Source organism: Ochotona curzoniae, unplaced genomic scaffold (assembly GCF_017591425.1).
Source record: "Ochotona curzoniae isolate NIBS_2020 unplaced genomic scaffold, NIBS_Ocur_1.0 contig_2469, whole genome shotgun sequence".
Classification (NCBI taxonomy): domain Eukaryota; kingdom Metazoa; phylum Chordata; class Mammalia; order Lagomorpha; family Ochotonidae; genus Ochotona; species Ochotona curzoniae.
The window spans coordinates 565,654-682,320 of NW_024465471.1; the positions used below are offsets into that span (position 1 = coordinate 565,654).

Here is a 116,667-nt window from a genome sequence, read left to right on the forward strand (position 1 = left end):
ACAAAGCTCTCAGAAAACTGCAGGCTTCCCAAGACCTTCACGAACATAAAAGGAGGCACTTAGGTCTGCGTACCCGAGGCAGACAGATATCAGCAAACTGCAGACCAATCCGCTCATCAGCACGGATGCCCACCTTCTCGAGTTTATTAGCAAACGGGAGTTGGCAATACACAAAGGCACTGCAGAGAAGCTCACAGAAATGCAACAAATGAACCTATTTTAGTGCAAAACTCTTTTATATCTATGCCATTTTTTCACAACATGTTTTTTCTGGGAAGCATTTTTTAAAAAAAGATTTATTTATTAGGACCCAGTGTGATAGCCTAGCAGCTAAAGTTCTCACCTTGCACACGCCAGGATTCCATATAGGAGCCAGTTCTGGTCCTGGCTGCTCCACTTCCCACCCAGCTCCCTGCCTGTGGCCTGGGAAAGCAGTGGAGGACAGCCCAGAGCCTTGGGACCCTGCACCCACGTGGGAGACCTGGAAGAAGCTCCTGGCTCCTGGCTTCGGATTGGCGCAGCTCTGGCCATTGTGGCTGCATGGGGAGTCAATCAGCGGATGGAAGATCTTTGTTTCTCCTCCTCTCAGTAAATATGACTTTCCAATTAAAAAAAATCTTATAAAACAAAATGCTCTGCTTCCAAATTTGCCCAGTTTTTAATGGAAATTCTCAGAAAACTAGGATACCCTAAAGAAACACAGTGCCATGGAGCTAAGGTGCGTAATTAACAGGTGCAAAATGGCACTGCGTACCTTTACTCAAGCCACAACCAGCCTGGCAGTAAGGGCACACCCAGAGTGACTGCACATGCTGAGCTGGCCCAGGTGCTCCCGCGACACAAGTGCCACCCCACGACTGAAGAGCGATCAGCTGTGACGGGAAGCACAGACGCCCCCATGCCGGAGTCCCTGAATTCTCTCGGACGCAGACTGTGGGTCTGTGGCCAGCTCAAGTCCGGCCGGCTGGCAGAGAGAGCCTGCATGGCAAGGAACTGCACAGATGCAGCCAGAGAGCAGCAGGCATGTTTTTATTACTCTCGGAGGACCTGGGCACCGTGCCCAAGTCCTAGCTCCGCAGGGCATGTAGTGCGACTCCGTTCCTGTCCATGGAGCCGACAGCCTGAGCTACAGCTTCGGGCTCCTTCCTCACGTTGCGCTCCCCGCGCTCTGCCTTGTTCCCAACACCCTGCTTCGTGCCTGCGGAACGCTGGCTTTGGTCCAAGCTCGCTGAACCCCGCTCCGTGACTGGCTTGGAGCCCCAGTATGGTGCCCAGAGCTGGCCTGGAGCAGCGGCAGGACCTGTCACTTGTTGCTGCAGACGGTTCGCGGGCCGGCTCCAGCTATGCGGCGCCTTCTGGTCCACATCCATACCTGCTCTCCTCGCTGCCCGGCACCGCTCCCCGGCCTCCAGCAGCAGCCCCAAGCCCTGCCTGGACCACACCCATGGAGCAGCTGGGGGCCCGCCTCCTCTCCCTGGTCAGGCTGGGGCCCCCACCCCACTGCCTGTGCACCCCCAGGGCGCACGCCCTGAGAACTTGCAGTCGGGAGAGCTCTGCCTTCCGGGGTCAGGGGATCTGCTGGGCCAGCAGTCAGCTCTCAGACTCCTCACCCTCTTCGGGCCCTCGCCTGTCCTCCGGGGCCAGGCCCAGGCCTAGGGGAAGGAAGGAAGCAAGGGGAAATGTCACTTGGCAAAGGGACACACTTCCTGTCGCCATAAGCCCCGCCTGCTGCTTCCTCCTCAGCTCCCGGGCGGCTGCTGCCTGTTTCTAAGAGGCTTTTTCCAACAGTGCTTGCAATAGAAAGTTCCAGAAGCACCAGGTGTGTGTGAGTGCATGCGCACCCATACCTGAGGAGCACCCCAGGATCCCCCTACAGAAAGACATGCGGCCCACGCCAAGTGCTCGAGGGCACATGCTCCTGCCCGTGGGGGTGGGCATGGATGTGGTGCTCCGCTGGCAGCGCCCCTGGGAAGCAGAGGCGGAGCTGCCTCCGGGTACCTGGGACAGAGCTGGACGACAGGAGCTGCAGGCTGTCCAGCACCCCATCCTCGTACAGTGCCAGCTTCTGCAGCAGCTTCTGCCGGGCGGGGTTGATGATGATTTGCGGAGCCTCTGATGACGATGGTGACCGCGACGAGGCGCAGCTGCCCAGGGCCAGTCCTGGTGTGGAGACGGATCCTCACACTTACAGCCTCACACGCCTGCCCAGCCCCCAGCTTAGCGCCGTTTCCCGGGCCTCAGGACGGAATTCGCCAGCAACCTATGAGTCCATGGAGCAAGGCAGGAGGCTAGCCCTGGACAGAGCCTGCCTTCAGCCCGGCCTCCAGGAGCTGGCTGGGGAGCAGGGTTAGGGAGCTGGCTCTTGGCTTTTGCCTCCCACACCGGCCAGCACAAGCTGGGGACCGACAACAAGTCATCCTCCGTGCCCTCGTCCTTATCTATGGCCTTGAGCTTGCTAAGGTCAAGGAGAGCAGAACAGCTGGCCCCACAGCAGGCCCCTGGCCCCGAGTTACCTTCTGCAGCTGTGGGCTGCAGGCCGAGGCCACTCCCCCAGTTTGGCTGCACAACAGCGCCCCCTTGAGTACAGCTGGCCTCCTGCAGGGACGGTGGGCCCAGACAGCGGCTGGGGGCCAAGCGGCAGGAGTGCAGGGCTGACGACAGGCCACCTATGCTTTCGTCACTCTCCACGGGCTGGTTGGGGCTGTGCTGGAGCCGCTCCGCACTGCTCTGGACCAGAGCTTCCGAGGGCGCTGCCAGGCGTGGCCATGGGCGGCTAGCAACGTGGACACCGCTGCCGGCGGACATGTAGGAGTTCTCCTGCGGGGAGGAGGGGCTGTGGCCCGTGGCCAGCTCCGCCGGGGCGGCCCGCAGCCTCTCCAGCGTCTGGTACACCTGCGGAGACAGAGTGGCTGGCAGCATGAGGACTCGGGGTGCTTGCCGACACGGGCACTAGAGCCAACGGCGACAGCATCGCCCGTTTGTCCCTCAACTGCTACCCTTTCCTTCTCCCCACAGGAGATGGCAGCAGACCCTGTCAAGAACGCCCCCCCCCCCCCCCCCCCCGGCAGCTATCTTGTGCACTGCTTTGTGTTCCCAACAGGCTACCTGGGTCATGCGGGGTCTCCTCTTGGCGCGGCGCTGCAGGCAGCAGCAAGCCACTCGGCCCAGGGCCAGGCCAAGCTGGGGCTGGCAGGGCCCAGGCCTGGGGTCCAGGTGTTTCTGGAAGATTCGGGCGGCGATCGGGGCAGCCCAGGCGTCTGCAGCCACGCCCACTGAGACGGTATTCTGGGCGCTCTTCAGGGACACCCCCAGCGCCTCGGCTTCCTCCTCCACCAGCTCTTTCTGCAGGACATCCTGTGAGCACTGCATGCCTGCTGCTGCCCCCAGGTTGTCAGCAGACGGCAGCACACCAACACATGGGCCCCCCACGGACACAACGGGTGGCGACTACCCCAGGCTGCTGCGGGCTGGCCTGGTCCTCCGCTAGGCACACTGGTCTCTCCCCAGCAAGGGAGAGGAAGCTGCGCGGGGCCCTACCCACTTGGGAAGATGACCCAGCAACAGCCAAGGCAGCTTTTCACAAGTGGCTGTATTTCTGGAACATTCTACCTTCTAGGGCTGTACCTGTTGGTGATCAGACTGGCAGCCCCCTCCCACCCTGCCTCCTGCCCCACCTACAGAGGCTCACCAGATACTTGGTCCTGGCACCGTGAGTTCTCACAGCCCTCTGGCCGGCCAGGGTCTCCAGCACGACCTGGAGAGAGGGGACACGACGGGCAAGGTTGCAGTGGCCCCTGGGATGCTGCTGGCCCAGGCCTGGGCAGGGAGGGGCTTGGGTGCTGATTTGAGTCGCAGCTGCTCCACTTCTGATCCAACACCCTCCTGATGGCCTGGGAAAGCAGTGGAAGATGGCTCAAGTCCTTGGGACCCTGCACCCGCGTGGGAGACCTGGAAGAAGCTCCTGGCTCCTGACTGGCTCAGCTTCAGCTGTTGCAGCTGTTTCGACAGTGAGCCAGTGCATGGAAGGTCTCTCTGTCTCTCCTTATCTCAACAAAGCTCTGCCTTTCAAGTACACTAAATATCTGTTAAAACAAAACAAAACAAACAAAAAAACCAGGGGCCAGCATGGTGGCTCAACAGGTTGGTCCCCTGTCAGCAAGCACCAGAATCCCATATGGGTGCTGGTTTGTGTCCTGGCCTCTCCATTCCCATCCAGCTCCCTGCCTGTGGCCTGGGAAAGCAGTGGAGGACGGCCCAAAGCATTGGGACCTTGCATCCGTGTGGGAGACCCAGAAGAAGCTCCTGGCTCCTGGCTTCAGTTCAAATTGGCTCTGCTCTGGTTGTTGCAGACATGTAGGGATTGAACCAGCGGAAGGAGATCTCTTTCCTGCTGTCTCTCCTCTCTGTACATTTGCCTTTCCAATAAAAGCAAATCTTAGAACATGACGTGATAGGTGCAAAGGAGCTGCAGGTCAGGGAAGGAAGGGGCTGAAGCTGACCCCCCGCACAGCCCTGCCCGCGAGGCAGCTCACCACCCCGAAGCTGAAGGTGTCCGTGTCCACGGACAGCCTCCCCGTTTGGATGTAGTCCTCGGGCAGGTAGGCCAGGGTGCCCTGCACGGTGCGCGTCCGAGCCACGGCACTGCTCTGGCTGGGACTGGCTCCGGCGAAGCAGCTGAAGCGGGCCAGGCCAAAGTCCCCCAGTTTTGGTGTCAGTCTCTCATCCAGAAGCACGTTGGAGCTCGAGGAGGGAAGAGAGTGACGTCAGTGCAGCTGGGACCCGCCCCCTGCGACGACCCGGATGCCCTGCACAGGCCGCTGGGACCCCCTGATAACCCGGATGCACCGCACAGGCCCCTAGCTCCCTTGCACACCTGCTCACTGCTGGGCATGTCCTGGTTGGAGGTCCCAGGCGGTGCCCACTTCTGACACCAGCAGACTGGCACAGGCTGGCTTCCCTGAATCCAGGGCCCTCCTTACCTCTTGATGTCTCCATGGATCAGGCTGGGGCTGTGCTGATGTAAAAACTGAATGGCCCGGGCCGTGCCCAGAAGCACGTCCAGTCGCTGAGACCAGGAGAGGAGGGTGCCAGCCTGCGTCTGGGGGCAGCAGAGGGAGGCTGAGGGATGGGCGTTCTGTAGCCGCCACCTGTGCTGCTCCTGTTGCTATATGGCCTGCAGTGGACCCGCTACTTTCCTCTTGAGGGGCAAACTGGTCAGGAAGTGCTTGTCCTAGCTCATTCTTGGGGGGCAGATCCTGGGCGAATACGGGGCTGCCTGGCAGCCCAGCCCAGTTCTCAGACTTTACCAAGAGTTCCAGGCCTGGGGCCAGCAGAGTGGCCTAACAGGCTAAGCCCCTGCCTCTGGCACTCGCACTGCATATGAGCACAGATTCGTGTCCCAGCAGAACCCCCTTCCCACCCAGCCCCCTGCCTGTGGCCTGGGAAAGCAGCAGAGGACAGCCAAGAGCCTTGGGACCCTGCACCCGCATGGGAGACCCAGAAGAAGCTCCTGGCTCCTGGTTTCAGATCAGCTCAGCTCTGGCCGATGAGGCCACTTGGGGAGTGAACCAGAGGATTGAAGATTTCTCTCTGTCTCTCCTTCTCCATGTAAGTGCATTTCAAATAAAAGTAAATCCTTATCAAACAAACAAAAAGTCCCAGGCTTGGTGCCGAAGTGCCAGCAGATGCCTGGTGCTCTGGGGGCTTGGTGAGCCTACCTGGTGATGGAGGCAGTCCTGCAGAGAGCCATTGGCCAGGAAGCCATAGACGAGGCAGTAGCAGCCGCTCTCAGCACAGTAGCCAGCAAAGTCCACGATGTTAGGGTGCCGGAACCTGTGTTTCCAAATAAAGGCGACCCCTTGCCTCTGGCTCTTGACCCTCACCGTCTGCCACGGGGCCGGGCCGAGTATGTTCCTTGTTGGGCCCTCAGCTAGGTTAGTGCTGACAGGTGTCAGGTCCTGAAGGGGTCAGGGTGTTTCTTGTCCAGCTGGCAGGGCCCCAGCTCACCTGGACAGCTGCTGTACCTCTGTGAGGAAGCTTTGCTTCACTGCGGCCCACTCGAGCTCAGCCTCCTGCGGGCACAAGGGGCATGGGCGAGGTGGCAGGGAAAGCGGCCAGTCAGTGGGAGGCTTCCCGCGGCCAGCGGCCATGTGCCCTTGCGCGGGGCTCAGAGAGCCTGGGTGGGCTGCAGCAGGCATGAGGTGAGGCCCGGCGGCGGGCTGGGACCTACCTCCTTCAGCCTCTTGACTGCATATATCGTGTTCCTCATCACGGCCCGGTACACGCACCCAAAGCCGCCCTCCCCAACTTGGAGCTCCTTGGAAAAATTTCGAGTGCCCTGCGCAAGCTCGCAGAGGGGCCAGCAGAAAAGAGACGGGTGGCTTGCATGCAGCAGGGAGGCTGGGTCCTCTGGCCTGGGCTAAGACAAGGGAGTCGGCATGAGACTGACGCTTTGGCCCACAGCCCCGTTCCGGCTGCCTCCCAGTTGACCCAGTTTGGCTGATTGCTGGCTTTCTTCCTCTTTGTCTGGAACCTTCTTTGGGGCTCAGGGGCGCCTACCTTGGTGGAGGAAGGGGCTGGAGATGGCCGTGGAGGCTGCAGGGAAACGACGGCATTTGGGATGGAGTGACGTTCGGGTCCCAAATGTGTTCCAGGAGGACCTGGAGCAGCTTCATAGAGATGCCAATGAGCGGCAGGCTGAGAGCAGTGGCAGAGGCTGGCGCTAGGAGCCCCTCTTACCTGGGGAGGGGAAAGTGGCGGCGGTGGATTGCACCTTCTCGGGGTTCCAGTCCTTGGTCTCAGAGGATGTGGTGATTCGGCTGGGCCTAGTAGCCGTGCTGCTGGGGAGTGGAAGAGGGGAAGGAGGGCGCCCTGGGATGCCAAGGAAGGAAAGGCAGGTTGAGGCCTCAGGCTGTGGGGTGGGGGTTGGGGCAGCGGGAGTGGGGGCCAGCCGTCCAGATTCCGGGTTTCTGGGGCCGCACGCTCACAGGCCGTAATGATGTCCCGCGCGCGGAGCAGCTGCAGGTGCGTGAGGATGTGCACGAGGTCAGCTACGCGGGCGTTGCGGTTGATCCACGGCCATAGCACGCTGGCTGTGCGCTGCGCCGAGCGCTCGCAGAGCCGCAGCTCGGTCTGGTCGCGCACGATCAGCGCCGCTGCGGGGCCGCGGGGGACGAGGGGCGTCAGCCTGGGGCACCCGTGCGCCCGAGGCCCGCATCCCCGGCCCTCCCTCCGCCCTCCACCCTCTCCCGCCACCCACCGAACTGGCACCAGTCGGAGGGCTCCAGGGCGTCCATCACTTTGTAGAAGCGGCACATGACCCAGGAAGGCACCTCATACAAGAAGTGCTGGGCGCCGGGGACCGTGGGCTCCCCGGGGTCCGGTCCCCCGGCCATGGCCGCCGCCGCCGGCCCCGGGCCTCTCAGCGCCACGGCGGGCGCGGGCCTGGGCCGGCCAGATCCGCGGACACTGACTCACTTCCCCTTCAAACCGGCCTCGTGCGACGCCCAGCGGGGCGGAAGAGGCGGTGCCCCGGGCCGCCGCCATCTTGCACGCCGCCCCCCTTGGCCACACGAGGGCGCCCTGTGCCGCCCGCGATGGCTCACGGGGAATGGCCCCCTCACCGGGCGAGCCGCTCACGTGAACAAGTCAGCGGCAACCCGGGGATCACAATCCTTTGTCCGGGTGCCATGTGAGTGTGACTGTGAATGTTGCGGAAGGGCTGCCAGCACTTGGGGATAAGAGCAAAAGCAGAAGGTGTTCCTGAGAGGCAATCAGATCCTAGCTGATGCAAAGCACTCTCTCGTGAGGCCACTCTAAGTAGTCCGGGCTTCACTTGGAAGCTGTTGGAGAATGACCAGGATTTCAGGCTGCATGGCAGAGCACTACAAAGACCTTCTCGCCCCGCCTCTCCTTCCCAATCCCTGCTGCTTGGGTGATGAGGTTGGATACAGGGAGAGTGGGCTGGAAGTGTGTTCACCAGGCCAACTTGCTTGCCTGCAGCTGCTTTGCGGTTGCTTCATGCGACCTGCCCAGCTGTGCTTACTCTTTGCAGGACCTGCCATTTTCCATCATTGCTGGCTGCCTTCCATGCGAGTGTGTCTCAACAACATGCCTTGAATCTGTTCCTAGGGGTGAACCTTCAGCCCCTGCTGTCCATCCTCCATTTTCTAAGATCTGTTTCAAAAGCAGAGTTAGAGACAGAGTGTATAAGAGAGCCCTCCCACCCGCTGGTTCGCTCCCAGAACGGCCAAAACGACTGGAGCTGAGCTGGTCCAAAGCCAGGAGCCTGGAGTTTTTTGCATCTTCCACATGGGTGCAGGGGCCTAAGCAGGGAGCCGCAACACAGCTGGAGCAGCCTGGACTGAGGTGAGTCGGGCGCGTTCCGGGTGCCATGACCATAGACGAGAGAGCTGGGACTCAGACCTGCACAGGCCTTTGTTGCACCTCCCCTGGGAGTGTCAGAGTCTCGTCACTTCTCCCAACGCCTTTTTGGAAGCGGTCACCAAGCTCCGAGGCCTAGCCCGTCCCCTCTGCTTTCGTCCTCATGATTTGCCTTCTGTGCCCACTCCTCGGCCCCATCGCCTGACATGCTGCAGACCCCTCTTACCTGGACACACAGTCGCTCGCTGTTCCTCTCTCCCCAGATGATGGGAGCTCCTCAGGCCCCAACCCCATCACAGCAGTTTGCTGTTCCTGAAGTCCCAGCACCGTTACCAGCTTGTCCTTGCCTGCCCAGCTCGAGTGCACCTTCTCCCACAGGGCTGAACTCAAGCAGCACTGCCGTCTCCGCCTCTGACGGTGCCCTTCGCCCTCAATCCCTCTGCAGCAATTTACGGCCAACCTGTCCCCTGCATATGAGGCTAGCCCCACGTTCAGCCCCAGTGGCCTCACTAGGTTCTACCAACTCAAGTGTTACCACAGGCACCCACACTCAGTCTTGTGGCAGTGGAGATGTGGTCCTTCTAGCACAGAGCTGGTATTCACTGACCGCTCCAGGCCAGGAGTGTGCAGGGTGAAGTCAGCAGGCCACTTGGAGTCCACTGCGCCGCGGCACTGTGCACACAGCCTGCTAAGGACGCCGTCAGGGCAAACCTGGCTGGGGAGCAAGCGCAAGAGTCAGCAGAGGACCCAGAGCCCCGAGGCGCACCCCCAGAATCAGCTGTGCTGTAGGCACCTTCAGGCCGGGCAGCTGGAGCATGAGGAGGCTGGGCCAGGGAGGAGGGGCGGAGCAGCTGGACATCACACTGTCAGGGGGCTGCAGGGGACTTGGGTCTTACAATGAAAGCCCAGACCTTGAGTCACTTTCACAGAGAGATTTATCGAGAATGCTAACAGCACAGGATACAGAACTTCCCAACAAAAGGTGCAAACGCGTCACTTAGAAAGGCATGCTGAGTATTCTTTGCTTTCACATGTATTAAAAAACTTACAAAAATAAAATAAAACTGCGTGCTGCCCATCTTTTCAAATAGTAAAAGAACCTTATGAAAAAACCACTTGATTTTACAACAAAAGACACAAACGGACATTTTTATGTAAATTTATAAGGCAAACTCTTTATATAATAAATAGGTTACAGGGATTCAGTGTGGGGGTGTTTTTGAAACGTGTACAGGTACATTCAGACAGGTTTACTGAAATGGTACAAATTTCCTTAATAAATTGCCTTTTGTTTTTAAATATATCAGTGCTTTCAGTCATTTGGCTATACACAAAGAACCTTTTTTTTTTGAACACTACAAAAAAGCAATCAATGTTTTTAATTTTTAAAACGACCTACTTAATTTCTAAAGTAATTGTCCCAAAACACAAAAACCGAGAGGGGAATGTGACCGGAGTGTTGAGGTGTCTCCAGCTGAGCCGCCCCAGGCACACCTCCCCGCTTCACAACCTGGTCCCGCAGGGCTGCCTCAGGCCACGCCCATTTGGATGCTCAGTGTGATGCTGGCAGCTCTTGCACGCCCTGTGCCGGTGGGCAGCATCATGGACACCCAGTTCACAAGCCCCGAAGCACGTCTCCGGAGGGCAGAGGCTTCTCCGAGAAGACCCTCTATTGGTGTGGAAAGGGAAGGCGATGCCTCATGATCAAACTTGGCATTGTCCTGGGACAGGATGGTGGGACAGACTCGACTTTGTAGGAGGGGTAGAACAGGGTGTGACAAGAGGGTCTAGAACAAAGACTGGTGCTTCCCCCGGGGCAGGTCTTGCCTCTCCATGGAAAAGTTGTGCCAGTGGGGGAGTGGCCAATCCACCTGCCAGTCAGCCTATCTCTGGCCTGTCCCACAGGTGGGCACCCCAGGCCCACTTCTGAGTCGGCTCTGCCCGCACGCGGCCCCTCCCGGCTGCCCTCAAATGAACACATGACAATGACGGCCACGCTCTTGATGAGAGGGCAACAGAGAATGTACCGGGCGCAACCGAAACCGTTTTTGCCAACTTTGAAATGGTAAGGTATCGGTTCTCTTGGGCTGCAGGCTGGGCCTGGCTGAGCTGGGAAGGGATGCACTTCCTCAGGGCTCCCCTCACGTTTCACTGAGACGTCCCCCGCCCTCTGAATGCTTTTGTTTAAAAAAACAGAGAGAAAAACAAAACAAACCAAAACAAAACCAGAAAGACAGGTGTCTAGAAGCATTTGTCTCTGGAACAATTACTTTAAACATGGTTACAATACAGATTTCAGTTCAAACACAGATTTACTTAGCAAAGTTCCTTTCACCCACCAAAAATTACACAAATAGAAACCTCAACAGCACAGTTAAGAGGACCAGTAGAGAGAACCTCATGTTTGGAACACAAAAGGAGAAATGCAAACCAAACCCAAACCGAGAAACCCCAGGAAGACGAGGGGGGCGGAGGAGGCGCCACAGCGCAGGCCAGCGTCCAGGGGCACGGCAAGCTACTCAACTCCTGACTCCAGAGTGGCTGCCATCGATTGAAGCAGTGACAAATCAAATGGAAAAGGAGGCCGTGGTAGCAAGGGAAGGAGCGGGCTTCGAGGTCGGCAAGCCTTCCGCACTCCACCGTCCAGCTCCCCAGAAGCACTGAGCCTGCCGGCCGCTCCAGCTGCACGGGGCTGGAGGTCAACGCACGCGACACCGATTCGGCGAGGACTTGCCGGCAGTCAGAACGCACGTATGTGCACACCCACCTGGTAGTGGCCCAGCATCAGTGACAACGGCCTCTTGGCCTCCTTTGCCACCAGCCTTGGCAGGGTGGTAACGGACGTTGCAACCCATGGCTAATACTGAACATGCGCGCCCAGGACGAGGCTCCGAGGCCGGCCTGGCCCCGCTTCCTCCCAGGCCGAGGGGTCACCTGGCCCTCAGTGGGCCAGAGGCTGTTTCTCTTTCGGATTCAGGCCTCAGAAAGAAGCAATGACACAGGGAGGGGAGACTTTGGCCCTGGTGATTATAATGCTCTCTGCTTTGGAAGAACAAGTTTCTGGATTTTATTTTTTTGGTGTTTTAAACTACTTAAAAATGATCCAAAAGAACCGTTACAGCAAAACTCTCTGGCAGATATTGCTTAAGAATGACAAAAAGCAAATGCAATTACTGGTAAGGAAGGAAGAGAGAAGGAGAAGGGGGCATTTCTGGAGTCTTCCCTACTTCTTAGAGGGGACCCCCTGGACTATAGCATGTGCTTCTGGGGTCCCCTGCCTTCTGTCTGGTGCAGCTCACCGGGCACTTGGCCCACCTTTCTGCAGGTTCCGAGACTTGGCAAGTGCGGAGGGCTGGTCTGCTCTGAGCCCTGCTGGTCATGAGCTTCCCTCACCGGTCCCTGGGGCGTCGGGCGGGCAAGGCCGGGCAGGGCTGAGCCACCCTCAGCCTGGGGATGCAGTGCACAAGCTGGCACTGACCAGAGCCTCCTTCCCTTGGCACAGGGAAGCCCTTGGAAGAAGCAAAGAAAGACCACAGATCTGCTTGCACAGAAAAAGTGACCAGCAGACAGATTTGTCAGTTTTTTTTTTTCTTCTTTTTTATTTTCCCTTGTCCTATGCTATGGTTATCAGAAATATTGTAATTAAGCAACAGGTATAATTTTAATAGGTCTCTTTTTCTTTATGTGTGGAGCCACAAGCAAAATGAGTTTATAATTGTGCAATATACAGATATATATATATATATATATATAAATTCAACTGCTTTGTGTGTCTAGTCGGTGCGTCAAATAAAAGGGACAACAGAAAACTAAGAGCAGAACTAAAAAGCCAAGCCCAGGCCTGCGGAGACAAAGCTGGCCTACGTGGAGTCTCTAAGTCACTGGGTTTATGCGAGTCACCAGCGTCAGGAGCTTCGCCCCTGAACTCACACACACAATGCACACAGGGAGGGGGCCGCCAGGGGACAGGAGCCAGGCCGCTAGCCGTTCCGCCTTGCCCTGCTGGGCAGGACCTGAGAGACAAGCCAAAAGAGGGGGAAGCAAAGGGAGCCCAGGCCTCCTGTAAGTTGCCCCACATTGACTGGAACTGCAAGGTGCCATCTTCTGGCAGAGCCTGGGCCTCCCTCTGCTCCTGGGGAGAGGGGGCAAGGTGGCCTGGGGAGGTGGCAGGTGACTCTGGGGCCAGCTGCACGGCCTCGTCCATCAGCCTGAGGGAAGTCAGGGAACTGAGTTCTGGCCCACTGCAGGCCATGCCATGGGCAGAGGTACCTCCCCATTCCCGCTCATTCCCGCTTGGGAGCAGGCTCGGTGAAGATGCAGAGACCGTGGCAAAGAGGGTCCTTGGGGACAGTTCCAGGAAGGGGATGGGTAAAAGCGACTCCCCAGTAACAAAAAGGCCTAGTGTCTTCAGAAGCCCGACTCCCTCCTCCAACCCGACAGGCCTTAGGCCACATGTCCCCATGTCTGTGTCACTCAACAGACCTCTTACTCATTCAGGAATAACTTCCTGTTAAACAGCTTCTACCTTTTCCCATCTAAACTGTTTCCATGTTCAATTTCCCCCTTTCCTAGATAAATTCTCCACCCTAGACATCTCTAATGATTAAATTATGTCTTCTAAACACCAGTACAATACCTAAAAGAGAACAACACTAAAATGAAGAGAATCAACAAATGCCTTCCGAGTTCACTTGATGGTGAGAGCAGGAGAAAGAGGATGCGGAGGGCCCTGCTGCGCCCGACCCAATCCCCATCCCGTGGCATGTCATCTGGGCAAATCCTGAGTGGGATTTGCACCACCAGAATCTGGCCAGGACTCCTAGAAACTGTCGATGCGATCTGACTCAGGCAACAGAACCTGGAGCAATGAGCTAAGAAGGTCTTGTCGGTGGCTTTCTGCAGCCCGGTAGGCCCTGAGCGCTGGAGTCAGGGCCAGGGCTGCAGCAGGCGCGGAGGCACAGGGCTCTGCTGCAGGAAGCCCAGCCAGCCCCTCCCGGTGCCTGCACTTCACACTTTTGCTCTCTCCTGGGCTTGAGCAGCTTTACTAAGTTACTTTAAAAATCCAGAGGTCCTGTCAGCTCAGGAAAATTCCTCTCCCCAGCGAGCCAGCTGCCCGCTTTCCCCAGGTCTGCTAACAGCAACACGCTGGGTAGGTGATATCTGGGCTCGCTAGAGATCCCATTCGCACCTGTGCTGTCTCCCCAGGCCATGAGGTGAGAGGCCGGAGTCCTTGCTGGCACGGCGCCAATGGGCCGGCATCTCTCACGCCTTCCGCCTTCCGGCATGCTACACCTGCACAAGGGGGCCAGAAGCATGCCAGAGCCTGGCTGCAGCCGAAGGGCCTTAGCTCAGTGCATCGCCAAGGCCAGCACTTGCCCTGGGAGCAGCTGGAGGACATACAGTGTTGTGGCAGGAGAGGAGGTAGTGGCTAACAACTAGAACAGGGTAGGGGAGACTGCAATGTGACCTAATGACCTAGCCTCAGGGGGATCTGAAAGCTACGGGTCAACTCCTGTATTCTTCACATATTCATGGAAGGGTACCCCCCCCCAATCTTCATAGTGTTCAAGTACGGACAAAATCGAGGTCACACCCCAAAACTGGGCCGGACACAGCTGGTGAGAATCCCGTGGCTTAAGGCTTTCCCTCCAATCTCCTGTCAACCGGACCCTAAGGCAGGAGTGCAGGGGAGCTGCAGGGGCCCTTCCCCCACCTCCCAGGATGATACCCGGACAAAGCTGCCTGCTCAAAGGCGACTGCTGCCTCAGGATGCCTTTATCGTGGGAAGAGGGAATGGGGAGAAAGGGGCAAACAGTGAGAACTCTCTGAGAAACCTCAGGCCCCAGCTGCGCGCTCAAGGACAGCGGCTGGGAAGGGAGGGAGCTGCAGGGCCCGACCAGAAATGCCGTGTTCCCAACCGCGAATGCCCATCGGACTCATGAGGAAAGTGTGGCGGGTGCTGGGGGTGGCAGATGGCCCCACACTACTCTTCCCAGGATCAAGGGATCCAGCCAATGGGGAGGCCACCTCGACACTGGGCCCAGGAGCCACCATTCACTGGACTAAGCACAGTGTTTTGGAAACCCGACTGATTGAAACAGGTATCTGCTCAGCGACAAGCTGGCTGATGCCACTCCTGCAGACAGGTGTCCTTTGGAGGTGCAGGGGGTGTGAGGCCACTGTAACATCAGGAGCCTTTTGTTCTTGGACTTGCCCCTCTCTTCTCTGAGCCCGCCCCCTTCTTCTTGGGGAGGAGTCAGGAGTGAAGGTGGGAGGAGCGACAGCAGAGCGGCATTAGGGGCCGGCGCAGGCTGATGGGAGCCTGGGAGCGACTCGCTTTCACAGCACAGGGAAACGGAAAGTCCAACAGAATGGGGCAAACTCCCTCACTCCTAACCATTCCAGAAGAGACAAACACGTTTTTTTTTTGTTTTGTTTTGTTTTTTTTTTTGTTTTTTGTTTTTTTTTTGTTTGTGTTTTTTCTTAAGCTACTGATTGGAACTGTCCACTATGGTTCCTGATCACTAAAGACTGGCAAGGAAATGCTAGACGGTTTCTAGGTGTTTCACTCCTTCATGGTTACACCGCAGCAAGGAAGCCAGGGGACAATAACTGAAATACACAAGACAACACGCACGTGACAGTTCATGGCAGCAGCTCACATGGGATGTGCCTGTGGGTGTTTCTGGAAGCATAAGACTGCTGTCTCATTTGCTACTTTGATAAGGTACTTCTCAGCTGAACAGATTTAGATATAAGAGACATCTCTGTAAACACAGAAAAGGATATACCAATATGATGAAGATATGCAGCTAGATAAGGACTTCCTGAACGGAGCTTAGAAAGATGGGGTCCCAAACAAAAACTGATTCAAACCCCACAGCAAGCCCGAGCCTGCAATGCCCACAGCACAGCCCACGGACCAGACCATGAGAGTGGGGCTGTGCTGGCCCCATGCAGTCTGCACTGAGCAAAAGCACATTTCCAGAGGAAAAGGGGGAGTAGGAGAGGGGCTGGGGGTCCAGGTCTCGGGAGTGTCTGCACTGGTTCTTCCAGCCACCCTGCTTCACGCTGCTCATGGTCAGACTTCTGAGTGAGGTCAAGGCTGGCAGCGTTTGAGCCATGCAGACCACAGGGCGCTGTCTAGGCTGCCCCAGCTGCTCTGGTGCACTTCTCTAGAGAAGTGGGTAGAGCCTTTGGCCACTGGTTTCCCAGGGAAGAGAGGGCTGTCTATGGGAGCAAGCCCTTGCCAGCGAGCCCAGGAACTCTTCAGGGCGGAGCAGGGTGGTGCTGCTCCTGGCAGTGGGAAGGCAAAGGGCAGGGAGAATTCTAGGACTCAGAACCGTCCAGTGGGTGCCCGGGCTACAGGTGGGTACTGCAGCTGTTGGGAACAGAAGGGATGTAGTGGGAGGAAGGAGGAAGGGGTAAAAAACTGAAAGGATGAGCTGGAAGGAGGGCAGAGATGGAAGGAGAGAAGAGGAAGCAGTCAGGAAGTCCTTATAAAATTGCAGCAAACACTTAGAGTTTCGGAGCTTCGTGGGAACCCTCTGCTGCGCCCACTTGAGAACAAGCGCAGGTATATACAGACCCAGGTAGTTCGGAACACCATCATGTCTGGCAGCTTGAGGGACCAAGGGTCACCAATTCAAGCAGGTTTGCTCTCAGAGATTGTTTTGAAGCGGGAACATGAAGACCCAATAGTGCAAATAATCCTAAGCTGTCCCTACAGGAGAACCGGAACCTAACTGCAAGAACACTGCCCTCTCCTCTCAGCCCATCCTGCTGCTCAGTGGGAAGCGCCTCTGCCCAGCCTGCCCGGGCCCCACATGCCGTAGCCTCAGGGCATGTGCATGCACTTGCCCTTGCTCGCTCGCTCGCTCTCTCTCACAGTGCCATCCACTGGAGGCCAGCCCTCCGGAAAGGGGGGCACCTCCCCGGGGCCAACCTGTCCTGCAGCAGATAGGTGCTACTTTGCTTTCCTGTGACACGTCTTGGTTAGTTTTGGACTGGGGCTAGTGTGGGGCCATGCTAGTGCCGCCACGCATGGGATCACATGGGCCACACCACTGGCCATCACCATCTTCGTCTTTAAAGAATCCCACTGTCTCTGCTGCCTCACACCTCCCTGTCCCAGCCTGGTCAGCTCTGGTGGGGGGAGTCAAGGGAGTTGGGGGGGGCATCGATGGCACCAAAAATGGGTGTGTCCTCTCAATGCTCTCTGTCCCTCAGGAGCACACGGGAAAAGGTTCGGGTGGGAGGGCAGGTGCCTGGTCAACAGCTTGGCTGGTCAGTAGTATCTGCAGCAAGCCTTGTTGAAGGAGCCTAGTTAGAAAAGTGCAAAGCTGCTTCTGGCCCTGGTTAGGTCTTCAACCTGACTGTGCTTGTCGGTAAGAAAAACATCCCCAAAGCTCCAACTACTCCCTCCCTGAAGCCACGAAACTCTAAGTTTACTGAAAGAAAAAAAAATATTTTTTTATTTCAGTTAATCGGGAAGCTTTGTCAGAGCCCTACCCATAAGGAGAAGAGACAACAGCTGCCTTTATTCTTGTTGGTTTGCTTTGCAATGCACTCTGTGTAAAGTCAGCTAACTCTCTCGGTCACGGGCGTCCGGCTGTCCACAGGCTCCTCTCTGTTTGGCCTTGGCATGGAGGATGAGACAATGTCTTTGCGCTCTCCCTCCCCTCGGTGTTTGTACTTGTCTGCAGCCGTGGCAGCAGCAGCAGCGAGCGTGGGCTGAGTCTTAGCTGGCTCCTTGGGGCAGCCGTCGCTCTCCAGGGAGCCTCCTCGGGGCATCTGCTCCTCTTTGCAGACACCGCTGCTAACGTCCTGGGGCTCAGGCGGGCTGCTGGGGTCCTCGGAGCTCTCGGGCTCTGGGGGCTCCGGGGGCAGGGGTGGGAGCAGCGGCGCGGGGGCCGTCGGGGACTCCGGGCGGTGGTGGTGATGGTGATGCTCCTTCTTGGGGGGCGAGGAGGCGCCGCCGCGCCCCTTGGGGCTGCTCTCCTTGCCTTTCCGCCCAGGGCTCTTGCAGGTCTTCAGTCCCTTGCCGCTCTTCTCGCCGAGGCTGGACACCAGCAGGGGCTTCACCACCTCCTTGACCTCGATGCTCACCGTCTCCCGGGTCTTGCGCTTCTTGATGGGCAGCACGGTCTCCTGCACTGAGCGGATGGAAGGCTCCTTCACGGCTTTCTTCTTGGCCTCAGCAGCAGCAGCTGCCACCACACTCCCAGGCTTCCGGCCCCGTTTTTTTGGAATGGCCTGGGGGTCAGCCTCAGCTTTTCGCTTCCTGCCAGGGCGTTTGATCACCATGACCTGAGCAGATGTGGTGGCCCCACCCCCCTCAGCCTTGCCCCCTGGTGACGCTTGGAAAGGCATCTTGACGAGCAGCTTCCCAGGGCCTTTCTCGAGGACCCTTTTCACCTGCACACCTTCTGATGCTGCTGCCTTGGGTCTCGTGCTGCCACTGCCTTTGGGGCGTCCCCGACCTCTGCCAGTCCCTGGAGCTTTGGGAGATTTGGGCTTCTTAGGTGGTTTCTGCTCCCGTCGGGAGGGGCTCCCTCTCCCAGTTACCGTGAAGTCAAAGTCATTAGGGTCCAGGGAGGTGTCGCCTACCTTTTCGAAGTACGCAATCAACTCCACTTTAGAGCGGAAGGCTTTTCCCTGGGGACTGTGGGGACAAACAAAGAACAATTAGAAGCTGTGGGTGGCAATGTTGGAGATGGACAGAGCGGATGCTGGTGACACACACACACACACACACACACACACACACACACACACAGCTCTGACACAGTTTATTCCTGAAACATTAGTGACATTTAAGAAAAGCCAAGATGAGCTGAAACTAGGGCCAGACACAAGGTCACACAGCCCAGGCAAGGACAAGGGCACTGAGGGGCAGAGGCACGCCTGCTATAGACTGCTCTAGTGCTATGGGAGAGAGGCTCGAAGGAGCTACCCTCCACTCCAGCGACTCCTCTGTCCTCTTGCCCTGGCTCTGATGGGGCTGGCAGGCAGGGGCTCCTTCCACTGGCAGGTGCCTGGGCCTCGGCTTCCTGCTTCGGCACTTGGGCTCTCTGGGAACTGCTCTCAGGAGAAGGAAGCTTGGGAATAACTGATGAATGAAATGAGGTCGTCCACAAACGTCCCTGGAAAACTGCTTCTCTGAACTTCTGACTCGGGAGAGCGCTCGGCTACCAGTCCAGGGAAAGCTGCAAAGGGACATGTACCTCTGCTCCCAGAGGAAACCACAGTGAGAGCAGTCCCTGCTGCTCTTCCCCCGCCAGGTGAGGGCAGAGCCCCAGCCAGGCACTGAGGGCATCCCTCGCCCAGGGGGCGGGTGCATGTGCACGTTTTCCTGAGCAGTGCGCAGCAAAGGGTCCCTCCCTCTGCATTCCTGACTGACAGACACGAGACTTACTCTTACTTACTTGATCAAATACACATCATACTTCCCAGCGGAGCGGCCAGATTTCCTTTGCTTAAGCTTTCGTGTCCACCCTTCGGGCAGGGTAGGGTCATCATACATGGGTCCCCGGTCACGAATGATGGAGCGGCGCTGTTTGGGGGAAGCAGAAGCTTCTGGCACAGCTGGGGCGGAGCCTGAGCCTTCCGAGGTCTCTGCTTTGCCTGCCTCTGCCGGCTCGGCAGAGTGGTGGGCTGCGGGCTGCAGAGGCTCATGTTTGCCCTCCTTGTCTTCCTTCTTGTCCTTCTTCACCTTTTTGAATTTGAGGGGCTTGTCCTTGAGGCCCTGGAGGTCCTGGTCTTCCGACTTTTCTTCCCTGAAGTGTTAAACAAGTATGTAAGCATCTCAGAGAAGCACTGAGCGGTCTGCAGAGAACCAGAGCAAGGGTGGGCACAGCCTAGGCTGTGCGTGGCGGGACTGCACAGGACAACGGAATGCCAGGCCAGAATGCAGCCCAAGTGCACCTGAGCTGCACTACGGCCACCGCCAAGCCCAGTGGTGGCACTGCCAGCAGGTGATGAGGCCTTTCGGGACAAGACTCTGGCACCGCCCCTTGCCCAATCTTGCCTCAGTGCCTCTGGGCTTGGGTCACTATTGGAGAGAGAGCTGCCAACCTAAAAAGGGAGTGGGGTTCCCTTCACCAAGGCCCAGTGCTCTCCCGTGCACTAACATACCTATCAAATGTGCACTCCATAAAAACAGCTCATGAGGCATAGTACAAACCGCTGAGGGGATCCAGGCCCACAGTGGCATGCCATGGAACATGGGAACTCTGCAAGCCCCATTCCAGATGCAGACTTGCTGGCAGTCACAGAGAAAAGGCACCGAGGTGCTTTAGGAATGCTGCTGCCCAGGGTGCTGTTGCTGGGGGAAGAGCAGAGACCCCAGGCCATGAGCCACTCCACCCCTTATAAGGAAGGGCGGTGGCCTCAGCGAGTGCAGGCGGCAAAGGGAAAAGCTGAGGCCTGGGCAGAGCCCCGCGCTTCCTCCCTGCTGCCAGGACAGCGTCTCATTCTGGAGAACTGCAGGGCTATTCCCGCCATCTGTGCCCTCATGCCTAGACTGTCCATGCTGATCGCACTGCCTGGGGGCTGAGGTGCACACGCAACCACCCCTCTCCTCTGTACTACGGAAGCTGTGCAATGAAGGCACCAGGGCATGCCTTAGCAAGCACTGCCAGGAAGCTAGGACTCAAATGACATGGCTAAGGCACCAACGGCTGCTCAGTACCAGCACTCAGAAGGCCCAAGGACACAGTTTTCTAGACAGTCAGGTATGAGGAGGCAGGAGTGGCTTCTGTCCAGCAACAAGAGCTTTGTGAAAGAATGTCCCAGCCCCACTCCGACATAACACCCAGTTCCTTTCTCTTCTGTATAGTATGGCTGCTGGGGTCACTTGGAGCCCGTCTGCGCAGAGGCACTCTGCACATCCCGGGGTACCTGTGTTTTGCTTTAAAGTGGGTTTCCCTACGCCTTCCCGCTTCTTCAGTTCTCCAGTCCTGATGCTTCTCAGTGGGGAGTGAGGAACAATTCTGGGAAGCTAGCCACCTGTTGCACCTTTGGGACCAATCCACTGGCAGCTCTCTTAGAGGAGGAGAGAAGGGAGCTTGTCAGCAGGAAGCCCAAGGCCAAGGCCAGAGTGTGGGACAGATGGGGCTCATCTTTTCCAACCAACCCATCAACCATGGCACTGCTCAATGCCAAGGCTGTCCCTAAGCTCTCTGGTCCTGGGGTGAGAGCCATCACCGCACACATCACAATGCATGCAGGCATTTCCAAATGCCCGAAGTGCATGAAGTCAAGTACAACCCATACGATTGAATGAAGACCTCCACAAATGCCCTGAAGAAGCATCCGTGTGCTGCAGCCTGCAACCGGAACACTTGTGGGGTACTCTATGGTCCGCCCTGACACACTGATTTTAGGGTAGAGTAAAAAAGCAAAGTGCAAAAACATGTAGCACAAGCTACTTCCTATGAGAGAAAGGAGGGGTGTTAAGGAAGGACGCGCCAGGGACTAACAAACCCAGGTCCCCCACATGGGAAGGTGGGAACAAGAGGTATCTATTGGCACTGCATTGAGCTCTGGCCCTCACACCTATCTCTAAGTAGGATCTGACTTCTGAATCATTTCAATGTTTACATTACCAAACATAAAATTGAAAGAAGAATCCGTAAGAGCCGATTACATTAAACAGCACCGGGAATTCCTTGGAACTCTCCAACTGATGGCATACCAGAGGACATAAGTTTGGACCACAGCATCCTGGACACTCCGGAGGGACATTTTCTGAGGCCAACAATGACACCCAGGAGTAGTGAACAAGCCAATACCAGACTGGGCTGAGGGCCAATGGGTAATCCTGGACCTGTCAGAACCTCTGGCAGTGATCTTGGTATAGCCAAGGCTGGGGGCATTCGGGATCTGTCTACAGAGCTGACTGGTAGAATGGTACAGGAGCAAGAGCCAGCAAGAATTAAAGAACACTTTCTTTCCTTCTCTTTTTTTTTTTGAAGATTTATTTATTTTTATTGGAAAGTCAGATTTACAGAGAAGGAGACACAAAGATCTTGCATCCAGCTGCAGGAGTTATTACCAACACAGGGCGTGCTCTCCACACTGTCTTGGATGGCACCAGTAGACTCGGGGACACCCGAGTAGCAGGGGAGGTCACTGAGGGCAGCAGTGTCCCTTTGGCTGACACAGAGCCACAGACTGGACTCAGCATCTTAAGAGAAAATCCCAGCTGGGGAGAAGGGGAGGCTTATGGGAGGAGGAGCCGAACCACCATCGATAATGCCTGCAGTCCATGTTGGAGCACTGCTCAGAACGCTGCCTGCTCCAGGCTGCTGCTCCAGCTCCCTGCTAAACCCCGGCAAGATGCTCTAAGCATGTGGGGCCCTGCCGCCCGCTGGCCGCCAGAATGGACTTCCTGCTCCTGGATTCTGCCCATCTGGGAAGTGAGCGAACAGATGGAAGATGATCTCTCTGTCTCTCTCTTTCAAATAAATAGAGAGCACATTATAAGAATGTCCTAAAAAACATAACATCCTAATTATACCCACAAGCTGGCCAAAACTTAAGGAATACAGGCCCAGCAAAGTGGCCTAGTGGCTAACACACTGGGATCCCATATGGGTTCTGGTTCTAATCCTGGAGGCCCTGCTTCCCATCCAGCTCCCTGCCTGTGGCCTGGGAAAGCAGTGGAGGACAGCCCAAAGCTTTGGGACCCTGCACCCACGTGGGAGACCTGGAGGAGGTTCCTGGCTCCTGGCTTCGGATTGGCTCAGCTCCAGCCGTTGCGCTCACTGGGGGAGTGAGTCATCGGATGAAAGATCTTCCTCTCTGTCTCTCCTTCTTTCTATACATGTATCTGACTTTCCAATAAAAATAAATAAATCTTAAAAAAAAAACCCTTAAGGAATACACAGGATAAGGAATAAAGAAACTGAAGCCTGCATTGTGGTGTTAACTGATTAACCCACCACCTGCAATACTGGCATCCCATTTGTGCACCAGTTACCATCTCAGCTACTTTGCTGCTGTTGCTTCTTTTTAAAAAGAGTTACTTCATTTTTATTTGAAACACAGAATTACATGGAAAAGGAGAGAAACAGATGTTCCATTTACTGATTCACTCCCAAGTGACCGCAATGGCCAGAGCTGGGCAGGAACAAAGGCAGGAGCTTCTTCCAGATCCTCTCATGCAGGTGCAGGATCCCAAGGCCTTGAATCGCCTTCTGTTGCTGTCCCAGAAGTACTATCAGAGAGTAGGATCAGAAGTGGACTAGTCAGGACTTGAACCAGAACAACAATGGATTCCAGTGCCATAGGCAGAGGTTTAATACACTATGCCATAACACTGGCCCTAAAATAAATCTTAAAAACAAAAACACAGGGGTCTGGTGCGATGGTTCAGTGGCTAAAATCCTCACCTTGCATGTGATGAGATCGCATATGGGCACAGATTCATGTCTTGGCTGCCCTATTTCCCATCCAGCTCCCTGCTTGTGGCCTGGGAAAGCAGTGGAGGACGGCCCAAAGCCCTGGGACGCTGCACCTGTGTGGGAGACCTGGAAGAAGTTCCTGGCTCCTGGTTTCGGCTTGGATTAGCTCCACCCATTGTGATCACTTGGGTAGTGAGTGAACCAATGCATGGAAGATCTTTCTGTCTCTCCTTCTCTCTATAAATCTGCCTTTCCAATAAATAAATAAATACCAGTTTAAAAAGTCTGCTACTCCCCCCCCCCGAACCCCCAAGAACAAGGAAATAGAAAAAAACAGAACAACTGAATGTAACACGTCATCCTGGCATTGGCTTCTGAGTTGAAAGGCAGCACTGAAACGCACTAACACAGGAACCTGGAGAAAGGCGAACACAGTCCCGTAGGAGACAGTGGCATCACTGCACTGCCTGCTCTAGGGTGACTGCAATTACATTTCAAATGGGAAATGGTTTTATTTATTTGCAAGGGAGAGGGAAGGGATGGAAAAACAGAGTAAATGAAACTGATCTTGTATTTTTCGTCCACTGCTTCATTCCGCAAATGTCTGTAGCAGCCAGTGCTGGGCCAAGCTGCAGCCAGGAGTCTGTGACTGTTCTGGCCTTGTGCAGGGATGGCAGGGCCCAAGTACTCGGTCATCATCTGCTGTCTGGCAGGACTCTGAGTGGTACTCCACTGTGTGCAGAGGTCGTGCCACAGTGTTCACTGCAACAGAGCAAGGTCGTGCTACACTGCCACGAGCAAGCTTATTAACAAAGAATTATCCTCATGTTACACAAAGACACAGAGAGAAAAAGGTGTCAACTTCAAGGAAGTTTCTTGTTTTACTTGTTCAAGGAAATCACTAGGGTTTGCACAGTGTAAATGAAAATAGTGCAGAGTAGTCCTGCATTTAAGAACGCATTGCGTAGGGCAATGCTGTGACACCTGCAGCACCGGGATCCCTTATGGGCATGAGTTTGTGTCCTGGCTGCTCCACTTCTAATCCAGCTCCTTGTGTGTGGCCTGGGAAAGTACAGAGGATGGCTGAAGTCGTTGAGCCTCTGCACCCACATGGGAGACCCAGAAGAGATTGCTTCCTTCAGACATGCCCAGCTCTGGCCATGGTGGCCATTTGGGGAGTGAACCAGCAGATGGAAGATCTGTTTCTCCTTCTTTTGGTAACTGTCTTTCAGATAACAATAAAATAAAACACAGTTTTAGGTTCTGGTGACCAAGAATGGCAACTTCACCATGTCTTACATTCTTTCAACCAGAATGGTTAACGGCTTCCTTGGTGTGGTGGCCGCCATGTCGCACAGGCTGAGTGGCCACACAACCCACACTGTGCTCTAAGGACACATATTTTCATTGTGTGATTTACACAGCCTTCTTCAGGAATATACATATTACATGAAGTAGAAAAGCTCTCACAAACTTTAAACATCAACAAAGCACGAGGGAGAACTACTGAGAACTAAAGCATCATTCCAGGATTCAAGCAATTAGATCAAGCGCTTCATTTGGTCTACTGAAGGAGAAGTCAAGTTGCAGGGATCTTGTTTGCAGTCTCATTCTTCATACGGTGAAGGACCCGCAGTCACCCAGGGACGCAGTGCTCAGTCACGGTGCTCACCAAGCCCCTCCTGGAGCACAGTGCAGCTGTGGCCAGCCGGACTGCTGCAGCAGAGAAAGGACAACTCACTCCCTGAGGAGTTCAGATCCAAACCCAACCCAGCTAAAGCAGCACCCTTGCCCCTTGCCCCCTGCCTTCTGGCCTACTTCCAGAGCGCCGTGCTAGCCTGCTTCCATTCTGCTCCACGCCGGGCCCATTTCTGGAGACGCCACTTCTCAGCATCTTCCAGGTTCTCTTGCTGAAATGGCTCACGAGGTCACAAACTAAGGGCTGGCGCAGGCTACTTCCCCAAGTCTTACAGTGCCTGCTTTCTCCCTGCACCACTTCTTTTGCTACGCTGAGCTGCAAGCTCTCAGATTCCAGATGGGTGCTTCCAGCATCTTAGAGACACTCACTATCCTGAGCCCCACCAAAATACGAGAAAAGACAGTGGCACGGCAGAAGGCCTTGGGGGCCTCAAACACAACACTGGCAGAGCCCGCACTTCCAGTGAACTGTTCTGAACGCACACGTTATCTTTAATTCTCCACTTCTGAGAGTAATTTTTTAAAAAGAATTATTTATTTTTATTGGAAAGTCAGATATACAGAGAGGAAAAGAGACAAGAGGAAGATCATCACTCCTCAAGTGGCTGCAACAGCCAGAGCTAAGCCAGAGCTAAGCAAGTATGATGCCAGGAGCCAGGAACCTCCTCCAGGTCTCCTACACGGGTGCAGGGTCCCAAGGCTTTGGGCTGTCCTTGACTGCTTTCCCAGGGCACAGGCAGGGAGCTGGATGGGAAGCAGGGCCGCTGGGATTAGAACTGGGGCCCAGATGCGGTCCCGGTGTGTGCAAGGCGAGGATTTTAGCCACTAGGCTACTGGGCTGAGCCCAAGAAACTATAATTGAAGAGCTAAATAAAATGCAGCTCTTTCCAAGGAAAAGCAGATCTACCTCCCTACACAAAAGCAACTAGTATCATAAAGCAAAACTCATCCATATTTGCTTTTGAAAAATGCTAAACGTTTTTTTGAAAGGCAAAATCTGTCTCTCCCTCTCATACATACACACACACATATGCATTCCACTCTTACACATGCTGGCTCACTTCCCAAGCGCTCACCAACAAGGGTTATTGCTATGGCATAGTGGGTTAAGACAGCACCTGTAGGGCATGGCACGGTGGCCTAATGGGTCAAGTCCTTGCCTTGAATGTGCTGGGATCCCATATGGGCACCGGTTCTAATCCTGTCAGCTCTACTTCCATTCCAGCATTCTGCTTGTGGCCTGGGAAAGCAGTGGAGGACAACCCAAAGCCTTGGGGCCCTGCACCCACATGGGAGACCCGGAAGAAGCTCCTGGCTCCTGATTGGTGCAGCTACGGCTGTTGCAGTCACTTGGGGAGTGAATCTGCAAACAGAAGATCTTCTCTGTCTCTCCTCCTCTCGGTATATCTGACTGTCCAACAGAAATAAAATAAATCTTAAAAAAGATAGCATCTGTAATGCCAGCATCCCATATGAGTGCTAGTTCGAATCTGACTGCTCCACTTCTGATCCACTTTCCTGCCAATGCACCAGAGAATGGCCGCAGCACCTGGCCACTGTCATACAGCTGTGGTCACTTGGGGAGTAAACTAGTGGATGGAAAGTCAGTCTCTCTCTCTCCACTTCAAATAAGTAACATGAATCTTCAAACACCTGCCAACAGCCATGCCTGAAATAGGCAAGGAACTCCATCTGTTTCTCTGCAAAGCATGACAGGAACCCACAAATTATCATTTGCTGCCACCCCCTACCACCAGTATGCATTAACACAGAGTTAGTTTAGAAGTGGAGGTGGGGGACCAGTGCAGTAGTCTAGTGGCCGAAGTACTCACCTTGCATACACTGGGATCCCATATGGGCACCAGCTCATGTCTCAGCTGCTCCATTTCCCATCCAGCTCCCTGCTTGTGGCCTGGGAAAGCAGTGGAGGATGGCTCAAAGCCTTGGGATCCTGCACCCGCGTGGGAGACCTGGAAGAAGCTCCTGGCTTCAGATCAGCTCTGCTCTGGCCAATGTGGCCCCTTGCGGGGGTGAATCAGTGGATGGAAAGCCTTTCCCTGTCTCTCCTCTCTGTAAATCTGACTTTTCAATAAAAAAAAAAAGTCTTTAAAAAGTGTGCCTGGGAAAGCAGAAGATGATCCAAGTGTTGGGGCTCCTGCACCTATGTGGAGACCAGGTACCTAACTTTGGCTTCATCCAGCCCTGGGCATGATGGCCAGTTGGTGAGTGAATCAGTGGCTAGGAGATTCTTTCTCTAGCTCTCCCTCTAAATCCACCTTTCAAGTAAGTACACAAATAAATAAACTCAATAGAAAGTTTCTGCTCCAGATACAGATTTACCACCCGAGCATCATTTCACACCTAGGTATAGACAAACAACCTTAGGAAAAGCAACTGAGACCCATGTTTGGGCACCAACAGTCAAATGATGGAAACAACTCAATTGCCCATCGATGAAAGACTTTATAAACAAAACAATCCACCCTTACATGGGAGAACTATTTTATAAAGGAAGGAAATTAAAACACACACGACAACACGAATGACTTGCAAGGACACTATGGTCATAAAATGCCACAAAGTGTGTGACCGCACGTATATGAAGCATCTAGAATAAGTGGACAGAGACAGGTTAGGGGCAGTGGGAAACCAGGAATGCCTGCTAATGGGTCTAGGACTTCTTTGCAGGTGATGAAAATGATAACAATTTCACAGAGGTGATGGCGGCACAACACTGTGAGTATACTAAATGCCACCAAATTGCACATTTTCAGAGCAGACTTGGGGGGCCTGGCACAATAGCACAGTGGCTAAATCCTCGCTTTCCCATCCACTGGGATTCCATATGGGTACCGATTTGTCTGTTGGTAGCTCCACTTCCCATCCAGCTCCCTGCTTGTGGCCTGGGAAAGCAGTCGAGGACGGCCCAAAGCCTTGGGGCCCTGTACCCACATGGGAGACCCGGAAGAAGCTCCTGGCTCCTGATTGGTGCAGCTACGGCTGTTGCAGTCACTTGGGGAGTGAATCTGCAAACAGAAGATTTTCTTCTCTGTCTCTCCTCCTCTCTGTATATCTGACCTTCCAATAAAAATAAATACATCTTTTTTTAAAAAGAAATGCCACAAATGGTAGTCAGCAAGCATCACCACCATGTAATTCCAGAATATCTGTATAACTCTCCATGAAAATGCTCCCCAGTCTGCCTCTCTCAGTCCCAGGTACCCACCAATCTGTCTGTTGTGTACCTTTCATATAAACAGTCATACAGTATGTGTCCTTTTCTGACTTGGCATCCTGTTTTCCAGGTTCCTTCATGCTGTAGCCTGTGTTATCACATCATTCCATCATATACAAAGATCACCCTGGAAGCTTTGTCCACTGACAGGTATCTTGAGTTCGTTTTGCCTTTTCATTGTTGTAAACAGTGCTGCCACAAACATTCATGGTCCAGTTTCTGTGTAAATATATGTTTTCAATTTTCTTGGGCCTATAAACTTAGAACTGCTACGTCACAAACTAGATTCCTATTTAATATTTTTAATTTGTATTTATAGATTTTTAAAAGATTGTTTGATCGGACTGGCACAGTGGCTCAACTAGCTAATCCTCTACCTACAAGCACCTACATAACATATGGGCACCAGTCCATGTCCTGGATGCTCCACTTTCCATCCAGCTCCCTGCAATTGTCTGGGAAAACAACAAAGGATGTCCCAAAGCCTCGGGACTCTATCTGTGGGAGACCAGAAAAAGCACCAGGTTCCTGGCTTTGGATAGGCTCAACTGTGCCCACTGCAGTTGTTTGGGGAGTGAACCAGCAGTTGTAAGATCTTCCCGTGTAAATCTGCCTTTCAAATAAAGTGAATAAATTTTTAGAAAAAGATCACGTAGGGCATGGCGTGATGGCTCACTGATTAAAGTCTCACCTTGAATGCGCCAGGTTCCCACATGAGCGCTAGTTTATATCCTAGCTGCTCCACTTCCATTCCAACTCCTTGCCCGTGGCCTGGGAAAGCAGTAGAGGACGGCCCAAAGCTTTGGGACCCTGCAGCCATGTGGGAGACCCTGAAGAGGCTCCTGGTTTTGGATCTGCTCAGCTCTGGTCATTGCGGCCACTTGGGGAGTGAACCAGTGGATAGATGATCCTTCTCTGTCTCTCCTGCCTTTCCAAGAAAAAAAATGAGATTATTTTTTTGAAAGGCAGAGTGAGAGTGAGAGAAAGAAACATCTTCCACTCACTGGTTTAGTCCCAAAAAGTCACCATGGCTGAGGCAGGGCCAGGCTGAAGCTGGGAATTTCATCTGGGTCTCCCATGTGGGTGGCGGGATACAAGTACGTGGGCCAGGTGCATCAGCAGGGAACTGGACTGAAGGCAGAGCATCTCGGACTTTTTAAAAACAGAATTGTTTCTTTTTATTTCAAAGGCAGATTTACACACAGAGAAGGAAAGACAAAAAGAGAAAGAGAGCTCTCTCATGTGCTGGTTCACTCCCCAAGTGGCTGCAGTGGTCAAAGCCGAGCCGATCTGAAGCCAGGAGTCAGGAACTTCCTCCAGGTCTCCCATGCAGGTGCAGGGTTCCAAGCATTGGTTCATCCTCCACTGCTTTCCCAGGCCATAAGCAGGGAGGTGGAGCGGAAGTGGAACAGCTGGGACACGAACTGGTGTTCATGTGGGATCCTGGTACATCCAAGGTGAGGATTTAACCAGTGAGCCATTACACTGGGCCCCATAGGCAAGCCTTAGAAATACTGGATGCAGTCTAGGAATATTGTAGTTCATCTACTCTTCCATTCACTGGCCCCTGATTCTATGCCTTGCCTACACAATGAGCACACACTGAGCTAGGGGCCAGGATGGCACAGCAGTTGACACGGGCAGCACAGCTCTTTTTCTGGTGTGGACCATGTCTGAAGTGAGTCAGTAAGTAAGCAAGTGGACATGTTAGTGAACAGTGCCAAAAGAGGAGATGGTGACAGTGAGGGCAGAGGCAGCAGGAACGAGGGAGAGCTACAGAGCAGGGCGGGCTGGCTGCATGGGACCAATGGGGAGCGCAGTGACCAGACAGGGTGGCCCTGCCCCCAGCATGCCCTTGAAGGTACCTGCAAAGGGATGTGCTCAAATGAGACCAGGAGAAGCACACAAGTGTCCCGGTTTGTCTCCTTCCTCATGCCGCTGCTTGTCCTCACTAGAGCTTCCTAAGTGCTCAGGGACCTGGCAGAGCTAGTCTGGTCCTGATTCCAACATTTGGAAGGCCTTAAAGGTCCCGCGCCCCGCCCCCCACCACAGGTGCTGACCTCAGGCCTGACATTTCTGTCCCCTGCATGGTCTTGTTGCCAGTGGCTGTCCCTTACCCCTATATACTTCATGTAAGTAGTTCAGACTCTCAGCAAAGTGTTACCTGCTTTTATTAAAGAATACAATACCTGCAGAAATAGATTTCCATAACTGAGGCAACATATTTTAGGGAACAAAAAAGGCAGCAAGACAAAGTCTAACAAAGGAAGAGACAGTTCTGTCTAAGCGTCAGCTTATCTGGGTCTAAATAGCTCCAAACTGCCTCGCAGCAAATACTCTTGCGTTTATTGCCTTGCCACTTGCTGGTATAGGTTGTATATACGGAAACCCTCATGGCTAGTGAATGCTACGGATTCAGACCAACAACAGCCCAACTGGGGAGAGTTCTGTGTGTCGGTGAGCAGGTGTGTCCTCAGCAGCTGAGAGGTGGAGACGTGGTGTAGTGGGCAGTGCTGTGTGAGAAGCTTGTGCGTGACTGTACCATACCTCAGGAGACATGCGATGAGTCAGGCAGGGCCCTGGTGGGGCGCAGGAGGATAGGACTCCCCAAGAGCCCCAACCTTCAGGCTATACAACCCGGACCTGTGAGTCACACCGGCTGAAGAAACTCATTGTTGGTGAAGGTGGGGCCTAGGAGCCACCCTGGCCAGGTTTCGCCAACACGCAGAGCCCACTCATCACCAAGCCCGCCCGCCAAAGCAGCCAGTAAGCAACTTTAGGGACTGGCTGTAAAGTAACGCGCCTATGGACAAACGCTAGCTGGGTAAGAAATAAAATGTAAAGACTGAATACTAGTGTAGCTGACCCTTGCTGGAGTCATACTGGCGTGGGTCCACTGGGCCACAGCAGGTTCTTTCCCAGCGCCCGGTAAAATGAGAAACAAGGATGGGGAAGGCAGCACTGAAGTAAGAGGTCAGTGCACAAGGGCAGATAGCAGCCTGGAAGCCTCCCGAGGACACAGCAGCAAGAAGACCCAAGTGCTGGCCTGGCTGGGGAGAGGGCGCTCCGTGGGAGGGCCTCCACCTGTCCTTGGGAGCCCACCGACTACGGAACCTGCTGCTAGAACCAAGAGCTAAGTGCTGGCAAGCAACCTCTTTGAGGCATGCAGAGATCTGGAGATGCCCCCAGAGCTTGAGGCATTCCTCAAGGAGTGCCAGAGCGTAAGACACAACCGAATTCTTAGGCCAGAGAGAAAAATCTAGACAGTGCCAAAGAACCATGTGCCAAAGACAAAAATGTGGCTCTCCCCAGCACGCAAACTCTCTGTGCACACAGGAGCCTGCGCATGAGCGCTCCCAGGGAAGACAGCGAGACCAAGCCAAGGCAGCTGGGGAAGAGAGCCAAGAACTCCCTTCACTGTCTCAAAGCAAAGAGAACAACCATATGGAGTCATCCAAGCCAGAGCCAAGATGAAGAGCAGCACGGTGATTCTATAAGCGCCCACAGCCCAAACAGAAAAGGGTGACACCAGGGAGGCCGATCTCCCATCAAGAACAAAATCCAGAGAAGAGCATTTCTCAGGACTTGGTGAGAACACACTCCAAGTGGACAAATTCAGAGATGAGATGATAAAGCACAGTAAAACGAAAAGAAATTCCCAATTTAGAGAAACACATCAGCACAGACTTAATAAAAATATTGAAAAACAAGAAGACTATACGTAACTGGAAATCAAATCAGATGAATGCAATGAATACAGAGGAAAAAAGACAAAAGCGAAAGCAATTAGAACTGACATGAAATGAAGCCCACTGCATCTGCACTTTTTTTTTAAACATTTATTTATTTTTATTGGAAAGTCAGATATACAGAGAGGAGAGACAGAGAGGAAGATCTTGTGTCCGATGATTCACTCCCCAAGTGAGCACAACAGCCGGTGCTGCGCCAGTCTGAAGCCAGGAGCCTCTTCCAGGTGTCCTACACAGGTGCAGGGCCCCAAGGCTTTGGGCCGTCCACCACTGCTTTCCCAGGCCACAGGTAGGGAGCTGGATGGGAAGTGGAGCTGCCGGGAATAGAACTGGTGCCCATATAGGATCCTGGAATGCAAGGCGAGGACCTTAACCACTATGCTATTGCGCCGGGCCCTGCATCTGTACTTTCAAAGAACAAACCACTTTCCCAAGAAAATATTGTAAAAGAATGCTCAACAGCGGGACAAGCTCTGGTCAAGCTACTCAACTGCAATGAAAAAAGAAAACAATTCCTGGGGGCTGGCATTGTGGTGCGGTAAGTTAAGCTGTCACCTGTAATGCCAATAATCCCACATGGGCATCAGCTCCCATCCTAAGCTCCTGGGAAAGCAGCAGAGGATGGATGAAGTGCTTGGGCCACTGCACCTGTGTGGGACGCCCGGCTGCTGCTTCTGGCTCCTGGCATTAGTCTGCCTCAGCTCTATTTGGTGTAACCAGAGGATGAAAGATTCTTTCTCTCTCCCTGCCTGATCACCAGGCATCTGGCATGGAAAAGCCACCAGTTTGCTAGGGGCAAATGCACATGAGGAATCCAGACTACGACCCACAAAGTTCTGATGCAACAGGAGGAAGGGAGAGGGCTGCGTCTGTTCACACAGAGGCACACCTGTGCTAGACAGCTGGCTGCGACAGAGACAGTGAGTCTCCAATGCAGCAGGACTGTCTGTCATGCAAGGAAGCTGTGGCTTTAACCAGCCAGATGCCCTTGAGGAACGTGTGATGTAAGCCAATCAACAATCAGAACGGCTCAGGATTCAGGAGGCAGGATCCAAGTGGAGAAGCAGGTGATGTGATAAGCATGAGACAAGAGACGAGGGCAGGGCCACATCTGAGCAGTCAGAGGATGGCCTAGAAGAGAAGCAGAGGCCACACTAGGTGTGCCTCTCTGGCACTGAAAGCAGGGGTGAATTCTGCCCCTTGGGACAGTGTACAGGAAAGCGCATGAGTTATTGCAAGAGTGCTGGACAGGGCTGAAGCTTGGCCCAGCGCGCACAGGTGGAGAAGGGCGTGAAGGAGTGAGGGGCCCTGCTGCGTCATTCCCTGTGGCGGGCAGCCCTGGGCAGCCAAGCGTGACGTGTGCTCCTAATGCTTCTGACCTACGACCCTTATTTTGGAGAAAGCAAGGGGGTGCTAGGTAGGACAGGGAGTGGGGTGAGAAGAGAAGAAAAAAAACCCTGAAATACTTTGCGCAGCAAAATGACTAAAATGTGCACATGCACTCTGTAACAAAACAAGTTTCAGCTCCTTCTCACTTCACGGAAGGAACAATCTGCAGATACGCAAGAACTGGCTGACTTAACCTAGCTCACTCAGTCTTGCCTTCTAGTGTGCACACAGTAGGAACCAGATGTTCAGGTGTATTTACTTGATGAATGGAAAGAAAAATCTCTTAGTAAAAAGTCCTGGTTCTCAGGACAAAGCAAAGAGCTAAACATTCTTACTTCCGTTTTCCTTCTGGAGTTCTAACAAGTCTACAAATACTACTCACTTAACAAGAAACGTACCAAATGCCACAACAGATGCCAATGAAATGGAAGCCTGCAGCAAGAGGCAACTGCACTGTCTGCAGAGAAAGACACAGAGCCCAGGGTCCAAGGAAGAGGTGAAAAAGGCTAAGAGGCACGAACTACAATGAAGAAATGTTCGCCAGTTTGGGGCTGCAAGAAAGCCACTAGGGCCAGTGGTGCGGTGGCACTCGCAGCATCCCATATGGCGCTGCTTTGAGTACTAGCTGCAACACGTCCAATCTAGTTCCTTCCTAAGGCAGCTGGGAAAGCAGCAGAGGATGGCTGAAGTGCTTCGGACCCTGTATCCACATGGGAGACTTGGAAGAAGCCCCTGGCTCCTGGGTGTGCATTGGCCCAGCTGTGGACAACACAGCTGATTCGGGGAGTGAATCAATTGATGGAAGAGCTCTGTCTGTATACTATTCCTTTATTTTTTTTCGAAATCACTCTTAAAATACAAAAGAGGAAAATCACCATTTCCACATGCCACAAGAAGTCATCTGGAAGCATTCCTTCTGAGAATTCAGCGCTGAGCCCTTTCTGCTGCCGGGTCACATGCCATGGAAACCATCACAGGAAGTACCACCTATGTGGGTGGGGCAGGTGGGGCGGCCCAGGGCTCAAAGGGACAGAGGCAGAAGTGGAGACACTGCACATAAGCTGCTCTTCCAGAAGTGGTTGCATTCAGAGGTGGCATGAGGTATGTTAGAGAATATGATGGAACTGGATCTTTTTTCAAAGGACACTTTATGCTTTTTTTTTTTAAAAAAATGTGTGTGCATTGTCTGCTTAGGTTACCATAACAAAATACCTGTACTTGGGAAATTTCTTTTTCTTTTAAAGATTTATTTATTTTTATTTGAAAGCCAGATTTTACAGAGAGGAGAGAAAAAACTCTCTTCAGAGAAGTTTTAGAGGATGAATGAATCCAAGAGATGGTGGTACCATCTGAATGTAGTTAATGCCACTTAACTATATACCTAAAATGGCCACGATGGTACACTGTGGGTAACTTATGTGGTATAAGTGAATAACTTACAATGGTATAAATGAATCAGAATGTACTAGTAACCAAATAGATGTTAACACAATTATTTTTTTTAACAATCCAGTCATTTGCTATTTGTGAGAACTCTGCTAACCCATCAGAGAGACAGAAAGGCTAGGAGGGTGCTGAGGAGAGACAGTGCGGCACCGTTCCTATGAACAAAGTACAGGTCAAGGCCAAAGCACTAATAACTGTAAAAACAGCAGATTTGTAATGGCAAAGCGCTGCTGAAACTGTTCCTAAAATGGAAAATTTAGCCTGAAAGCCAGTCAGACACTGACAAGGCTCCTGGGAAGCTTATGTGCTCATTGCCATACTAGATTTGAGTGTGTGTTCCCCAGCAGCCGAGAATGAGAAAACAGAGAAGGACTTTCACACAGCATGAAGCAGCCAGTGCCAAGGCACACGTGTCGGACACTGCAGCCGGGCTCAGGGACAGCACAGCCTGCGCACTGCACGCACACAACACCAGGATGCGCTTCTCAGAGCAAGCACCAGGACAGGCGGCACGCAGACCCAGCCAGAGCTCAGCTTCTTTCTTCTCAAGTAACTAAGAAGAATTAGTGCTGGGAAGCTGGAAAAACACACTTGTACATTTGGTAAAGGAAATGTCAAAACCCCTTAGAACTTGCTGGATGTGACTGCAGTAGTTCGAGAGAATCAGCCTGCAGGCTCACAGTCACGGTGCTTAAGAGCAAACAAGTTCCAAGAAACGCGCCCGGGGAGTGCTGGGCTCAATGGCTAAGCTACTGCTTGGGACACCTACATCTCAAGCCACAATGCCGGTGATCCAGTCCCTGCTAACGCACACTGTGGGAGGTACCAGAGGACGGCCCAAATACTTGGGTCCCTGACCCCAACATGGGAGACCTGGAAGGAGCTCTGCGCTCTTGGCTTCGGCCTGCCCTAGCCTTGGCTGTTCTTTCTCTTTCCGCCTTTCAAAATAATAAATAAATAAATTTAAAAGATGGGGTAAACAGTCCATGTATAACATTGCTGCTAGCACAACATGCTACTTTTCATTTTTATTTACCTTCATTTTAGTTGAAAGGCAGAGAGACAAGGCAGGAAGGCGGGAGAGATCTCCTATCTGCGGAGTGCCTCCCTGAAATGCCTGCAACAGTTGGGGCTGGCTCCGCAGAGCATGAGCTCTGCCAAGTCTCCCACAGGAACCCAGGCAGTGGAGCCATCAGTGCACGTATTAGCAGGAGGCACTCCAGTGGGCAATGCAGGTGCCCTGGGTGGCATTTCAACTGCTGCACCAAGAAACTGCCTCAAGGCATTTGTTTAAAAATGGAGAGCACTCTAAAATAACGAGAGGCACGTCACAGGAAGTACAGAAGCCAGTAACAATGGAGTGCAGTCCATCGCCATCTATGTACTCTGTTTCGATGCCGGCAGCGCTCACTGCACTACGGTATTACAACGGCCACAGTGTCACTAGCAGATAGGAACTTTCTAGCTTCATTAAAATTTCATAGGAGCACCACTGGCTATGTGGTCCACTGTTGAGATGTTATTACGGAGTCATTTGAAATGGCTGAAAATCAACGAGCTATAAGAGCTTAGAAAATATTTCCACAAACAGAAAAATAATAAAGTTGAAAGCAGAACTTAATAAACTGGAAAACAGAGTAATCCAGCCAAACAGAACAGCCGGGACACAAAGCAGCACTCATATAGGATGCTGGCACCAGCAGGTGGAGGATCAGCTTGCATGTCACTCCTAAGTTTGCACCTCCTGAATTGGGAACCACACATACATGTTCCATTTGACAATGAGTCCACACTTGAGTGTCCTAAAATTCTGCAGATGTGAACAGATGTCAGTGGCTAATAGAAGAGAGGCAGGTGTGCTATCAGCTGACAGCAGGGTTTGCTTTTTTTTTTTTTTTAAGTTCAGGGTTTTTTAAAAATGTTATTTTAATGTATAAATTTGGAAGGTAAAAAGGGCATCTTTAGGGGCTGGAGCAGTGGTGTAGCACACTAATCCTCTAGTTGTGGCACCACCATCCCATGTGAGTGCTGATTCACATCCTAGTTCCTCCATTTCCCGTCCAGATCCCTGCTAACCTGGCAAAACAGTGGAGGGTGGCTCAAGCCCTTGGGATCCTGCAGCCAAGCCTGAGACCTGGAAGAAGCTCCTGGCTCTCAGATGGCCTGGTTTTGGCTATTGGGGGAGTGAACCAGTGGATGAAGATCTCTGCCTCTCTCTAATTCCGACTTTCAAAGGGGGCATCTTCTATTATCACCAGGGCAGACCTTTTTTCCTATCTTTACTGTCTATTTGTATCTCTGTTCTTTGTTCATTAGTGATGACTACAGAAAGTAGCAATAAAGAACTACTGCATTGAAGTCCAGACTGAGATGGAAATTCAAAACAAATCTGTTATCACATTAATTACAACAGACTAATTGTATTCCTCATCCAGTTGCAGCCTCCTGACATGTCAGATGTGTTGCTGTCCTTCCTCACAGTGCTCCTGTATTACCGTCGTCATTACCCCAGTGACACAGAATTCATCAAGAAGCTAGACCAGGATGCTTTCCCAAATGAATCCCAAGACTGACAAGAATCCCTTCACACAAACAATCTCACTAAGTGTTCAGCAACAAAGAAGCTGAGAGTAAAACAACTTGACTGTTGAAGGCACCAGTGATGCGGAAAGGTTGGGACTGAATCCCAATGCTAATTGGCTCAAGAAGCCTTGGCCTTGTCCATTACACTTGAGGTGAAGTCACAAAAAGTGTGCTTTATTTTGCCACGTCTTGTACCAAGGTGCCACCGAGACCTTGAGAGGCGGGGACTAGACACAGTAGTTAGGCTGCTGCCTGGGAACACACCAATATGAGAAGCAAATGCCCCAAGCAACAGCCTAACTTGATATGGCAGGCATCTGAACTAGTGGATGGAAGATTTCATTGTATCTCTTTGAAATAAATAAAAAGAAACCAAGTGTGGCTATGCTGAGGCACCAGGTATTCTTAGGCAACAGATGTGGAAGAGAAGATTGGAGAACCTGGATCCGAAACGCAGTAGGAATGAACAGGCTGCATGACTGAGAACACAGCCACGGTTCTAACAGGAGCAAAACCTGCCTGGGATGCCCAGCTTGGCGCCCACAGTGGCATCAATGCATTACTGGCCATCAGCCACCACCACGGGCTGCCTGAGTCAGCTGCCACTCCCGTGACTCGTCCCTCCTTGTGCTTCAAAGTGTCTTGAGGGCAGAACAAGCCAGTCCTTCCTACCAAGTCTGCTTTCCAGGGCCAAGGGCAGAGCATATCAATCCAACTTGGACAGGTGCTAGCAGCTCCTCCCAACATCCACATCCCCCATGTGTTTTCCTAACAGCTGCAGAAGGATGGTACGGAGCAGCCTGGCACCTGTCAGCCCGGCAGTCCATGGGACAACTTACTGGCCAACGAGCTGGCAGCAGGGCACACCTCCTGCGTGGCCTTGTTTATGTCTGATGTTCCTAGGGGATTTAGGAAGCCTCTGTGTCTCTTTGACTCCTGACCTCTGCTACACAGTGTCTCTCCCTGGATTCTAGAACAGTGGAATTGGGAGATGTGCAGCCCATCTTATGGCTAAACGCCAAGCCTGGCTGAGAGGTGACTGCTGCTCCCTCATTTTAGATGCCAGAGATGGAAACAGGAATTACTGCAAGGGATAAGAGAGTGGACCGTCAAATGCCCTTCCGTCCTTCCTCTCCGCACCCCTTCCTAGCTGTGACACCATGAAGATGGGAATAACCCAATGAGATGTCCTGCATCTCAGATACTTACAGAGCCACTGCAGTGGCCACGGGTGTGAGAGAAAAGTACAACCGCAAGTCCCTAACCCCAATGCTAACTTCATCTGTCTCTGACCTAAGACACAAAGAGCAGGGGATTTTGTTCTTAACACCAAAAAGCATCAAGAAGGTCCCAAACATCCAACACCAGCACAGAGACCAATAAAATGCAACACAGGAGGCTCTACTCACTATAGCATTTCTTGAAAAAGAATTATTTAGGACCCGGCACAGTAGCCTAGTGGCTGAAGTCCTCGCCTTGCTGGGATCCCACATGGGTGCTGGTTCTAATCCCGGCAGCTCCACTTCCCATCCAGCTCCCTGCTTATGGCCTGGGAAAGCAGTGGAGGACGGCCCAAAGCCTTGGGACCCTGCACCCGTGTGGGAGACCTGGAAGAAGCTCCTGGCTTCGGATCAGCACAGTGTGTTCTGGAGATCACGGCCACAGATGACAGATGTGTTTTGTTTTCTATCTTCAATAAAACAGTGGCTAAGAGTTGCAAGAGTGTAAGTACCTTCTGTTTTGAAAACTTTTCTGAGACAGAGATGGGTGGAGGAGAGACATACGATGAGAGGGGATGAGGAAGAGGTTGGGCCTCAAGCTGACAGGTATGAAGCAGGGAGACATGTGATGAGGCACAAGGGCTGCAGCGACGTGACTGCAAGCCCATGGCAGCCCAGGATCTCCAGGAGGCCAGAAAAGAGTGTCCACGAGAGCCTCTGGAGGCAGGCTGGCCCTGTGACACCATCAACTCAGCCCTCTGGCCCTCAGCACTATACAAGAACATGCAGCTCTTAGCCTAAGCTACAGATCCTCACCGCCCTGCTGGGCCCCTGCCTACTCCCCCAAACCCTGCGGCACACCCCAAGCACCCTACTGCCTCCTTCCCCGAGGCGGAGTTCAGTGCACGGAGGAAGGCAACATGTTCCCTGTCCACCTCCCCGAGGAAACCCCCTTCATCCCATCCTTATTCAGCTGTATCGTTTTGCCTTTTCTAAAGATTTAAACCTAGAGGGTCTCATGTCTCTCAGGGAATAGAGCCAAATCTTGTTTACATTAAAATTTTCTATTTTTTTAAACTTTAATGAAGAGACGGAGAGGGCAAGATTGTTCTGCTGGAAAGGTCTCTCCCCAAGTGGCTGCAAGGGCCGGAGCTGAGCCGACCCCAAACTAGCAGCCAGGAGCTTCTTCTGGGTTTCCCACACAGGTGCAGGTGCAGGTGCCCAAGGACACGGGTCATTCCGTACTATTTTCACAGGCCATAAGCAGTGGGCTGGAAGTGGAGCAGCCAAGACAATTTGGTGTCCATATGGGATGCTTGTGTGGCAGGCAGAATTAGCATGCCATGCCATGATACTTCCCCCAAGATTTTTTTTTTTTTAAATCTGAAAGGCAGAGCAGAGTTATACAGAGACAACAAGACACAAACACAGAAAGATGTTTTTCATGTGTTGCTTCACTCCCCAGACAGCCACAGCAGCCGGGGGTGAGGCCAAAGGCAGGGGGCACAGCCACAAGCACCTGCGCGGCTGTGCTGCTTTCCCAGGCACACTAGCTCCTTCCTGGCTTGGGCTCAGCCTTGGCCACAGTGGCCCTCTGCTTTCAGATAAGAGCTGCCCATTTCTCATATCAAAATAGCTGGGATCAGTTTCCAGCTCTGTTCCTAACTCCAGCTTCTTGCTATTGTAGACTTAAGAGAGGCAGCAGCGACAGCTGAAGCAACTGAACCCTGCCACCTATGTGCCAGACTGAGACAGTGTTCCTGCCTCCTACCTTTGGCCAGGCCCAGAACCCGCGACTGCAGTTACCTGGGGTGTGAATCAGTTCATGAGAGTTCACCTTATCTCTCTGGGCAGCAAAAGGGAATTTTCTACACATCACCTGTATTCCCTAATCTCCCACTAAGACACCTACTTCAGTTGGGCTCCTGTCTCTATCTGTTCTCAGTAAGCTGACTATACTACAGCTAGAGTTCTTTCAAGGTTTTAGACATTATGGTTTGGGTCATTACCGGCTCTTTAAACCTCAAACAGAAATATAGACATATAAAAAAGGAACAGAACTCTGGCAGATGACAGAGGAAGGGAATTATGAATGGGGAAGATACATTTATCAATCCTTTAGGTGTAGGAAGTTGGCAAGAACACAGTAACCAGAAGTTCCAAGGACATGGGAATTCACCAACTAGTCAACTCCAAAGAGGCACTCGCACCCCTCAACTCGCACACAGCAGCAGCTGACTGCCAGGTCCTAAGCCGGGTCCAGGGTGATACTGCCAGGGCTAGCGAGCAGAGCATAGCTGGAATAGCAAGATACTATTTCTTTTTCTTTCTTTCTTTTTTTTTGGGGGGGGGGGGCGTGCTTGGGTTGGAGTTCTGGCTCCACTTATTTGTTTAAGTCAGATATACAGAGAAGAAGATCTTCCATCTGATGGCTCACTCCCCAAGTGAGCGCAGACTCACTCCCCAAGTGAGCGCAACCACCAGTGCTGTGCCAATCCGCAGCCAGGAGCCAGGAACCTGTTCCAGGTCTCCCACGTGGGTACAGGGTCCCAAAGCACTGGACTGTCCTCCACTGCTTTCCCGGGCCACAAGCAGGGAGCTTGATGGGAAGTGGAGCTGCCAGGATTAGAACCAGTGCCCATATGGGACCCCGGTGTGTTCAAGGTGAGGACTTTAGTCACTAAGCTACTGCCTAGGCCCCCCATTTTTTTTCTATGACTGGTTTATTTTATCATTTGTCTTTGTATTTCCTTAATGGCTAGTTTTAAAGTTTAAAAAGTTCAATTTATCAATTTTAAAATAGTTATTGCTTTCTGAATGCTTTGAAATTATTTCCTATTGTCACACTGTAATAATAGTCAACGTTTTCTTGTAGAAGCTTTGCATTTTCCTCTCTTATTTACTAGGCTTATGATCTATGTTGAATGAGGCAGTAGAATGAGCTGAACTATGTCTTCTCTAAAGAGGAATGAAGACTTCAGAACATGACTTCATTTGGAAATACAGCTGCTATAGATGTAATTGGTTAAGATGAGGCTGTACTGGGATAGCCCTAGTCCAATGAAACCACATTTCTCATATGACAGAGATACACAGGAAAATGCTGTGTGATAAAGGAGTCAAACGTAAGCAGCAAGGAATGCCAGCTCGCACAGGGAGGCTGGTCCTGGCTGCATCATCTCCAGTCCAGCTCCTGAATCTATGTGAGACCCGGATGGAGCTCCAGGCTCTGGGCTTTGGGCTGTCGCAGGCCACCAACTGCAGTCATCTGGGGCGTGATTCAGCACATGGAAGAGCTTTCTCAATTTCTTCCTTTCTCTGTAAATCTGCCTCTCAAATAAAAATAAACCTTAAAAGACTGTGATTACAACTGTATCCTGTAAAACTAATGCTTCAATACATGAAAACCACACATTTGCATTTAGGTCTAATTCCCTTTATGTTCTCAGTTTCAATGTATTTCCTAGGAAGTTCCCGCTAACGGTACTGCATGATACATCCGCAATTCGTTTTTGTATTTTGACCTGTTACACTGACTTTTCAGCTCTACTAGGTTCCAATTTTTTTTTAAAGTAATTACTTTTTATGTACTTCAAAAGCATGGGGTACGAAGAAATTGATTCAGATTATTTATTTATTTATTTATTTTGAAAAGGCAGATATACCACAGGAGGAGGAGGAGACAGAGAGGAAGATCTTCCGTCCGATGATTCACTCCCCAAGTGACCGCAATGGCTGGTGCTGCGCCGATCTGAAGCCAGGAGCCAGGAGCTTCTTCCAGGTCTCCCACATGGGTGCAGGGTCCTAAGGCTTTACTGCTTTCCCACTGCCTGTTTCTGTAAATAAAATTCTGTTTTGAATACAATGCTGCCTGTTCATTAGCATAATACATATAGCTGCTAATGGTAGGGCTGTGTAGGTGCACCAGGTGGCCCACAAAACCTAAAATGGCAACTATCCTACTCGATGGGCCGTGCTCCAACAGGAAAAGGTGCAGTGGCGATCTCTTCAAATGTCTACAGATCATGACCGACCCTGCCAGACTCGGCATTCTGTTACACTGTAATGAGGAGTTTTACTTTATACTTGAGCAATTCACCTGGCTGAATTCAAACTCTTTCCCCCATGGCAAGCAGCAGCTGAACTTCTGTCAGCTCTTTGCCTTAGCTGGAACTCAGCAGACCTAAGTCAAACATGCTGAATCCAAGGTCTTCAGGTGCCCTCCAGGATTTCCGTTTCCAGCTGCTGTGATCGCACAGGGCAAAGCCCTGTGACTGCAAGTTTAGAGCCAAGTTCTAGGCTCCTAGCAGCAAACACCCACTGGGGCTGTTGTCAAGTGAAAAGCCATTAGAAACTGGCAGTTCACCCAGAGCAGTTCCTTCTTATAAGTACCAGCTTTCCTCATCCCATTTCTACCTGTTTTTAGTGTAACTATCCAGAGACTTCACTTTGCAGTGACTTGTTTTAAACATTATTTTTATTGGAAAGGCAGATATACAGAGAGAAGGAGTGACAGAAAGACCTTCCACCCCCTGGTTCACTCCCCAAATGGCCACAATGGCCAGAACTGAGTTGATCCGAAGCCAGGAGCCAGAAGTTTCCTCTGAGTTTCCCACGCGGGTGCAGGGTCCCAAAACTTTGGGCCACCTTCTACTGTGTTCCCATGCTACAAGCAGGGAACTGGAAGGGAAGTGGAGCAGCTGGGACACAAACCGGTGCCCACACAGGACGCCAGCAGATGCAAGGCGAGGATTTAGCCACTAGGTTACCATGCTCCAGTGAGTTTTGAATCCAATAATTTATTTTTATTATCTTAGTAAGATATACCCTAAGAACAGAAATTAACTCATTCAATATTTTTATTAATATTTTTATGTGCAATATTGTGTATGTCATAGCATCAAGCAAATACATAAACTGTTAATGTTTTCAGAATAAGAACTGGCAACAAGTTCTAAAAAGAAACAAAAAACTGGCAACAAGTTCTAAAAAGAAACAAAAAATAAGATGTATTTACTTGTTTTAAATGCAGAGTTATGGAGAAGAAGAAACAGACAGACACACACTTTGCATTGGCTGCAACGGCTGGGGCTCGGCCAAGCTGAAGCCGGGAGCTTACTCACTCTCCCACGGGTTTCGGCAGTGTGCTGCTGCTCTCACAGGTGCACCAGCAAGCAGCTAGAGTAGAAGCCGAGCAGCCAGGACTTGCAGCTGAGTAGCAGGCAGAAGTCTGAGCCACCCCCGACACCAGCCCCGCTGTCAGCTTTTCAGGAGACATACGCTGAAGCACTTAGATTTGAAACACCATGGAATTCGTGAATTCTTTTCAGATATTCAGCAAAAAATAGGAACATGCACTTACCTATACTGATTAGGTCAGTAACTTACAGTGCTAACTACTAGAAAATCCAGATAGTGGGTACACAGGCTTCATAGTAAACTGGGGAAGAAAAGCTTGGCTGAAATAAGGAACTTAACGGAAAGCACAAAAAATAAACACCAGGAGATCATCCAAAATTCAAAATAAAGTGATTTTTTTAAATAAAAAAGATATTTTACTTTTGATGATATTTACATAGTTAAGAACGATGCATGATTTTTTTTTAAGAGTTCAACACAGGGCCTGGCACGGTGGCCTGGTGGCTAAAGTCCTCGCCTTGAATGCGCTGGGATCCCATATGGCTACTGGTTCTAATCCTGGCAGCTCCACTTCCCATCCAGCTCTCTGCTGTGGCCTGGGAAAGCAGTGAGAGGTGACCCAAAGCTTGGGACCCTGCACATATTCAGGAGACCCTGAAGAAGTTCCTGGCTCTAGATCGGCTCAGCCGTGGCCATGTGGGAGTCAATCAGCAGATGGAACATCTCTGTCTCTCCTCTTCTGTAAAAACATGCCTTTCGGGGGGGGGGGACCTTAGAAAAAAAACTTTCTATGGATATGGAAAGAGAAAAAGATGAGTAAGTATTAGGACCACTCTTTCATATCTCTGTATGCTAGAAGAGAACAGGAAAAATATTTCCAAGCTAGAAGGGAAAATGGTTTCAAACTAAAGTCAATTTTTTAAAAGGTTTATTTATTTTTATTGGAAAGTCAGATATACAGAGAGGAGGAGAGACAGAGAGGAAGATCTTCTGTCCAGTGGTTCACTCCCCAAGTGACTGCAATGGCCGGAGCTGAGCTGATCTGAAGCCAGGAGCTAGGAACTTCTGCCAAGTCTCCCACACAGGTGCAGGAACCCATGGACTTGGGCCGTCCTCCACTGCTTTCCCAGGCCACAAGCAGGGAGCTGGATGGGAAGCGGGGCCGCCAGGATTAGAACTGGGGCTCATATGGGGTCCTGGTGCGTTCAAGGTGAGGACTTTAGCTGCTAGGCCACCGCACCAGGCCCTCCAACTAAAATCTTAGATAAGAACAAATGGCATGCATTTTGGACACTCAACACAGAGAAGTGCCTATGAGGGGGATTTAGGAAGTTTTGGGAAAAAAAGTGGAAGGAAAAGGTAATATGGATTTTCGGGAACTTTCTGAAGCCCCTTTGTCTCAAGTGTGTTTGTTAAGACACAGAAGAGCCAACTGCAGGTGGCTCGGACAGTAAGATAGTTGACTTTCTCACGCAGCCAGCAAGCCCAAGCAAGTGGGTCCCGGGGCAATGCCATCACCAGCAGTGTCACAGCATCAGAACTTCTGAGCTCCTCCCCTTGCTGGGTGAGTGACTCCCTCATCCGCAGGTCTCCAAAGTCCTCAGTGAGAAGGCATCCCCGACTTGCCAGGACAGTAACCTGCACGGCCTGGGCCAGTATAGAAGATGATGTCAGGGTCTTTTCTGAAGCTCTAACTGGAACGGGGGCAGCCAGCAGGTTGCTCAGTGACACAGTCCATCAAGTGACAGGGAGCCGGGGGCCTGGGGGTTCAGCGAAGGGATGGTTCTGGTGGTGGCTGTGCGCACCTGTAAGAGCTTGCAGAGGAGGCCTTTACAGGGTGAAAGCACAACTGCAGGAAATAAGCATCCTAAGACGATTGCCTAAGACCACAGATTATTATTAAGGAAAAAGGCAACGAGAAACACATGGAAGAAAGCAAAGGCCCCGATGCGAAACTGATGAAATCCTAGCAAGGAGTTTAAGCAGCTGATGGCGCCTAAGAAAGGGAATCCATTTGCCCTTGATTGGTCATTCTCCTTTAAATGGACCAGACCTCTGAGGAAGGAAATGAAATCCTAGCATCAGTTACTGGCCTTGGCAGGAACAACATTCATAGACTTAGAATACTGCAAATGATGCTCATTTTCAACTTCAGAACTAACCTACAACTTGGCTACCATTACAGGTCAGAGCACAAATGCTAGCAGTTTTAAGAACGGATGTGGTGAAGCAAGGAAAACCTTACACTAAAAACAAGTACTACTAAATAAACACTGCTTCAAGTTATAGAAAAATGTGAACATGAATCTTGACATGCAGAGGTAATAAAAGCTAAGTTATCCGCTTTCATTTCAGGGAGCTAATAAAATTCCCCTAATCTGACAAATCAAGACAGATGTGCAAGCATAGGATTTAACTTTGAAGGTAATCATCAAATGGATGAAAAACAGCTAACAGCTGGCACCACTGGTCTGGGGACACAAGGCAAAGAGGTAACCCACTGTATTTATGCGCTTCTGTACATCTGCCTTGTTGCAGTAACAGGAGACAGAGAGATTTCACCCACTGGTTCATTCTACAAGTGCAATGAATCAATGGCCAGAACAGGGCCCTCTGAAAGCCTCGAGCCAGGAGTTTCTTCCAGGTCTCCCACGTGGGAGCAAGTGCCCAACGAGTTGATTCCAAATCTTCTGCTGCTTTCCCAGGACATAAGCAGGGAGCTGGATCAAAAATGGACCAGCCAGGACATGAACCATTGCCCATGTGGGATGCAGGCAGAGGGTTGGCCAACACTGGTGGTCCTAGGTGGTAGTATTTTGATAAAAATTTAAAAACTCAGGGGCAGGTGTTTGTCCTGAACATATGTTCTGGCTTCTCTTTTTAAAAATTAAATTTATTCGAAAGGGTTACTAACAGAATAAAAGACACACCGTAAAATCTTCCATTCACTGGTTACTCCCCAAATGGTTGCAACAGCCAGGGCTGGGCCAGGCTGAAGTGAGGCTTCTTCCAGGTCTCCCACACGGGTGCAGGGTCCCAAGGCTTTGGGCCGTCCTCCACTGCTTTCCCAGGCCACAGGCAGGGAGCTGGATGGGAAGTGGAGCTGCCAGGATATGAGCCAGTGCCTATGTGGGATGCCAGCATCTCAAGGGAGCAGTTTTACCTGCCACACCACGATGTCGGCTCCCGGGCCTAGTGGTTAAGATGCCCACATTTCACATAGGAGTGCTTAGGTTTGAGTAACAGTTCTGTTCCGGGGAGCAGCAGGAGTCACAGATGTAGTCCCCAGCTGCTGGCTTGGGCCCAGCCTAGTCCCCGCTGCTGCACACAGCTGCTGCACACATTCATGTGAATGAACCAGCACATGCGAGATGTCTAGTCTCTGCTTGTAAGAAGTGCCCTCTCCTCAGGGAGAGCTGCCTGCCTGTTACACAGCGAGTGCAGCCCCATGTAAGTACGGTGTGACTCAAGCTGGTCTCTGCCATTACACTTGAATCCCATTAGAGGCACAAATTCCTGCTAGGTCAACCTTGCCATTCTACCTGACTCAGTGCCTGGGGTGCTTCAGACACCTCACTGCACCAGGGAGGGAACGAGCAGGCGAGGGCCTGACACACGGCACGTCTTTCAGGAAGGGGCAGGCAGAGACCTCAGGAACTGTACTAAGCAGATGGAAAACATACTAGATGGAAGGCAAGTGGACCATTCCACATTGAGTCGTAGTGAGGGCAGACTGCAGCCTTGACGGGGCTGATGGCAAGAGGCAGCTGCTCTCACAGGACCTGCTGGTGGAGCACAGAGTCAAAGAAGGACTCCTTGGGTTTTGCACTGAGCAATGGGTGCATGCATGCTGATGCGGTGAAGCCAGGTAGAGCAGAGCTGAAAGGGGAAAGGCAGAGTTGGATCTGGGATGCTGCCGCAAAGGCCATGCCGCGCGTAGCTCCCAGCGTGGCGAGCGAAGTGCAGGGACAGCAGGCGGACACACGGTACCTGCCTGGGGATGGCAGAGCTAATGGACAAGTTTTATTTTTCCTCTTTCTATATTTCCTGAAAACCTTTTTTCTACTTAGCATGTTAGGTCACTTCCATTCTAGAGAGAAGTGATGCCATACAGGTATCATCTGTGTTTCCTAACAGGGACTGATCCCGCTGACATGCAACAATTTTGTGTGTGCCTTCACTGTTGGCAAAGCAAGACTCTACAATGAGGTTTAAAATGCCAACAGCGAAGGTAACTTTTACTATATTAATCACTAGGCAATTTATGTGGTATTAAGCAAATAGTTTTAACTGCATTACACTTTCCATGCTATTGGCAAAGCACTAAATGTGTCTGTAAGTGCTTCACCAGTGCTCTCTCATCTGGCAGGAGTTTCACGTACACTTCCTGCCACGGACCCTTCAGACCTCCTGGATCCTCCTGTAGAGGAATGCTTTAAACTATATAAAAGCAGAATGCAAAGAAAATAATTAATGTCACATGTCAAGAACAGACACTAGAATCTGTTCTTTTTTGATGAGCTATTAAATAAACAGTTCTGAAGGTATGTCTAATAACTTTGACCCTAAGTCTGAAGCAGCAATAAGCATGATACTACAAAATTTCTACACTGATCACAGGGGCACATGCCTCGTGCAGCGGTTAACACGCAGCCTTCGACGGCTGTGCCCCCACTGCTAGGTCTGGATCGAAGTCTCAAGTCCACTTCCAATTCCTTCTCCCCGCTAACATGATGCCTAAAGCACTTGGCTCTGCGGAGCAAGGACCCAAAGATAGGAACACACAGCTCCAGGGCCATTTTCACCTCTCTACCTGCCCTTCCCCGGCCCCACCATTCTTAGTAGAAGCCAGGCTCCTTGGTCTACAATGATATAAATATTAACAGTTTTCTTTGCACAGTGGAATTGCCACGGTGATTTTAATTTTGTAAGTTTTACAATAATGTTTTACTTGTGTAATTTTTTAAAAAAACAGCTCGAGCCACTATGTTTCTATTTTTTTTTTGTTAGAAAACCCAGAAAGATGACTAAGAAATTGTACACAGCTGTTTACAAAGTATATTAACATTTTTCAGTAGATACATAGCACTTACATAAAAAACAAGACTGTCAACCTTTTCTAACTAAAGTGTTAACAATCGTTTCGCATACTGCCTGATTCTTATAGGCCCAGGGAAAAGACTTACTAGAATTATTTTTCTGGAGTCTAAAAGACACAAACTGTCACAACTACAGACATTTGTCTTTTTCCCTGCCAAATATAATGCCAAAAACAGCTGAAAATATTAGAACAAATTAGTACTTAATATGGACTAATGCCTTCTGCTGTTTACAAAAACACAACACCCAGAAATTTGTTTCAAAAACAAGTTACAAAAAAAAAAAGGTTACTAAATATGCATAGAAAAATATAAAGCAGAATTTACTAAAGTAATGCCAAACCACATGCCCTATGAGAAGCTCCCAAAACGAATCACAGGGCGAAGTCAGCTCGTGCCTGGGTGTCCCAAAGGAGCCAGGGACAAGGGTGGCTGTCCCTCTGCCCATCACAGAAGCCTGCCTTGCATTCTTTCAGAACGAACTGCTCAAGGCTTTCCTACCTCATAGTTGGGCTGGACCAGAAGTAGACAGAAGGTTCCAGGAAAACAACTGACGTAAGAGCATAAGGAATCCAGGGCGAGGGGACAGAGGGCTCTGGAAGTGGCCTAAGGGTGACAGCCTTCGCAGCAGTGCAGGCTGGACGGAGGACAGGAGGGCGCAGAGCAGCACCTCACAGGCCTTCTGAGGCCCAAGGACAGCTCAGACTCAGTGCAGCTTGGAAGGAAAGCGTCACCCCTTTGGGCAAACCTGAGTACCTGTCAACTGCATACTCTGCAGAAATGCTGGTGCCAGTCATGGCACAATGGATTCAGCTGCCACCTGAGATGCCAGTATCTCACACAGGCACCAGCTGTTGCATTTCCAATTCCACACCCTGCTAATACACTGGGAAAGCAGCAGAGAACGGCCCAAGTGCTTGGGTGTTCTGCACCCATGTGGGAGACCGAAGCAGCTCTTAGCTTTGGCCTGGCCCAGCCCTGACCACTGCAACCACTTGGGAAGTGACCCAATGGATGAAGACACTTTCTGCGTCTCTGTATAACTCTGCCTTTAAAATAAATAAAGAAAAAGGAACTGCCCCTCTCTGCAAGCTGGCAGACAGGGACCTCCCGGGAGGCAGCTCCGCATAGCCTGTGGCCTTGAGGCTCCAAACACGCCACTTCTTCCCCAAGACTCCCCTTGCTCTGCTGAGGCTTGGTCCTGCACCTGCTCAGGGTCCCTCACTGAGCAGGTCTTGGATGTCCTTTTAAAGCTTTCTTTTTCCCTAACTCCATCTCCTAAGTGTAATGATGCTGTGCTCCCCCAGTGCCCGGTACTTCTACGACACACAGTGACCGTCTGTACCAAATCACTGAGCACTGGACAGTCCCCAGCAGCTGGCACAGGGACGGACACCTCCCAGTCAGTACTCGGGCAGGGCGCGCTAGCCACACAGGGAAAGCAGACTGCCCAGTGCCAAGCCCTGAGGGATGCCTTCAGGAGTACTGCAAGCACTAATGCAGGAGGTTCACAGCCCAAGCCCAAGGAGTTGCTACAACTTGGAAGAAAAACAAAGACACTTCCTTTTCCTGAAGATTTTTTTAAGATTTATGATTAGCCTGCTGTGCCTCCATACCAGCTTCCTTTTTCTTCAAGGCTCACAAGACATGGGTGGAGCCTCACAAGCTCTGCTGTATCACAAGCTTCCAGTGCCAATTGCTAAGAACTACTACCTCCGGGCCCAGTGCAGTGGCGCAGTGGTTAAGCTCCTCGCCTTGCACGCCCGGGATCCCATATGGGCGCCGGTTCTAATCCCGACAGCCCCGCTTCCCATCCAGCTCCCTGCCTATGGCCTGGGAAAGCAGTTGAGGACGGCCCAAGGCTTTGGAACCCTGCACCTGCGTGGGAGACCCGGAAGAGGCTCCTGGCTTCGGATTGGCATAGCATCAGCCATTGGGCTCACGTGGGGAGTGAATCATCGGACGGAAGATCTTCCTCTGTCTCTCCACTCTGTATATCCGCCTTTCCAATAAAAATAAAATAAATGTTAAAAAAAAAAAAAGAACTACTACCTCCTAACCTACCTAAGTTATCCAACTTGCACAGTCACACAGTCACATGATTACTACTCATATGTAGCTGTTCCTTTAAAAGTCTGCAATTTCAGGCCTCAGTGTATGGCATCCCAACTAGGTTCCAGTTCGAATCCTGGCTGTTCCAGTACCAACATAGCTTCCTGCCAGTGGCGTGGGAAAAGCCCCTGCTACCCACGTGAGAGACACAAAGTTTCTGCCTCCTTGCTTGATCTGGCTCAGTCCTGGTCATTTTAGCCACCTGGGCAGTGAACCAGCAGATGGTTCTTGTTATAACTCTTTCAAATAAATAAATACATCTTTTCTTTAAAACTGGATGATCCACTCCCTAAGTGAGCCCAACGGCCGATGCTGTGCCGATCCGAAGCCAGGAGCCAGGAACTTCCTCCGGGTCTCCCATGTGGGTGCAGGGTCCCAAGGCTTTGGGCCGTCTTCCACTGCTTTCCCAGGCCACAGGCAGGGAGCTGGATGGGAAGTGGAGCTGCTGGGATTAGAACCGGCGCCCATATGGGATCCCAGCACGTTCAAGGCAAGGACTTTAGCCGCTAGGCCACGCCGCCGGGCCCAATAAATGCATCTTTAAAAAACCCTGCGATTATACAACTCTTGATTTGACAGTATCTATGAAAGTTTAAAATGTATATATGCTTTACGCTTCCATGTTCCATGTCTACGAATTTCCCCCACCGATTCTGCCCTACAGTATTGGTAAACTTTTTAAAACTACAAATACAAACAGCAATAAAAAATTGTTTAAATAAGTTACAGGATATTCACTAAAGAATGATATGGCTCTTTATGAACTGATTTTTAAGTATTATGTTTTCTAAAGACAGAGTGGGAAATTCCGAAAGAAACACAGGCCCAGTGCAATGGCTCAATTGGGTAGTATTCTACCTACAAGCACCCACATCCCATATGGGCCCCAGTTCATGTCCCTGCAGCCCCACTTCCCATCCAGCTCCCTGCTTGCGGCCTGGGAAAGCAGTGGAGGACGGCCCAAAGCCTGGGGACCCTGCACATGCATGGGAGACCCAGATGAGGCTCCTGGCTCCCGGCTTCTGACTGGCTCAGCTCCAGCCATTGTGGCCACTGGGGATGGAAGATCTTTCTTTTGTTTCTCTTCCTCTCTGTAAATCTGGCTTTCTAATAAAAATAAATAAATATTAAAGAGAAAAAAGAAAAAGAGACACCCCAGTTGATTCCCCAAATGGTTTCAATAGTCAGGGCCAGGTGAGGTTAAGATCAGGAGCCAAGGACCCAGCTCAGTAGCCTAGTGGTTAAAGTCCTCACCTTGTACATGCTGGGATCCAGCATGGGTGCCGGTTCTAATCCTGGTGACCCCGCTTCCCATCCAGCTCCCTGCTTGTGGCCTGGGAAAGCAGTCAAGCGTGGCCCAAAATTTTGGGACCCTGCACCTGCGTGGGAGACCCAGAAGAAGCTCCTGACTCCTGGCTTCAGATCAGTGCAGCTGTGACCAATGGGTCACCTGGGGGAGTGAACCACTGGACAGAAGATCCTCCTCTCTGTCTCTCCTCCTTTCTGTATATCTGACTCACCAATTAAAAAAAAAAAAAAAAAAAGACCAGGAGCCAGGAATTGCACCCAGATCTTCCACATGGATGGTAGGTGCTGAATGCTTGGGCCATCTTCAGCTGCTGTTCAGGCACATCAGTAGGAAGCTGGCTTGGATACCAAGCAGCAAGGACTCAAAACAGCGTTGTGATATGGGATGCCAACACCACAAGCTACAGGTTTACTTGCTATGCCAGAACACTTGCTCTAAAGCCAGGAGCCAGGAGCCTCTTCTGGGTCTCCCACATGGGTGCAGGGTCCCAAGGCTTTGAGCTGTCCTCTACTGCTTTCCCAGGCCACAAGCAGGGGGCTGGATGGGAAACGGGGCCTCCGGGACACAAACTGGTACGTTTTTGCTTTTAAGAGAAAATATTTTGGGGGACAAGCACTTGGCAAAACTGTTTAGCTGCCACATGAGACTCCTTGGTAGCATGCTGGAGTGCCTGGGTTTACATTCCAGCTGCACTCTCCACGCTGGAGAAGCTGAGTGAGTTCTAGGCTCATGGCTCCATGGATTCCAGCCCCCGCTGCTGTGGGCACTGATGGCGGAAGCCAGGAAACAGAAGAGCTGCCTGTTTCTCTCTGTAAAGTAAATTAAAAATAAATTTGAAATTTAACAATACTTTCCATTCAAACTCAAATTCCATCTCAGTTGTGTGGGTATTTATTAATTTTAAATGATGAAAGTTGTGAAAACTACATCTTCAAGAATATATTCACCAAAAGTCTGTTTTTAATTTTATCAGCAATTACAACAAAGCTTTAAAATTACCATTTTCATGATGCACAAGTCTTCCATGACAACTAAGCTAGGTATTTCAATAAGAAAAATGTTACTATTCTATTTCTAGAAAAAATAATCAGCCTGCAATTACATTAGTTGGAAAACAAACTGTGCTCTGTGTATCCCAGTCTATCCCAAAGCTCTACTAAACATATCAAGATTGGGAACACACGCAGGCTGAAGATGCGCCACCTCCTGTCTTCCAGGATGAGCCCTGGAGCCTGCCCAGTGGCGAAGGCACACCTCCACGGCTTGGCCCAGCTCTCAACGCCAAGAAGGGGCTCAAAGGCTTGTGGGAGGAGCACAAGCTAACAGTTGTGAGGCAACAGGTCTCTTGTCAAGCCTGAGGCAGAAACTTCAGAAAGAAAAAGTAACTCTATAGATGAAACAGGAGAGACAAGTTTAAGAGAGACTATCCGCTTAAAGAAGTCAGCTTGGAAACAGGAAGACTGGCCCACCAAGTGGCTGATGCAGCCTGGCCCCATCCCACCCTCAGCTGAACACAGAACCAAAGCTAGCAAGTACAAGCACAAGGTCAATGGCAGAGGTTCTGGACAGTGTAGGGAGGCAGTTAGGCGCTCTTCCGCACAGACAGTAAGTTTTTGTGTGTGTTTGTGTGTGGCTCATATATTTTAAAAGCTACAAGAGAAGCTTTTAAATTTTTTCATCAAGAGACAGTAAATATTTGAGGAAATTGTTACATTTACCCTGAAGGGAACATACAACGGAAATACTTTCAGATACCTCAGAGTATCCTGTAAATATGTAAACTTTTTATATATCAGGATAAAAAGTGAAAATTCAGACATCTCCTGTATCAAATCCAGCAAAAGCCAAAGATAAATGACAAAGTAGGAAAATATCTGCACAACAGACTTAATATCTTCATACATTAACTGTTACAAACCAACTAAACAATGTCCCAATGGAAAACTGAATGTAGAATATCCACAGGCAATCCCCCAAGGCACGTGATTCCTGGGTGTGATGATGCCATGGCTCAGAACACCCACTTCCCTGGCTCCAGTTTCCTGGGAGGCAGCAGGTAACAGCTCAGACACGTGGTTCTCCATGACACCTACACACGACACCTGGCCTGAGTCCCCAGGCTTCTCTGGTTTTATGCTGGCCCAGCCCTGACTGTTGGGGCATAAATCAGCAAACATATTGCAAATAAATAAATAAATAATAGTTAAAAAATGTACTTAGAGGGGGAAATCCTCCCCCCCCGCTCCAGTGCGAAGACAGGAAGCGGCCCTTTCTCAGAGTGTGCGGGAATCAGCGACTCAAGTCCAGCCGCTCGGCAGCATCCCTGGCACGGCAGGAAGTTAAACCCTTCAGGATTTTTCCTAGCTAACCACTGCGAAAACCCACCATCAGATGATAAAACTCCTGAGGTAAAGTCAGCAGTGGTTATGAGGCAGAGGAACATATGTGAGGTAGAGGCAAACGTGTAATATCATCTTGCCAAAACAGAAAAGGCAAACTCTTAGAAGGTTCAGAGGGATCCAGAGCAAGGGGAAGCTTTCATTATTTTTTACTGGATAAGTTTTTTTTATAAGAGCACATATTTTCATAACTTTAAAAAAGTAGAAGAAAACAAATAAAAATATTAAGCATTTATCTATTAAACACAGGTTTCCTTTGAGAATTCACTTCAAAGTTCCTTTAAGTTCAAATAGCTATATTTGTCTGTCATAATAAGCGCTATTTTAAAACATTTGTTCCTTTCTGCATTTTAAGATAAACTATTGTGTCAGTACTGCCCGTTTTATAAATCTTCTTTATAAACGGATCAAAAAGGGTTTGGGAAACACCAACTATGGCACAGACCTAACATCTGCCACTTGGAGCCCCCAGTGCATTCAGTCTGCACAGAGCTCCTGTCGGCTGGCGGGCAGCACGCCCACAGCGGGGAAGGGGTGCGCAGGCGAGCCGTGCTCCCCACTCGCTCGCCACGCCTTCCACGCTGCAAGACCCAGCCTTGCCCCTCAAGCAACCTCCAAACGTGCTAGGGCAGATCTCACCACAGATCACCAGGCAATGAAGTGTCACTTGAGGCTCTTGGCTAGACTCACAATGGCAGCAAGTGTGAAACTCACACGTTTTCACAGAAAAAGAAGTGAGAAAATTCAAACGGACCATTCTGCTTCACTACCTGGAATTTTTAAAATCCAGGTGTTAACCCATGCGATGTGGAGCAAATACTGATCACACAAAAGGAGAGCTTGAGAGTTGGGGTAAAAAGTTGAGCAACCAGGAGCCATTCATTTTTACAAAAGCGAACTGCGCACAAGGGGGCCCAAGCAGCTGAGCTGGCCCTAGGATGCCTCAGACCCCTGGCCTTGCAAAAACCATCTATCCCAACACCCAGATGTGCATGCGCGGGAGGAGCGTGACAGCTGTCAGGAGGGCTTCCTTCTAGGGGACCACACACAGGCTCCCATATCCTGAAACCCAAGCCGAAAGAGCAGCACAGTGCTGTGCACCTGCTGGCCCCTCCCTGGCCCTGTGGCCCTGCCCCGTCCTGTGGCCCTTCCCGGCCCTGTGGCCCACCTCGCCCTGTGGCCCTCCCTGGCCCTGTGGCCCTGCCCCATCCTGTGGCCCACCTGGCTTGGCTCAGCTGACCTGCTTGCCTCTAGGTGAACTGAATCTGCAGATCACCAGTTCCAGCTCGAATCTGACGCCCACCCCCAGATCACGCCATGGCGACCGAGGAACCCCAACTGACTTTTTCAGGGCTCAGGGAAGTGACTTTTTTTTATTATATGGCACAGTTTGGCACAGTTATATCTTTGGGGTACGTTTACACTGTCCAAGAGTAGTATTAATCTTTTTAACCTTTTTTTTTTTTAAATAGATGGCCAAACCAGGACATATACTAAAAAAAAAAAAAGGAAGGTTACTTACCTGAGCCCTAACATCCCAGCTACCATGGATTCCTGTTGGAGCTGGTCTACAGAAGCAAGGTGTATTCTGGGGAGTCACATGTCACATCAAAGCAGGAACTGGTGAGTCTGTATTTTTATGGAGCCTAAAACAAAGAAAATCGTAAGTTGAAAGCCCCCATTGAGCTGCACCTTTTTCCCAGGGCCATTTGGGACATTTTGAAGACAAACACAAAGACAAAATACTGTGCTAGTTAGTACCCGGCTTACCTAGCTGGAAACAAAGGCTAATCAACTGCAGATGACCGGCCCATGACACGAGCTTGTTAGAATCCACACTATCACAGGCCTCGTCACCTCTAGGGGACACTCTGACACTACAGAGTATTCTGTGAGCAGTGACTTCTGGCAATTTCTTCTTCCACCATGTCATACAGAAATACTTGGGCAGAGAATACACGTTCAAAAGTCCATGCAATATCAAAAGGCCATATGAAACCCAGAGGCACAATCTCCCTTTGGCAAGCAGCTGAAGTTGCAGGGAGCTGCCAGAACGCCAGGTCAGGGGCTCAGGCCCCTACCGCGCCGGCAGCCAGGAGAGCCGCAGCCATGCTCTGACCCAGTCAGCAAAAACTCCCCACTTCACTGTTCCCAGTGTCTCTCCTTTGGAATATCACGTGTAAAAAGTACCTGCCTTCAAAATGACTATCACCGCCTCGTTCCAGGGAAGCTGCCACCTATCACCCCATTTCTGATAACCTGGTGGCCAGCTTCAACACAAAAGCTTAGAATACTGAGCGGGTGGGCACTGTGACATAGCTGAGTCTCCACGTGCAGAGTCCCAGCTCCTCCACTGGTGCTCCAGCTCCCTGCTCACGCACGGAAAGGCAGAGGAAGATGGCCCACACGCTTGGCTTCCCGCCATCTACGTGCTGGCTTCAGTCTGGCCTAGTCCTGGTTGCTGGTAGCAACTGAGGAGTGAACCAGAGCCTGGAGAATCTCTCCCTCTCTCCGTGACGCTTTCAGAGGAAGCAATCTTGGAGAGTCACAGCATTCCTCAGGCATCTTTCACAGCTGCCGTGGAGTTGCCTGGACGGCACTGAGCATCAGCTTTTGAGGTGTAGTGACACCTCACGATTCCCTCAAGTTAACAATATCACTTGATTAGCCACATAAGAAAAATCAAACTGGTATCTTGGCTGGGAGGTCCTAGAAAGTCCCACCTTCTTACGGTCACAAGATTTTGGTTCTAAGGGAACTGCACTAAGGGGCCTTCTAGCTCTGAAAGAGAAACATCCTAATTATCTTGAGGTTTCATGGGGGAAAAGGTCAGAAAATAAGACCAGTCAGGTGAAAAGCCAATAAAGTAGGTCTATATACAAACGGGCTTCAAAAAGTCGGTAGAAAAATGCAATTTTAAAAAATGGTACCAATCTAACTCAGTAGCCTCGTGGCTAAAGTTCTTGCCTTGCATGTGCCAGGATCCCACATGGGAGCCCCACTTCCCATCCAGCTCCCTGCCTGTGGCCTGGGAAAGCAGTGGAGGACGGCCCAAAGCCTTGGGACCTGCACCCACATGGGAGACCCGGAAGACGCTCCTGGCTGATTGGCTCAGCTCCCACCGTAGGGGTCGCTTGGGGAGTGAATCAGTAAACAGAAGATCTTCCTGTCTCTCATTCTCCTGTCTGTATATCTGACTTTCCAATAAAAATAAATAAGTCTTTAAAAACAACGGTACCAAAAACTCTGAAATTCATACATAGGAACGATCCTCACAAGGCTCACGGAAAAAGCATACTACAAAACAAAAACCAAAAAACTATGCACAGCTATCAAATTTCACTTTGTAAAAAATACTCTTCTCTTTTTCATTCCATTCCCACTAAAACGCTGCCGTTTCCTGCTCTGTCAGGCGGGCAGTTCTCCAAGCAGCGCCCCTCCTGAAGGCATGGTCCCGGCACTGACTCTGAGGCCGCAGCAAGTGGCCATAGCGTGATGAAGAGCCTCGACAAAGCTCTCAACGCCATGGCTTCCGGTCCTTACGGCAGGGTCACCTCTCTCCCTTCCACTCGGCAGTGGGGACGCTCTGAGCACCCTCCCGGTTCTGGTGCAGTCAGCTGTCCCGCACCTCTAGCTAGCCTCGAAGTGGCAGGACCCAGTGTTTAAATGATGCTGTGCGCATCCAGCTCCTGCGAGCAAACAGGCTTCTTGCAAGAGAGGACACCGGAGGGACCAGTAAAGCAGTTCAAGCGTCGCATGCGCGAAGCTGAGGAGGAAAGTTCCTTTTCCATCCATCCTACTCCACTTGATGGGGAGGCGCAGCAGTCTACCCAGCGAAGGCTGCCATGGAAGCAGCTCCCCAGAACTTAGCAGTCTTAAGGCCGTGCCTGATCCTTGCATGCTCAAAGCACTCATTGCTGGGCCTCTGCTCCACTTCAGCTCCAGCTCCCGGCTTACGGCCTGAGAGCACGGCAGACGCCCCACGTCCCTGGGCCCCGGACTTCTTTCAACAAATTAGTCCAAACCCAGGTGCTAGGCTCCCAACTTCAACCTGGACCAATTCTGGCTAATGCAACAGGGAATGAACCAGCGGATGGAAGACAGCTCTAACTTTGAAGTACATAAAAATAAATCTCATAAAAATGAAAAAAAAAAAAAAAGCCAACTCATGACCACAAATGCCCAACTCTTTCTGTGGGTCTCTTTTCAGAGTTAACTAAAGGAACCTGGCAACAGAGTGCTCTCAGGCGGTTCTTGGCATCCCAGTGCACACCTTCGGACCGAACCACAGACTGCAGGACGCACAACGAGCCCACGAAGAGCTCAGAGCGGGTCCACCGACACGAGGAGAGCTGCAGCAAGAGACAGCTTCTCTCGACTGCTCTGTACTCTCGCTGCAAACACGTGAACTTCTCGTTCCAGCACCGGGGGTGGCATCACAGTAGCCTCCTCTAGTTTGCGTGTCTCAAATGTCGCAGCCTGCCTGTCTGCCCTCTCCATTAGGCCCTGGGCAGGCCCAACAGGAGCAGGACAAGCCGGGCAAGTGACCCTGGCTCCAAGTTCCAAATATGTCAACACAGAAGGCGAAATGCCCTCCCGACAGGGCCTCGCCGCACACCTACCTCAGAACTCACACAGCCACGGCCAGTCGGGCACCCTGGTCAGGTGCCACATCGCCCAGGACAAGTCTGAGTACCGGAAAACAGAAGTGTGATGGGGCCAGTGCTAGCGAGCCAGCAAGCCGTGGCTGGCTCTTCACGCTGCCAGGACACAGACTTCGGAGAGACCGTATTCTGGAAGCTGCCTGCCAAGGGCATGACAGGCAGCTCCCGGGAGGGACACCAGGGCACACAGGACCAACTACGGAGCACAAAGCAGGGAGCTCGCCCTCCGTCTGCAGCCGAGATGGACGAATCTGGGCAAGGTGGCTCCAGCAGGCTTGCGTGGGCGCCTGCAGACGGGACACGACCATTCCCCTGGTGGCAGGCGACTCCTTCCACTAGACTGCCACATGCAGCCGAGAAACTAACAGCAAGCCTTGCCCAGGCTTCCTGATTAGAATGTGACATGGAAATCCCGGAAAGTCCACAACTTAACCCATTTCTGTAACTCTCTGCCGGAGATCCCACAGACCTTTCCACAGACCCACCAAGGGTCAGCTGACTGCTGCTAGGAACCGAAACTGCTGCAGTGCTCACGAAATCCCAGCCGGGGCACTCCAAACTGTCCACGAGAGGCAAGCTTGTCGGTTAGCCTAATTTTCTCTTTGATGCCCGAATCACGTGCTGATTCTGTGGTGTGAGAGAACAGCTAAACTTGTGAGTCCCACGGCTTCCCAAGCACTCAGCGCTCGGCAGCAGCCCATCAGTGCAGTTCCAGCATGGCCAGGCACCCGAGTGCCACCTCAGTCCGCCGCCTCACATTCCGGGGCACCGATCACACCCCCAGAGCCCGTTCCTGGAAACACCAGAAGCACACACTTGCCTGACCATGAGTCAGTAATATCAATTTTGTGGTGCAGCCCATGTCTGCTGTGACCAACCCACGCCCCAGCACACTCATAAAAGCTGCAGCTCCCACCGAGCTACTTCAGGGCAAGGTTTCCCCCGGGGGCCGCTGGCCCACAGCGCCCTAAATGGTGTCCTCGCGCCAGCACGCTGCCTGGAGTCTAGCTATGACCTTAAGTCTTGAGCACACAACTCCAGACATACTGCCATCCCAGAAGCACCTGAGCGTCAGTGCCTGCGAGGCGCGTCAGGCAGGGGCACACTGAACAGAAATGGAAGTTTGACAGAGAATGGGCAGGAGGCAGAGCGGGGCGATCAACTTGCTCCATCTGGGACTGGCGAGCCCGGTACATACTATGTCCCACTCCACTTATGTAACTGGGAGATCGCCGGCGAAGGGGGGGAGATGGGAGAGCGCTTGCATTCCGAAGCTACAGCAACCCCCAACAAAGCACCCCCGAGCGCCCCGGAGGGGCACGCCGCCGCCACCGAAGCGCTGCAAGTGCTGGAGGATGCACAGTTCTGGCAGAACTCTAAGCACCTCTTTCTGATGAGCAGTGAGACCAGCGAACACAACGTCTAGCGTCTAGTCCGTTTTGTGGGTGGGCAATGCCCCCTTCCTGCTCGTTCCAGCTGGGTGGTACGGAGCTGGCGGGCCGCGGCGCTCGCCACGGGGGCAAAAAGTCCCGGAGCGGGCGAGCAGGAGGGGGAGGCAGAGCCGGAGATGGGGGTGAGGGCGCAGGAGCCCTTGTGGCGCACTCTCCCGACGGGAGGCGAAGTGCGCACGCGCGCCGCTGGGGGGGCCGAGTAACGGGAGTGGGGGCGCGCGCGGGAGGGCGCGGGGAGAGCGCCCGCCAGGGAGAGGCCGGGGCCGCGGGCGCGCGACGGCGCCGCGGCCCGGAGCCCCGGGAAGGGCAGCGGCGCGCAGCCCCGGCAGGCGAAGCCCGGCGACAGCGGCGCCCGCGGGGCCCGAGATGCGCGCAGGGGCGGGGGGAGCAGGCTGCGCCTGGCGAAGGCGGCCCCGGCAGCAGCGCCAGGACGGTCACCCGCCAAGACGGCTGGCTGGCCGAGGGCAGAGCCGCCACCGGCGGCGACGGCGGCGGCGGCGGCGGGGGAGGGTAGACAGGATGGACGCCATCCTCCAGCCGTGTCGTCCGACCCCGCGGGCCCCTCCCGCGCCACGTCCCGCCCCTATCCCCCGCCCCCCGGCTAGGGTCCCCGCCCGGGGCCGCGGCGGTCCCACTCACAGTCTCTCCTCCTCGCCTCCTCCTCCTCCTCCGCTCGGCGCGGCGGCGGCGGCGGCGGCCATTTTCCGGACGGCTTTTACCACAGCCCTCTCTCCGAGAGGAGGGAGCGCGCGCGCCTCCGACGCCGGGACCCCGCACGGACGACGTCGCGCCCCGCCCTCCCGGCCTGCTTGCGCACTGTTGCACCTGCGCGTCTGCGCCCCGCCTCTGGCGCCGCCGCGATCCCGCCCGCCATTGGCTCGGGCGGCCGGGATGAGGCGGGGCTTTGGGGACGACACCCACAATTGGCGGGAGCGCCTGTCCTTTTCAACCAGGGAAAAGGGGCGGACCTCAGTGCAGCGGCCCATTGGCTGCAGTCTGGCGTCACTTGGGGAAAAGAAAAGGCTCGGGTGCGCAGGGGCCGGTTTACTGGGCGCAATTTGAATGTTAAGGATTGATGGGCCCTTGCGGATGCTAGGGCAATTGAAGGCCTAGCCTTCGAATGTGTGCTTGTAGGGCTCCGCTGGGTAGTTGCTCTTCTGTCCTCAAACGCGTCGCGCACGCCGCAATACGCGTTTTTACGGTACAGGCGTTTGCTCAGTATCACCACCTTCAGTACACGCAGCAAAATTGTCTGCGCTGGGGCCTGATGTTCCCGCCGAGGCAGCTTGGTCTAAGAGGCCTACCCCTTGCACTGTTTCCTTGTGATGGAGGATAAGCTGACAAGTCACAGCTCTTGCCTTTGCGGAACTCTGGCAGGGGGAGAGGGTGCGTGCTGAGGCTGCGTGGGACCTGTCATTGTTGCAGCAACTGAGGTGGTGCAGGTGTGCAGAAGAATTGTGCAAGCGCAAAGGAAGCAGTGCTTAGTTGTGCCTGGAAGACATGGCTTGAGAGCTGAGATCCAGCACTCCTGTTTCGAGAAAAGATTAAAGAGTGTCAGGAAAGTTTGAAGGTGGCAGTGTGAAGGCAACGCTTCCCGGATGCCACTCATCACGCAGCTCACAAGTGCTCCTGTGCTAGTTTCATTCTAAACAAGGAACTTTAGGGTTTGCGTTTGCCACCACCCGGCCCACCGACTCTTTATAAAACACCTGCTTAGGGCCCGGCGCCATGGCTTAGTGGCCCAAGTCCTCGCCCTAAATGTGCTGGGATCTCCCATATGGGCGCCGGTTCTAATCCTGGCGGCCCCGCTTCCATCCAGCTCTCTGCTTGTGGCCTGGAAAGGCACTCAATGACGGCTAAAGGCCTTCGGACCCTGCATCTGTGTGGGAGACCTGGAGGAGTTTCCTGGTTCCTGGCTTCAGATCACCTCAGCTCCGACCTTTGTGGCCACTTGGGGAGTAAATCATCGGACAGATCTTCCTGTCTCTCCTCCTCTCTGTATATCTGAGTTTCCAATGAAAAAACAAACAAACAAACAAAACCCTGCTTATGTGCTAGGGTGCATTCCAGGCTCGGGGTGTGCAGGCGTGACATTCCTGTGCGGAAGTAGCAAGGTCATAGGTCTTCGAGAGGGATCAAGGCAAGTATGAAGGAGGTGCTGTTTAGAGACCCACTGGCCATCATCTTCATTTTACTTCTCCATGTGGACATCTGGAGAAAGAACATCCCAGGCAAGTTCAGAGGTTCTGAGGGGAGAGTAAGGTGGTAGGTTTGACATATTAATGAGATCTGGAAGCTTCTCTTGAGATGAAGCTTTTGAGACAGGCTCTGATGTTAGACCTCTGCTTTTGCTTCGAAGTGCAGTGCAAAATCTGAGTGAGCATAGCTAGGATCGAGCGGCTGTGCCACCTGGGCAGAGAGAGTGCAGTTCTGGAACACTGGGAGGCTCAACAGGTAGTTCCAGAATTGAACAGAAAGGAGTGAGTGTAAAGACGGAAAACAAAGAAGCCAGGATGATCATGGGCAGCGAATGGGCAAGAGTGCCTTTTGTGTGGTGCGGGAACAGCTGGAGAACACGGACCTGCGAAAGGGACAGCCGGGAGAGCAGAGGTCCAAGGCAGTGTGAGCAGAGGGTGGCGTGCGCTCAGAGCCAAGGCTGAGCCACCGGAGCTGACCTACTGAGAAGCTGGCTAGAGCGAGGGAAGACAAGCAGCTCGGAGCAACAGTAGCAAACAGATGCAGTCACAGGGTGGCAGGTCATTTCAGAGGAGATTCTGAGCAACTGGATGTCTGTATATTGAAAATATAAGAAATGAATTCCTAGAAAAATATGAGAATACTTCAGAAAGTTTGTGGAAAATGGAATTCAAAATCAAGGTTACTCTGGTACAAGGACAGCACTATGGCATAGTGAGTAAAACCATCTGCCTGCATCCCGTATAGGTGCCAGTTGGAGTCCTGGCTGCTCCACTCCCCATCCACTTCCCAGCTTGTGGCCTAGAAAAGCTAGTTGAGGATGATCCAAAGCTCTGGGAGCCTGCACCACCAGTGTGGTGCAGGTAAACTCAGCTCCAGGTAAGCTCAGCTCTAGCTATTGGGACCATTTGGGGAGTGAACTAGCAAATGGAAGCTTCTCTCTCCTGCTCTCTGTGACTCTGCCTTTAAAATAAATAAAGTTCTCAGAGAGAGGAGAGAAGACAGTGTAGCAGAGAAAGGTGAAAGAGAGATGTTCCATTCACAGTTTCTGTCACAGCCAAACCCAGGGCCTGGAGCTTCTTCCGGGTCTCCCATGTGGGTGCAGTGGCCCAAGCACTCGGGCCATCCTGCACTGCTCTCCCAGTGCGTTAGCAGGGAGCTGCATCAGAAGTGGAGCAGCCAAGACTTAAACTAACAGCCATATCAGATGCCACTGCCAAGGCGGAAGTTTAGCTTGTTATGCCATGATTCATGCCCCCAGTGCAAAAAATTTGAAATCCTATGGAAAATGCGTATTATGCGAAAAAGCCTGCATTTCATTTTTTTCTCAACAAAAGAAACAGCTGTTTAAAAGATGTATTTTTTTTCCGCAAAGTATGGCATTGTAGGCTTATTTTTCCTGTCTTTATTTCTGTTTGCCAGAACTTAGTTTGTTTATTTGTTTATTCTGAGAGGCAGAGTCAGAGACAGAAACAAACATGTGCCAGGATCCCATATGGGCGCTGGTTTGTATCCCAGCTGCTCCACTTCCCATCCAGCTCCCTGCCTGTGGCCTGGGAAAGCAGTGGAGGACGGCCCAGAGCCTTGGGACTCTGTACCCAGGTGGGAGACCTGGAGGAAGCTCCTGGATCCTGGCTTCAAATCAGCTCAACTCCAGGCATTACAGCCACTTGGGGAGTGAACCAGCAGATGGAAGATCTTTCTGTCTCTCTTTCTTTCTGTAAATCTTTTTAAAAAAGCTATTTTCCTCAAATTTTTTGAAGGATTACTTACCGAAAGTATCTCTAGAGATAAGGAAATTTAGAAGGATTCCCTTGAAGAAACTGGCTATATCTTTAAAGATCTGTCATCTTTTCTTTTTTTTTTTTAAGATTTATTTTATTTTTATTGGAAAGGTGGATATACAGAGAGGAGAGACAGAGAGGAAGATCTTCCGTCCGATGATTCACTCCCCAAGTGAGCCCAACGGCCGATACTATGCCGATCTGAAGCCAGGAGCCTCTTCCGGGTCTCCCACGCGGGTGCAGGGTCCCAAGGCTTTGGGCCGTCCTCGACTGCTTTCCCGGGCCACAGGCAGGGAGCTGGAAGGGAAGCGGGGCTGTCGGGATAGAACTGGCGCCCATATGGGATCCTGGGCGTGCAAGGCGAGGAGCTTAACCACTGCGCCACTGCACTGGGCCCGATCTGTCATCTTTTTTCTCACATACAAAGAATCTTACAGAGGAGTTCTACCTATTCTTTAATGAGAAACTGATTCCAATCATATACAGAAAAGAAGTTTCCCCACATTGTATCAGAACAATGTAAATATTGTAATGAACCAAAGAAAGCATGACACAGAATGAGTACATAAATGTTAAAATTTCACACACATTGAATCTAGTAGTTTATGGCAATACAACTAAGTGAAGGTTTATCCTAGGAATGCGAGGATGGTTTAAAGTTGGAAAATCAGCCTAGACATCTTTAAAGAAAACAAATAATGGTTACTTCAATGGGTGCAGAAAAAGCACGTGATAAAATCAAACACCTATTTATAATTTCTTGTTTTTCTTTAAGTTTGTTTTAGTTGAGCAAGTTACAGAGAGAGGGAAAGAGACAAAATTTCCATCCACTGATCCACTTCCCAAATTACCACAATGGCTAGAGCTGGGCTAGTCCAAAGCCAGGAGCCAGAAGCATCTAATGCTTTCCCAGGCCTCAAGCAAGGAGCTGGGTTAGAAGTGAAGAGCCAGGACTAGAATCAGAGTGCATATAGGATGCTGACACTGCAGGGGAGCCCCTGTCTTAGGTTGGTCAGTGCCCGGTCCATCTTACCTGTCACTGGCTGCCATTCAACGTGTTGTCTGCTGCACAAACCACATTTGGGGAAGCTGGTAACCCTGTTCCATGGCTGGGAGTGTTTAACTCGGTAACAACGAGCAGACAGCAGTTCCCGGGCTTGGGAAAAACAGCACCACATAGGTGAAACATACATAGAGACATATGAAGGGGTAAAAGAGGACTAGACCAAATCTCACAGCATCTGCTGTCCTTTGCCAACCAGTCAACCCGCAGTTACAGTGTAAGCGTGCCCACCCACTCATGTTCATCAGTAAAGTCCTGTTGTTCCATAACTCTGGCAGTCTGTTCTGCGACCTTGATCACTGTCACCACGGTAGCTGGTGGTGGCAGCTGCTGACGTACTGCCTACGATGGTCACCATTATGCCAAAGTCTCTTTTGTGCTTTATCAGGCCAACAGAGGCCTCTCTGTCAGTCCCAACAGGCACAGGTAGGACTCAAGGCAGATGCAGGATAACAGCAGAATCACAATAGCCATTCCAGCACGCTGTCAGGGTTCACTGGAACTTGGTGTTACTCACTTTAGAGGCCTTTTCTGTATGTAAGAGAGAAACATGGGGATAGCACAGGTGGACACAAGCTTAAAATTCAAGGAGCTGAGGTTGACCCATGTGAGCGAGTCCTCAAGTCCAGAGGAGTGATGGAACTAATAAATTCCATAGGAGTAATTGCATTCCTAAAGAAGGAATAATGGGTCGCATGCTAGTGCATGTTCATACCCCACAAAGCTGCCACATAGAAAAGGTGGATATTTTCCCCGTGGTAATAACAGGGAATGATAAGAAAGATCATGAGCAGAAATTTAGCTATTTATAAAGGAAGGGCCTGACCCCCAACAGCTGGGGTCACACATCAGACAGTCTGATAGTCTGGTTTAAGGAGAAGCTGGCAGGAAATGTCAGGACCTAGGTGCTCATAGGAGAAAGAAAAGATAAAGAGAGAGGTGCTTATCAAATACTAATATACTTATATAAAGGTCTAATATACTTGCGTGTCCCGTCGATCTTCCGATACAAATGCCATCACCATGGCCAGTACCTGAGCTTTCACAAGACTCAGCAGCAGGAGCTTGCCGGACAAGCCTCTCAGGAATCCACCTTGGACCATTTTCGTTTTCTGGGAAAACACAAACTGATCCTCGCCCCCAAATGAGGACAGGACCTGGGCCCTGCCACTGCCCAGTCAAGGGATCCTTCCAGATCACATAACTCTTCTCTTTCCGAGATGGATTCCAATGACGATCTGCAGCAGACCATCCTTCAGCATCCAATGTTAGGAAATTTAAGATAAAGAATGCAAGGTTCAAATGATCTCGGGGAGTGCTATACTCCCCTTTTTTGTTTTAGTAAGGTAATTCTTAATAATATAGTTGGCACGTTCCACAATACCTTGTCCTTGAGGATTATAAGGAATACCTGTAATTAGTTGTATATGGTGGGAGGCAGCAAAATCACAGAACTTTCAGCTAGTATAGCAAGGGCCATTATCAGTTTTGATAACTTTGGGAGTTCCCAAGATGGAAAAACATGCATAGCAATGGGCTAGAGCATGTCTAACTTGTTCCCCTGTCTGAGGAGTAGCTAAAATAAATCCAGAACAAGTATCGATAGTAACATGCACATACTTTAGTGTCCCAAACTCTGGGATGTGTGTCACATCCATTTGCCAGACATGATTGGGCAACAATCCTTGGGGATTTACACCATAATGGGGAACAGGCAAAAACTGAGGGCACACTGTGCACTGCTTCACAATGGTTCTGGCTTGTTCCTTGGTCAAACCAAAGCGCAAACGAAGGGTGTTAGAATTCAAGTGAAACCTAGCATGTGCCTTTTGTGCTTCTTCAGGGGCTGAGGCCACCAATTTGGTGGCTGAATCTGCAGCCGCATTTCCTGATGTCAAGGGCCCAGGCAAACCTGAATGAGCTCAAATATGAGTCACAAAGAATTTTTCTTTGCAGGCCCAAATACAGGCTTGAATTTTTGCAAATAGAGATGCTGCTGCAGAGTGGGAAGAAATTTGGCCCGCAGTCTCCAGCACAGGAAGGGAATGGGCAACATACCCACTATCAGAATACAAATTAAAGGGCTGCATGGGAAATGTTTGAAATACCGCAAGAACTGCCACCAATTCTACAACCTGTGCAGAGACAAACGATGTGGGGATGGTGGTAACCTGGCTATCTACTACAAAAGCTGCCTGACCATTAGATGACTCATCAGTGAAAACAGTTAAAGCTTCTGGCAATGGCTGAAGAGAGGTTACAAGTGGAAAAACAACAGGATGCAAAATGAAAAACTGTACAGTGGGGTCCTTGGGATAGTGGTTGTCAAAATTAACATTTAAAGTGCTCAAAAGTATTGCCCATGTTTCTTCCATATTTTGCAACCAAAAAGCTGCTTCTGAGTGCATGGAACAATAATGGTATCTGGGACCTTCCCAAAATGTTTTAGGCTGCTCTTAGTGGCCTTCTGTATCAACTCTGCTATGGCCAAATAGTAAGGCACAATTGTCTTAGCAGGAGAGACATGCAAATGTTCCCACAATATAGGGCCCTTCTGATAAAATACCCCTGTAGGTGTATATGAGGGTGCTACAACAATAAATAAAAGCGGGGTACTGTAATCAATCCTGGTCAGATGGGACTGTTGAATGGCCATCTCAACCTTGCGTAGGGCCTGACGTCCTTCCACAGTCAGCACCCTGGGGAATGCTGGAGAGGAGTCACCTTTTAAGATATCAAACAAAGGTTTCAAATCTGCTGTAGTAAGTTTCAAACTGGGTCTCATCCAATTAATATCCCCTAACAATTTTTGAAAATCATTAAGAGTTTGCAACTTTTCTGTGGCTATGGAAATTTTGGGGGGTTTAATACAATTCTGAAAAAGTTGAAATCCCAAATAATTAAATGGGGAAATAAGTTGTATTTTGTCTGGGGCTATAGCTAATCCTGCCTTTTCCAAGTCTTGCTGTAACCTACACAAACAGGATTGCAACACTTGAGTAGATAGAGCTGCCAGTAAAATATCATCCATATAATGAATAATCATCACAGAGGGAAAACTGGTGCATACCGGTTTTAAGGCAGCAGCCACATAAATTTGACACATAGTAGGACTATTAGCTTTTCCTTGAGGCAAAAACTTCCATTGGTACCATTCAAAAGGTTCTTGGAAATTAAGAGGGCGCTCTGAAAGCAAAACGAGGGGAATCCTCCGGATAAAGGGGAATGGAAAAAAAACCAATCCTTTAGATCAATCACCACAATGTTAAAGTCTTTTGGAATGGCGGATGGCAGTGGTAATCCTGGCTGCTGTGATCCCATTATCTCCATGGTAGCATTCACTGCTCTGAGATCCTGTAAAAGTCTCCACTTCCCTGATTTCTTTTTAATCACGAAAATAGGTGTATTCCACGGTGACGTGGAAGGGACAATATGTCCAGCAGTTAGCTGTTCTTGAACTATTTCCTTAACGGCAGCTATTTTTTTTTTCTGTAGAAAGGGGCCATTGATCAATCCAAATGGGTTGAGAACTTTTCCATGTAATCTTCTGTGGAGTAACCTCAGCTGCCATCACAATGGCCTCTAGGGAAAATGCCCTAGCACCCTTCCTATCCTTCTTAGGTTCCACAGAGATTGGTTGAGTAATTCCTTGCAGCTTTCTCCCTATACCTTTTCCAGGAATGTAGCCATACCTCTCCATCTGCTGCACAGTTAATTCATGACCAGATACTAATACTGCCCCCATTTGTTGCAAAATATCCCTCCCCCATAGATTAACTGGCAGGCCTGGTACTACACAGAGTAACATGGCCACCATTTCCTTCCTTATCCCTCCAGGCCAGTGGTCTGGAGCTAACTAGGGGGTTTTGGGTCATCCCCAATCCTTGCAGGGTGGTCATGGTGGGTGTAACAGGCCAACCTGGGGGCCAATATTTCTGTGAAATATGAGTGGTGTCAGCACCAGTGTCTAGGAGTCCAGTAAATTTCTTTTTTCTTTTTTTTTTTTTTTTTTTAAGATTTATTTTTATTATTTTTTATTGGAAAGGCGGATATACAGAGAGGAGAGACAGAGAGGAAGATCTTCCGTCCGATGATTCACTCCCCAAGTGAGCGCAACAGGCCGATACTATGCCGATCCGAAGCCAGGAGCCTCTTCCGGGTCTCCCACGCGGGTGCAGGGTCCCAAAGCCTTGGGCTGTCCTCGACTGCTTTCCCGGGCCACAGGCAGGGAGCTGGAAGGGAAGAGGGGCTGCCGGGATTAGAACCGGCGCCCATATGGGATCCCGGGCGTGCAAGGCGAGGACTTAACCACTTGCGCCACCGCGCCGGGCCCTAAATTTCTTTTTTCTATACTCAACTCCAAAGTAGGGCGGCTTGCCATATCAGCAACCCAATAAACAGAGACATCACCAGTGGAACCAAACCCTGTTTTCTTCTGTCCAGCCCTGCAAGCATTATCTGACTTCACCATGGGGAGCAGCATTAACTGTGCTATTTGTGCCCCCTGGGGCAAAACTGTAACTCCCTCATGAACACTGGCTAAAACTTTAATTTCCCCTGTATAGTCTGCATCAATCACTCCTGGGGTAATGTGAACTCCTTCCAAGGCTGTGCTGCTTCGTCCAGGCAGCAACCCTACAGTGTCAGGGGGTAGTGGCCCATAAATTCCTGTGGGAATAGCCTGTACTCCCATTTGGGGTGTCAATATGATGTAGGAGGTGGTGTGGAGGTTCCATCCTCCACTGCCTGGGCTCCCTCGGACAAGGTCATGAATGGCCTTTGTCCCTGAGGGACAAATGGAATCGCTGCCCCGTACATTGGTGCTTGCGGGGCCCGGGGCTGCCCCTGCTCCCATTTCCTGGCACTGATTGCTGCCTGGAGATGTCGATCTTGGACCTGCATTCATTCGCCCAATGTTTCTCACGTTGGCATCGGGGGCACACTCCTGGGGTCTGCTTGTCCATTTTAACAGGAACCCGTGCACGACCCCGGAACGGGCAGTTTCGACAGATATGCCCTAGCTGGCTGCATTTGAAACATCCCTGTTTCATGTGGGCCCCTGAGCCTATGGTGGTGCCACCATGCAATGCCTCTGCAATGATTGCACCCATTATCTGTCCTTCCCAATGTCCTTACAAAGTTTAAGATACGCGTTAAGGGGCTTATGCTTCCAAGGTCTAGTTGCCTCCTGGCACCATTTGTTGGCATTTTCATATGCTAGTTGCTTTACGAAAGGCATGGCTTGCTCTTTATCACCGAATACACTACCTGCAGTTACCAGTAGGCGATCTACAAATGCCTGGTAAGGCTCGTTCAGGCCTTGGACATTTGGAGAGATGTGCATGTAGCGAACCCTTTGGCCATAAAGACTTCCAGGCCCTTACTGCAGCAGCAGTGGTCTGAGCATAAACACCTGGGTCATAATTAAGCTGATTCTGTACATTAGCAAAATTGCCCTCTCCTGTCAACATGTCATGATTTCTCTCAGGAAAGCCTGCCTGGGCATTTTGCCGTGCTGTGTCAAGGCAAAGCTCATAGAACTCGGATTTCCACATTAGAAAATCACCCCCATCCAGAGTGGCCCTGCAGAGCTGTTTCCAATCGGCCAGGGTCAAATTGGTGGGTGCCAAGGCTTCAATCATGGAAACGGTGAAGGGGGCCGATGGGCCATACATGGCAACAGTGTCCCTCAGACTCGTTATGTCCTTAAAGGACAGTGCCAGGTGCTGCCTGATTCTCTGCCCCTGCTGATCTTCTACCTCAACTACCGGGAAGGCAAAGCGCCTAGCAATGGCAGCTGCCTCAGGGTCTCCCTGCTCCTGTGCTTGCTGAACCGCACGTTCCACAGCTGAAAGAGAATTTGAAAGCAGGGGTCCAGTGCAAGCCCCAACAGTGCATCCACTCTGTTCCTGCCTCAATTGAAGGGAGAGGCACTGTAGCTGCTCCTGTAAATCTTTTACAACTGCGCCTAGATGTGATGTTGCCAATGGCTCAGGCGGCGCAGAGGGTTCTGTGCCTGTCCAAGAGGGATTTTTGCTTGGCACACGCTCTACAGGTGGAGCATCCTCGACAAACTCACTTCCATCCTTTTCCTCTTCCTCCTCCTCAGAAGAGGACCGCGAATCTTCTTCGCACACTTTCTCCAGGCTTTGTCTGGTTTGGGGTTTCTTCTCATTTTTTACTCTGGTTTGCAGCTCTCTCCTCCTTCTAATGGATAATTTTTAACGGCAGGGTCGCACCACTGCTTGAGAGGATGGCAAAGTATTTTTTGCCAAGCGCCAGAGAAGAAAGGTGACTACAAACCATGGGAATACGTCGCAGACAGTTTCAAAGAAACTCTGCGAGGCCTTAAGCTTAGTGTCGGTGCCTTGTGAGTGGAGCAGATCTCTGATTCCTTTAATTACCTGCAGTGAGTTCTTGCCCCATGATAAATTTTACTTATGCCCCTGCAAAATTTTTTTAAACTTGCCTCTAGATTTCCGGGGTCCTTCAGATTGTCCTTCGTGCTTCAAGTTGGGGAGAAGGTCTGGGCATGAAATTAATTATGCCCCTCTAGAGTTTTTAAATTCTAAACTTGCCTCCAGATTTCCGGGGTCCCTCAGATTGTCCCTCGTGCCCCAAATGGGGAGAAGGCCTGGGGATGAGATTAATTATGCCCCTCCAGAGTTCCAGGGGTCCCTCAGATTGTCCCTCGTGCCCAAGCGCAGGGAGAGGGTCTGGGGATGAAATCAGTTATGCCCCTGCAAAATTTTTAAATTCTAAACTTATCTTCGTAGGTCCAGGGGTCTCTCAGATGTCCTTCGTGGTGTGCCCCACGTTGGGCGCCATTTGTTACAGCCAACAGCACCAGCAGCACGAGTAACGTGGGATACGGCGTGGGTCTGAGGGATTGAGGCCCGACCGGAGACAGGGATGGTGGAAGTCTCTCTCCAAAGCCTCTCCGAGGCTTCCCTTTATTGCCTTCTCTCTTGACGTTTCAGCTGCTTCTTGTTTACGCTTTACCCCACACCCTCATTAGCGCAGATTGGCTACAGCTGAGACCAGGTGCTCCTAGCCCCAAGCCCACCGCCTGTATGCTCAGCTTAACAAGTGCTAGTCAACTCCTTAGCCCACAACAACTTATGATTTCCTAAACATATAAACAAATAGGGCCTGGCGTGATAGCCTACCAGCTAAAGTCTTCACCTTGAATGCTCCAGGATCCCATATGGGCGCCAGTTCTAATCCCGGCAGCCCCACTTTCCACCCAGCTCCCTGCCTGTGGCCTGGGAAAGCAGTTGAGGACGGCCCAAAGCCTTGGGACCCTGCACCCATGTGGGAGACCTGGAAGATGCTCCTGGCTCCTGGCTTCGGGTTGGTTCAACTCCAGCCATTGTGGCTGGCTGGGGAGTGAACCATCGGACAGAGGATCTTCCTCTCTCTCGTCCTCTCTGTATATCTGCCATATATATATATATATGAACAAGTAATAGAGAACTTGTTAAATCTCATAAGCTAATTGTAAAAAAAAAAAAAAAAAAAAAGCAAACATTGTTTCTACAGATAAGGTAAGTAAGAAAATTTCTGAGCAAGCACCAGAAAAAAATCTAGGCACAACATCATTTAAATAAGAACGGGTCATCATAAAGTGCCACATATATGGGACCTGTGTTGGAGTACTTCAGGTTCGGCCACCATGTGTGAGTTCTGGCTGTCCCACTTCTGACCTAGCTCACTGCTATGCAGGTGGAAAGATGATAGAGGCCAGCTCATTCACGTGGGCTCTGCTTCCATGTGGGAGTCCAGGCTCCTGGCTTTGGACCAGTCGTGCACAGCCCTAGCCATTTGGGTTATTTGGGCCATTTGGAAAATGAACCAGTGAATGGAAAAATCAAGTCTTCCCCGCCCCTTTCCGTGTTTGTGTGTGTGTGTGCGTGCTTCTAACTCTGCCTTTCAAATAAATGAATCTTGAAAAACAACAAAATGCAACACACATATTCTTTTAAACTTCATCATTGGCACTTTCCCTTCAAATAAAAATTAAAAGAAAACTGTTTAAAGTTACAAAACAACTGAATACATTTCATAAGCAATGCCAAAAGTCAGATAACAGCAAAACTTATGCAGGCAGGTGTTTTGCCTGGTGGTCTTTTAAGACACTGTTGAGACACCGGAGCGCCATCCTGGAGTGCTGGGTTCAGAGCCTGCCTCCTGCCCAGCCTAGCTGGCCTCTAGTGCAGACCCTGAGGCACAGCAGAGGTATATTGCTGACACTCCAGGGGATTCAGGCTCCCTCGCCTGTGCTGTTGCAGGCATCCGGGGACTGAACCCCTGACTGCAAGCTCTTGTGCTCCCTTTGCCTCGCAAATCAATAAATCAACCTAAAAGAAAGAAAGAAACAAACAAACAAACCAGGGGCGAGTGTTTCGCTAACAGTTGAGATGCATGTGAGGTTGCTACAGCCCGACTAGGAGGGCCTCAAGTCCTGGCTCAGCTTTCTGCTTGCACAAGTCCTTGAGTTCTGGCTACCCGCAGAGCCGACCTGCCTAGTTTTCAGCTCCCAGCAGCACAGCCTTGGCCCCGCCCCAGCCTTTACTGGCATTGGGAAGGTAAACCAATGCCTGGACGCTGGCTCTGTCTGTTGCACTCTTCCTGTCTCTCTGCCTCCTCTGGTTCTCAAATAAAACAAATAAACAATTTTAAATCCTATAGAACCTTACTGAAAACGTAAAAGAACATCTAGGGAAAAAAAAAAAAAAACTATTGTATTCCTAGAAGGAAAGAGTCAAAATGAATGTGGACATTACTAGTGCCAACTGAAATCCTGGAGTTCTTCTTGTTTAAGTTTTTATTTTTGTTGAAAGGCAAAGCTACAAGAGATAAGAAGAGACAGAAAAGATCTTTCATCCAATGATTCGCTCCCCAAGCGGCCACAACAGCCGGAGCTGTGCCAATCTGAAGCCAGGAGCCAGGAGCCTCTTCCGGGTCTCCCACGCGGGTACAGGGTCCCAAGGCTTTGGGCCGTCCTCCACTGCTTTCCCAGGCCACAGGCAGGGAGCTGGAAGGGAAGTGGAGCAGCTGTGGCACAAAGTTGTACCCATATGGGTTACAGGCACTGGGAGTGGAGGATTAGCCTACTACACCAACACATCTGCATTGCAAAATCAAGGAGGTTTTATAGATGGTAAGAAGTTAACTCCAGGTTGAAGAAAGTACTGTACATGACAAGTCAATTCAGTTTGGGAAGAGAAAAACAATGAAGAAACATTAAGTTCCTTTCACGCTTGCTAATGAAAAGCCGAAAAATACACTGTGATCAAAATTATTTACTAGTTGGATTTTAAAAATGGGGCCATTTAAGAATTAACTCAAGAGGCAGGGAGACAGAGAGCTATTTTTCACTATTGCTTCATTCCCCCAAAGCGCACCGTGAACAGCACTGGGCAGTGCGAGGTTTGGAGCTGTGAATTCTGTCTACCCACATGTCAAGGAGAGGAGCCTGCTCAAACCATCATCTAGGAATGCTGCCCAAGAAGTTGGAAATGGAACCTGGAGCCAGGGCTCAAATCCAGGTTTTTTGGGCCCAGAAATCTTAACCACTAGCTTAGATGCTTGCCCAAAAAATGGGCCATTGAAGAAAAAATATAGGAGCCTGTATTATAGCACTAGGGATTAAGCTGCCACCTGGTATACATGCATATCCGAGTCCTGGCCACTTGTGATCCAGCTCTCTGCTAACGCACCTCGAAGCGGCAGAGGCTGGCCCGAGTGCCCGGCTCCTGCACTCACGGAAGAGGCTGAGATGAAGTTCCTGAATCAGCCCTGGCTGCGATGACCATTTGGGAGAGTGAACCAGAAAATGCAGCATCTGTCTCAGTCTCTCTTAAACTCTGTCTTTCAAGTAAAATAAACCTTAAAAAAAAAAGACTAGAACTGAAACATTTTAAAAAGTAGAGCATTTTGAGACTGGCACGGTGGTCTAGTGGCCAAAGTCCTCACCTTGAACGTGCCGGGATCCCAAATGGGCGCTGGCTCTAATCCTAGCAGCCCCACTTCCCATCCAGCTCCCTGCTTGTGGCCTGGAAAGGCAGTCAATGATGGCTAAAGGCCTTCGGACCCTGCACCTGCATGGGAGACCTGGAGGAAGTTCCTGGCTCTTGGCTTCGGATTGGCGCAGCTCTGGCTGTTGCAGCCACTAGGGGAGTGAATCATTGGATGGAAAATCTTCCTCTCTGTCTCTCCTCCTTTCTGTATATCTTACTTTTCAATAAAAAAAAGTATGTATAGGACCCAGCACGATAGCATAGTGGTTAAAAGCCTTGCCTTGAACGCACTGAGATCCCATACTGGTGCTGGTTCTAATCCCGGCATCCCCACTTCCCATCCAGCTCCCTGCCTGTGGCCTGGGGAAGCAGTGGAGGACGGCCCAAAGCCTTGGGACCCTGCACCTGCGTGGGAGACCTGGAGGAAGTTCCTGGATCCTGGCTTCAGATTGACTCAGTTCCAGCCGTTGCGGCCGCTTGGAGAGAGAACCATGGGACGGAAGGTCTTCCTGTCTCTCCTCCTCTCTGTATATCTGCCTTTCCAATAAAAACAAATAAATACTTAAATAATGTATGTATACACATACGCATATATTAGAAGAGCAAATCCAAACTGACAATGAAAAATGAGAAGGATATCGCAGGCAAAATGTTGGATCTGCTATCCCAGATGATATCACAAGAGAGAATCACAAGTGTGAGTGTTGTGGCACAACAAGTTAAGCTGCTGTTTGGGGCATCTGCATCTCATACCAGAGTGCCTGCTGACGGCTCAAGTACTTGACTCTCTGCTACTCATGGGAGACACCCCAGTTGAGCTGCTGGCTTAGTCTAGTACAGCTTCAGATGTTATGGTTATTTGAGGAGTGAACAACAGATGGAAGGTCTCTATTTCTGCCCCTCTCTCATTCTGTTTTTCAAATAAATAATAAAAATACTTTAAGAACTAAAAAAAAAAAAAAAAAAAAAACCCTTAAAAAAAACCAGAGCCGCAAGTTTCTTGAAATGCTTCTGGAGTATTTCCTAAAGTTGCCTGCACATTAAATACACCAAAAAGCAGTCTCAGGAATTCTCAAAATGCAGGGGTTATGTAGATCAGAGTCTCTGGCACCAACACACGAAAATAGAAAGAATTGACCCAAGTGGATGTGCAAAACAGAAATAAAATTAAACATAAAATCATTCCTTATGTGGCTCCCACTGGTGAGCACATGGTCCAGGCCTGGGTGATAGGCAGGCTGGGCAAGGCAGCTCCACTTATCAGCAAGTGTGGGGGTTGGTTTTGGAAGCTGGTGGCCTGGTTACAGGCCCAAGCAAACCTTAGCCAACTGGCAAGTGCAGGAACCAGGCTGGAGTGCAGGTCACACCAGGTTTGCCTGTCATACCAACCAGTTTGCATGAGCCAGGGATGGGAGTAGACTGAGCAGGGCCTGGTTGCAGCACCCACCAGTCAGAGTTGGGACTGGGGGCTGGCCAGGTCAGACTAACCTATAGCATCCAAAAGCAAAGGTCAATACAGGAAGGAGCTATGCTAGGCTGGGTCAGAGCAACCACTGGCATGCGCAAGACCTATGCCTGGGAACAGACCTGGTTGAGGAGCAAAGGGGATGCCCTGGCTGGGTTGAGGTTCCCACTGGTGAGTGCAAAGACCAGAGTGGGGGCTGCTGTCTACAGTGTCCCTCAGCACAAGTGTGGACTGGATCTGGAGTATGCCAGACTGGGTTAGACTCCAGCACCCATGAGTACCCGTGAGAACCAGGGTAGGTGTAAGATGGGTTATGCTAGGTCTCTGCCCCTGCTGATCACACGTGAGCTGTGTCTGAGTATGGACCAGGCTTGTTTGGGCTCTAACACCCAACAGTAAAAACCAGAATGGGTGAAAGCTGGTCAGGAAAGGCCACTGTTCCTGCTAGGATGGAACGTGGAGTCACCAGGGTGCACAAGATCTGGCACTGGGAGAAGTTTTGATGGAGGAGCTAGAGGAACTGCTCCATTGGAACACAGTCCCTGCAGGTGAGCACAAAAACCATGATAAGGAGCAGCCTGGACCAGGCCAGGGAACGGTACCCATCAGCATACATTTGGCATAGGTCAGGGACGAACCAGGCTGGGGCAGTTCATATCACCAACTGGCAAATTCGAGCACCAGAATGGAGTGTAGATCAGGCCGGGTTGGGTCACAACACAAGCCAGTTCATATGAGGGCCAGGATTGGGGGCCGGCTGGGCTGGCTAGGCTGTAGTTCCCTCCAGTGTGAGTTGAAATCGGGGGTGGGCCTGGCCTAGCCAGGTTACAGCACCCATTGGCGAATGCTGAAGAGAGGTGGGCCATGCCAGAATGGAACTCAGCACCCAACCAGCACATGTGAGATGTAGGGGAGAGGGGACAAAGCTGATAGGGGGCTAGGGATGGTTCCCCTGCTGGACCACCACACCCACTGGAGAGCCTGAGTTGGGATGGGGACAGACCAGACCGGGCAAGGCTATCACATTTGTTGGCCTCATGTGACCTGGATCAGGGGCAAACCAGGCTGGGTTGACTGTTCCTACTGGTACATGCATAAGCCAGAGTGGGTGTGGATTGGTTGGGGTTTGCCACAGCATCAGCTGACAGATGCTGGCACGGGGTAGGGGGGCTAATTCTGTCAAGCTATACTGCAGAACCACCTGGAGAGTGCAAGATACAGGAGTGGGCCTAACAGGGAAGCAGTGGGGCACCTTCCTATTGGGTAGCCACTCCCACTGGTGAGCATGAAAACCAGGACTGGGGCAGATGTAGCTAGACAGAGGGAGGTACCCGCTGGCAGTTGTATGGGCTGGGGTAGTGGGGCTGGTTGGCTTGAACTAGGCTTCAATGCCCATTGACATGCACGAGAGCTGAATGGGATGTGGGACAAAATGGACCAGTCTGCTGTACATACTGCAGCACAGGAACCAGCGCTGGGGGCAGGCCTGGTAGGGGTGATTGTGGGTCACTCCAACTAGGCTGCAGCTCCCACTGATTTACGTGAGGGCTAAGTGTGTGGTGGGCAGAATCGGGCTGGGCTGCAACACCCTTCGCTTTGTGTAGAAGACAGGCTGGACACAACTGACCCAGCACTTGCAACCACCAGCAATTATGTAGACTGATTTAGGCGACGGACTGTGCCGGACTCTGTATTGGCAAGCACACACAAGAATCAGGTCTGGGATCACCCCCAACTGAACCACTGGACTCAGAATCCCAACTATGAAGCGAAGCGCAGGTTCCATGGTCTGACCATTGAGTGTATGTGTCAGAGCCGAGCCTCCTTAGAGGCTCAGTCGGAGCAGTGGGCAGCATATCCAGGTGCACATGGAGGATATGACAGTACACTGGAGTCTGCAGAAGACACCTGGCACTACAACAGAGGACAGAGGACAGAATAAATCAATCAACTATCTCAGCCAAGCATTGGCAGTGATTAACTGGGCAAACGGAGACTCTAAGGTGGACTGTGTCAGCCAGTGGATTCTGGAGAGATTTCATCGTGCTTGGTGTGGCAAGATTGGCAGTACTTCGGAACTGCTGAGCTATCAAAACCTCATGAGCAGGTCCCTCAGAGCACGCCCCACATAGGGGACCCTGGGGTGTGTCAGGTGGCTGCCCTCCATCTCAGAGTGCAGAGGCATTTGCGAGGCTGGGATGGTTGGGAGGCTGGGTGTGGCTTCTCTCCTCATCTCCTCTCCCCCCCAGATAGAGGAAGGAAAAAAAAGAGAATGTGGAAATGGTGATCTCACTCACCTTCCTGTAGCCCTTGGTCCTTATCACTCTAAACAACTATGTAAAAATCATCAAAAATAAAAAAATTAATAATTTAAAAAAGAAAATTGTTACTATAAACTTCTAGAAAACTAAAGACCTTGAAGAATCACATGACTGCTAGGTTGGGCTGAGCGGAAGTGCCTCCAGCAGCCACCGAAGTGAAGCGGCTGCTCATAGCCAGAAGCATGTGCAGTGCCACACCACACTGATCTCACCTCTGTGCAGAAGATCAGCACCCACTGTGATGACGGCCCTGGGCAAACCTGGCTGCCCTTGACGCCCATCTCCCTCACACTGTTGCCTGCTGGGGGTCTGGTCTGCCAGGCTCTTCTCTATCAAACATTGCCTGCACTAACGGTCTCTCTCGAGTGTGTCTGAGAGCCCCAAAACCTAACAATAACCATCATTTTGCAGCAATAATTGAGAATCTGCTGTCCATAGCAAATGCTAGGCCAAGATGACCTTATCAGCAAGATCAACCCAACATTCAAAAGTCAGTCATTCTAATTTTCCACATATTCCTTCAGAGAATTGAACGGGGTGATATTGCCTTGTTAGAGAGCAAATAGCGTCTTGAAATTGTAACGTGTCAAGAACAAAATGAGATAGAAAATTATAGGTCAGCTCATTCACGAACATAAATGCAAAAATCCGAAAGTGTTAGCCAGTTTTAAAAATGATAAAGATGAGTAACAAGTGTGTTTATCGAAGGACTGCAAAACTGGTTTAAGTACAGAAAAACATTTCTTAAAACCAAGCACATTAATATATTTAAAAAGAAAATTGCACGATCATTATCACAGGTGCAGAAAAGGCATTTGGGTAAAATGTAACATCCATTGTTGATGAAAAATAAAACGTAGCAATCACTCCTCAGTGCAGGAATAAAATATGCTTCTTTAGCAAACAATCTATGAAAATTACTAAGGGGTCTGGCATGGTGGTCTAGTGGCTAAAGTCCTTACTTTGAATGCGCCGGCATCCCATATGGGCACTGGTTCTAATCCTGGCAGCTCCACTTCTCATCCAGCTCCCTGCTTGTGGCCTGGGAAAGCAGTCGAGGACGGCCCAAAGCCTTGGGACCCTGCACCCACGTGGGAGACCTGGAGGAAGCTCCTGGCTCCTGGCTTCAGATTGGCTCAGCACCGCCCATTGCGGTCACTTGGGGAGTGAATCATTGGACAGAAGATCTTCCTCTCTGTGTCTCCTCCTTTCTGTATATCTGACTTTGCAACAAAAATAAAAAATAAATCTTAAAAAAAAAAAAAAGAAAAGAAAGTCACTACTACATCGTTATGTTTAGAAAGTGGAAAGCTTTTGCAAACAAGAGGATAGTCACTATTGTAACCACTTTATTTTTTTTAAGATGATTTATTTATTTGAAAAGGCAGTTAGAGAGAAGAAAATACACAGAGACAGAGGGTGAGAGAGAGGGACAGAGATCCTCCTATCTGCTGGTTCACTCTGCAAATGGCCGCAACGGCTGGAGCTGGGTCAGTCCGAAGCCAGGAGCTTCTTCTGAGGCTCTCACATGAGGCAGGGTCCCAAGGACTTGGGTCATCCTCTCTCGCTTTCTCAGGCCAGGAGCTAGGAGCGGGAGTGAGTGGAGCAGTCGATGCTGGTGCTGTGGCTGGCGGCTTTACCCAATACAAAACAGCGATGGCCCAACTACTTTACTTTTAGTGTTCTCTATAAAATGCCAAAGAATCTAAACATATCCAGTTACTACAAGATTTAGCAAGATCACTGCATACAAAAATCAATACATGAAAATCATTTTAGAGAAAACAATATGAAGTTTCCTCAAAATAAAAATGAGACTACCGTAGAAGCCAGTGATGTGACTGCGATAGCCAAGGGCAGTGCAGTCAGTGTGTTGCAAGCATTTGTACGCCCACAATTACTACTGCTCACAGGCCCACCATAAAAAATCAGCCCAAGGGATAAAGGAAATGAGACACACAGCGGAGCTAAAGTTGGCCGTAAGAAAGCATGAAGGCTCCTCATTTGTGGTCCTGTGCATGGAGCCTGAGGTCAGTGAAATGGCAAGTGCTGCATGCTCTCACCCATAGAGGGGCCTAATGGAGCAGAACTGGGAGCAGGTGTTGGGTCACAACAGGTTAAGTTGCCGCTTGGAATACCCACATCCCCTACTGGAGGTCTGCTCTGAAATGGCTGCCACCCTTGTGAGGGACCCTGTTGGAGTTGCAGCTCTGGGATTTGGTCTGGCCAACGCCCTGGCCATTGTGCTCATTTGTGGAGTGAACCATTGATGGAAGGCATCTCTCTCTCTCTCTCTCTCTCTGTGCCTTTCAAGTAAACAAACAAATATTTTTTAAAACTTTAGTAAGAGGATAATGTCTCTAAGATATTTACTTTTGTGAAAGTCAGAGATGCAGAGGGAAAGATGGACAGAAAGATCGAGAAAGAGACACAGAGAGAGAAACAGAGAAACTTTGACCCATTGGATCACTCCTTAGATGGCCGCAATGGCCAGGTTTGGGCCAGGCTGAAGTCAGGAGCCAGGAGGCTCATCTGGGTCTCCCAAATGTTCTGTGTTCTGCTGCCTTCCCAGCTCATAAGCAGGCAGCTGGGTTGGAAGTGAGTTAGCCAGGACTCGAACTAGTGCTTGTATAAGATGCTGGCATTACAGATGGAAGCTTCTTTGATATGTCAGCAAAAATGTTTCTTAAGAAAGATCTTGGGCACAGCATGGTAACCCAGTGGCTAAAGTCCTTGCCTTGCATGCGTCAGGATCCCATATGGATGCCATTTCATATCCCAGCTGCTCTGCCTCCCACCCAGCTCCCTGCTTGTGGCCTGGGAAAGCAGTGGAGGACGGCCCAAAGCCTTGGGACCCTGCACCCGTGTGGGAGACCCAGAAGAAACTCCTGACTCCTGGCTTTGGATCAGCTCAGCTCTGGCTGTTGCAGCCACTTGGGGAGTGAACCAGCCGACAGAATATCTTTCTCACTGTCAATCCTTCACTCTGTAAATCTGCCTTTCCAATAATATAAAATAAATATTTTAAAAAAATCTAAATCAAGAAGATGAATTCTTGCTTGAATCTGGAGCCAAGATAGTGAAAGCAGTGTGGTGTGGGCACAAAAACACAAACACACAAATGTGTCTGGTTTGAGTGCCCGGAAGTAGTCGCTGGTTGGCTCTTAATGCATGGATAAAAATGAAATGGTAAGAAATTAAAAGAGGGCGATAGCCTAGCAGCTAAAGTTCTCGCTTTGAACACACCAGGATCCCATATGGGTGCAGGTTCTAACCCTGGCAGCTCCGCTTCCCATCCACTCACTGCTTATGGCCTGGGAAAGCAGTGGAGGACAGCCCAAAGCCTTGGATTCCTGCACCCATGTGGGAGACTCGGAAGAGGCTCCAGGCTCTTGGCTTCAGATTGGCTCAGTTCCAGCCATTGTGGTCACGTGGGGAGTGAATCATCGGACGGAAGATCTTCCTCTCTGTCTCTCCTCCTCTCTGTATATCCTTTGCAATACAAATAAATCCTGTTTAAAAAGAAATTAAAATAAACTCTCTTATACAAAGATCCGTTTCATATAGGTTTGAAACGTAAATGTGAATGGGAAACGATAAATCTTGGGGCTGTCAGAGTGACGTTTCATGTTAATACTCTGTGGTGGCAGCCCATGTGGCCACGGAGCCAGCTCCCCAATAATGTGCTGGGAAAGCAGTGGAGGATGGCCCAGGGCTGTGTGCTCCTGTGCCTGTGTGGGAGACCCAGAAGAAATTCTTGGGTCCTAGTTTCAGATGGGCCCAGCTCTGGCCTTTGCATCCATTTGGGGAGTGAACCAGTGAATGTAAGATATTTTTCTGTGTGCCTCTCCCTCTCTCTGTAATTCAAGTAAAATTAATAAATCTTTTTTTGCTTTCCCGGGCCACAGGCAGGGAGATGGATGGGAAGCGGGGCCGCCGGGATTAGAACTGGCGCCCATATGGGATCCCGGGAGTGCAAGGCGAGGACCTTAACCACTGTGCCACCACGCCGGGCCCAAAATTAATAAATCTTTAAAAATAGATCTTTCAGAAAAAACGAAGTGAGAATATCTTATATAAGCTGGTGGTTACATGGCTGTTGGTTGCAATATATTTCATGCATTTCATTTCAAACAGCTCTATCAAGCACACCAAAAAGAATGTGTGCTTCAAGAATACAATTAAGGGCTGTGATTGTGGGATAGTTCATCGAGCCACCTCCTGCAATGGCTGCCAGCATCACACATAGGTGCTAGTTTGGATCCCGCTTGCTTCACTGGCAACCACACTCCCTGCTAATGTACTGGGAAAGCAGTGGAGGATGGCCCAAGGGATCGGGTCTCTGCACCATGTGGAAGAGCCTGGGCCAGCCCCAGTGCCGGCCATTGCAGCCAGCCGCAGTGCCGGCCATTGCAGCTAGCCCCAGTGCCGGCCATTGCAGCTAGCCCCAGTGCCAGCCATTGCAGCCAGCCCCAGTGCCAGCCATTGCAGCCAGCTGGGGAGTGAATCAATGGATGGAAGACTCTTTCACTCTTTCTCTATAACTGTCACTTTCAAAACACGGTCCTTTTTGACATGAGCATAGTCCAGGCGGTGAACAAAGCCATGAGCACCAATGGCTCCTTCTGCGCATCCTTCCCATTGCCTCTCCTCTACTCACATCTCCGGACAACCTCAGAGCTCGCTGTGGCTGCAGCTAAGCTTGCAAGCCCCTTTGTTGCTGAGGGCTGCTCCTTTCAGCGTGTAGCACTGCTTGGTTATCACTCGCCCTCTAAGGGCCGTTCAAGCTGTTTTCAGTCAGAGCTGCCATCAAAATGCAGCTACAAAGGGGAAAAAATGCATGGAGAGTGTAATTCCATGTGATTGGCAGGCTAATCTTACCCCCCTGGCAAAACAACTTCTTGGAGAAAAAATTATAGAAATGCACGTGCAAGTGGAGGTGCACTGGCTGCTGGGACAGCAGGTGCAAGCTAAAGAAGTGAGATTCTGCCCAGAACAGGTTGATGCCACAAACAAGAGCAGCCTGCATGTTCCTTGCAAAGGCCCCATGCTATGCTTGGACCCCCCCCCGCCCCACGCATATGCAGGGCTCCAAGAGTGGCCTTTGAGCTTCCTATGGCTTTCCCACACTGAAGATGTTCATGGCACTTTATGGCTCCGAAGGCAAAGGGAAGTTTTATGTGACTTCCAGAGGGAGAACATAAAGCGTGACAAGACCAAAGAGCTATTTCGTATTCTGGTTTTAAATGAGAGGCTCTACAGGTGCAGCCACGAGCGCAGACACACGCAAGACTCAGGAATAAGCCACATTTACCATGCCCACAAATGCAGGGGCGGTGTGTGTGTGTTGGGTGGGGGAGGGGCGCAGGCTCCAGCACGTGGCTGAGCCAGACAATAGGAGTGAGGAGGAGGACAGGCCGCAGCCTTTCATGGGGTTCCTAGGAGGAAGAGCAAGGCAGACTGGGTGAGCAGTTGGAAGTTTTCAGGAATCTGGGAGTCATCGCATGCTCCCCAGCTGGTCTGGCACCTGACCCTGGTGATGAAAGCAGCCCACTGACTCTGGGCCCGTGGCTGTGACTCGGAGCTGCAGTTTCTGCATGCCAGAAGATCTGCTCCTCAGCTTCTCAAAGAATTGCCTAGCTTTGGACACTGCTGTTATGTGTTTGCAACTCCAAGCTGCCAGCATCCTACAAGGGTATGGTTTCTACTCCTGGCTATTCCTCTTCTCATTCCAGCTCCCTGTTTATGGCCTGGTGCCTCCGCCTAATCAGGGTGACCCCCAATAACCCCTGCCAGGTCCACTCCCAGGCCCAGCATGTGCTGGTATGTGCTGAGGGCTAGCCTGATCTATCCAGCATCCATCTGGCTCTCGTGCACACCCACAGGTGCTGCAGCTTAGCCCAGCTAAACCTGTCCCCAGACCTGGCCCACACATATTCCAACAGATGCGATTGCCCTGATCAGCCAGGTCTCTATTAGGTTCATTCTCAGGCCCAGATCTTGTGCCTGCCAGGGGATATTGCAATCCAGTCTGGCAGGACTTACTCTCAGGCCCAGCACTTGCCAGCTAGTGCTGTGGCCTTCCCCGGCTGGCTGGGCCATAGCCATTTTGGTTCTCTGCAGTCCCACAAAGATGAGCCCACAGTTCCCTACAGAATCTGTCTTCAGAGCCGGTCTTCTCAAGTACAAGTGGGCACTACAGCCTAGCCTGACGTGGTCCAACCCGTGCCCCCACACTCAAGAGCAGGTACTAAGGTCTAGCCCAACCAGGCATGCTCCCCAGCCTCAGCTTTCACGTGTGTTGGTGGCTGGCAGATGATGCTACTTAGCTCAGCCTAGGCTTTCCACATGGGTGGCCTGACCCAGACACGCCCTCTGCTTTCCCTCCTCTAAACCACCCGATCTCATTTTCTCACTTACCTGTGAGTGCAGTGGCCTGGTCCTGGAAACTCGCAGGAGTCATTCTTCCCCTGCCAGACATGCGTTCGGTCGCTATCACTCCTACGTATACCCAGACACCTTTCCCCAGGCAATCTGCAGCACATCCCCACCCCGGTGTTCTCCTCCTTCCCCATATGCGTTTAAATGTATACATAGAGAGTGCCCAGCACAATGGTTCAATTGGCTAATCCTCCCCCTTCAAGTGCTGGCATCCCATGTGGGTACCAGTTCGTATCCCAGCTGTTCTATTTTCCCATCCAGCTCCTTGCTTGTGGCCTGGGAAAGCAGTGGAGGACGGCCCAAAGCCTTGGGACCCTGCACCCACCTGGGAGACCTGGAGGAAGCTCCTGGCTCCTGGCTTTGGATTGGCTCAGATCAACTGGCCGTTTGGGCCACTTGGGGAGTGAACCAGTGGATACAAGGTTTTTCTGTCTCTCCTTCTCTGTAAAATCTGTCTTTTTCAATAAAAATGAGTAACTCTCCTAGTAGTACAACAGTTGCTTAGGTACAAGGCTACCTAGGGAGCTGTTTATTGCTAGGGTCTTTTTGTATTTTGTTTATTGAGGCTTTTAAAATGTTGTTCAAGCATCATAATATAAAGAAAATTTACATGCATGTGCACACACAGGTACTTCAAAGAGGTTGTGGAAAGTTGGATTAAAAAATAAGTTTGGGGACAAAAAAACTTGAACTATGTGCATAGTTTTTTTTTTTTCATTTTATACATTCTCCAAGAGCTGTTGGTAGATCTCTCACACACACACCACAAAACACAATGCTCTGACAACAGTGCAGGAGCTAACAGAGTGATTATTTCCAAGTGCCAGAGGAAACCCATTTCCAACCCAGCCACATTATCGCTGGTTTCAAAGGGCGGTCCTGACACAGCAGGAGAATCCGCCCACACTGAGCTCCAAGCAAGAGAGACAAGCCAGCCGCCACCAAAGCAGCCGTGGCAGAGGGTTGACGGCGAAGCTGCACATGCGCAACCTGACAACATGTGACCTTATCATTGGCTTTCCTGAAGAGGACTGTCGGGGCAGCTGAGGACAGCTCAGCAACTGCCCTTACCTCACCTCTGCCCTTTTCTCCTCACTCCCTCTGCCCTGCGCGCTGCTAGGCGTGCAGTCCTGCCTGGATCCATCCTCCAGACTGTACAGCTAGAACAACGCAGAGAACTAAGACAGCCTCGGCTGCTGAGAGCAGATCTCCCATCAGATGCCATCGGAATGCCCGAGCTGCCCCAGCACACCTGCGGCCTGGTTCTGATGCCCTTTGCAGCTAGATGTAGGATCACTTTTTGGAATTTTCTCATCGGGGCTAAGAAAGTGTGTGATCCTGGCGAGCACCCTGCTGGATAGGCTGTTGCAAAGCACTAATAAGACCGTTGTATGTCTGCCCATTCTGTCTGTCACGCTTTCTCCCCAGCAAATTGTGCTCTTGCTACTTGAATGAAGGCCTGTTCACTTCAAAGTCTCCTAGCACTTCCGGGAAAGTGGTTCTTGGCCTGTCACGAGGTAACGTTGCTTTTCCATTCACTTATATATCCTCACCCAAGCGATGGCGGGACAGAGGTGGGAGACAGTTGAAGCAGGCTAACTTTCTCTTTCAGGAAACCTGAATTTATCCATGGAGACTGCCCGCTGTTGATCAGTATCACTTAAAGCTATAAACCCAATCACCGGGTGGTGTCAGAGCGAAAGCTTTGGGCAAGGACAGGGACTGAGGGCGGGGGCACATTTAAGTAGCGTAGGAGTAACCTCCCCCAGCCTAAAAACAAAGGAGCAGCCTTACAAACTCTTCACTGGACGAAACACAGCCACCAAAATGGAGTTGCCGGCAGATGGCTGCAGGGACTTGCTGCCTCCGGGCCTGGAGAGCAATGGGAAGCAGCCCCCCCCTCCCCGCCCCAGCTGCTGTGGGGCAGATGGCTCCAGGACCAGCTTGTGTGGTGCAGGCATTTTCCTGTGGTCTCTGGTGAGCCCTCCTGTCAGGGAGAAATGAGCCCTGTACTTGGGGCAGGGAGGGGTTCAGGAAGCACTCTACAGCACTTAGCGCTGGCTTCTGGGCAGCTAGGCGAGCAGGAATACTGCAAGTGGCCAGAGGGAAAAGCTGTTGACCCAGAGTCGTGTAGCCCACAAAATGATCCTTCAAGAGGCACAGTGCAGGACACAGACAAATGAGAACTGGGGGAATCCATTCCCTTGCAAGAAGTGCTTACAGAAGAATTTTTTTAAAAAGATTTATTAGCTCAAAAGGTAGTCACAGCGAGAACGAGGGAGACACAGACAGGGAGAGTTTTTGAATCCACTGGTTCGCCTCAATAATCAGGGCTGGAACTCCGGGTGAAAAGACCCCGAAGTACGCCTCTGCTGCTGTCCCAGCTATCTTAACAGAGAGCTGGATGGGACTGAACCAGCATCCTATGTGTGGTGCCCGTGTTGTAGGCTGCAGCTCACCTGCTGGGCCGCAATGCCGACTTCCACAATTTCTTTAGAGAGAAGGAAAATTCCAAGCCAGAAATTAGGATCTGTGCAAAGGAAGAATGGAAAAAGGAAGTAGTGAAGATAAAGTAAAAAACCTTTGTTTTCTTTACTCCTAATTGACCTAATGGTAACAGCTTATTCAAAATGATGAGGTGTCTTAGTACTGTGCTTATGAATGCGTCACATATACACACTTACGCATGCTTCTAGATCCAAAAGTGAAGTAAATGACAGCAATGATATAATTGATTAGAGGGGTAATTTTGTTATTACCAGATAGTCGTGCTACCTGCTAAGCACTAAAGTGTTATTTGAAAGTGGGCTTGGGTTAGTAATGCATATTGAGTATCTAAGCCACTGCTTAAAAAAAATTAAAAAATAAGTACAACTGATACAGACTATGAAGAGAAAACAGAATCATATTGAATGTTCCCTTAAAAACCACAGAATGGGGTGGGCAATTGGCAAGGTCGTTGGAGTACCTCGTGGGTCAGCTGTGTCCTCATCTGCAACCTGGGTTCAGGCGCTACCTTCCTGCCAGGGCACTTCCGGGAGGCACTAGGTGAAGCCTCAGGTGCTCCCAGCCCTGCCACCCTAGGCCAGTTCCAGCTGTTGTGACCCTTTGGGGAGTGAGCCAGTGAACGGAAGGTCTCTCTCCCCCTAAAGTGGAAGCGCGAATTAACAAAACAAACCCCTATGCGCGAGAGCCATTGGCACAGTGGTTAGGGTACTGCTCTGGGGTGTCCATGCCCAGGCTCCAGGTCCCTGTTCCACTTTCTACTCCAGCTTCCTGCTGTGCACACCGGGAAACAGCAGGGGATGACTCAAGTATGGACACCCACATAGAAGACCTGCATTAAATTTCCAGCTCAACTTCAACTTCACCCAGTCCCAGGCATTGCAAACCCTTGTGGAGTGGACCAGCGGTTAGAAGATTCTCTCTTTCTCGGTCTCCCATGCTCCTTCCCCTCTCTCTGTCTCTCTGCCTTCTGAATAAATAATCTTTTTAAAAAAAGATTGGTGGGGCCCAACACAAGAGCCTAATGGCTAAATTCTCACCTTGCAAGTGCCCAGAGCCTATATGGGCACCACTTTGTGTCTCAGCAGCTCCACTTCTCATCCAGCTCCCTGCCTGTGGCCTGGGTAATCACTTGAGGACGGTCCAAAGCCTTGGGACCCTGCACCCGCGTGGGAGACCTGGAGGAGGCTTGGGATCCTGCTTTGGAAAGTGAATCATTGGGTGGAAGATCTTTTTATCTGTTTTTTTCTCCTCTTTGTATATCTGACTTTCCAATAAAAATAAAATAAATATTTTTAAAAAGAACCTGGACTGTAAATTATAACAGATGCCATTGTAACGTGCATTATTTGTAGCTAGGAATGGGAAGGCTGCAGGGCTGTGTTGCTGGTCTCTTATAAGACTAAGCATATCCTCATAACACACTTATCACTTGTGCTTCTTGTTATTTACACAAAAACTTCCACCTGATATTTGCGAAAGCTTTATTTTTAATCACTAGAACTTGGAAGGGATAAAGATTCAATTAGATGAGGGGACGCGCTGCACACAGCCAGTGGAGGACTATCCTGTACTAACCGAGAACAAGCCATCGAGCCGTGAGACCAGCTGGAGGAAGCTTCAATGCTCTGTGCTGTGTTATTCCAAATGTACATGGAATTCAAGAAATGGCAAAACAGTGGGGACAGTAAAAAGGACAGTGGTTGCCAGAGGCCACAGGGAATGAACAGGTGGTTCACAGAGGACTTTGGGGACTGTGTGTATCATTGTACATTTGTCCAAACCCATAGAAGGGTTAACACTCTGAGAGATCCGTCATGGAAACTTTGGACTCTGCTGCAGGTGCTGCCAGTGTGAGTGCACTGACCACTGGGTGAAGCGAGCCGTGTGGGGGTAGGTGGATATGGAAAGCCTCTGCAATTTCAATGTGGTTATGGGCCTTACAGAAATGTCTTTTGTGCTTTCTTTGTTTTTCAATTTATATCTTCCCTCTCCCTGATCCTGTAACACTAATCTATACTGCCTGCTTTTCCCAACCAGATCCTGACTGACCTTGACCATGACATACTCCATGTGCACCTGCACACTTCACCTCCTATTGGGTGCCTGAACGCTACCCATCAGCATCCCGTCATGCACCCTTTTGCAACATTCAGTGTCTTTGGTTCTGTTTTTCTGAGCACACCGTAAATGAAACCCACAATGAGCAGCAGTCTGTTGTCACTCAGCACTGTGAAAGAGAGCAACAGACTTACGGATCAGTCAGCCAAAAAAGGCTGGGGGGTGCCACAGTGGCGGCATTGCATATGGGTGCTGATTCATGTCCTGGAGGCTCCACTTCCCATCCAGCTCTCTGCTTATGGTCTGGGAAAGCAGCAGAGGAAAGGTCAAGTGCTTGGACTTGACCCTTGACTGCTCAGCACTTTAGGGAGTGAAACAGACCATGGAAGACCTTTTCTCTAGTTCTCTTTCTCCGTTCGTAAAAATCTGCCTTTCAAATACAAATAGGTAGATTTTTTTAAAAAGTACTCACAAAATTGTAAAAATCACAAAAGCAAAAATACAGAACAGGTTTTTGGAATATAACTTTTAAAAAAATATTATTTATTTTACTTGAAATTCAGAGTTACACAGATAAGGAAGAGACAGAGAGATATCTTCCATCTGCTGGCTCACTCCCAAAACAATTGCAACAGCCAGAGCTGCAATTGTTTGAAGCCAGGAGCTCTTCCGGGTCTCCCATGTGGGAGCAGGGTCCCAAGCACTTGGACAATCCTCTGCTGCTTTCCCAAGTGCATTCGCAGGGAGCTGGATCAGAAATGGAGCAGCTGGGACTCGAATCAGTGCTCAGATAGGATATAGGTATGGCAAGTGGACGATGAGCCTATATACTGTGCCATCAGCCCCAGAATAAAAAGGTAATAATAATAAAAAAAAGTTCTGTCTATAGAAAAAAAAATCTTGCAGAAACTGTGGATTGATCAGAAAAAGGGGCAAGGGAGGACCAATGAGAGAATATGTTGCAGAGGAATGACCTCTGAGGGACCCCTAATCTCAAGGCCACTATCCTTGCAGGTAGGCAAGGGGACTAGGACCAGGGGATTGAGATGGGAAAGGGAGGAAGATCTTTATGGATCAGACTGATGCACCAGCCCAGTGGAAGACCTAAGCTGGCCTTTCCAACATGGGTCAGGGCCGACCACTGCTCACCACTACACACTAAAGCAAGCCTGGTGGACTGCCTGTCAGGGTCAGATCACAGTACCCGCAACTGAGAGTTGAAACAGGAGACAAGTCATGTTAGGCTGGTACCATGACACTAACCACCACGTGAGAGAAACAGGACCAGAGGCAGATTCTGTGGTGGGTATGTAGACTCAGCCCTGTGGAATTGCAATTTCCACTGGTTAGCTTACAAGCTGGGAGTGGTGACAGACAGGCTGAGCTAAGCATGACCATGGAACCCTCTGACATTCATGGAAACTGAGGTTGGGAACAGGCGGGGCAGGTCCAGGCTGCAGCACCTGCAGGCACACCCAAGAATAGGGTGTGAGGCAAAGCAGGCCACAACATCCACCAGCTCATACAAAGGTCAGGACACAGGCACAGACTATGCCGGATAAGGGCCTAGTACCTGCTGGCACATATGAGATCTGGGTTTGGGAGTGGGCCTGGTAGGGGAACTTGGGAAACTGCCCTTGTGGGCCACAACTCCCACTGGTGAGCATGTGACTCAGGCCTGGGTCTTGATCAGGCTGGGCAAGGTAGTGGGTTGGCAAGTGTGTGGGTTGGTTCTGGAGAAGGACAGATCAGGCAGGGCCCAACCAAGCTTACCCCACTAACAAACCAACCCTAACCCCAACCTTACCCCACGGCATGTGCAGGAGCCAGGCTGGAGTGCAGGTCATGCCAGGTTAAGTTATCACACCCACAGGTTTGCATGAGCGAGGGATGAGAGCAGACTGGGAAGGGCCAGATTGCAACACCTGCCAGTGAGAGTTGGGACTGGGGGTGGGCCAGGCCAGGCCAGGCTGCAGCATCCTATGGCAAAGTCCAAGATGGGGACGGGTTATGCCAAGCTGGGTCAGAGCAGCCACTGGCACACGCAAGATGCATGGCTGGGAACAGGCCTGGTTGGGGAGCTAAGGGGATGCCCTGGCTGGGTTGTGGTTCCCACTGGTGAGAGTGAAAGCCAGAATGGGGGCAGCAATCCGGGCTGGACATGACTGCAGTGTCCCTCAGCATGTGTGTGGACTGGGTCTGGGGTGTGCCAGACCGAGGTAGACTTCAGCACCCACTGGTGCCCATGAGAGCCAGGGTGGGTATGGGAAGGACTAGGCTACATCTTCACTCCTGCTGAACCATGGGAGAGCTGTGTCTGGGTGTGGACCAGGCATGGCCAGGCCGTAGCAGCCAACAGTAAGAATAGGTGTGGGCCAGTTGAACAGGGCCACTGTTCCCACCAGGACAGGAGGTTGCCTAAGTCTGGGCAAAGGACCCACCAGTATGCACGAGATGTGCCACGGAGAGCAGACCTGACAGAAGAGCTTGGGGAATTCTTTTAGCAGGACACAGTCCCTGCAGGTGAGCACAAGCACCAAGGCTGGGAGCAACTCAGACCAGGCCAGGTTACAGTGTCTGCCAGCATATGTGTGGCTCAGGTCCTAGGGCTGACCGGGTTGGTCCAGTTCATAACACCCACTGGCAGTTGTGAGAACCAGGACAGGACGCAGGACAGGCTGGGTCAGGCCGCGACACCAGCCAGTTCACATCAGTGCCAGCACAGGGGGCTGGCTGGGCTGGGCTAGGCTGTATCGCACACTAGCACGAGCTGGAACTTGCGTAGGCCAGGCTGGGCCAGGCTATAGCACCTGCTGGCAGATACCGAGGTGAGGTGGACCATGCCAGACTGGGCCACAGCAACCACCAGCACAAGCGATATCCCAGAGGCGGGGTGTGAACCCGGTCAGAGGGGTCTGCGGGGGCTTCCCTGCTAGGTCACTGCTTCCCACTCGTGAGGGTGAGGCAGGGGCAGACCAAGCTGTGCAGGACTAACACCCATTGGCCTGCATGTGAGTTGGGTTAGCTGAAGAGCCAGGCTGGGCTAACCAACTGTACCCACTGGTGCCTGCATGAGCCAGAGCAAGTGCAGGTTGGTTGGCTTTGGCGCATCATCAGACGGCAAGTACTGAGACTGGGCTGCAGAACCACCAGGAGGGTGCAAGAACTGGGACTGGGAGTGAGCCCAGTATCGAAACTGTGGGCACCTCTCTGACGAGCTGCAACTCCCACTGGTGAGCATGAGAACCAGGGCTGGGGGTGGGCCTGGCTTAGACAGGTGGTGGCACCCACCAGCATGAGTGTGGGCTGGATAGGGGAGTTGATTGGATTGAGCTAGGCTTCAATGCCCACTGATGTGTCTGAGAGCTGAGTGGGATTTGGGACAGATTGGACCAACCTGCTACACACACTGGCCAGCACAGGAACCAGGGCTGGAGGCAGCCTGGTGGGGGTTGCTCTGACTAGGCTGCAGCTCAGGCTTGTGTATGTGAGGCCCGAGTGTGTGGTGGGAAGGGCTGGGCCGGGCCGCAGCATCCATTGCTTTAGGGAAGAGACAGGGCTGGAGACAGAAGCGATCCAACTACCAGTGTGTATAGGCGGATGTGGGGGACAGACAGAGCCGGACCCTCTACTGACATGCACACACGAGAGTCAGGTCTGGGATCGCTTCAGACAAAGTTTCTTTGGGGATCCCATAACTGAACCTCTGGACTCAGAACTCCAACCATGGGGAGAATTGTAGGATCTGTGGGCTGACCATGGAGTGCATGTGTCAGAGCCTGGTCTCCTCGGTGGCTTACACGGAGCAGTGGACAGCATTCCCAGATGCACAAGGAGGATATGGCAGTCCATTGGAGCCTGCAGGCGACACCTGGTACCAGTGTAGAGGAAGGAGGACAGAACAAATTGGTCCACTACCTCAGTCAAGTGGTGACAGCAAATCTCTCGGCCAATGGAGACTCCAAACTGATTATGTCAGTCAAAACACCTTGGAAGGATTTCCTTAGCATTGGAGTGGAGAGAGCAACTGCCTTTCAGAACTATTGACGTATTGAAACGGCTTAAGCAAAACTCTCACAGCATGAGCCTCATTGGGAACCCTGGCATGACATCGGGTGGCCATTCCCAACCCCGGGCCACCATCGGCAGGCTTCTCCTCCCTTCTGCCAGATACAGGAGAAAGAAAAAGGAAAATGTGGCAGCAATCCATGATCTCCCCCACTGGGCCCTAAGCCTCATCCCTTCCCACCCTAATGAACTATGTGAATGTTACAAAAAAAAAATTTAATGAAAAATCAACTTCAAAATAAAATGAGAAAAACAACTGCAAGAGGTGCAAAATATCTAGCTGATAGTTCCAAGCCAGAATAAACAGAAAGCAGATCATGAGCTAATTCCAAAACTGATTCTTTAGATAATAACATAGGACTTGGCTTGGTGCGATAACATAGTGACTAAAGTTCTCGTCTTGAATGCGCCGGATTCCCATATGGGTGCCAGTTCTAATCCTGGCATCCAGCTCCCTGCTTGTGGTGTGGGAAAGCAGAAGAGAACAGTCCAAAGCCTAGGAACCCTGCACCCATGTGGGAGACCTGGAGGAAGAGGCTCCTGGTTCCTGGCTTTGGATTAGCTCAGCCTCAGCCATTGCGCTCACTTGGGGAGTGAATCATCGGACAGAAGATCTTCCTCTCTGTCTCTCCTCCTCTCTGTATATCTGACTTTCCAATAAAAATAAATAAATCTTAAAACAAAAACCCACAGGACAAAAAGATGAGACGGTATGCAACCTGGCATACAAAAATATGTATAAAAATGCAGCCTAGGAAATGAGAGCAGAGAGCGAAGGAAGGTCTCTGAGAGCTGCAGTGCTGCCCCAAGTGCTCCCTCTGCCCATGGGCTCCTGCCATTCGTGGGTTTGCTGCCCCTTGGCCTCAGCCTGCCGCATTGTTGTAGGCATGGAGAGTCAGTCAGTATGTGGAAGATCTGCGTTTCTATGCCTTTCAGACAACATGGGGGAAGGAGACAGTTTCAAAAGTCAAAAACAGAAATTTCCATGATCATATCTATATACATATTTTAGTACTATATGAAGGGGGCCTGGCCTTCTAGCATAGAGCATTGGGCTGCTGTGGCAGCAGCATCCCATATGGGCACGGGTCCATATCATGGCTGCTCCACTTCCCATCCAGCTCCCTGCCTGTGGCCTGGGAAAGCAGTGGAAGATGGCCCAAGGCCTTGGGACCCCGCACCCGTGTGGGAGACCCGGAGAAAGCCCCTGACTCCTGGCTTCAACCTGGCCAAGCTGTGACTATTGCAGCCACTTGTGGAGTGAAGCAGCAGGCAGATGGAAAATCTCTCTGTCTCTATTTCTGTCCCTTCTTCTCCCTGTAACTCATTCAATTAAATAATAAATATTTTGTTTAAAATGCTACATCAAGAAACTGAGGTTATATTTGTTTTCCTTCTGAAGCAATTCTAATTGACACGTGAAACTGGGTGTATCCGTGGGATATCATGCGAGGTTTCATCACATCGCATAGTGTTCAAAGGAGGGCAGACAGCTGTCTGCGCAAGCATTTGTCGTTGCTTTTCACTGGAAGTCATCACAATCTTCTCGACAAGTCATTTAGAGATGTGAGGTGTGTTCGCGGTTATCTGTGGGCCCTGGCCTGGCCACATGGTGCCTCTCACTTAACACGTGTTGGTGGAGCTTTTGCAAAGCCTGCCCTCTGCTCGCCCAGCCTCTGCAAGCTCTGCAAGCCACAGCCAACTTCTGCAAGCTCAACTTTTCAGATCCCACACATGATAAAGATCATGAAGTCTCTCTTTCTCTCCTGGGTTATTTGACTTTATTTATGTATGTATTTATGTATTTACCACTTGAAAAGAGAATGGTCCTGAGTCAATGACCCAGTGGATTCTCTTGTCTCACACCCCAGCAGTTGGCAAAACGGAGTCTACTTTGCTTCTTAGTTTTTGCAGATTTATTTTTATTTTTATTGGAAAGACAGATCAGATTAACAGTGAGACAGAGAGAAAGATCTGCTAGTTCACTCCCCAGATAGCTGCAACGGCTGGAGCTAAGTCGATCCGAAGCCAGGAGCCAGGAGTTTCTTCCAGGTCTCCCACACGGGTGCAGGGTCCCAAGGCTATGGGTCATCCTGGACTGCTTTCCCAGGCCGCAAGCAGGGAGCTGGATGGGAAGCGGGGCCGCTGGGACACCGGCGCCCATATGGGATATTGGCTGCACAGTCTTAACCTACTATGTCCCAGCACCCAGTGTTGCCGCTTATTTTGATCATAACTATATTGTACAATGTTTGCCCAATGTTTCTAATTGCTTTTGCTTCTTTTCTTGTACTTTCTTGTGTGTCCAAGTTCTTCACACTTCCAGTAACATCTGACGTGTTGAAAACACATGGGCATAGTTTTTTTTTTAATTTATTAGAGTTGTGTCACCCAGAGCCTACCATTCTCCCGCTCCAGTTTGGACTGGTCGCCAGCCAAGCCTTCTGTCTAATTGGCACCCCTGGTACTTCGCGGGTCACTGCTCTGGACTAAAGCCCCTGTTTTGGGGATTCCACATCTTCTTTTTCTTGGCTTACAACCTTGTTTTCTACAGAACATCCTCAACTAGCTTCTTCTGAAAGTGTATTTGAGAGCTGAATCGTCCTCTCACGTCCATTGTCACACTTTCTGGATATTTTTGGCTGGTGTACAATTCTATATTGAAAGTCATTTTTTTCTTGAAAATGTGAAAACCTTATCTTGTCATCTTTTTTGCTTCTTTGTTGCCTGTTGAACTCTGGTGACGAACTCTTCAAAAGACCTCATACTTTCTCTTGTATTTCTTGTTCCTCTTCTCTTGGATTTTTTTTTTCCAATTTTGGAAAATTTCCTCAGTTTTATCTTTCAGTGTCCCTGCTGAAATTTTAAATATATATATATATTATATTACATATTATTATAGATATTATATATTATCATATACATATGATTTTTTTTTTAGTGGAAAACAGATTTACAGAGAGAAGGAGAGATTATAGAAAAGGGTTTTCCATCCACTGGTTCCCTGCTGAAATGGCTGCCCAAAGCAGAGGAGTAGCTTGCTACAATACCACACTGCTGTACTGGTCTACTACACTTTTAACTTCAATAATCATATTTTAATTTCAAAGAACTCTTGTTCTCTGTGCTTTACATAATATTCTATTCCTGTTTTAAGGACATTTTCTTTTAGTTCCCGTAACATAATAATTAAATTTAAATGTTTTTCTCATGTATTCCTCGCATTTCTGGTATCCTAAATTCATTTAGTTTTCTGTTCTCTTGAGTTGTTTTCATACTGAAGGTTTCTTCACACTTCCAATGATACTTCATTAACCTGCTAACTTGCATTTCCACATGGTTTGGTCCACCCCCCACAGAACCTACCCCTAGACCTGGTTCTTTCGTGTGCTGGTTAGTGTCATGGTCCTGCCTAATGTGACCTGTCCCCTGTTCCAACATTCAGTCCCACTAGACAGGCTCCCAGCGCTAGCTTTCACATGGACTGGCATGCGGGCTCTGCAATGTTCCGTGCTAATAAGCCCAACTCCAGATTCCCATGTGGGCTGCTGCATGAGTCTCACCGGTAACACAGCTTCCGGTCCCTCCTCTCCAAGCACCAGGTCTCAGCTCCCTTGATTACCTGCAAGTACAGTGGTCCTGACATCAAATATCTCTCAGGATTCATTCTTCACCTATATGAGGCCTTATCCATGGACGTCCTTAGACAGTAATTCCAGACTCCCAAGATCCCAGAGCTCGCTGCCGGGCAGCCAGCAGGCGAAGCCTGGTTCCGTTGTTGCTCTCCACCCGCAAGCCCAGGATTCGCCCACCACTTAGCAGCAGTGGACAGGATAGGATCCCTAGCAGGAAGGCTGGCCTGGCACGGGTTCTCCCAGCCACAGCCACATGACTGGGAGATTCAGAGACCCACACCTCTGAGCGGACTTACCTAGACTCCCACAATTTTCTTTTTGTAAAAATTGTGCATTTTTGAGGGCACTGTCAAATGTATTGTCATAAATTTATTCACAACAACCGTTGTTTTAAATACTTATTTATTTCTCCCTACTTTATGGTCTTTGAAAGGCAGATCATATGATCTGGAGAGACAGAGCCGAGATATTTTATGTGTTAGTTCATCCGCGTTACCCACAACAGGACACCCTGGGCTAGGCCAGGAATCCGGAACTCCCACAGTCAAGTCTCTCACACGAGTGGCAGGGACCCAAATATGGACCGCAGCCCGTGTTGTCTCTTGGCACGCACGTTGGTAGGAAGCTGGAGTCGGGAGAGGGCTGGGCCTGCAGTCCAGGCGCCGCAATGCAGCCTCAGGCAGCCTGAGCTGGATCTCCAGCATGGTGCTGAATGCTCACCCGCTGTCTGCTCGTGCCCGTTCTCTGCTGCCGAGTGGCCTTAGCTGGGCCCTTCCTTGCTGGGGCTGCAAAGGTCATTAGTTGTGCCAAGCTTAAGAACAAGAAAATTTCCCCCAACCTGAACAGAACTTGTCATGAGAAGAACAGGACCTTCTTGCACTGCTTTTTTTCTGATGGAAGCTGAGAAACTGGAAGCCTGGGAGAGGTGTTCCCCAAGCTGGAAGCCTTGTAGCAAACATGACACCCCCACCCCTCCTCCTAACCACACAAAATTTCTCCCCTGTGCGTCCAGTCTGAGCTCAGAGCAAGATTGCTAAAAGGCCAGTGTTGTGCCAGTGCGGTGGCCCAATAGGCTAATCCCTTACCTGCAGTGCCAGCATGCCAATATGATTGCACCAGTTCGTGCTGTGACTGCTTCACTTGCAGTCCAACTCCCTACTTCATGATCTGGAAAAGTAGCAGGGGATGACCCAAGTTCATGGCTCTTGTAGCCATGTGGGAGACCTGAAGAAGCTCCCTGGCTTTAGAGCAGTTCAACTCTGGCCATTGTGGCCATTTGAGGAGTGAACTAGAGGATGGGGGATCTTTCTCTGTCTCTCCTCCCCTCTGTAAATCTGCCTTTCAAATAAAAAAATAAGTCTTTACATTCCCTCCCCCATCAAAAAAAAAAAAAAAGCTCGTCCTTTGTGCAGGACCTGACTCCGACTGTAGGCAGCACCCTGTCATAGTCGGCCAGCTGCTCCCGCTTGCCTCCTGTACTTTTCTGGAAAGACACATGTGGGTTGCTGGGAAAGTGGAACCAGATTCCCCGAGACCACCCGTGGAAGGACACCTGACACATCTGGAGCGTGCCAGGGAAGGGGGGTCTCCTGAGGGAGGCCGGCTGTCCGCTCCCCTTGAGCTCACCCCGGAGCTCCCTGTCTGGCCCAAGGGGTCCCAAGGAAACAACAGCACGCGTGCTGAAGGCTGCAGGGTGCTGGCTGAGGCCCGCCAGGCAGAAGCCGCACCTCGCAGCAGACTCTCGGCCTGTCTCAGCTCCTACACCCTGCACGCAGCGGGCCCTGTGTCCGGGCACAGCTCCAGAGCAGGCAGTCCACGTACGCGCTTTGGAAATAACATTAATGTAGCTTTTGTGTTCTACAATGGTTTCTCATACTCCTTCGAAGATTTACTGATTTTTACCTGAAAAGCAGAGCTAGAGACAGAGGGAGAGACAGAGAGATCTTCCAGACGCTGAGTCACTCCCCATGGCTACAAGAGCCAGAGCTGAGATGAACTGGAGCCGAACCAGGAGCCTCTTCTGGGTCTCCCACGTGGGTACAGCGGCCCAAACTCGTGGGCCATTTTCTGCTTTCCCCTGGCCATTAACAGGGAGCAGGATCAAAATTGGTGCAGCTGGGGCTCAAAACAGCACCCTTATGGAATGCTAGTGCCACAAACAGAAGCTTAACTTGCTATGCCACAATGCCAGTGCCATCCGTTCTTTATGCTTGGAGTATTCTATTTCTTCAAAATGTAGTTCATTCCCCAAAAGACCACAAGAGCCAAAGGTGAGCCAGCCTGTAGCCAGGCACTTCCTCTAGGTGGGTGCGGGGGCCTTAGCTCCCAGGAGGTCCTCCCTGCTTTCCCAGGCACATTAGTACTGGGAACAGCTAGGGCCTAGCTGGGATAGGCCACAAGCTGGAGGCAGGGCTGGAGAGAGGGCGGATACCCCCCAGCCCAGCCTGTAGCCCTCAGGAACAAACAGACGCAGAGGAAGTAGCTGGGGCGACTTCACTGATACGGACTCAGAAATGGAAAGAGGCGCTACAACAACAAACCTTCAATCACCGAGCAGAAAGACCGCCTTGCCGCTCCTCTCCCTCTAGAGAGAGTTATGTCAGAATCGTCCTGGGATGCAGAAGTGCTCACAGAGTGCCACAGTGCTGGCAAAAGAAGACTACGGCAGAGGTCAAGAAAAAACACAAGAGCAATAGTGATAATAGTGTTTCGTGGGCTTCTGTTATTTTCATGGTATTGAAAACACAGCTTATTAAAATTTCATAGTTTGTTCTGATTTTTCCACTATATAAATATACAACTTTGCAAGTAATTTTGTATTCTTTTCTTTTAAAAGATTTGTTTATTTCCTTGAAATGTAGCTACAAGAAGAAAGAAAGATCTTCCATCTGCTGGCTCACTCGCCAAACGGCTACAACAGCCAGGGCTGGGCAGGACCGAAGCCAGGAGCCAGCGCTCCATTCAGCTCTCTCACAGGGGTGAACTTCCTCCTCTGCTGTCCAGGACAGCCATTCGCAAAGACCTGGGTGAAGTGAACCAGTTGAGACTCAAACCAGAATTCATTTAGGATGCTGGCTTGGCTGGTGGCAGAGCTACAGAGAAGCAGACAGAAAGAGGGATGATGGTTTTCCATCTGTGGCTTCACTCCCTAAATGGCTGCAGTGGCCAGGGCTAGCACAGGTGAAGCGAGGAGTCTGGGACTCTATGTGGTCCCCCAACTCGGGCTGTCTTCTGCCCCTTTTCCAGCTGTATTGGCACAGATCGGACGTGAAGAACACGGCACTTCAAGCACGTGGAAGACCCACGTTGAGTTTTTATTTCTTGGATTTCTTGGTTTCAGCCTGGTTGAGTCCCAACAATTGCAAACCTTTGTGGATAGTGTGTGTGTGTGTGTGTGTGTGTGTGTGTGTGTGTGTGTGTGTGTGATTCTCTCTGTACCTATGCTGTTCAAATAATTGAAACAGTAATAAGTAAACAGTGGTGGGCATTTAGCACGGAGGTCAAGCATCACTTCGGACGCACGTATTCCTCATTGAAGTGCATAGCTTTTCCATATGCATTTCTGTGAAATTTTTCAAGACCCCCCCCCGTCTCCTTTTTTAAAAAAAGAATTATTTATTTATTTTTATTTATTGGAAAGGCAGATTTACAGACAGAAGGAGAGACAAAGAGAAAGATTTTCCATCTGTTGGTCCATTCCTGAAACGGCCACAACGGCCAGAGCTGAGCCAATCTGAAGCCAGGGGCTTTCTCCGGGTCTCCCACACGGGTGCAGGGTCCCAAGGCTTTGGGCCGTCCTCCATATGGGATCCCGGCATGTTCAAGGCAAGGGCTTTAGCCGCTAGACCACTGTGCCAGGTCCTTGAATCTTTGTTTTTAGAAAAAGTCAGACTCAGAGAGAGAGAGAGAGAGGAAAGAGAGAGAGAGGGAAAGTCTTCCACTTGCTGGTTCACTTCCCAAATGGCTGTAGTAGCTATTGCTCAGCTAATCAGAAGTCAGGAACCAGGAGCTTCTTCTGAGTCTCCCACATGGGTACATGACCCACAGGCTTTGGGCTGTCTTCTGCTGCTTTCTCAGCCCGTAAGCAGGGAGCTGGATGGAAAGTGGAGCCTGAAGCTCCACGTGGGTCTCTCACATGGGCAGAGACTCAAGTACTTGGCCATCTGCTGATGCTTTTCCAGGTACATTAGCAGAGAGCTGAATTGGTACTGGAGCAGCTGGTATTTGAACTAGTACCCTCGCGAGATGCCATAATCACAAGTGCTAGCTTCGCTTGCTATAGCGCAATGGTGGCCCTCAAATCACAGATATTTAAAACTTCATTTGAAAAGCTCAAGTCTAAGGCTTCACACAGTATCACTCTTCAGCATTTTTTCTTGTGACTATATGTGTTTCCCTAGGTAACACAGAAAGATTTAAGGCGACGTGTGTTTTAACAGTTTGTGCTTGCTTGCCAGCTTGGGTCCTACAAGATGGTTCCTGCCAAGAAGGGCGATGAGAAGGGCCGTTCTTCCACCAGTGAGCTAGTGACCTGGAGTCCACCACCAACTTTCACCAGCACATCCATGGAGTGAGCTGCAAGAAGTGGGCTCTGCAGACACTCCAAGAGAGCCAGAATTTTGCCATGAAGGAGAAGGGGACTCCAGGTGTGTGCATTGATACGAGGCTCAATAAAGCTGTCTGGGCCAAAGGAATGAGGCATGTCCCGCAATGCTTCTGCATGAGATTGTCCAGAAAAACAAAATGAGAATGAGGTTTGCCAAACTACACATTACTTATCTATGTACCTGTCACCACTTTTTCAAATCTACTGTCAATGTGGATGAGAACTAAATAAAGCTGTAAGACGAATCCAGATGGTGGAATAGGGTAAGGACACGTTTAAGCTGATGGAAAATCATGAGGCAGGCTGAAGCAGAGAGGGAACCTTCAGGAAGTAGGAGAGGACAGGCCGACAACAGAGGGTCACCTGTAGGCTGACAGACACGGGAAAGCAGTGGAGACAACAGTGTGGTGCTGCAGTGACCAGCTAGCTATCCCAGTGGCAGTCAGTGAGCAGCGATCTGAGATCCACCAGTGGCCGGAGCTCCACCAGCAGCCAGGTGGGAAGGAGTTCACCGGGAGCTCAGCTGGTGAACCCAGGCAAAGAACTGCCCATCCTGCTGATTTGTTTGATTCGAACAGGAGCAGAGAGAGCAGCAGATCCCAAACAGGCAGTGCAGGCACAGGGTGGATCTCAGCCCAGATCCCACCAGAGCTGTATCAGGTGCCATTTTGTGGAGGGAGGCAATGGCTATGGGACAGGACTGTGCATGCACTGACCTTGGAGGGAACTCATTTCTGGCTCAGTGCATTGCACAGACATGCCAAACTACAGGTTCCACCCAGAATAGGTTCAGGTAGCCCCCAGACCTAACGGCCAGCAGACCCAGAACTCCACCAGTGGCACATCAAGTGCCATTTTGTACAGTGTGGCAAAGGCCATGAGACTGAGGGACAACAGTGGGCTGTGCATGTGTAAACCCACTTCCAGCTCAGTGCATTGCAGTGGTTCCACAGGGAAAATAATACTGACTTTGGCATCCCATGGGTCAAAATAGGTGGCCCTCTAGGTGGCCCTCAGACCTATCAGCCAACAGGTTCCAACACCACCGACAACCTAGTTATTTAGCACCTGCCGGAGGTGGAGAGTGGTGAGCCAGGAGCTGGGGCTGTGGAGACCATGATGGAAGCCTAACACAAGAACCCAGACTGGAAACTCGTGGAGGGAGTGCACAAGTGGCTGCAAACAAAGAGCTGGGTACCAAATGGGAGACAAATCTGCTAACCAGAAGTACAATGACCAAGAGCAAAAGAAGAGACAGAGGCACAACGAATACTACTGAAGTCTCTTCTGTCCCTATCCAGGTGCCAGTTCGTGGGGGTTTATTCCTGCAGGCAGGCCTGGAGGTCACCAGGAGAGAGGCGACGGTGTTCTTCGGCTGCAACAACCATCAGAGACAAACTGGTGAGGGATGTCTGCTTATTCAGCACAAAATTCAAGTTTTTAAAGGTTAAGGAAGGGGAGGGCAGGAGGGCACCTTCAGACAGCCCCCCGCCCAATAATGATACTGTAATTGGCTAAAAGACACCTCTATCCCCCTTGACCTTCTAGTCATGTCAGAGGTCACATTCCCCTTGCAGGGCTGGAAACGATGTGCGCCTCAGGACATGTGCAGGTCAGCTGTAAACCACACCCACCATGTAGCAGAGGCAGGGGCGACTGTCCACATCCAACCTCAGAGTTAACTGAGAAATACACCAGGGAAGGGGAGGGGACAGAATTCAGAAAACTCATTACCAAGCTTCTTATCAACAATGAGAAACACATGCAGGAGTTCAAGGAATTTAAGCAATATATCATGCAGGAAATAGCAACACTGAAACAAAATTATTGGAAATGAAGGATGCAAGAGAGCAAATCAACAAATTAACAGTGGAAAGTCTCAATAATAGAATGAAAGAGACAGAAGAAAGAATCTCATAATTGAGAGATATTTCCTGTCACCATGGGGAAACAATCAAAAAGCTGGAAGTAGAGCTGGGTCAAGCTAAAAAAAGTATTCAAGAATTAAGAGACACTATTTAAAGGCTAAATATGAGTTATGGGAGTTCCAAAAGGCACAGAAAGAGAAGCTGGCTTTAAAACTGTATTTAATGAAATAATAAATAAAAACTCCCCTAATGTAGAGAAAGAATTGGGAAACAAGATCCAGGAGGGGCACAGAACTCCCAACAGGCTTGACCAAAAGTGATCTTCACCACCACACATGATCATCAAGTTAACTTCAATCGAACATAAGGAAATGATCCTTAAATGTACACGTGGAAAAAATCAGCTGACATATAAAGGAATGCCAAATAAACTTATAGGAGACCTCTCACAGGAAACTCTACAGGCCAGAAGAGAACGGAGCGACTTGGATTCTAACAGAAAAAAAAAAAAAAAAAGTCGACCCAGAATAACGTACCCAGTAAAGCTTTTCTTTGGCTTTGAAAATGAAATAAAGTTCTTCCACAGTAAAGAAAAGCTCTAAGAATATGCTTCTTCCAAACCTGCCCTACAAATGATACTTCAAGCTGTTTTCTTGACAGAGAAGAGGAATAGCACCCAACAAAACCAAAGGCAAATGTGAAGAACATCCCAGTAAAACGACAACAGAAGACTAAATTAACAGTGACCAATCCATTGCTAAAATGACAGGGCCAAGGTACCACCTATTCATATTAATTCGGAATGTAAATGGATTAAACCCATCAATCAAACGTCATAGATTAGTAGACTGGATTAAAAAACAAAACCCATCTATTTGTTGCCTACAGGAGACATATCTCACCAACAAAGATCAGTGGAAACTTCTTTTTTGTTTTTATTTTCATTTCTTCAAAACTTTTCCCCTCATATTAGATTCTTCAGTGACTCATAGATCATACAGCAGCATCATTTTCTTCAAGAAAGTTTTTTATTTCCTTTTTCATTTCTTCAGTGACACACTAGTCATTCAGTAGCATGTTATTTAACTTCATGACATTGTAAATTTCTATTTTTCTTCCTATTGTTGAGTTTTGTGGCTTTTCATTTAAGGGGATGTATAGTAACTGTGTAATGGAGACTATTATATCTAGCAGCATGCAATTTAACTTCAATGCATTATAAATTTCTATTTTCTTCCTGTTGTTGATTTTGTACTGTGGCTTTTCATTTAAGGGGATGTATAGTAACTGTGTGATGGAGACTATCATATCCAGATGTGAGGATCCAATGCAGTATGCATCTCTACTTCCAGACAAAGATGGACTCCCAATGAAACTGTTTACTATATGACAATAGGATGCTGGACTCTGCCATTGTCCATGCCCGCAATGATGGACAATGACTGTGTATGAAGAACTATACTATAGTAATTATATAGGGGAACTCAGTGAGGGGGCAGGGAATTTGAGGAGGGAGCCAGGAAAATCCCAGGGCCTATGGAACTGTATCACAAAATAATAATTAAAAATGGAAAAAAATAAAATTGTAAGACTAAAGGGAAAAAAAGCCGCTGCTTGATGGGGAGCCTTGATGTCCAGAAGCCGAAGGTGCCTAGAGCCAGAGGAAGCCACAGCCACCACCTTCTGCTCACAGAAGCGCTGTGCTGACAGCCCTTGGCATGCTTATTTCACAACTGTGGCCAGTTATAAGAAATAAGGCAGCCAACCAAAGGGCAAGCCAAAGCTCCTCCCCTGTGCAGGAGTGAAAATCCCTCCCAGTTCCCATGTTACTTTCTACTGTGGGTTGTCATCAAATATTGTGACTCTGGTTTCACTGTCAAGGCCACAGGCATTTCTTGTTCTCTGCCACCTGCACTCTTATCTGAAGCAACTGACCGACCTCCTCTGGCTTCGCACCAGCTCCTTCCCCGAGGAAATAGGGGGTACCAAGAATAATGACGCATGATCAGAATGTTCCGCATTGATTCTGAATGGTTGAAGATTATGAAATGTCACCCGTGAACATCAATGCCTCTAATTTTGCTGTTTTGATGAAAAGGAATCAGGTTCTGGTACACGGCGGAGTTTGAATAAATGTCAAAAACATCATGTAAGTGAAAGGAGCCGCAAAATAGCAAACACCTGGTGAGTAGGTAAACCCCCACGTCCAGACAGCAGGTGCGGGCTTGTGCGGACGTGAGGACTGTAGAATGCAGAGTGAGCACTCTGTGGATGCAGGGCTTCTGCTTGGGATGACAAAAATGTGGAACTGGCAAGTGGGGATGGCAGTTCATGCCACTGGATTTCACAATCTCAGATTTCAGATGAGCCACTGACACGGCTCCTACCCCTGCAAGCAGCCTCAGCACTCTGGCCATTGTTTTTGTTTTAACACTTATGTATTTTGAAGCAGTGCTTCAGATTATGGAGAGAGATCTTCCATCTGCTGGAAGATCTTCCATCCCCTATTAGTCAGGGGCAATCTAAAAAAAATCTTTTAAAAAAGATTTACTTATTTTTATTGGAAAGGCAGATTTATAGAGAGAAGAGGAGACAGGGAGAAAGATGTTCCATGTGCTGGTTCACTCCACAAATGGCTGCAACGGGCAGCGCTGGGCCACGCCCATGCCAAGTGCCAGCAGCTTCTTTTGGGTCTTTCACTCAAGTGGTGGGCACCCAAGGACTTGGGCCACCTTCTGCTGCATTCCCAGCACAATGGCAGTGAGCTGGACAGGTAGTGGAGCAGCTGGGACTTGAAACGGCACCTACATGGGACACTGCTGTTGGTGTTTCAGGTAACAACTGAATCTGTGCCACCACCTGGCCCCCAGCTCTCAGTGGAAATTACAGTGTTCTGAGGCTTGCAGTCTCCTTACTTGCTGATTGCTTTAGGGAACCCCCAAATAGGCAGATGATCAAGAGCTGCTCTCATCGGCCGCATGGCACCTTCCTTCTGTCGCTCAAAGTTCTCCTCCACGTGAGGGTGCTCATGAGGTAGACAAGTTCCAAAAATGGTAGCCACACTGCTGCCCTGTTGTGGATCCATGTGCAGTAGGACTTGGCCCCTTTTCCATAGTACACAGACTCCACTTCTGCTTCTCCTGACTTATGGCTGGCCATGGGATTTGTTTGGACTTACAGGGTATGGGAGAGGAGAAGCGATGCTGAGGCACTTCAGGGTGTTGGTCATATGGAATGGCAGTGTCTTAGGCAGAAGCTTAACGTGCTATGCCACCCCGGTGATGGCCCCAAAGCGGTCCAGTTTTGAGACTACTCATTGTGCAGCACCACACATGGGATCCAATTGAAGTGGCTGAGTGTGCATTGGTTGGCTGTGTACTCCTGTGACACAACCCATGCCAAGGCAGAGGGGGAAGCCCAGTGCAAGAAGAATGCATTAGCAAGAACTTGAAGGAAACAGCGAGGGCCAGCTATTAGTCTGGGGCAATTTAAAAAAAAAATAATCTTTTTAAAAAGATTTATTGATTTCTATTGGAAAGGCGGGTTTACAGACAGAAGAAGAGACAGGGAGAAAGATCTGCTGGTTCACTCCCCTAGTGACCGCAATGACCAGAGCAGAGCTGATGTGAAGCCAGGAGCCTCTTTTGGGACTCCCACGCGGGTGCAGGGTCCCAAGGCTTTGGGCCGTCCTCCACTGCTTTCCCAGGCCACAGGCAGGGAGATGGATGGGAAGTGGAGCTGCCGGGATTAGAACCGGTGCGCATATGGGATCCAGGCACATACAAGGTGAATATTTTGCCACTAAGCTAGCGTGCTGGGCCCAGGAGTGATTTTTTGGCCTTGACCTTGCTGTTTTACCTCAACTAGGCATACAAACCCACGATTGTTCTTGCTTTTTGTCCGTGTTATAGATTCAACTCCCCGACACATAAGATCACAGGCTTCTCAGATGCCATCATGACAAGGAGCCCATTTGTCTATGTGGAAAGCTTTGTAGAAAATCTGAAGACACTGACCACAGACTGGAGTCCAGGTAAGCACTTGTGTGATGAAGGGGTTAAGGCCTGCACTGCCTCTGACAGAGGCAGGTGTCTGGGCCACAAAAGTATTAGTTTTGACTTCTCATTGAAATCATAAGTGCACAACATTGCAGCTGGAGGTTCATTGGAAGCTGGCTGACCCGATGAACGTGGCTTGCCTTGGTCCCCCTTGTCCCTGAGGAGTGCACTGTGAGTGCTGCTTCTCAATTATGGCGGGAACAATGAAAATAACGAACTATCTCCTATTGGCTTCTGTGCGGAAGGTGAGACGGCTCGACGGAATACACCTGAGCCCTGGGCTCCTGAACGCTGCGGGGCGCCCACCGTCTCGCCCAATTCGCCTTAGGATCTTGTGAGGACTCCCTGCTCTAGTGGGGAAGCAGAGACGTTCGTCACGGGTTTCAGTTGTCAATAATTTTCATTCAATACAATATATGAACAAAACTTCTGATTTGCACTGACAGTTAAAATGTAAAACACAACGACCCAAACTGTCATCGGAATGAACGATCTTACTAGAAAAACAATAAGACAGTGTAAGTGTATTAACGTCACTAAACCATAGACTTCAAGATGGCCAAGCCAGGGTCAGCACTGGGGCACTGCAGGTGAAATCAGTGGCATGGATGCCAGCTCCCACGAGGGAATGCAGACTGGAGGGCCGAGTGCCCCACTCCTGTTGCAGCTCCCCACTGATGCATCAGGATGGCAGTGGAGGCTGGCCCAAGTGCTTGGGTTCGTGTAACCCACGTGGGAGACCCTGATGGAACTGCCAGCTTCTGGCTTGTGCCTGGCTCAGCCCTGGCCATTTGGGGAAGGAACCTACAGATGGGAGGCTTCTCACTCTGTAGCTCACTTGGCCTTTCAAAAAGCTAAATTGACAAAGTTCACATTATATGCATCTCCTCGCCATTTTTTTCAAATTTTTGAAATGAAACGCTGAAATTTTGAGTTCAGACAGCTATAGCAAGACAGCAAAACCGCGAATTTCTGCATTTCTCCCGGAAGCCAAACACAAGAGTACACCGTCCCCTGTCCTTGCCATGAGCAATCCACCTCTTTGACAACAGGGAAACTGTCCTTTGGAGCAGGTAAGCCCGAAGAGCGTGTGCGGTAGGAAAGCATTAGGCTGTGGCGAAACAATGGGATGGGACAAGGGCCCGACCGGTTCTCAGGATGCACGGACCAGGCTCCACGCCCTGCGGAACACGGCCTGTGCACAGAGCCTGGTGCCCAAGCCGCTGAGGGCTTGAAGCGGCGCGAAAGTGAAAGTGGCCCCAGCTCAGAGGCGCTTGGGCGCTGGCGGCAGATGGCGCCGCCAGAGGGCGCGCGGCGCCTGGCGAACTGACGCCCACCGGCTCTGGGGCCGCCCCGCCGCCCCCCAGGGCCCCAGAATAATGGAGACATCCGAAGAACACGGAAGTGCTGCGTACTCACCCAGTAACAGACCCAAGGAGCGGAAGGTCTCTGCTGCAGCAGCAGCACAGGCTCAAGCTATTGTCTGCGAAGGTTTCAAAGCGTGCAGCGTGACATGCTCTCTCGCAGTGCACACAGGGCGTTGGCTCCACTTCTGTCAGTTCTTTCCAATGGTCAGTCGCCCTCCAGATCGGCGGTTTCCTGTCCTTTTCACATTTCCATCTCACAGTAGAGATGCTGCACGTTCATGTGTAATTCTTTTTTTTTTTAAACTATATTTATATCGTTTTATGACACAGTTTCATAGGCTCTGGGATTCCCCTGGCCCCTCCCCAACCCCCCCCCCCTTGAATTCCTCCATATTGTCACAGTGGTACAGATCATATCCTGTCATGATTCCTTCATTGTGGGCATGGACCATGCAGAGTCCAGCATCTTATTGTCCAGGTAAATTCAACAGTTTTATTGGGAGACCATCTCTGGTCTGAAAGTAGAGCTGGCAGAATATCATCCCCTCCAATGAAAATCCCCTGCACAACTTCAACAACAATTTACAACATCATGAACTTAACTGACATGGCCTTGAGTGACCAGTATGTTAGAATATGCAAGTTCTTAACCACATCCTGTAACTACCTCACTGACATTTCAATTATACTTTATACACAACAGGCTGCTCTAAACCTTAAAAGTTATATGGTACTATTCAGCTGTCTCATGTCTATTTTCATTTATATATTTAGCAGCTTAAAGTATTCAAGCATGATTTCTACTGAACTACACGAAATTTACGATAGTCCAAACAGGCTTATACCTCAAACAAGCCTTATGCTAAACCTGTTCTGCTCCTCAGTTGTTACCATGTGTAACTTCAGACTAGCAAAACCCTAACGAAGCAATATAAAACTGCGGGTCTAAACTGAAGCTTCCGATCATACCGTCAGCGGGATGCACTGGACACCACGATGTAAGCATTTGGTAAAGAGTAATTTATCTTTATTGCAAAGTCAGATATACAGACAGGAGGACAGAGAGAAAGATCTTCTGTCCGATGATTCACTCCCCAAGTGATTGCAATGGCTGGAGCTGAGCTGATCCAAAGCCAGGAGGCAGGAGCCGCTTCCAGGTCTCCCACATGGGTGCAGGGTCCCAAGGCTTTGGGTCACCCGCCACTGCTTTCCCAGGCCACAAGCAGGGAGATGGATGGGAAGTGGAGCTGCTGGGACATGAACCAGTGCTCATATGGGATCCCGGCGTGTTCAAGGCGAGGACTTTAAAAAGTCTTGGCTACCATGCTTGGCCTGGGCTTGGGAAACTTTGGTCAGGCCTGGGTTTGGGGTGTGTGGAGGGGTAGGGTCCTGAGTTAGCACACATGCCAAGACCTTGGGACCCTGGTGGTCAGGCAGATCCCCAGGCCAGCACACCACCTACTAGAAGATTGGGTTTAGGAAGAATTGGCAGGTGAACCCAAGCACTCCTGGGCTCAGGAAACGTGAACTGGCGGAGGAAGGGACAAAGGGATGTGTGGCAAGAAGTTCACTGACAGAGTGTGTTGCAGGTGAGAAGTGATTTCTGAAGAACTTCCATTAAAGGGCACTGTGCTTGCACGTAAGCAAGGGTGCTGAAACCAGTGGTTTGCAGGGAAGAAGCTGGGTTAGACCAATGCACCAGCCCAGTGGAAGACCTAAGCTGGCCTTTCCAACATGGGTCAGGGCCGACCACCGCTCACCACTACACACTAAAGCAAGCCTGGTGGACTGCCTGTCAGGGTCAGATCACAGTACCCGCAACTGAGAGTTGAAACAGGAGACAAGTCATGTTAGGCTGGTACCATGACACTAACCACCACGTGAGAGAAACAGGACCAGAGGCAGATTCTGTGGTGGGTATGTAGACTCAGCCCTGTGGAATTGCAATTTCCACTGGTTAGCTTACAAGCTGGGAGTGGTGACAGACAGGCTGAGCTAAGCATGACCATGGAACCCTCTGACATTCATGGAAACTGAGGTTGGGAACAGGCGGGGCAGGTCCAGGCTGCAGCACCTGCAGGCACACCCAAGAATAGGGTGTGAGGCAAAGCAGGCCACAACATCCACCAGCTCATACAAAGGTCAGGACACAGGCACAGACTATGCCGGATAAGGGCCTAGTACCTGCTGGCACATATGAGATCTGGGTTTGGGAGTGGGCCTGGTAGGGGAACTTGGGAAACTGCCCTTGTGGGCCACAACTCCCACTGGTGAGCATGTGACTCAGGCCTGGGTCTTGATCAGGCTGGGCAAGGTAGTGGGTTGGCAAGTGTGTGGGTTGGTTCTGGAGAAGGACAGATCAGGCAGGGCCCAACCAAGCTTACCCCACTAACAAACCAACCCTAACCCCAACCTTACCCCACGGCATGTGCAGGAGCCAGGCTGGAGTGCAGGTCATGCCAGGTTAAGTTATCACACCCACAGGTTTGCATGAGCGAGGGATGAGAGCAGACTGGGAAGGGCCAGATTGCAACACCTGCCAGTGAGAGTTGGGACTGGGGGTGGGCCAGGCCAGGCCAGGCTGCAGCATCCTATGGCAAAGTCCAAGATGGGGACGGGTTATGCCAAGCTGGGTCAGAGCAGCCACTGGCACACGCAAGATGCATGGCTGGGAACAGGCCTGGTTGGGGAGCTAAGGGGATGCCCTGGCTGGGTTGTGGTTCCCACTGGTGAGAGTGAAAGCCAGAATGGGGGCAGCAATCCGGGCTGGACATGACTGCAGTGTCCCTCAGCATGTGTGTGGACTGGGTCTGGGGTGTGCCAGACCGAGGTAGACTTCAGCACCCACTGGTGCCCATGAGAGCCAGGGTGGGTATGGGAAGGACTAGGCTACATCTTCACTCCTGCTGAACCATGGGAGAGCTGTGTCTGGGTGTGGACCAGGCATGGCCAGGCCGTAGCAGCCAACAGTAAGAATAGGTGTGGGCCAGTTGAACAGGGCCACTGTTCCCACCAGGACAGGAGGTTGCCTAAGTCTGGGCAAAGGACCCACCAGTATGCACGAGATGTGCCACGGAGAGCAGACCTGACAGAAGAGCTTGGGGAATTCTTTTAGCAGGACACAGTCCCTGCAGGTGAGCACAAGCACCAAGGCTGGGAGCAACTCAGACCAGGCCAGGTTACAGTGTCTGCCAGCATATGTGTGGCTCAGGTCCTAGGGCTGACCGGGTTGGTCCAGTTCATAACACCCACTGGCAGTTGTGAGAACCAGGACAGGACGCAGGACAGGCTGGGTCAGGCCGCGACACCAGCCAGTTCACATCAGTGCCAGCACAGGGGGCTGGCTGGGCTGGGCTAGGCTGTATCGCACACTAGCACGAGCTGGAACTTGCGTAGGCCAGGCTGGGCCAGGCTATAGCACCTGCTGGCAGATACCGAGGTGAGGTGGACCATGCCAGACTGGGCCACAGCAACCACCAGCACAAGCGATATCCCAGAGGCGGGGTGTGAACCCGGTCAGAGGGGTCTGCGGGGGGCTTCCCTGCTAGGTCACTGCTTCCCACTCGTGAGGGTGAGGCAGGGGCAGACCAAGCTGTGCAGGACTAACACCCATTGGCCTGCATGTGAGTTGGGTTAGCTGAAGAGCCAGGCTGGGCTAACCAACTGTACCCACTGGTGCCTGCATGAGCCAGAGCAAGTGCAGGTTGGTTGGCTTTGGCGCATCATCAGACGGCAAGTACTGAGACTGGGCTGCAGAACCACCAGGAGGGTGCAAGAACTGGGACTGGGAGTGAGCCCAGTATCGAAACTGTGGGCACCTCTCTGACGAGCTGCAACTCCCACTGGTGAGCATGAGAACCAGGGCTGGGGGTGGGCCTGGCTTAGACAGGTGGTGGCACCCACCAGCATGAGTGTGGGCTGGATAGGGGAGTTGATTGGATTGAGCTAGGCTTCAATGCCCACTGATGTGTCTGAGAGCTGAGTGGGATTTGGGACAGATTGGACCAACCTGCTACACACACTGGCCAGCACAGGAACCAGGGCTGGAGGCAGCCTGGTGGGGGTTGCTCTGACTAGGCTGCAGCTCAGGCTTGTGTATGTGAGGCCCGAGTGTGTGGTGGGAAGGGCTGGGCCGGGCCGCAGCATCCATTGCTTTAGGGAAGAGACAGGGCTGGAGACAGAAGCGATCCAACTACCAGTGTGTATAGGCGGATGTGGGGGACAGACAGAGCCGGACCCTCTACTGACATGCACACACGAGAGTCAGGTCTGGGATCGCTTCAGACAAAGTTTCTTTGGGGATCCCATAACTGAACCTCTGGACTCAGAACTCCAACCATGGGGAGAATTGTAGGATCTGTGGGCTGACCATGGAGTGCACGTGTCAGAGCCTGGTCTCCTCGGTGGCTTACACGGAGCAGTGGACAGCATTCCCAGATGCACAAGGAGGATATGGCATGGAAAAAAGGAAATTCCGTTGGTGTCAGTAGGTTCCAAATGCGGAGCCAAAGGCAATGGGTGGTCCTCCATAACCCTGGTCTGAGCGAGACAAGCTAAACACACAAGGAGCGACTCTGTCTGGTTCTTTCTCTTTGTAGGGCAGCCAGCTTGATAGAAAGCAGCGTCGTGGGTGTCGGGGCGGAGCTGGTGTCCCAGTGGGTAGGCAGGTCATCAACTTCTGGTAGGAGAGATGAGGAAGTGGACGGTGGGAGCAGTTACACCTTCTGTGCTGCACATATACAGTAAACACCGGCTCTTTTTTTTTTTTAATTTTGGATTTTATGATACATTCTGTAGAGTTTATGATGTCTGCCCCCCAAATCCCACCCCCTGACTGACTTTCCCCATGTTATTACAATAGTATAGTCCTTCATATGAGTTATACTTATGAATGTCCTTTATTTCTCTCTGAATTTATAAGATTTTTTTAAAGGAAAACTGTTTGACAGAAACACAACACCTGCTCCCTGTATGACGTCACCCCGCCACAGGCTGCGCCACTTTCTAGGGCTCAAGATTTTTTTTTTTTAATTGTAAAGGCAAAGTTACAGAGAGGGGAGACAAAAAGACTCTGTTGGTTCACTCTCCAAATGGCAGTTAAGGCTGGAGTTTAGCCGATCTGAAGCCAGGAGCCAGGAGCCTCTTCTGGGTCTCCCAAGTGGTTGCAAGATCCCAAGGCTTTGGACCATCCTCTATTGCTTTCCCAGGCCACAAGCAGGGAGTTGGAAGGGAAGTGAAGTAACCAGGACATGAGCCAGTGCCCGTATGATATGCTGGCACTTGCAAGGGCAGGATTAACCAATTGAGCCATTGCACTGCACCCTATATGGCACATATTACATCACAGTTATTAAAACACTCAAGCAAAAGGACAGACAAATCCTTGTTCTGTGACCTCAGCAGCCCCTCTCGGTTAAGGACAATGACTCAGAGCTGAGTGAAGGTGACAGGCAGCCGCAGATGCCCTAATCAGCTCTCCCTCCCCAAGGCATCAGCAGGAGTCGGCTTAGAGACAAAGCTGACTTCTAATCTTGCTGTGTGGCAGTGACCCCACCTGCCATGTAGAGTGGCCACTGCCAGGCCTAGTAGAAGGCGTAATGGCATGATGGTTTTTGACTGCTGGCCTGCGGTCAGATCTCTGCCTCCAGGCCTGCTGGACCCACGGGCGGGGGAGGAGCCCATAGCTCCTCTGTATCCCTCCTCCTATTCTTTGCCCATCTCTCCAAGTGTCTCTTCCCTTACCCTTTTTAGAAGTGCATACCCTGGAATAAGCCTCTCCTGCCTGAGGGCATGTGTGCCCTGCCAGGTGCTGGGCGACCTTCTAGGGCAGTAATCTGCTTTGGGCTAAAATGGGACTTGAGCTTGTGTTAGCCCTAATCATCAATTAGCAGCCTGCTGCGCAGAGCCAGCCAGGGTTCCAGACTTGGCACCTCGCTGGCCTCCCCTAACCTCAGTGGCCTCAGCTACCTGCCGTCTCCTTCCTTGGGATTTTAAGGCTGATGTGTGGCAGGCCCAGAACTGAGCCCAGTCCTGAGTGTGATGATGGCCTAGGGCAGGCAGGACCAGCCGAGGGCTACCTTGGGTGCTCGGTCACCCTCTTCTTCCATCACAGCCCCATTCGGAGGACAGGGGACAACTGGAGTGCAGAGAAAAGCGCCAGCAGCCGTTCTGCAGCAGATGTAGACAAAGAGGGGACCCTGCTGGCTGGCGATCTCAGAGGAGGCCCCCTTCTGGGTCTCAGTCCTGAGATTGCTGTGAGTCCTCAACTCCAAGGCACACAGGGACTCTGCAGGGGGGGACAACCCTGGACTGGGGAACCACAACGGTGTGCGCATGTATTCCAGGGATTCCCCTCATTACATCAACCTGGTGTGTGAGGCCAATGGCCTTGGGCATGCTTTCAGGCATGTTCACTGGCTAGACAAGCATGATCAGGAGCCGGTGCTCACCCAGAGGAGCCACCCTGTGAGCTCAGGGTGCCCTACTGGGCCTTCGCAATTAGAAAGATCCTAGTGGAGGGAAGTGGGAGCTTTGTCTCAATATTTCTAGTAGGTAGGCAATATCCTTGTCATCTAGCCTGTCCTGAGTGTCTGCGCTGTGCTTGCTCACACGTAAGCCACTGTGGGAGACTCGGACATTCACAGCCAGAGGACAGAGTGGATCTTAAGGGCCCTAAGAAAAGGGCATGGGCAAAGCTACAGGATGTGGCCCAGGGGGACCTTCAGTGAGAAAAGCCTCTGCTGGGCCTTGCCTTCTCCCCAGAGCCATCATCACTGGGAGTTTCTAAGCTGACTCCTGCTGAGTTGAGTGCCTCAGTGAGGGAGAGCTGATTAGGGATCCTGCAGCTGCCTGTCCCCGTCACTAAGCTCCCAGCTCAGGCGGCAGCCACGGCCTCTGTCCTTAACCGCCTGGGGCTGCTGCAGC

General features: G+C 50.8%; 2 protein-coding genes and 1 pseudogene across 7 annotated transcripts; 1 reads left to right on the forward strand and 2 right to left on the reverse strand.

The window, feature by feature from the left end:
- Positions 1-1,014: 1,014 nt before the first annotated feature.
- IRAK1 (interleukin 1 receptor associated kinase 1) lies at positions 1,015-7,394 on the reverse strand. Of its 4 annotated transcripts, none has more exons than XM_040974609.1 (14): positions 7,259-7,394; positions 6,987-7,154; positions 6,739-6,870; positions 6,559-6,668; positions 6,230-6,418; positions 6,007-6,071; positions 5,718-5,832; positions 4,980-5,098; positions 4,533-4,740; positions 3,689-3,754; positions 3,106-3,342; positions 2,514-2,817; positions 1,999-2,160; positions 1,015-1,652 (listed from the first exon to the last, which is right to left on the reverse strand). In XM_040974609.1, the coding sequence occupies exons 1-14, from the start codon at positions 7,392-7,394 to the stop codon at positions 1,591-1,593; spliced, it is 2,073 nt and encodes a 690-aa protein (XP_040830543.1). In that variant the 3' UTR covers positions 1,015-1,590. The 4 variants fall into 4 exon arrangements, with proteins under 4 accessions (XP_040830543.1, XP_040830542.1, XP_040830545.1 ...); XM_040974608.1 differs by having other exon boundaries at positions 2,514-2,892; XM_040974611.1 differs by lacking the exon at positions 3,106-3,342 and having other exon boundaries at positions 2,514-2,892.
- A 1,907-nt stretch (positions 7,395-9,301) lies between these two features.
- On the reverse strand, positions 9,302-61,031 carry MECP2 (methyl-CpG binding protein 2). Of its 3 annotated transcripts, none has more exons than XM_040974615.1 (3): positions 60,923-61,031; positions 18,810-19,160; positions 9,302-18,046 (listed from the first exon to the last, which is right to left on the reverse strand). In XM_040974615.1, exons 1-3 carry the CDS (start codon positions 60,982-60,984, stop codon positions 16,963-16,965), a joined length of 1,497 nt encoding a protein of 498 aa, XP_040830549.1. In that variant the 5' UTR covers positions 60,985-61,031; the 3' UTR covers positions 9,302-16,962. The 3 variants fall into 3 exon arrangements, with proteins under 3 accessions (XP_040830549.1, XP_040830550.1, XP_040830551.1); XM_040974616.1 differs by lacking the exon at positions 60,923-61,031 and adding an exon at positions 55,691-57,142; XM_040974617.1 differs by lacking the exon at positions 60,923-61,031 and having other exon boundaries at positions 16,841-17,882; positions 17,992-18,046; positions 18,810-18,843.
- Positions 61,032-102,307: 41,276 nt separating this feature from the next.
- Positions 102,308-102,677, forward strand: LOC121152570 (annotated as a pseudogene).
- Positions 102,678-116,667: the final 13,990 nt, after the last annotated feature.

What these genes read in the sequence shown, in the direction of transcription:
- IRAK1 (XM_040974608.1), bottom strand. Translation starts at nt 7,394, where the DNA reads ATGGCCGGGGGACCGGACCCCGGGGAGCCCACGGTCCCCGGCGCCCAG. An exon ending in GAGGTACAGCAGCTGTCCAG is followed by an intron (nt 5,833 to 6,006) that starts GTGAGCTGGGGC and finishes TTGGAAACACAG; the next exon opens with GTTCCGGCACCCTAACATCG. An exon ending in GGAGACCCCGCATGACCCAG is followed by an intron (nt 2,893 to 3,105) that starts GTAGCCTGTTGG and finishes CTGTCTCCGCAG; the next exon opens with GTGTACCAGACGCTGGAGAG.
- MECP2 (XM_040974615.1), bottom strand. Translation starts at nt 60,984, where the DNA reads ATGGCCGCCGCCGCCGCCGCCGCGCCGAGCGGAGGAGGAGGAGGAGGC. An exon ending in GGAGGCGAGGAGGAGAGACT is followed by an intron (nt 19,161 to 60,922) that starts GTGAGTGGGACC and finishes TTAACACTTCAG; the next exon opens with GGAAGAAAAGTCGGAAGACC. An exon ending in TATGATGTGTATTTGATCAA is followed by an intron (nt 18,047 to 18,809) that starts GTAAGTAAGAGT and finishes TTGTCCCCACAG; the next exon opens with TCCCCAGGGAAAAGCCTTCC.